This window comes from Hermetia illucens, chromosome 5 (assembly GCF_905115235.1).
Source record: "Hermetia illucens chromosome 5, iHerIll2.2.curated.20191125, whole genome shotgun sequence".
NCBI lineage: Eukaryota > Metazoa > Arthropoda > Insecta > Diptera > Stratiomyidae > Hermetia > Hermetia illucens.
In genome coordinates, this window is record NC_051853.1 from 69,531,490 (window position 1) to 69,675,668 (window position 144,179).

General features: G+C 43.0%; 4 protein-coding genes across 5 annotated transcripts in view; 2 read left to right on the forward strand and 2 right to left on the reverse strand.

Annotated features, from left to right (window-relative positions):
- The first annotated feature begins 25,333 nt into the window (after nucleotides 1-25,333).
- LOC119658012 (protein white) lies at nucleotides 25,334-83,178 on the forward strand. Its single transcript, XM_038065238.1, has 7 exons — nucleotides 25,334-25,678; nucleotides 75,049-75,310; nucleotides 75,388-76,042; nucleotides 76,122-76,253; nucleotides 76,310-76,493; nucleotides 76,555-76,686; nucleotides 82,242-83,178. The coding sequence occupies exons 1-7, from the start codon at nucleotides 25,622-25,624 to the stop codon at nucleotides 82,854-82,856; spliced, it is 2,037 nt and encodes a 678-aa protein (XP_037921166.1). The 5' UTR covers nucleotides 25,334-25,621; the 3' UTR covers nucleotides 82,857-83,178.
- A 12,604-nt stretch (nucleotides 83,179-95,782) lies between these two features.
- On the forward strand, nucleotides 95,783-108,337 carry LOC119657690 (transmembrane protein 120 homolog). The gene is made up of 8 exons (XM_038064720.1): nucleotides 95,783-96,143; nucleotides 96,203-96,321; nucleotides 105,853-105,982; nucleotides 106,056-106,195; nucleotides 106,267-106,484; nucleotides 106,666-106,889; nucleotides 107,093-107,245; nucleotides 107,675-108,337. Exons 1-8 carry the CDS (start codon nucleotides 96,087-96,089, stop codon nucleotides 107,765-107,767), a joined length of 1,134 nt encoding a protein of 377 aa, XP_037920648.1. The 5' UTR covers nucleotides 95,783-96,086; the 3' UTR covers nucleotides 107,768-108,337.
- Nucleotides 108,338-142,493: 34,156 nt separating this feature from the next.
- Nucleotides 142,494-142,949, reverse strand: LOC119658129 (probable cytochrome P450 12c1, mitochondrial). Its single transcript, XM_038065397.1, has one exon. The coding sequence runs from the start codon at nucleotides 142,947-142,949 to the stop codon at nucleotides 142,494-142,496; it is 456 nt and encodes a 151-aa protein (XP_037921325.1).
- Nucleotides 142,848-144,179, reverse strand: part of LOC119658451 (probable cytochrome P450 12a5, mitochondrial) — a 7,971-nt gene continuing 6,639 nt past the window's right edge. For both annotated transcript variants that reach the window (XM_038065856.1, XM_038065857.1), the window contains exons 5-6: nucleotides 143,142-143,580; nucleotides 142,848-143,072 (exon numbers count right to left, since the gene is read on the reverse strand). In XM_038065856.1, the coding sequence (XP_037921784.1) occupies nucleotides 142,998-143,072; nucleotides 143,142-143,580 (514 nt within the window). In that variant the 3' untranslated portion in view covers nucleotides 142,848-142,997. The remainder of the gene's footprint in view (nucleotides 143,073-143,141; nucleotides 143,581-144,179) is intronic.

Here is a 144,179-nt window from a genome sequence, read left to right on the forward strand (position 1 = left end):
GATGTCTTCCTGGTAGTGAACCTCAGTTCTCCCAATTATTCCTCTGGATTATTTGCTCTAGGGCGATGCACTGCCTACCCTCCCTGGATAGTTGACCCCACACCATAACATCATCATTATCAGAAACGTAACAACCGTGTGTGATCTAAGCCCGCCTTGATAAGAAACTACGAACATCCCGATTTTGCGTCGAGGTGCATCAATTCCACATTCCTGAAGCCTGCCAAGCGTCCCCACCTACACCGTCGTTCCATCTGAAATAGTTTCTCCCACGTCTTCTTCCTGTGCCATAAATATTGTCCTTATCGACTTTCCATACCCAATTATCCCCACTCGTAGGAATCAAGTGACTCGCCCACTGCAGCGTATTGAACCGGATTTTATCCACAACCAAACCCAGGAAACCACGTCTCCGAAAAATACAGGAGAACTAGTAAAATAATTGTGTTGTGCAGACCCTGTGGTAAGACGCTTCCAGCGAAACAGTTTTTGTGTGTTAAAATCATCATCACCAACGGCGAAACAATCGGCATCCGGTCTACGCCAACCTCAGAAAAGAATTCCAGACATCCCGGTATTGCACCGAGGTCCATCAATCCGATATCCCTAAAAGCTTCCTCGCGTCTTAACCTACGCCATCGCTGCTCCATCTCAGGCAGCGTCTGCCGTATCTTCTTTTCCTACCATAGACTTTCGGGGCTTCATCACCCTTACCCATACGGATTAGGTGACCTGCCCACCGCAACCTATTAAGCCGCATTTTATCCACAACCAGACGGTCGTGGTATCGCTCATAGATTTCATCTTTATAGAGTATATGGAATCGTCCATTCTCATATAAGAGGCAAAAAATTCTTCGGACAATTCTTCTCTCAAACACAGCCAATAGTTTGCAATTTTTCTTGCTAAGAACCCAAGTCTCCGAGAAATAAATGAGGACTGGCAAGATCATAGTCTTCAAAGATCATAGTCATACCATAGCTTTGACCCTATGGTCAGACGTTTCGAGCGGAACAGTCTTTGTAAGCTGAAATAGGCTCTGTTGGCTGACAACAACCGTGCGCGGATTTCCTCATCGTAACTGTTATCGGTTGTGATTTTCGACCCTAGATAGGAGAAATTATCAACGGTCTCAAGGTTGCAGTCTCCTATTAAAGATGTTTTCGTTTGACCAGCGCGATTCGATGTTGTTCGTTCCTTGGTTTTTGGTGCTAAGGTTGCCACCATGTACTTCGTATTGCCCTCATTGATGTGCAGCCCAAGATCTCGGGCGGGTTGTTCTTCTCACAATGTTAATATCGTCAACGTAGGTCAGTAGATGGGTGGACTTGAAGAAGATGGTGCCACTCGCATTTAACTCAGTATCACGGATCACTTTTTCCAGGGCCAGGTTAAAGAGAACCCATGATAGAGCATCCCTTTGTCTTAGACCGCTGCTGATGTTGAATGATCTCGAAAGTGATTCTGCTGCTTTTATCTGGTCTCCTAAATTGGCCAGGGTCAGTGTCGGGATACCGAATTCTCTCACGGCCGTATACAGTTTTACCCTGGCTATGCTATCCTAGGCGGCTTAAAAGTCGCTGAAAAGACGGTGCAGATTATGTCCATATTGCAACATTTTTTCACCGCTTGCCGCGAAGAGAAAAACTAATTTGCCTGGAATGAAGCCACTTTTGTACAGTCCAATGATATTCTGGGCGTATGGGGCTATCCGACCTAGCAAGATAGTAGAGAATATCTTATAGATGGTACTCGGCAACGTGATACCTCTATAATTGCTGCACTGCATGATATCTCCCTTTTTATGTATGGGACAGATAATGTTTCGTTGCCAGTCGTCAGGCGTTGACTCGAGTATCGGCTGATGAACCGCTTAGTGTAGTTGTATTTAGCCAATTCGGCTGTAATTCCATTGGCTCCTGGTGACTTTTTAAACCGATGAATTGCCACGGACTGTTTCTTGTATAGTCAGTGGTAGCGGTATTTGTCCGTCGTCTTCAGGTGGCGGGACCTCCAACTTGCCGATGTTCTGGTTGTTCAGCAGTTCATTAAAATACTGAACCCATCGCTCTAATATGCTCACATGGTCGGAAGTTAGATTTCCCTCTTTGTCTTGGCAGGATGAGCATCGAGTTGTGTAAGGCCTCATTCTGCTGACTTGTTGGTGAACCTTCCGCGCCTGGTGCGGTTGCTCCCTGTACTTTCCGAGTTCATGGACTAGTTGGTTCTCCCAGGCTTCCTTCTTCCGTCTGTAAAGTCACTTCTCCGCTCGACGGAGTTCGTGATTAGTCTCTGCGCGTGCCCGCGTTCGTTGAGAATGCAACATTACTTGGTGTGTAGCATTCTTCCGTTCGGTGCTAACTTACATTCATTATCGAACCAGCCATTCCAACTCTTTTTGCGGGTGGTATCTGTTGGATACGGTTATTGCGGTATCCATTTCCCTCTTATGGGTGTTACGAAAGGCTCTGTTGTGGATGGTTTCAGTATTCACTCTCGCCTGATTGCCAGAGGGGATTGTAGGTGATGTCGTAACTCGAGCCCAGAGCGCTATGCCAACGAGATACTGATCCGAGACTATATTGGTCCGCCTATATGTTCTGACATTCACCAAGGCTGAAAGGTGGCGGCGTTCAATCAACACGTAGTCAATTTGGTTGAAAGTGGTCCCGTCTGGAAAGGCCCATGTATGTTTTTGAACCAGCTTCTGCGCAAACCAGGTACTTCCAAAAACCTTTTCGTGAGATACTGCTAACTGAATAATCCTCAGTCCGTTATCATCGATATCTCTATGTAAGCTATGGGAGCCGACGTATAGCCTGAATACGGACTCTGTCCCTTCTTGACTGTTGAAATCTCCAGGAGGTGGAGATAGGGTTTGGTAGTAAAGCTGTTGGGGTTGGTTGAGCAGGCGTTTCCCAGGTTTTAGTTCCATCTTGGATACCAATGCACGTTTCGCCCTGGAGCCCATACCATCCTTTGACCATCGTTGAAATAGGCTCTATAATCCGTATTCCGTATGCGGATGCTGCCTGTCGCATTAAAATCGACAACACAGATCACATTTTGCAGGGTCACGCTTATTTTTTCGTTAAGAGGTAGAAACCTTCCAAGCTCAACTCCAGGGTCCACGTGCACTGAGAAGGGGGATTTTTACGTAGCTTATATAGCTTATGTCTTTAGACAAGTTATTCGTTATGTTGTTAAATGAACCAGGTAACGTCTTCTATGCTTCTAAGCATTATATTTTGAAGCGTTTGCAATGCCGAGAGAAATGATTGAGCATACCTGCTTTTTAATGTTATTCAAATTAGTTTATTTTCTGTCTGTCCGTCCGTCTGTCTTTTTTTGGCGTTGAAGGTGGAACGGTTTCAAACCCGCCGCAGGCTTCCACCATGCGGTGATGTAAGTCTTCTATTCACTTAAATCAGCTCCTTCTCTTTCGCTTACCTCGCGGGACTGCCACGTCGCGGGCCAGAATCAGTTACGACATGCGGCCTGTATCGTTATTTGCTACTTTCCTCCGAAGCTCCTGCTTCCTCAGCAGGTTGTGGATCGCCTTCATTAATTTTGCCATCAGCCTCGAAGCTGCTTCAGAAGCTCGCATGTGTTCTCGAGTAACAGCCGCACCCCGGCATCTATTTCCACCTCCGCTCTCGGTGCGAAGAACCTCAGAGGATGCAGAGCATGTTGTTTTTAACTGCCATTCTTCCAGAATCATCTTGCATGTCGGGCAATATGGGGACTCGTCACCCCTGAAGTGATAAAGGTATACACGGTACTCTCCGTATTCGCATAAGAATTGAGTTAGGTCGTAGCTGACTTCACTGTGCTTCGCTCGATCCGTTTTGAGACATCTGGAATAATCCTGTGAGTCAAACGTCCTTTAGTTGAGTCATCCCATCTTTTTTACTACTCCAAAATAGCTTACAGGACCCGCCGATTGCATATGATGGGCCATAGAGGCATCGATCCTCGTTCACTAAGATACCAATGGAGACCATGCCTACTATCACACATACTGCTTCATCTGATGTTTTACGGTAAACGCAAGACTTTCGCAGTGCACTCAATTGGTATGGGACTGCGATTTTTCTTCAGTTTGCTTCTAGCTTCAATGACCATGCTTAGACTGAAGCTATATAGAGCAAAATGAAACTGACAACTCTCGAGATAAGGGGCCGACGGCTTTGCCTAAGCCCACGCGGGCCAGGTATTTGGGAGCATCTAATTTGACTAAAGACACATTTATTTTGCTTCATTTTGCAGTACTGATGATATTCTTCACATCGAAAGTGTCTATCGCGTAAGATTTGTTGGCGGCCATTGCTTCCTCAAAAATTTTCGTTACCATACGGATCGCGTTGGTAGTAGATCTTGCCTTTCGGAATCCGAACTGCCTATCTCAGCCTTTCTATGATTGGTACAAGCCTATTGAAAATGACCCGTTCAAAAAATTTGCCGACGCCGTGTAGTAGGCATGTAGGCCTATAAGACGAAAGCTCACCCAAAGGTTTATTTGGCTTCACGATTAGCACAATCTTCTGATTCCCCCACTTTTCCCGGAAAAAACCTTCCTTTAGGCACGTCGTAAACGTTTCAGCGAACTACCTTAGTTTTATTCGGAATGCTGCATAAACACGGTGTTTTATTTTCGACTTCGCGACTTCGAGGACTTCTCCAGTGGTTACCTTTAGAATTTCATCGAGATCTATCTGGACAGTGGGTAGGTTAGATTCACTTGATGCTTGTGGGAAGAGAGTACTAATGAAATCCCGCAGCAAATCAGGGTTGGTGATCGGTGGTTAGCATTTACCCTTTATTGATGCCACCCCCATGGGTCGGTGTCTGCTTCCTTGCATAACCTTTTAGGAGCTTTTATTCTTTTATAATTCGAAATAGGTTTCTGACATGTTTTTCGTATTTAACAAAGTTCTCGTATTTAACAAAGTTCAATACACAATTTCAAAAAAGTACTCCTATTATAACTCCGAGATATTAGAAATTATACTGATTTCCGTCCGTAACTATTTTCATTCTGCACAAAACTGGTTCTTCTCACAATGACTGCCAACTCTCTTTTTCTTATTATTATTATTTTTTTATCTGACGTTTCTCGTCACCTACTCTGTTCTTCACTCTTGTAACGAGGTCTGAACTGAGTGGAGAGCGCCGGTGATGTCATCTGTCCACTGGTATGCGCGACATTCGAAATAAATTTTGAATGCCGCGAATCTTGCCGCGCCACAACCTCTTGAAATATTCAATTTTACTTCTAGAAATAGCTGCTTGAAGTTCTTTCCTAGCCTTTTCCTATCGGCTGGGCAACTCTTCAGACTCAGAGTGTTCCTCCTACCTTAACTGTATCTCCTGGCTTCAAGGCAAACTTTGCGAAGTTGTTCAATTTCGGTATTCCACCAAAAGTTGGGCTTTTGTTTCTTGCGTCCAATGTGATGTGACATGAAAGCGTCACATGCTTTCTGAATCCCTTCGAGAACCTGCATCACCTTTCCTTCTGAATTTCCCACCGACATCGCCTCCTGCTGAAAAATACTTGCTTATACATTTTCTTGGATGTCCAACCCGCTATTGCAGTTTTCTTGATATGCTTTCCTCCTGCCCTACGCCCCACCTCGAAGATAATAGCGTAACAGTCGCTATGCGTATATTCCTCGCTCACCTGCCATTGGGGATCCTTGGATAATGTGCCGCCACCAAACGTAAGGTCTATCACCGACCCCATATCCCGTCTCCGAAAAGTATAGATGCCGCCTCTATTTGCCAGGACAACGTTGCATTTGTTTCGCGACTACTCCAATCTTCGGCCCAAGCATTAAAATCGCCAGCTTTTATTATTGGATTGTGGCGACTTGCTTCAGAAGCTAATCTTTCCATCACCAATACGAATTTATCTAGCGTAAAGCTGGCGCAGCGCAGCAGCTGAATATGTGGAGGCCGCCTACCTTAACGGTTTCCGCAGGTCCAGTTTGCCGCATTGTTTGTTATGAAAACCACGCTGTGCAGATCTAGTATTGAGTCCTGAATCCGCACCCATTTGAGGACTGACCGGGCCACATGGGAAGCAACTTACTTACTCTCTTGTAGTCCACGGCCTCCTCTTTTTTGGGTTAAGCACCCAAATTTTCCAAAAAAGTTGACTGATGCTTTCGTCCAAGGCAGAGGCAACTCATCAGACGCTGCCTCACCTCTACCCTGAGAGCAGCGTGACCAAAAGCAGGAACACCCGGCAATCGCTCCACTATATATAACCACAAACACGACATGATTGCGAATTATATTGAAGCGAAATCCGTCGTACGTTCAAACCTAAACCAGGCCGAAGTAATTTTTTTGTTGAGGGTGCTGGGAGCCCTGAGTATGCACCCACTTGATGACGGACCAGACCACATGGAAGCAACTTACTTCCTCTCCCTGGACTCCTCTTTTTTGGGTTATCATTACCTTCCTGCGTATGGTACTTAATGTTACTAGCGCACAGGAGGAACTGAAATTGTTACGAAAACAATGCCTTCCGATTAAAAATGCAATATCCAGTAGGAAGTGTTACACATACTCCGGGAGGACACGTAAAGAAAGAAACTACCAAACCACCCCAGCGATGGGTAACATGATCACTTGGTGTATGGTAAGGCCGAAGGTGTGATAGCAGTGAAAGTGATAAAGTCTGCCAGGAGACAGAAGTGACTCCCATTCTAGAAACAGGAGGGAAAAACCATGGAAGAGGCTTCGCGAATGGTTAAACGAATCAACAGCGTTTAAGTTGCCAGTGAAACTCATATAGCTGCAATCCCGAAGGCAGTGGATCTCACAAGGAACAAGTTGACTTTTGAAACGAAAACCGGAGAACATGGTTCGAACGGCATTTTCCGAAATCAACCAAAGACCCAATTGACCAAATGGCCAAGTCCGGTGATACGAAATATCTTTCACAGATTACAAAAAAGTATCCATCGGACAAACAAGCTGCCGGAAAAAATGGGAACGAAAGACTTCAAATCGAAGGTAATGCAACACATCACGTTGAATAATCATATGGCCCTCAAGAAGGACGTGAAACGTATAAACTACAACGAGGAGTTGGACGTGGTGAAACGTTTGTAACGTCTTCGAAAAGAATAGTTCGAATGACAGATCACAATAACCCATACGTTCATATCAGAAAGGACTATGGAGCTGACTCACATTACTAACTGTGCAAAGGAAAGAAGGCCGGGAACCATACACACAGTTCATGTGTCCAGAATACAGGAGAGTATTCAACGCAAATCGCATATGAGGTTAATACAAATGTCAATGTCAACCGTTGCCAGCTGGCGCAAGGTTACTCTGGCAAACCATCCGCAAGGAAGACATCGACGTGGCCAATTCAGAGACAAAACAGGCCAAACAGCAAATAACGAAGCATCCGGAGGATCACCAGAGCAAAAGTGAAAAGAATCCATATATATGTACAACTGCTACACTCCATCCGTTAAAAGCAGGAGCGACTTGTCGAAGCGCCAATATGTGTTCCGTCGCGCCCATTTTACGGTAGATGCAATAACAATAGTGGTGAATCTGGCAAAAGACGCGCTGAGTTCTGACGACTGCTATGCCATGTTGTCGCCAACTACACCCGAATTAAAGATGCGTTATGAGGGCCCCCCAAAAAGTACGTTGTCACAGCGGAAGTGTCACAGGGCTCGGTGTTGGGTCCGCTACTGTGGAAAATAATATATAACAGGGTGCTTGTGCGCCAGAAAAGGCTACGATTTCCAGCATTGCCGATGACCTGGCTATAATTATTGCCTCAAAGTACCCCGTTGACGTTTACAGTCCCTATCTTTCTGGAAAATTTGGTGTCAATCTGTATAACCGTTTAGGTTTCGATGTCGGCCATTGATTCACACATTTTTTGTATTCACTGCCAATATCTATCCAAATACATGAGGGCTATAAAAATGCACTAAATACTACTATCAATCTGCGTATCAAGTTAGAAATACTCCTGGAACCCTGATTTCCAATTTGCTGCAGACCATAATTTTCAGCCGATACTGTCCCCAACACGTATGTATTTATTTCAGGCTATTACCACCAGACAAGCCTCTTATAGTTTTCTTAACTTTAATAACGCCAGCGATATCCAAAATATTGGGTACAAATATATTTCTTCGACAGGTCTCCGAGGGCGAGAAAAAGGACTCGCACTCACTGAATGAGCGCGTAAGCGCTTATGGCGAGGATATATGTTTCCTAGGTGAGCTGTAAGTGTGATACCCGCATGGAAATAGATCAAGCCATAAAACACTCTGAACGTCATAAACTTTGACATACTTCCACGTATACATCGGATGTAAGCATGCAAGTGTGTAGGTGACACTGGTATCCTGGAGCGTTTTATAGGTTCCGCTCTGCGTAGGGCATACACGCACGAGAACAGTAGTTTTATATGCTTAGAGAAGTTTGAAAAGTTTTGGGGTAAGTTATGAGTTCGTAAATCATCTTCTAACCACTCTGCACCGGAGACAGTCTATTTTATGCGAAGACACTGCTAAAATGAGTAACCTTTCTCGCAGGACTTGTCTATTCCATTCACCTCTCGTAGGGAAATTGGCGCCCTTGAAGTTACGTATCATAAAACGTGGATGTAACTTTTCTCGTAAATCTAAGAGAATTGTTAATTGAAGTGAGGTTGGGATTAGCTTTATTGTTGGGAAAAAAAGTCGTTTTTATTCCTGCTTGGATTTGCCTATTCTCCGGCATTGGTGTGCAACAATGGGGAATTAATTTGGGAAAAGTTGAAAGACTCACTTTATGACTTTCATGGTAAATTTCAAGGACTGCTTTGTAGAAGGCATGATAACCGCGGGTTCTGTTTTGTAAAAATGATAAAAATAACATATTCCCTAGGAAAGGATTTTTTGTCTCCCGATCTGGAATTGAACATTTTTGAAAACAGGGGATGAATTACCAGACCAAGTGGGTTGCAGGAAGAAATTAAAACGTGAAGAGCACATTCTTCTCATGGATGTTTGTCGCTCCTCGCGGCTCAATAATTTCAACTTCAGTTCTGCAATGATTAGTAAAGGATAAGGCTTTGTTGCCCAGTAGTACAGTATAGTCTTTCTTCCTCTCGCCCTTTTTGTGTAAAATAAAACCTTATTAAAATCGGTTTACTGTTTGCCTGCTGTCTGTTTTTTTTCTATTTTATAGAGGTGGAAAACATCGAAAGCCACAGTGTGGAACTTCGCAACCCACTAAAACTGCCTCTCCTCATCCGCTATGTCGCACCAAACTAACTAGAGGCATTATATCATAGGGCGGATTAGATCCCTGCCGGCTTAGTCCTATGATGAGGATTCTTTCCTCCCTGGCGAAAAGTTTGTGCTCAGGGTCCTCGTATTCTTGTGGGCATTCAGGACAGAATGACGATTCCATTCGTCCTATCCAAAACGAATTACATAAATACCTATTTTATCCACCATGCCCAGTAAAACACTGAGTCAAGAGATAGTGAACATCCCCATGGCTGCACGTAGGTAGCATCTGTCGCTTCCCTCGACTATGGCTGTGGTCCGTGAATGTGAGCCTGAATTTTGGGCAAATACCTGAACAAAAATATGGATGAACTAAACGAAATGTCATTAACATTGAAGGGCGATGAGGATATTGACGGAACTCTTGTTGATTATGGGATCATCGAAGCAGATAGCGCAACAAGTGATAAGGAGGAGGTAACCAACCTGGATCCCTTTGAGCAAAGTGATAAAATGCTATACTCTCCACGGGAGGTATTCATAGTGGCAAAGGCTGTACCGGGCGCAGCAAGCAAAAAACGGTCAATGCCAACGACGAGAATTGATGCAATGCTAGCAAAAGTACTCAGGGTGGAAAATTACCTGAAGAAGACGCGTAAAATCCTGAACACACTCTACAAATTCGTCGGGCCAAAGCATGTTCACCGCCATATTAAGATAATTGTTCTAAACCTTGAAGAAACTTGCGAAAAGGCTATAGGCGAGTTAGGTTCGATGAACCAATGCACAGCGAATACGGGACAGTTGCAAACTCCTAAGGTGACTCTATTGTCTGTCTGTTTTCTTCTTTTTCTTCACGCTTTGTCAGCCCACCAATTCGATATCCCTAAAAGCTGTCTGGCGTCCTGACCTAAGCCATCGCTCCATCGCAAGCAGGGTCTGCCTTGTCTTGTCTTTCTACCATACATATTGCCTTTATAGACTTTCTGGGCTGGATCATCTTCATCCATACGGATTGAGTGAACCGCCCACCGTAACCTGTTGAACCGGATTTCATCCACAACCTAAGGGTCATGATATCGCTCATGTTGGTTGGTTGCTGACGCTACCACCATATACTTTGTCTTGCCTTCCTTGACGTGCAGCCCAAGATCTCGCGCCGACCGCTCGATCTAGATGAAGGCAGTTTGTACGTCTCGGGTCATTCTTCCCATGATGTCGATATCGTCAGCATAGGTCAGTAGTTGGGTGGACTTAAAGAAGATCGTACCTCTTCCATTTACCTCAGCATCACGGATCGCTTTCTCGAGGGCCAGGTTAAAGAGGACGCATGATAGGGCATCCCCTTGTCGTAGACCGTTATTGATGTTGTATGGTCTTGAGAGTTATCCCGCTGCTTTTATCTGGCCTTGCACATTAGTCAGGGTCAGCATTAGTTAGTCTTATCAATTTCATCGGGCAACCGAATTTTCGCATCTCGCGAATCACCATAATTTGAGCACAAGTTTATGAACCACTTATTGTAATTATTCGCCTCCATATTTAACCAATTCGGCTGTAATTCCATCGGCTCCTGGCGACTTATGCTTTTTGAGACGATAAATTGCCCGGACTGTTTCTCCTACACTTGGTGGTGGCAGTATTTGTTCGTCATCTTCAGTTGGCGGGACCTCCAACTCGCCGATGTTCTGGTTGTTCAGTAGTTCATCAAAGTACTCAATCCATCGCCCATTCTGTCGGAAATCAAATTTCCCTCTTTGTCTCGGCAAGATGAATACCGAGGTGTATAAGACTTCATCCTGCTGACTTGTTAGTAAAACTTGTTCGCCTGGTGCAGTTGCTCCCTGTACTTTTCGAGTTCACAGACTGGTTGGTTCTCCCAGGCTTCCTTTTTCCGTTTGTGAAATCACTTCTCCGGTCGCCGTTCGTGATAAGTTTCCGCGCGTGCCCGAGAATGCAGCATTCTTCAGTTCCGTCGCTAACTTACATTCATCGTTAAACCATTGTGGATGGCTTCAGTGTTAACTCTCACCTACTTGTCAGAGGGGATTCTGGGTGGTATTGATAGTGATAGTGATCCGAGTCTATATTGGCTCCCCTATATGTTCTGACATTCATCAAGGCTGAGAGGCAGCGGCGTTCGGTCAACACGTGGCTAATTTGGTTGAAAGTGGTCCCGTCTGGAGAGGCCATGTATGTTGTGGACCGCTTTCCGTGTAAACCTGGTACTTCCAACAACCTTTTCGTGTGACACTGCTAATTGAATGCTCCGCAGTCCGTTATCATTTGTATTTTGGTGTAAGCTATGGGAGCCAACGTATCGGCTCAATACGGGCTCCGTCCCTACTTGGCTGTTAAAATCTCCAAGTATGATTTTGATATAATATCTGTGACAGGCTTCGTAAGGCTTCGTAACTTCGGTTTTCCGTGTAGGGTTGTCAGCCCTACCCAACCCCCAACCTGAAGGACCAGTTGGTACAATTTGTCCTGTTTTTAAACGCGGGAGACTCGCCTTCATCCTTCTCCGTCTGCAGCTTTTCGGTAAGAAAGAGCTCCCAGCGGTCACCACGTGGAGGTGGAGATAGGGTTTAGTAGTAGAGCTGTTGGTGTTGGTTCAGCAGGCGTTTTCCAGGTTTTATGCTCTACCGTGGGTACCAATCCACGTCTCGCCTGGGACCTATACTACTCTTTGACCACCTCGGAGTGGATATGGTAGACAAAGTGTGCTGTTTTTTCGCTAACTTGGTATTGGAATCGATATCAATTAAAATAAAATTCACTTTGAGTCCGTTTGGGAAGGATCGTATGACCATTTTATTTAAATTCCAAATTTAGACTAAAGACTACTTACACTATTTCTTACAAAGTAACCTATCTTGTAAACATTATCCTATCTTTATCATGTGTCGCGCACATGTCCATATTGCATTTTACAATGCGCAGGTCAAAGTGTCTTCATTAATGAAGACACATTTCTTACGAAATAGGGTACAAGCAATATAAATAACATTATGCTTGTACCATTTTTATTATCAGGCCCGTTCACACATGTTACAAAACAAGATGCGTTCTTCGAACAAGGTCCTGTTATTATCTTAAGATAAGAATATGTCTACAACTATGGTACAGGCAATATAAAATACATTATGCCTGCACCCAATAATATTTATTCTATATGTATACCCTAAATATTCATATTGTGCTATTACTTATCTACTAACTTACCCCGATTGATTCCCCTTAGGATTCGTAAAATTTTGTGCGCAAATCCTCTGCAGCAGTTTGTACCCGATTGACCAAATGCTCTTATACATCTTGTCGCCAACATTTGTATCTTCAACATTGTGATTTTGTTTGCAGAAATAGCTGTAACGAGGAGTCCCAAATAAAGGATATCGAATAAAATTTGTAACTAAAGTTTTTAAACAAATTTAGCTGTAACTAGCTCAAGGAATTCCAAAGGCTGACAATTTTAAAAACAAATGTGATTTGGTAAATTTTCGAAAATGGAAATTTTTGGGTTTTTACTTTAAGATACTACTTTCTGTTTCAGTAGATTTTGAAAATTTTATTTTGCAATGAAATTATTTTCAAAAGTAATATACGTTTTTTTTCTGCCACTGAACCAAAAACCGCACCAGGCGCGGAAGTTTTACCAACAAGTCAGCAGGATGAAGCCTTATACACCTCGATGCTCATCCTGCCGAGACAAAGAGGGAAATCTGATTTCCGACAGAATGGGCATATTATAGCGATGGGTTGAGTACTTTGATGAGCTACTGAACAACCAGAACATCGGCAAGTTGGAGGTCCCGCCAACTGAAGACGACGGACAAATACTGCCACCACCAAGTTTAGGAGAAACAGTCCGTGCAATTCATCGGCTAAAAAATCATAAGTCGCCAGGAGCCGATGGAATTACAGCCGAATTGGTTAAATATGGAGGCGACCAGTTACACCAAGTGGTTCATCAACTTGTGCTCAAGGTATGGGACAGCGAATCAATGCCTGACGATTGGCAGCGAGGCATAATCTGTCTCATACATAAAAAGGGAGATATCACACAGTGCAGCAATTATAGAGGTATCACGTTGCTGAGTACCATCTATAAGATATTCTCCACTATCTTGCTAGGCCGGATAGCCCCATACGCCCAGAACATCATTGGCCCATACCAAAGAGGCTTCACTCCAGGCAAATCAGCAACAGATCAGATTATCTCTCTACGGTAAGCGATGGAAAAACTGTTGGAATATGGACAACAGTTGCACCATCTGTTCATCGACTTTAAAGCCGCCTATGATAGCGTAGCCAGGGTAAAACTGTACACGGCCATGGGAGAATTCGGTATCCCGACGAAATTAATAAGACTGACTAGGCTGACCCTGACCAATGTGCGAGGCCAGATAAAAGCAGCAGGATCACTCTCAAGATCATTCGATATCAACAACGGTCTACGACAAGGGGATGCCCTATCATGCGTCCTCTTTAACCTGGCCCTCAAGAAGGTGATCTGTGATGCTGAGGTGAATGCAAGAGGTACGATCCTCTTCAAGTCCACCCAACTACTGGCATATGCTGACGATATCGACATCATGGGAAGAACCACCCGAGACATTCAAACTGCCTTCATCCAGATCGAGCAGGCGGTAATCGGCGCGAGATCTTGGGCTGCACATCAATGAAGGCAAGACAAAATACATGGTGGCAACGTCAGCACCGAAGACGAATCAACCAACAACATCAAACCGCACTGGTCAAACACAAGCACGAACAAGAATAAGGATAGGGGAATACAACTTTGAGACCGTTGACAATTTCTCCTATCTAGGGTCGAAAATCACAACCGATAGCAACTACGATGATGAAATCCGCGCACGGTTGTTGTCAGCCAACAGAGCCTACTTCAGCTTACAAAGACTGTTCCGCTCGAAACGTCTCACCATAGGGTCAAAGCTCTTACTGTACAAGACTATGATCTTGCCAGTCCTCATGTATTCCTCGGAAACTTGGGTTCTTAGCAAGAAAAATTGCGAACTCTTGGCCGCGTTCGAGAGAAGAATCCTCCGAAGAATTTTTGGCCCCCTACATGAGGATCCGTATGGATGAAGATGATCCCACCCGGAAAGTCTATAAGGGCAATATCTATGGTAGGAAAAGAAGACGCGGCAGACGCTGCCTAAGATGGAGCGATGGCGTGGGCCAGGACGCCAGACAGCTTTTAGGGATATCGAATTGGTGGACCTCGGCGCAAAACCGGGATGTCTGGAGTTCCTTATTAAGGCAGGCCTAGACCGGATACCGGTTGTTGCGCCGTTGATGATGATGATGAACCAAAAATTTATTTATTTTTAAAATGGCATTAAGACTTCTCTTATGGGTCTCTCAGATGCCGCGCTACCATCGGCGTTCCTTTTGGACGCGACTAACGGAGTGTTAAATAAGTAGACTCAATATAAGGGTTGCATATGTATTAGCAATGGGATGTATTTTTAAAACTAGATTTTGTATAGGTGCACCACTGTGAAGTTTTCGGATTTTTCAGTTAAATAGGTTCTGAGAACGAAACCTGTTACACATTTCAAGGCTTACATTTTGAGCTCTCACTTCCCGATCTTTCACCCAATATCAGAAATAAGATCAATTTCAAGAAGTACTGATTCATTTAATAGTCCACATGACTATATTCTGAGGAACACTCGAGAGGCAGTCGTGGCATCGGGATACTTCCCAGGAGACGAAATCCCGGCTGCACCGGAACAAGTCGCAAAACTGGTGAGAAGAGGGCGTTACCACTTCTCTTCGGCTGCAATGCCAACGCCCACCACGAAGTCTGGGGAAGCAGCAACACCAATCGAAGATGTGAGTACCTTCCTGAATTTATTCTTAGCAGTAAGTTAGAAATATATAACTTAGGGAACAATCCAACATTTGTGACCAGTACTAGACAGGAGGTACTAGACATAACTCTTGGAAATACTCTAATGAACGGAATGGTCAGGTCCAATTCCTGACCAAGAACCCTCGGATGAAACCCCTATGGGTGATCACAGGATAATCAGATTCCACATTGAGGGTAACTCCGAAATAGAAAGAATAATAAGGAATCCATGGAGAACAGATTGGGAATTCTATGCACTTGAGCAACAGCATTGCCCACCTTCAAGGGGGCAGTGACATCAGGAGCGAACTGGAACTAGAAACAGTTCTCAACACTCAACACAGTCGTCATTGACGCATATGAGCTGTCCGGCTAGGACAGTTAAGTCATCAAGGGATGTACCATGGTGGAACAGGAACCTGGCCAGAATGAGAACGGAGGCACCAAAACTCTTCAACCCGGCAAAACAAACGGCGGACCGGCAGAGGTACAAAAATGCACTGACTGCGTATAGCATCGCGATCAGAGAAGCAAAACGGAACAGCTTCAGGCAATTCTCTGAAGGGATCGAACAGATCACAGAAGCAACCAGGCTTTACTAGGCTGCAGCCAAAGACGGAGCAATATCCTCTGTCTGTTTGAAGAGGGCAGATGGGACATTTACCCAGAATGAGGAGGACAGAGTACACCTGCTTCTCAGAACTCAGTTCCCAGGGTCCTACCCCACGGTGGACAACATTCTGCCAGGCACACCAACAACGAATAAAAGGGAAAGAAAGGAGAACTGGAAACTAACGAAAGAAGTATGCTCAGAAGCTAGGGTAAGGTGGGTATCCTTTTCAAACTAAATCTTTCAGACCAATTTGCCTAACATCGTTCGTATTCAAAACGGTGGAGAAGGTCATAGACAGCTATATTAGCACTAACGTTCTAAAGCGTAATCCCCTACATCAATGTCAACACGCTCACTGGGCAGAACGGTCAACTGAAACTGCTCTGTATCAGTTGACAGAGGTACCACGGAATGGCATAGAAACAAAAGAAATTGCACTGTGTGCGTTTTTGGATATCGAAGGAGCATTCGACAACACATCGCACACAGAGATACAAGATGCCCTGAGCCGCAAGGGAGTGAGAAACACCCTGGCATTCTCGATGGGCAAAATGCTAGAAAGCAGTCAAATAGAAGTATCGACAGGTACAAATTCTATTATGATGAACACTACTCAAGGCTGTCCACAGAGCGGGGTACTATCGCCGCTGATGTGGAGTATAGTAGTGGACGAACTCCTGGACGTGCTAACAAATACTAGAATACAAGTCCAGGGTTCCGCGGACAACATTGTTTTAATCTGTAGGCAAATATGACCAACTAGTGCCTGGTGCAGGAAGGTGGGACTGCGTATCGACCCAGCCAAAACCACCATAGTACCGTTCATTAAGAGGCGTAAGCTTGATCACCTGAGAGCCATAAGATTGCATGATATGGAGGTGAAACGAGAAACGGAGGTCAAATATTTGGGAATTACGTTAGACAACGAGGTTTCACTTCGATAAGAAGTTTGAAACACGTTGGAGTAACAAGGCAAACTGGGAGAGCGTAGCTGCGACATAGGGTTTAAACCAGCCACTGGTTACTTGGTATACGGTATACGGGCCAAAACCCTTCTGTGGAATCGGAAACGGTTTCATGGCTATGACTCTAAGAAAGGAAAAGGAACGGTTAAGGGAACTATACTGGGCGGGCCTACAAAGGTTGTTGGTCAGTTGAGGGTGCTTATTGGGGGATACAAACCCATGCGCACAAATGATTGCTTAAACCTCACCAAAAAGAACCTCCGAATCAGAGTGGGAATTCTCACTGGTCATTGTCGGCTGAATTTTCACCTAGGGAAGCTAAGTGATATCTACGGACACTGCCTGCAAGTTTTGTGAGGAGTATGACGAAACCTCTATAAACGCCCTGGGACAGTGTCAGCCACTTTTGTAAAGTAGGTCGAGGCATCTGGAAGAACAATTAATACCAGATGCAAAGCTGAAAAATCTGGAAGTAGGGAACATACTGAAGTTTCCGACGGTTATAGGCCTGCTTGAGATACTATGATCAATAAGTACACTATAACCAGAAAAACGGGCACAATTGTTCTTTAAGGACGCGATGCGACTTTCCCTTAACAGAATAATAAAAATAATAAAATATTTTGTGTAAAAAATTGTACGTCCCCTTCTGCATATATGTGCAACCCCTTAAACACAACATAAAATAGTGCCACTTGCTATATGTAAAGAAATTCACAGTCCAAATATTCTTATCAAATTTCATGACAACAGTCTCAGCTGGTTCCAAATAAATCAGGTAAAACAGGCAAACAAACATTGAATCGATTCTAGTAAAGTTTTGTCTCACACAAAAGCTTACAAAGTGAACAAACCCGAGACACTATAAGAAAATACAGGAGTGTCAGAAAGATTTGGAAAGTTTTAGGAAAAATCGTTTCATCACTCTGAATGAGATTCGGGTCGTCCGCCATGATTCTAAACGAAAACAAGAGGTTTGTTTTTATTATAAAAGAATATACTTTGGCGGTCAAAGGGTAGTATAGGTCCCAGGGTGAAATGTGGATTGACACCCACGATAGAGCATAAAACCTGGGGAACGCCTGCTCAACCAACACCAACAGCTCTTCCACCAAACCCTATCTCCACCTCCACACGGTGATCACTGGGAGTTCTTTCTTTATGAAAAACTCCAGACGGAGAAGGATGAAGGCGCGCCTAAAAACGAGACCAAATGTACCAACTGGTCCTCCAGGTTGGGGGTTGGGTAGGGCTGACAACCCTATACGGAAAACCGATGTTACGAAGCCACGAAAAGAGCCTCGGACAGGATGGATCTTACAACGACGAACCCGGCAACGACAACGGATGAACGATTTGTGCATTTTCTCATGGAACGTGCGCTCCCTGTACAGACCGAATGCTGCTGAGCAGCTAGCCGATACCATGTCCCAATATAGGGCTGATATAACAGCGTTACAAGAGATGCGATGGACAGCGGTCATCCAGTAAACCATGTGCGCAGAACAGGTTTCTTAGTCAGCCAAAAAATGAAACCTGCTGTTATCGGCTTTGAAAATATAAGCGAAAGGCTATGCACTCCACGTGTGCGAGGCAAGTTTAGAAATATAAGCCTCATTAACGTTCCCGCCCCTACAGAGGAGGCTGCAGAGTCTGAGAAGGATACCTTCTACGAGGCAGTTGAGCGGACCCTCGAAGCCTGTCCCAAGTATGATATGATCAAAAAACATTCCCTATCCTCTTTAACCTGGCCCTCGAGAAAGTGATCCGTGATGCTGAGGTAAATGCAAGAGGTACGATCCTCTTTAAGTCCACTCAACTACTGGCCTATGCTGACGATATCGACATTATGGGAAGGACCACCCGAGACATACAAACTGCCTTCATCCAGATCGAGCAGGCGGTAATCGGCGCGAGATCTTGGGCTGGATATCAATGAAGGCAAGACAAAGTATATGGTGGCAACATCAGCATCGAAAACCAACTAACCAACATCAAACCGCACTGGTCAAACAGGAAGAATAAAGATAGGAGAATACAACTTTGAGACCGTTGATAATTTCTCCTATCTAGGGTCGAAAATCACAACCGATAACAGCTACGATGACAACAACAACAGAGCCTATTTCAGCTTACAAAAACTGTTCCGCTCGAAACGTCTCACCATAGGATCAAAGCCCTTACTGTACAAGACAATGATCTTGCCAGTCCTCATGTATTCCTTGGAGACTTGGGTTCTTAGCAAGAAGAATTGCGAACTCTTGGCCGCGTTCGAGAGAAGAATCCTCCGAAGAATTTTTGGCCCCCTACATCAAGATGGACGATTCCATAGCCTATATAACGACGAAATCTATGAGCGATACCACGACCGTCTGGTCGTAGATAAAATCCGGCTCAATAGGTTACGGTGGGCGGGTCAGTTAATCCGTATAGATGAGGATGATCCAGACCGGAAAGTCTATAAGGGCAATATCTATGGTAGAAAAAGGAGACGAGGGAGACCCTGCCTAGGGATATCGAATTGGTGGACCTCGGCGCAAAACCGGGATGTCTGGATTCCCTTATTAAGCAGGCCTAGACCGGATACCGGGTGTTGCGCCGTTAATAATGATGATACTTTGAAGGTGAACATTATAAAATCATTCTTATGCCCAACGCAATAACATAATTAGATTCATGAAGACTCCCACTAATCGAAGGGATTCAGGAATGAAATGGCAAATAATAGTGTAAATCGAGTGAAAACATCCCAAATCCTAATTCTTTCCATCTATCAATACGCTGGAAGTCATTCACACCTCAAAGAACTCCATAACAGTCAACTATCATATCTGGATGGTAAATACAAGTAGGTGAACGAAACCTAAGCATACACTTGTGGACATCCATACTAAGTGGCGATAACAGAACAGGAGAAACCAATGCAATGCAAAAGACAAGTAACATTTTCCGTATTCTGCAATGCAACAACATCAAGCGCCGCCACAACCAACAGACACCATGAGACGTTGTAAAATGAATGATAGAAAAGTGAGTTGTAGTCGAAACTAGGAAACGAATTGTTGTCAATGAAAAGGTGTAGGGAAAATGAGGAAAAACTGGAATTAGATAGATTTTGAATGGAACAGACTTGATCACAGAACATTAGTTTACAATCAATTTATTTTTATATTTTTCGGTCATAAGAATTCCAATGAGTTAATACAACATACATACGCATATTTGCAGAATCTAATAAAACTGAGAATCAGTTAAAGTGAGATTTGGAAGGATCTCGCTCCAGAAAAGCACAAATTCAGGTGGACAACAAAATTCTTGATGGGTGGGTGGTAAATATTCAGAATCTAAATCATCACCAAAATATAAAAATTATGTCTAGAGAAATCTTTCAAATCTCATAACAAATACTATAACAAAAAATCCTTTAGAGATCTCTTGACATAATAGTAACACCGGCAGTAACGACGGAAAAAGTACTGGAGGTCTGCAGCAGCCTTTAATATCTTCAAGGTGGTTGCCGGCTAGACTGATAACGAAATGCACGCAAGTGGTGACACTAACAATTATTGCCTAGTGATTACCTTTAATGATCAAAATGCATTCAGTCCGGCTAATTGGAACTTAATAAGGAAGTCCCTAGTTACTTAGCTTCAGTAGGAAGCACAGTCAGAATTCAGGGAGTAATTTTCATGAAGCATTGCGAAGAAACGGCCACCCGTTTCAGAGTGACAACCACATCCTCACTTCAAAATCAGTAATCCAATATCTTGGAAGTAATGATAGATGCTAGACTAAACTGCAAGGAACATTTGCAATGCATATGACAATTATCAACATAGCCCTGGCAGGGTAGTGTGAAAAATCAGCCCCCGCAATGCACTCGTAGCCTGCTGATAGCTAGCGTAGTCAAAGGGTAGTATAGGTCCAGGGCGAAACGTGGATTGGTACCCATGATGGAGCATAAAACCTGGAAAACCAACACCAACAGCTCTACTACCAAACCCTATCTCCACCTCCACGTGGCGATCGCTAGGAGCTCTTTTTTAACGAAAAACTGCAGCCAGAGAAGGATGAAGGCGAGCCTCCCACGCCTAAAAACGGAACAAATTGTACTAACTAGTCCTCCAGGTTGGGGGTTGAGTAGGGATCACAAGCCTACATGGAAAAGCGTTGCAGGAGATGGGTTGGACAGGGACCGGTTTCCTGGAGAAGAGTCACTACACCATATATTATAGTAGCCATCTTAGTCAGCCAAAAAATGAAACCTGCTATTATCGGCTTCGAAAACATAAGCGAACAGCTACGCACTCTGCGTTTGCGAAGCAAATTTACAAACATAAGCCTCATTAACTTTCACGCCCCTACAGAGGAGTCTGCAGAGTCGGAGAACGATATCTTCTACGAGACAGTAGAACCAACCCTTAAAGCCTGTCCCAGATATGATATCAAGCCAAATAGGGACGGAGTCCGTATTCAGGCGATACTTTGGCTTCGATAGCTTACATCAAAATACAAATGATAACGAACTGCGGATTATTCAATTAGCAGTGCCACACGAAATGGTTTTTGGAAGTACCTGGTTTGCGCGGAAAGCGGTGCATAAGCAAACTTGGGCCTCTCCAGACGGGACCAGTTTCAACCAAATTGACCACGTGCTGATCGAACGTCGTCACCTCTTAGCCTTGATGAATGTGAAAACATACAGAGGGGCCAATATAGACTCGGATGACAATCTCACCACCCAGGATCCCCTCTGACAATCAGGTGAGAGTTAACACTGAAGCCATCCACAACACAGCCTTCCGCAACGCCTATAAGAGGGAAATGGAGAGAAGCATCAACAAATTATCTTTACAATCCCCTGAAGAACGTTATCATAAATTCGACCACAAACATACTTGGCCCTAACCGCCAAAAGAGTCGGAACGGCTGGTTTGACCGTGAATGTAAGTTAGCAACGGAACGGAGGAATGCCGCATACCAAGTAATGTTGCATTCTCAAAGAATGCTGGCACGCGTAGAGACTTACCACAAACTCCGGCGAGAGGAGAAGCGACTTCACAGACGGAAAAAGGAAGATTAGGGGAACCAACAGATCTGTGAACTCGAAAAGTACAGGGAGCAACCGCACCAGGTGCGCAAGTTTTACGAACAAGTCAGCAGGATGGAGCCTTACACACCTCGATGTTCATCCTGCCGAGACAAAGAGAGAAATTTGATTTCCGACAGAATGGGCATATTGGAGCGATGGATTAAGTACTTTGATGAACCACTGAACAACCAGAACATTGGCGAGTTCGAGGTCCCGCGACGACGGACAAATACTGCCACCAATTACACGAAGTGGTTCATCAACTTGTGCTCAAAGTGTGGGACAGCGAATCAATGCCTGACGACTGGCAAAGGGGAATTATCTGTCTCATACATAAAAAGGGAGATATCACACAGTGCAACAAATGATCTTCAGAATCACCTGAAGAACGTTATCATAAATACTGCCACAAACATACTTGACCCCGGCCACAGAAATAGTCGGAACGACTGGTTTGACGATGAATGTAAGTTAGCAACGGAACGGAAGAATGCTACATACTGAGTAATGCTGACTTATCACAAACTCCGGCAAGCGGAGAAATGACTTCACAGACGGAAAAAAGAAGCCTGGGAGAACCAACAGGTCTGTGAAGTGCAAAAGTACAGGGAGCAGCCGCACCGGACGCGCAAGTTTTACCAACAAGTCAGCAGGATGAAGCCTTACACACCTCGATGTTCATCCAGCGCAGACAAAGAGGGAAATCTGATTTCCGACAGAATGGGCATATTGGAGTGATGGGTTGAGTACTTTGATGCGCTACTGAACAACCAGAACATCGGCGAGTCAGAGGTCCCGCCAACTGAAGACGACGGACAAATACTGCCACTATCAAGTTTAGGAGAAACGGTCCGTGCAATTCATCGGCTAAAAATCATAAGTCGCCAGGAGCCGTTGGAATTACAGCCGAATTGTTTTAATATGGAGGCGACCAATTACACCAAGTGGTTCATTAACTTGTGCTCAAGGTATGGGACAGCGAATCAATGCCTGACGATTGGCAAGGAGGCATTGTCTGTCTCATACATAAAAAGGGAGATATTACACAGTGCAGAAATTATAGATGTATCACGTTGCTGAGTACTACCTATAAAGTATTCTCCACTATCTTGCTAGGTCGGATAGCCCCATACGCCCAGAACATTATTGGCCCATACTAAAGATGCTTCACTCGAGGCAAATTAGCAACAGATCAAATTTTCTCTCTGTGGCAAGCGATGGAAAAACTGTTGGAATATGCACATCAGTTGCATTATCTCTTCATCGACTTTAAAGCCACCTATGATAGCCTACACAATGACGAAATTTATGACCGATACCATGACCGTCCGGTTGTGGATAAATTCCGGCTCAATAGGTTATGGTGGGCGTGTCACTTAATCCGTATGGATGAGGATGATCCCACCCGGAAAGTCTATAGGGGCAACATCTTTGGCAGAAAAAGAAGACGAGGCAGACCCTGCCTAAGATGGAGCGATGGCGTAGGTCAGGACGCCAGACAGCTTTTAGGAATATCGAATTGGAGGACCTCGGCAAAAACCGGGATGTCTGGATTTCCTTATTAAGCAGGCCTAGACCGGATACCGGTTGTTACGCCGTTGATGATGATGATAGCATAGCCAGGATAAAACTGTACACAGCCATGAGAAATTTCGGTATCCCGACGAAATTGATAAGGCTGACTAGGCTAACCCTGACCAATGTGCGAGGCCAGGAATCACTCTCAAGACCATTCAACATCAACAATGTTCTACGGCAACGGGATGTCCTATCTTGCCTCCTCTTTAACCTGGCCCTGGGGAAGTGATCCGTGATGCTGAGGTAAATGCGAGGGGTACAATCCTCGTTAAGTCCACCCAACTACTGGCCTATGCTGACCATATCGGCATCATGGGAAGAGCGAACCGAGACCTACAGACTGCCTTCATCCAAATCGAGCAGGCGGTGCGAGATCTTGGGCTGCACATCAATAAAGGCAAGACAAAATATATGGTGGCAACGTCAGCACCAAAAACCAACCAAACCAACAACATCAAGCCGCACTGGTCAAACGGGAAGAATAAGGATAGGAGAATACAACTTTGAGACCGTTGATAATTTCTCCTATCTAGGGTCAAGAATCTCAACCGATAACAGCTACGACGACGGAATCCGCGCACGGTTGTTGTCAGCCAACAGAGCCTATTTCAGCTTACAAAAACTGGTCGGGTCACATAATCCGTGTGGAATATGATGATCCAGCCCGGAATGTTTATAAGTGCAATATCTATGGTAGAAAAAGAAGACGAGGCCGACTCTGCCTGAGATGGAACGATGGCATAGGTCAGGAAGTCAGGCAGCTTTTAAGTATACCGAATTGGTGGACCTCGGCGCGAAACCGGGGTTTCTGGAGTTTTTTATCAACGCAGGCCTAGGCCGGATACCGGTTGTTGCGCCGTTGATGATGATGATTATAGCTAGAATAGTAAGCTTTATACTGTCCTACACGTTGCAATTTGAGGAACTGCACTGTTTACTGCGTGGAATACTTGAAAGATAAGTACGGACTACAGATGGAGCGTCTTAAGAATGTACTGGGAGGTCAAATCTTTTTGGTCGATAACAAAAATGATGTCGATTAGTATTCTGATCGATGAGATGATGCACACTGTCTTACAGTTGCACGAGTATCCTGGAAGATCCATTATCCCAGGAAGGAGGAAACGAACAGTCTAGTGGAGAAAGATAGAGAATGCGCAAACGGCGAAGTAACTAAGGCTATGTCCACCCCACGACATAACATTTTATGGTAATTCCACTGGACAACAATTACGGGTGGGTTTAGTTGGGAAAATCCCACACCTTAGGGCATTTAGGCAGACAGTAAATAATTCTAATAAGCTCCTGTTTTACACAAAACTTCAAAAATGTCAATAATTTTTTTTTTAAATTAGATATTTTGAGAATTAGTAAATTTGCGGTTGAGGAAATATTTAACATTAACCTTCTAAATAAAATTTAAAAAAGCTAAAGACCAAATGCAAATAAAATATTGAAAGGGCTTAATTTCATTTTTTTGAATTCAGGAAGAAACATGGGTATTAAAAATTTGATGTTATGCAAATCATGAAAATTCTACACAGTAGCAAGAAGAAAAAGACTGCAAAAGTTACCCTTCTTTTAAAAAGGTAGAGATTTACTATTTTTCACCACAACACTCTCCTATGCATAAAAATTGCAGGCCTCCTCCAGAATAAACACATAATTGAAAATTTAAGAATGAGTTCCCCCACACATACTCCTGAAGTCGTCCGTTGGACTTCCCATCCAAGTAGTATTAGCATCGGAAAATTCAGACACATAATATGGAAATGCATCTGGCAATAAGCATTAAATTACACTCATAGTTAGTTTCCGTATGTCGCGCGAGACTCAACCTAGCCTTATCGTTTTCCCTCTTCGTTCGCCACGCAAGATACTATTGTATAGCGTCACATACGCCAAGTAAACATATGCCTGGAGAGTTCCTACTTTGTACTATCATACTTGAGCCGCGGCTCAGATTTCAGTATCATGAAACCATTGGCGCGATCCACTTTTGGAAAATTAATTTAGAGTATCGATCGGAAAAGTCACACAGAGTTTTCCCGGAATGCGTTAGTTTTAGAGTCACTAGTGAATCGATGAGTTGCGTTGTTTTGAGGAAATCATCCAGCAAGGAATCAATATAGAAGTTCATGTGAAGGTGGATGTAGTGCAAGTATCCCTTGGTCCCAAGGAATTGTGGTAGTGTGTCTTCATGCTCAACGAGGTTCATTTTTGCCATCCAAAATGACTCCAGGCAGCGACGATCGAGAGCAACTGATCAAGGATAGCTCCTTCGGTAGTGTGAGTAGGAATACTTCCAGTGTGGAATTTATATATTAGAACCAATATGTTGCAGCTTCTACGCGCAAAAAGTATTCAATGTCTCATTATTTGTGCATGTTATAAAAACGAAGTCAAAGTTCATCTAAATTAATTTCAAAAGTTGTCAACGCGATTAGCTGGTATTATGCGTCATGATTCCGATTCTATAGGACAGTGTACCACGAATGGTGAAGTGCTTAAAGATTTCCATCTTTCTTCGAAAACAATTAGGTTGCGTTCGTATCACCATCATTGTCTGTTTATAAAAGTTTCTAGAGGTCTCATCACTTGATAAACCCAAGATGCAAATGAAATGTAAATGGTAAAAGTTAGTTGGGATCTGCTGCCCGAATATTCAAGACATGAATAAAATTGTTTTCTATTTCACGCTAGTGACTAACATAAAATAATATGTACGAAAGTTAAATAAAGTAATAAACAATGGCACCAAGAAGAAAATTATCAATAAAGAGAGTGAAGAAGGTAGTTTCCACAGTTTTACATTGTAAATACATACATATGTTCCCCGTTAGAACATTTGTTTCCCTCTCCAGATAGTCTACTTCCGCGCCATCATATCAGACAAACCATAAAAGCATTTTCTTAAGGATACTTGAGAGGACATTTTCAAGAAGCTCCAATTATAATTATTTTCATTGGAAGTGGCTCACACTGCTTGCTCTAAAAACCCACCATCTACCGTTGGTATTATACTGTGAATAGAAGTCTCACCGCGCTAGAAACCTACCTTGCATAAGTGCAGGACACTGTCCCAAAAGTTTCGTCAAAATCCTCACAGAATCTGCATGTAGTGCCCTAAGATATCCTTACTTTCCCCAGGTGATTATTTAGCCTACAGTGACCGTTGAGTATTCCTACTGAAATTCTCTTTTTGGCGAGTTTTAAATAATCCTTCGACCGCTTGGATTAGTATCTCCCATAAACACCCTCGAATATTCCATTCCCCGTAGATTCAGCCAGTGAAACCCCTTAGAGAATTGACTTGGTTGGATCTAATTGCCTTAATATCCGCTTAGGTTAAAATAGTAATATTCTCTCCCCTACGGCTCCTTCCCAGGTTGAAGGAGACACATCTCTCTGTGACGTATATTTCTGCTTTGAATATAGAAGTATGCTTACGAATTAGTCCGAAGTACATTTTCCTTGGCGCTAACTCTCTCTACCGTGAGAGATCCTTGGCCACGCTGCCCAAATTTGCCCTATTGCTCCAACTTGTTGCAAACTTCTTATTGAAATGAAAACTCATTGCTTGGTATCAGCAGTTCAGGATACCTCCTAGAAACAATATTAATCTTCCTTCGATTTCAGCAGTTCCCCTCCTCGCTAATACTCCGGCCCATTCTGCCGGTATCTGTATCTGCAATTGGAGAGGAGGAACGCTAGCGATGCCGTTAAACATGTCCTCATTGAACCACTGAAGCACACACAAGCCAGTCTTTAAAGTCTGTATAACTCCCTGTCTGTTGTGCTGATTTCATTTCGGTCTGTCCAGATTACTGTCCCATAGGTAATCATTGGCTTTACAATATATATCCAGTATAGAATTTTCGGGATGCATCCCCATTTTTTCCAGCTACGGACCTTAAAGTCAATACAGTCCTTGTAGCTTTTTGACATATCTCTCTAACATGAATCTTCCAAAGTATTTTTTGGTCTAGTGTGATTCCCAAATGTTTGACCTCTGTTACTCGTTTCATCTGCATGCATGTGATCTAATGGCTCTCAGGTGATCAAACTTGTAGTTCCTAGTGAATGGTGCTATAATAACCTTCGCTGAATTTATGCGCAGCCTTGCCTTCCTGCACCAGTTACTAGTGATTCGTAATCGAGTTTAAATTCTTCCATATCTTATCTTATATCCTCATTTTTGTCCCCACAGATTATAACAATATCATCAGCGTAACCGTGGACCTGTATTCCAGGATTTATTAGCTCTCCTAGGAGTTCGTCAACTACCACACAGTTAAAGGTGATAAGACCTTGGATAATGTTCATGACAATACAATGAGTATCTGCTGGCACTTCTATTTGCCTGCTCTCAAACATTCTGTCCATCTAGGAGGCCGAAGTGCTTTCCACTCCCTCTTGTATCAGGGCATCTCGTTTCTCTATGTGTGATATGTAATTGAACGCTCCTTTGATGTCCAAAAACGTACACAGTGCTATTGTTTCTATTTTTACAACATCCCGTACTACATCCGCCAGCTGATGTAGGACAGTTTCGGCTGACCATCTTACCCGCTAAACAGATTATGCATTAGAATATTAGTTCTAATATAGTCTATAATATTATCTACCGTTTTGAATGAAGGAATAAAGGCCACTTTTGGCCGCCTCCTTGCCCTTGGTACATATGCCAGCTATGCTGCCTTACCACCCTTAAGATCATTTCTAGGATGGTGCTGAGAAAACACCATCTACTCCAGGCGATTTCGTTGGTTTAAAGGTTCCCACTGCTCACCGTACCCTAACTACCGAGCATATGTACCTCCCTTTTTTTCGTTGTTGGGGTGTCAGGCAGAATGTTGTTGCCTTCCGTCGTGAGGTAGAACCTCGGGAAATGAGCTCTGAGAAGCTGATGTACACAATCCTCCTTATTCTCAGTAGATGTCCCGCCTTTCTGCTTCGCCCACCAAAGTGTTCCCTGGGGTTATGTCTAGTACCTCTTGTTAGGTGCTGATCACTACGTTATATATTTCTAACTTATGAATTCAACAGGGTACCCACCTCTTCGATCGATGTTGCTGCTTCTCCATGGTGCGCGTTGCCATCGTAGCAGAGGAGAAGTGGACGACTAATCGACTAATACCGCTGGGACCCGCGTGTCGTCTCCCCTCGCGTTCTTCTCCCGGCTTCCGGTGAGACTTGGACAGCAACGAGGTCTCCAGTTAGAAACTCTGAAAGACATATATATTTACAATTTCGTTTGAGAATGATGCAGGTTTTACGTTTTTTACAATCTCAAATTACTTCCATTGTTCCTACTTGCGGACCGGGAATCTGCATCCGGTTCACCCAGGGTTCTTGAGCCACTATTCTTCCAATGCTACCCTTGTTTTTGCAATTACTGTGCTTTTAGGAGTGGAGATTTACCTGGGTTATTTCAGTGCTGGCCATTGGCTCCATTAGTGCTTGGAGCTCTTCTCCAATGTCGGAGTATCAACCTCACAAGGAGGATCAACCTCGCAAGGAGGAGCCATGCCGGAGGGGCATGGCTCCTCCTTGCGTATCGCTGTTCGCATTAAGCTCTCGAAGATCGAGGTTTTGGCAACAACTCACCTTCCCTTCTCGATCCTGCACCTCCGGCTACTATGGCCCGGCGGTTCCCTCGGGAATCTCAGTAGGCTTTCCATTTGATGTCTCCTGCTAAATCTGTAATCGATGAGGGAGTTACGGCATTTAATTGCCTCCAAGGATCGATCGTGTACCCTAGTCGCGAGGAGTTTGCCTTGACGACCTACTTGCTTCTAAAAGCTCTCCATAATCTCATGTGCAGATCTATGTTTTGAGTGATTACGAGGCGCAGAGGCTTCTTCGTTTGAACTGCTGCGGCTTTCCGAAAGTATACTGTCACCACGTGCACCCCTGGTACTTTATTTTTGATAGTAAGGCCAGTCCAATGCTCTTCACCGCATTAGCATAGCTAACGTCGGGCCTGGGGTGAAGGTAGGCTACCCCAGATCTACCTGGAATTTCCTCTCTCTTGGATTATGATTTGAGATTCTTGGGAGAATTCTTCTCTTGCGGGCTGATCTCCGCTGCTACCATTATTGAAGGCTTAGTCCTCTCCTAGGTGGTAAAGATCACTTGTCTACTGAATGTGCATAGCATCATCTGATGGTCACCTACCTTAACATCTCACGGCTTCATGGACGAATAGAGCAGCAGCCCCCCAAATTCAATACGGACCACTTCCGCAATTCATCTTTTGTGCAACAGCGGGAAACCTTTCTTGCTGCATAACAACCCATCCAAGAGAAATGAACCGCCCTCAAAAGTGTTTTTATATCTCGTCTCCGAGAAGTTTTTGGCCACACTCCAAAAGAACGTCTCAAGAACTAGCTACCTACGGAAACGTAAAAGCAGATCGATTAAGGTAAAGTTAAACCTTCATTGATCATCCATGTAGACCCTGAACTCTGTGAAAAGTTACTGTTTCCAATAATTCGTAAATCCAGAGAATCTAATATCTTTGCCAGTGGGTGGAGAGAGGAAAAGGTATAAACGTTAAAATTCCGGAGAAGAGCGCTCGTATTGATCACCTCAACTGGATAAGTATTTACATGCTCTCTGCTGTCGCGAAGATTTAAGTTAAAATCATCCTGGAACGCATCAACAAACACCTCGCACACCTGATCAACAGAAAACAGGCTCACTTTGACACCCTACGGATCATTTAGGTTATCGCGCCACCTGCTCTACATCGACTTCGAAGAAACTTCCCATAGCATTAAGGGTATTCCGGAGAAACTAAAAAGTATTATCAGAGCGACATATGCCACATGTTGTTTCTTTTTGACATCGGATAATATCTTATTGCGGAAGACTCTGAGAGGAGTTTGAACTCGAATAAACAATCGGTGAAGGTTGCATTTTTTAACCGACACTTGTTCTTATTATCGGTGTTCTTCTTGCTGCTCTTGCCTGGAGGACATGCTCATCTTCCGTTCAGTAGACTATCGACTAAGCTCATGACATCGACTAGCTTTTTCAGCGAATCATTCGCCTTGAGTAAATATCTTCGAATTTGGAGAAGTAGGTAAGCTGAAAAACTGATCCAATACTTGTCAACATTTGCATGCTCATAGAAAACCTATAGAGTCTCTAACATGCGCCAGGGCATCCTGTATCTCTGTGTGCGGTGTGTTGTCGAATGCTCCTTCGATATCCAAAATGATGCTCTGAGCCGCAAAGGAGTGGGAAACACCCTGGCACTCTGGATGGGCAAAATGCTAGAAAGCAGACAAATAGAGGTACAAACAGGTACAAATTCTATTATCATGAACACCACTCAAGGCTGTCCACAGGGTGGAGTACTATCGCCGCTGATGTGGAATATGGTAGTGGATGACCTCCTGGACGTGTTAACTAATACTGGAATACAAGTCCAGGGCTACGCGGACGACATTGTTTTAATCTGTAGGGGCAAATATGAGGATACCCTATGTGAGTCCAAACTGGGGTAAGGGTTACTAATACCTGGTGCAGGAAGGTGGGACTGCGGATCAACCCAACCAAAACCACCATAGTACCATTCACTAGAAGGCGTAAGCTGGATCACCTGAAAGCCATAATATTACATGATATGGAAGTGAAACTAGAAGCAGAGGTCAAACATTTGGGAATCACGCTAGACCACAAATTACTCTGGAAGACACATGTCGGAAACACTTGTCGGAAAGCCACGAGGGCTCTGATGACTTGCAGATCCATAGCAGGAAAAAAATGGGGTTGCAGCTCGAAGATACTACTTTGGATATATACTGCAATAGTAAGGCCAATGATTACCTATCGAGCGGTAATCTGGGCAGAAAGAACCGAACTCAGCACACAAACTAGGGAATTACATAAGCTCCAAAGGCTGGCTGGCTTGTGTATCAGTGGGGCAATGAGGACATGCCCAACGGCATCCCTGCAGGTCCTTCTGGGATTAACCCCTCTCCATCTGCACATACAGATGCAGGCAAGGAGATCAATATTCGAAATGGCCGGTAGTATGAGTGAGGCGGGTAGTTGTCTAAATCGAAGGAAGATTGATATCCTTTCTAGGCGGTATCCCGAATTACGATACCGAGGGACAACATGACAACGAGGTTTCACTTCGATAAGAAGTTTGAAACACATTGGAGTTACAACGAAAACTGCGAGAGCGTGGCTGCGACATACGGCTTAAACCAGCAACTGATTACTTGGTACACTGACGGATCCCTCACAGCAGACGGAGCGGGTGCCGGTCATTAGTCCAAGGAAAATGTACTTTGAGCCAATGGGCAGGTACACTAGCATATTCCAGGCGGACTACGTCATAGACAAATGTGCCTCCATTAATCTGCAGAGGAACTACAGGGGGCAGAACATAATTATTCTCACCGATATCCAAGCAGCGATCAAGGCACTTTGGTCCAACCAGGTGAACTCTAAACTGGTATGGGAATGCCTTAAGAGACTGAATACACCCCGCTCGTCCAACAAGGTCTGGATACTTTGGGTTCCAGGTCATGCTGGGTTGGAAGGCAACGAGGCAGCGGATGAACTAGCCAAGAACGGAGCAGGGATGCCTTTACACGGGCCAGAACCCTTCTGTGGAATCGGAAACGGTTTCATGGCTATGAATCTAAGAAACGACGAAAAACGGTTGAGGAAACTATATTGGGCGGGCCTACCAGGGATGGAGCAGTCCAGGGTGCTTATTGGGGAAATACGAACCCATGCGTACAAAGGATTGCTTAAACCTCACCAAAAAGAACCTCCGAATCATAGTGGGAATTCTCACTGGTCATTGTCGGCTGAACTATCACCTAGGGAAGCTAGAGGTATCTACGGACACTGCCTGCAGGTTCTGTGAGGAGGAGGACGAAACCTCTATACACGTCCTGGGACAGTATCCGCCACTTGTGCAAAGTAGGTCGATACACCTGGGAGAACACTTAATACCAGATGCAAAGCTGAAACATCTGGAAGTGGGGAACATACTAAAGTTCCTAACGGTTACAGGCCTGCTTGAGATACTGTGATCAATAGGTACACTATAACCAGTAAAAGAGGCACAATAGCTCTTTCCCTTAACAGAATAATAATAACATGCGCCAGCGAGAGTTCAAGGAACCATCCCTTTTCTCTCCCTCTTTCGTGGGCGTGCATGTTGCAATAACGTATTAACGTATAGTCCAATCATTTTCACCGCAGGCGCAGGTTTTCTCTCTATAACACTATTCGCAGTGTACACGAGCTTGGGGAAGTGGTTGCATCTGCTTTGTAGGGTAAGCTTCGTTGTATGAAATAAGAAGTTTGAATACGGAAGAGCGAATCTTTATTAAAAAGACAATGAAGTTACAGAAATATTTGTGTCGTAATCTTTGCATCAGACTTCTTTACTTTTAGCAAATAACCACCATCACTATATTGCTTCCGGAGGCAACTAAAAGTTGTGTTGACATTGGAAAGCTAGTTCTTAAAATAGAGAACTTTGTAATCTCAGGTTGATTTTCAAACTAGAGGAGCAAAAAGTACACCCTCGGTCCAGAAATTCTTCGAAGACGCGAAGAGAGATCTACACCTTGTAATCAATTAATATTAAGAACTTTGTTACCAGAAGCGGATGGCTAATAAAAATAAAACCCCATAGGGGCTAAAAAAGTTGTTTCTCCGTACGCTTGATATGCTCCCATTATTTCATTCCAAGAGGATAAGTCGAACATTCCGCCTGCTCATTGATGTTGCGGATGATGAAGAAGAAATAGAATATTTCCCCATCTTTGTCGAAATCGATTGGAAAGAGCTTGCTCATGAAAGACGAGAAACTCTCACCCTATTCCTTATAGTGGTAGTGACACTAGATGTGGTTCGCCGAACCCAGCATATTCAATGCATGCTGGTAACGGGAACGTTCTCTGCACTCTAGCTATAAAACGTACTGCTCGACGGCGAGAAGGTAGTTAGTTAGTAGTTCCAAGCACTCAGGCCTTCTGTTAGGCCCATTGTACTATCCCCTAAAATCACCTGTTCAATGGCTGCTTACCTATACCGTTCGCAGGCTTTTGCGAATCTGGAAACATTTTCCAGAAACTGATAATGCAAATTCTTCAGTGATGAAAGCCTTACGGAAGTTTCTTCATCTGAGATCTGAGGAGGCCGGGCAGCTGCTTGTGAAATGCGGACCATCTATTCCTTCTCCTCATATTGGTTACATATAGCCGAGGACCTCACCTCATTTTTTCCATATGACAGTTTAAAGGGCAATATCCCGATAAAATCCATAATAGGGTTTTCGTGTTCCACTTATTAAGGGACAACAAAAATGACGTGCTAGGGGTCCGCCTTCCTCACAAATTCAAATATCAGCTGCTTGAATTCTTATAATTTCAACCTTCAGAGTAGACCTGAGAGTGGGTCACCGGATGCTAAGTGCTAGCTCTGTTCCCACCATTGCGAATCCAGACCTTTGGCAAACCAGTCTAACAACTTCCTCATTACCAGCAATGACCGGAGACCCGCAGCAGGATTGTTTCGTTCAGTCGACGATGTTACCAGTCACTGTTGTGACAATTCTACACGAACTGGCTTGATATGTTACTAGTACTTAGGACTAATAACGTTGCCCGTAAAAGAAGATTCGATGAGTGCAGCCCCGCTATTTTTATCGCAAACATTCTCCTGCTACCAATGAAATCGCAATATATCTCCGCCTGGAATATGGTCGCCATTTTTCTGAGTGATCGGGTCAGTTCCATAATCGATCCGTCTTCCATGACTAATCCGTCGGTAAAGATTATTAAGTCAGTAATCCCAGAAGACTCGTGGCCAGTTAACAACAATTCATCTCTCTTAGTGATTATGGCGGAGTATATCTTTTCAAAGACAAATTTGGGCAGACATCTGAGCCAGTAGATGTTTACCAATGAATGTCCAGATGGACAAATAACCGTTTGACTGCCCGCTGTTCACACGGTAATAGTATCAAGCCTATATGCGCAGTTAGCTACTTTCCTTTTCACTTCTCAATATATGAATCCGTTGTGAAGAAAGTCCCCAGGTCTTACATAGTCCTGCAGCACGTTAACTTGACTGTATATACCAGCTGAATTCCTGCCTCCCTAGCTAGTCCTAGTCCGTTACGAAGACACCAGCTCTGGATTACAGTGGAAGTTCCATTCAAGCTTGCAATCGACCGCAGTGCTTATGCCAAAACCGTTGTGTCGTCCAGAAACAAGAGCAATGTAAATAAGGATACATTTAATTTCTTATTGAGTTTATTTGAAAGCGCTCTCAAGAAGAATTTGAAAGAGAGCCTTCTATGGACGTTAGAGAAAACTTGACACAACTTGCCAATCAAGTTTTGACAGCAAATTTAACCATCTTAAGACAAATGAGCGGCAACTTTGCAAGTGTCTTAAGTCCAACGCAGTTAAGGTTTCTGTCCTCTGCCTTCCTTCATGGGCCGCATGTCTAACATCTGGCATGCTCTGTCCTGCTCAGTTCGGTGTTAACGATGATGAACTTAGAGATGGAAGATATCGCAATTAGACCTTGGCTTCGGTCCAGGGTCAAATATTTTTTTCAACAGGCATTCCCACAGAATATCGCCATCTTTAGGGGAAACTCCAGGGGTCACGATCAAAAATAAAGCTGTTGTGTACGCATCCGACCTCTTCTTTCCAGTCTTCACCATCTTAGAGCTCCAAAATCCGCGCCCTAGTATATTTCCGTAAGGGAAAAGCACTTTTTCTAAATAAATTTCGGCTTTTCTCAACGAAAACTTTACACTTATTAAGCAAGCTCTTCAGATAAATAAGAAAAAGCAACGCTTGAATAACACTTTACTAATTCCGTTGCTAGATCGCTAATTGAAAGTTCCTATCATGATGCAGTCACTTTAAGAGATAAGCTTAATTTGGGTATACTTCCTTTTAGGGATAACTGCTAGGCGAAGATGTTTCAAGTTTTTACGAAGAAGATATTATTTGTGTAACCATAAATTAAGAACTTTCATTTTTTAGTATGACACATTTTGGGGAATCCATTTGATACGGTTCAGCACATTTATGCACGCTACTTAACTAGCAATAGAAAATATAGAAACACTTTGAAAAAGATTTTTTAAATGTAGTTTCCAGGTTTACTCGAAACTCATAATGACATAAACTTTTGGATGGCATACTCCGTCGCTTTTGAATTGCATTGAAATCCATTCTAAAGTCCTAACTTTCTCCCAAAATAGACAACGATATTTCACCCCACATAACATAAATACCCCAGTAATTATATCCTACTTCTGTCCTCACTTCTTATCGTTTCAAAACTCTTAAATTTATGGTACTTCAAGTTGCTCATCCTGGAAAAATATATTGGGCAACTAACTATGAATTGTGAGAGCCGTTTAATGAGCAAGTGAAAAATGACCATCACAATATTTCTCGGTAACCTGGCCGCCTACTTAAAGAAAATTTATTACATCCATTGCGATGAAATGGGTCCTTAAAAGTGTGCTTTTGAAGAGTACTTGAAATATTTATCAATGAATGAAACACAAAACTTGCATTGCTGAGGTCAAGGGTGAGTGGAAAGTTTTGAGGGTTCTCATTAAATTTTCCCCAAAATACCCTGGGTTTAATTAATTTAAGAAAATGTTTTTCTGTACTTGAACTTGAACTTTTCCAAAATTAATTATGTGGGTCTGAGCCAGTTTAATTAATCCGTCCGGTCAATATGTTGACTTGGTGGTAAAAAATTGAAAGAAAGATAGTAAGAATCGCAAACAGAAGTTATTCTCTGATTATGAAACTTTTGATACCTAACCCTCCTTCAGAAGTTAAAACTTAGAACGAGCACTCTACATTACATTCATCTTTCCATTATATACGCTTCAACACTATCCTAAAAATATTGTTGCTTTCAACTCATTGGGGGGCGAAACTCCATTATCGATCTTGCTACTAAAGAGGACCCTAATGTATTGCCTTGGCCAGCAAAGTAATGGTGGACTCTTCTAAATTACTAGGTGGTCTCCAAATCGTCTGATTTAATTTGATGAAATTTTTTAATAGTGGTTTACATTTATATAGTAAATATCCTTACAATAGGAAGTAAATTAGTCCGGGCAAAAAAAATACGTGTTTACATGCTAAATATTGGCACCTGCACCAGAATGATTTAGGAACTCACAAGAGCCCTTCGCATTGATATTTATGCTCTATAAAAAACCCAGAAGACTCGTGACAAAAGCTGCGGCATAGAACGCGAACGCTGTCCAAATGGTTATAAACTTAGCCCACACATCCAATACGGTGTTGGCATTGCCTTCTCAGAGGATTTCCGTGATGCCATTAAAGAAGTCGAACATGCCTTCTGGCAACTTCTCGATGTAACGGCCTGTAACGTGCCTGCTCATGACTATATCGCCATTGTGGATGACCTTGGGTGAAAAGGTAGAGGGCAACAAGTACGATGGAGGAGAAGGGTTTGGAGCACGCAATGAAGATGGCGAGCATATAATCGATTTTTTAAACACTTATGATCTTCTAGTCATCCTCAGACATATTGACTATATTCTCAAAAGACGCCAACATTTTATCATCGTCAATGAATGAAACGCCGTTCTCTATGAGGCCATCGCACCTCAACATAGGCTGTTGATTACCGTCTTGCGAATCAAGCCGCCATTACTTAGACGATTTCCAACAATAACGAATGCCAAAGAATCGTGGACCGATGTTAAGAACACGATCCACAAAGCGGCCTATACAACCCTCGGGGTCACCAAGCCTCGTAAACAGTTCATCAACCAAGATACTGGGCTTTGGAATAATGATGACCAATTGACAAATTTACAAGAATGCCATTCGGGAAGCAAAGAAAACGATCGCTGTTACCCGAGCGGTCCATTACAAAGATCTGTACGACAAATTGATCACTCGGGACGGCGAGAAAGATCTGTATCAATTTGTCAAAAGTCTACGTCAACCCACACAAGATATTGAATACTAGTGTTACGTTATTGACAAGAATGGTGCAGTTTTTACCGATCGACGAACCGCGATGGTTAGATAGCAGGAATATTTTCAGCAGAAGAATTTGTTCATCCTCCGCTTGCATAAGCATTGCATTTGAAACAATTCCATCTGTCAGCACCGCTGAAGTCGGAGAAGCAATAAAACGAATTGGGGAAAGCAAAGACATCGCTAATGAGCTCAGCAAAGCGAAGAGCTACCGCCCATTCTGGTTGTTATCCCATGCCATGAAGATTTTTGAACGCATTCTTGACAACCGTATTCCGGATATCGTTCAAATAACCATGAATCAAGCCGGGTTTGTCTAGAATTGCGGAATTACTCATGCAATACACGCTGCGCGGTTATTCATGGTGAAACACTTTGGGAAGCATCGGCCTCTTTAAAATGCAATGCATTTCTGGATCTGGAGAAGACGTTTGACAATGTGCCAAACGAAGTCATCTGGTACACTCTTCGAAAGCACCTAGTGCCAAAAGAACTCGTGTGTAGGGATAAATTGCTTTGCCGCGATCCAAAAAGTAAAGTTTGAAGTATGACATGTAAATCAAAACTGCTCCATGTCTTTGTCGTCGGCCTGTCACCACTCCTCTTTGTTCTTGTGCTTCGCACAAGACATCCAACGTGCAGCGCCCCAAGTACTTCTATATGCAGATGATGTTTTCCTGACATCTCATAGCAAAAATGATTTTAAACAGCTCGTCATTCCCTCATGCAACACCGTCTCAGATTGAATCTAAATAAAACTAAGTCTTTTTACGACCGATCCTAATCAAACTGGCACTATCACTGTCAATGGCAGTGACCTGCCCAGAATTTACTGGTTATTATATCTCGGATGAATCCTAGTAGTCAATAGTGAACTGCGTTATGAAATTGCTTTCCGCAACTAGCTTTCTTTGTGGTCGACGCATTAACAAACATCTCAAGTCGAAAATTTACCGAAGTGTCATTCGCCCTGTCGCCCTCTATAGTTCTGAGTATTGGTCGACTATAAAAGACAATGAACGAATTGTCGCGGTAATGGAGACGAAGATGTTGCGTTGGGCTAGTGAGGTAACACGCTTTGATCAGATATTCACGATCGAAATTGTGAGCAAGTCGTCTTCGATGATATGATCAAGTAATTCTCGCTAATGAAAATTCACTTGCCAATATTAGTCTAAAGGTTAAGGTCGATGGGAAGTGATCAAAAGACAGGCCAAAGCAACGATGAATGGACTGCATCCAAATCAGAGCCTCAACAGAACAGAACAGAAATGGCGCAACCAATCAAAACAAAGCGGCCTCACTTCTGAGGGGTCAAAGGCTGAAAAAGAATAAGAAGGAGAAGAAGTAGTTATACCTAAGTTAATTTTATTGTTTGGCCCACCCGACTTTCAGTGCATTTAACTTTCTGCTTATATAATTATTTATATAACGATTATAATACTTAAACTTATCAACTATGAATGAATCAATGCCTGACGACTGGCATGTCTCATACATAAAATGGGGGATATCACGCAATGCAGCAACGATAGAGGTATCATGTTGCTGAGTACCATCTACAATATATTCTCCGCTATGTTGCCAGGCCGGATAGTCCCATGCGCCCTGAACATCATTGGCCCATACCAAATAGACTTCACTCCAGGCAAATCAGTAACAGATCAGATTTTCTCTCTGCCGAAAACGATGGAAAAACTGTTAGAATGTGGTGTCTGTTCATTAACTTGAAAGCCCCCTATGACAGCATAGCCAGAGTAAAACTGTACACGGCCTTGAAAGAATTCGGTATCCCGACGAAATTAATAAGATTGAATAGGCTGACCCTGACCAATGTGCGAGGCCACATCACTCTCGATACTATTCAACAACAACAACGGCCTAAGGCAAGGGGATACCCTATCATGCGTCCTCTTTAACCTGGCCCTGGGGAAAGTGATTCACGATGCAGATGTAAATGCGAGAGACACCATCCTTTTCAAGTCCAAACAATTACTAGTCTACGCTGACGATATTGACATTATGGGAAAAACAATCCAAGATGTACAGTCTACCTTTCATTCAGATCAAGTAGGCGGCGCGAGATCTCCGCCTGCACATTAATAAAGGCAATACGAAGTACATGATGGCAACGTCAGCACCAAAACCAAAACCGAAAGAACGAACAACAGCGAATCGCACTGGTTAAACGAAAACAATGAAGATAGGGGACTATAACTTTGAGACCGTTGAAAATGTCTCCTATCTAAAATCACAACCGATAATGGCTATGACGATAAAATCCGCACACGGTTGTTACCTACCTAGCTAGAGCCTATTTCAGCTTACCAAAAACTGTTCCGCTCGAAATGTCTCACCATAGGGTCAAAGCTCTTACTGTACAAGACTATGATCTTGCCAGTCCTCATGTATTCCTGGGAGACTCTTAGCAAAAAAAAACGTCGAGCTCTTGGCCGCGCTCGAGAGAAGTATCCTCCGATGAATTTTTGGCCCCCTACATCAAGATGGACGATTCCGAGTCCTACATAACGACGAAATCTACCAGCGATGTCTGGTCGTGGGTAAAATCGGGCTCAACAGGTTACGGTGGGCGGTTCACTTAATCCGTATGGATGAGGATGATCCAGCCCGGAAAATCTATAGGTGCAATATCTATGGTAAAAAAAGAAGACGAGGCAGAACCTGCCTCAGATTGAGTGATGGCGTAAGTCAGGACGCCAGACAGCTTTTAGGGATATCGAATTGGTTGACCCCGGCGCAAAACCGGGGTGTCTGAAGTCCCTTATTAAGGTAGGTCTAGACCGGAGACCAGTTGTTGCGCCGTTGATGATGGTAATGATCAGCTATAAAACTGCACCCACTTTACAAGCAAGAGACGAATCAAAATTACTCATTTAACCCTACCTCAACTTAATACATAAATACTTAATCCTAACTAATTCTACTTTTTAAAATAAGTGCCTAAATTGATTGCGCTTTAACCTCTATGTACCCCTGCTAGGGAAATATCCAAAAGATAAAATGTAGAGTATTTCAGGTTAGTGTTCACATTTGGCTGTTCCTATTAAATGTTATTAATGAACATGTTCTACCCCGCCGATATATCCGTCCAATATTGGTGTTTGGATGGTTGCCCGTTCTTTCGAAAAACCTTTCAGTAAGGTTGAGAACGTGTTCTCAAAGATGTTTAGCATTAGCTCGCTCTTATACCGCCCCCTTTTTAAGGTTTTGTGTAAAACAAAACCTTATTTAAATCGGTTCACTATCTGTCTGTCCGCCCGTCCGTACGTAAATCTGTCTTTTTTTTAATACCTCGAAATCTTCAAACGGCACTGGCCGGGAAACGCCAGTGTGTGAGATAACAACCAGTGCATTGTCGTCGGCGTATGCTACCACCGTGGTCCGCTCCGAAGCCACAGTAGTAGGCCCAGTACGGGGGCTTGTGGGACCCCCCCCAAAAGCCCCCCCCCCCGGAGACAACGTACTCCTAAAGTCCCTCATCGGTATTATACCAGAGCTTTCATTCTCACAAGTAGCTGTCCACAATGGCAGCGAGATAGGTGGGACACCATTCGTCGCCAGGGACGTATACGACTCTAATTGGCTTAATTGAATGCATTTTCCACATCCCGGGCCACTACCGCGCAATATTTGCTGTTCTGGCACGTCCATGTTGTAGAAAATAACCCCTCGGACATTCATGTTTCAGACAACTCGCGAAGATGTCCGGTCTAAATTTCATGACGAGCTTAAGGTCCCTGTTCGGTGTTCCCTCCAGGCCCGGGGCAGTCTTCAAAGTCTGACAATGTGAGACTGGGTGGCCCGTAGCGTTTACACATCTACACGCCGCTTATTTTTATCCACACAAACCCACCGGCCGACTGGCCCATGGTACATTATATGGTTTGTCTACTGCACACTCATTTTTTCATCGCTGCCAACGCCTTCCTGAATTGCGAGCATTTGCTACTTCAGACAATATGCCAGTTATCCCGTCCCTTTTTTTCACTGAATTGGGATTTGGGTTCCCTATTGCAATCCTTGGCAATACAACTTTATTCCTGCACCTTCTGCATAGTTCTTATCTTGGTTTCGAAAGTCATCAGTTTTGCCTAGGCTGAATTTTTCAACCCAAACATGAAATCGCCTTTCTGGGTCATTACTGCCTAGGTAATTCAAGTCAGGGTTAGCTTAGACCTTTTTTAGTATATCCGCGTACGACAGATTTGCGTTGCTTGAGATAACAATTGCCTATGGGAGAATTCGCACCTTCGATTTCTACTTCACCTTTTTGGGAATGGTCCATCTACCATTTTCGGTTCCATTAGGTTTCGCTTCGGTTGTCGATGGTTACACTAAGGGCTTAGAATTCTCCCTTTCCGTACTTTTACCACCGTTTTTTGCAGTCTTTTATTTGATGTCCGGCCGATGGCACTATGGTTAGGTGTCACTTGGATGTTTGGATGGCCGGTTTCAGCTTCTGCTTGTGTGCTCTTTCTCACCATGTTTTAATAGCTCCCCTATTGATACGAAATTTGGCGAATCCCCTTGCATGCAGTGAGTAACAGAGTTCCACGATTGAGGGGGATATAAAATTGTTTTCCCCGAATATAGTCATATGGGATATCAAATTTAAGGGTTCGAATAGCACTTTTCGAAGACGTTATTAGTCTTGACGTTGGTTGCGAGCGCAACGCTGTCCACATTGCCTCCTACAGTGTACTGTAGTGTACCGTTACGGTCTTCAATGAAATACTCTAACATACTTCAAGGTCCTGATTTCAAAATAGATTATTGCGCGAGAGGTTATTATTGATCGCAAAGGGGAGGAATTCGGAGGTTCGAAAAAGGTTACTCACTTCAAGGGCCAAGTCTCAAAAACTACTTAACCCGAAATATCTGAAAAGAAATAAAGTGATCCACCCACTTGGTATTTAGGCCTCAAAATACTCGCCATAACGATACCTGTTTGAATAAATTGGTGGAGATCGCGCTGTTTCTAACATGTGATCCACGTAGGGGCTCCGTAACATATAATTTGTCGTTGTGCTAATTCCTGCTTTCTTTCAAAGAAGATAGTAGATACTACTCAATGCACCGCGCCTTACTTATAGCGAGCTTAACTCCCAAGCATTTAATCAATTTCGGTCTGCCTACTATGGTCTTCCCGATTTTCACCTTCAAGCTATTAGCTTCTTTGTGGATAGATCTAGAAACAAAATATTTATATTTTCTCCGGAAAGAGCAGACTTGCGATTTTGTCTTCTTTATTTCAACACCCCAGCTGAGGTAGTATTTGCAGAAGTCTACCAAATATATCTCAATGGCCTCAACTGCCATTTTGAGATTCGAAGAGAAACCAAGCGTTTCTCCAGCTAGTTGGATCAGGTCTGTGCCGATATCAGGTATTGGGAGGTCAGCTGTGAAAATGTTATATTGGATTTGACCATTTAGCACTCGCAAGGTTACTGATAATAGATCAGAAATTTGATTTCCCACGCCACTCACAGGATTGGACAAAGAGATTAATTTCAACTGCGAACTGGACATACCTGATGGATTGACTTGCTGATGTTTTTGGTGAATCCGGCAAAATAGGTTTATGTGTAACAGCCGGGGATCCAGTTAAGTAGGTTTTCCCGATTCTAGTTAACGGCCGTATCACTTCAAGAAGTTTGCTTTGTGTTGAAATCACCACCGAAGATGAGACATTTGAGACATTAACATGAGATTTGCCATGGCTTTCAAGTTATGGGCCAATTACTTAGCTGGGGATCTGCATCTTATACAGACATTCATTACCAGTGGTTTTAGCTCTCGCCGCCGGTACGCAGGAGGTGAGAAAAGGTTCTCGATAACAATTTCCTCAAAATCATAGTCTTGCTTGACTAAAAGGGCAGCGCTGGTGTGGGTGTCTTTCTAGATAGTATTATGTTATATTCAACCTTATACCATTTGGGCAGTGGCACGTAGACACGTGTGAGATCAAGGACGTGAAGTTTCAATTTAACGACATTTAACTCCATAAATCCATTATAAATTACATAGCTTTTGTGCTGAAGTGGCTTCAACCAAATTTTGCAGACGTTTGAAAGAGAAGTGTTAGAAACATGTTGGACAGTAGTTTTAGAAAGAAGACCTTTAGAGGCTTCCTCGTAAGAAGCACAACACTGTAGCGTCTGTATTACTGTTTGTTTGTCTTGGATATTTCCCACGAGGGTAGCTTTTTGTACACTTAACGCGCTTTGAAGTTCTGACAGTTGGAACACTGCAAATCATCAATACTCTTGATTCTGTCAACAGTGACCTTCTGGTGGCGGATATATTTCGAATTGAAAACCTTCATGAGTTCCTGGGAAGGCTCGAAATTCCCCGACTGGAACTTAATTGAGAGCGAAGGATACTCCTTGTTGAAGGCTTTGCCCTTTTTTGTCACCAAATTAGCGATTGATCGCAATTTTAACTGAGGCTGCTCTATGTTAAGATCCGAAAAGATATACTTCGGATTCGTTTCCCTGAGAAAACCTTTTATAATCAAAGAGTCCTTAAGCATGGTAGAATGCTTGTAGGAGCGCTTGATTCGTTCTCTCTGATCAGAGAGAATATTTTGCTGTGGTCCTCAATGGAGGATCCTCTCTGCCATTGTGTTTTTTAATGACACTTCAAGGCCTTTCTTAACATATAGCTTCTATCCAAATATTACAAGGTAAATCTCCCCCTTTTTTGCGTTCCCGGTTCTGGAGGGGTACTAACCTCCTCCTTTTTACTTTTTTTCTCTGTTGGCTAACAAAATTTAACCCTGTCCCATGATCCCTATGGACGCTGTTCGTTTCAGAGCTTTTAGCTCAGATGAACACTGTCGCAGTGCACGTAGAAGATATCGCGGCATTTCGAACCGCAAAACGCATCACTCATTTCCTAAATTAACAAAATGGTATATCATCATCATCATCAATGGCGCAACAACCGGTATCCGGTCTAGGCCTGCCTTATTAAGGAACTCCAGACATCCCGGTTTTGCGCCGAGGTCCACCAACTCAGGATATGGAGCTGTCTGGCGTCCTGGCCTACGCCATCGCTCTATCTCAGGCAGCGTCTGCCTCGTCTTCTTTTACTACCATAGATATTGCCCTTATAGACTTTCCGGGCTGGATCATCCTCCTCCATACGGATTAAGTGACCCGCCCACCGTAACCCATTGAGCCGGATTTTATCCACAACCGGACGGTCATGGTATCGCTCATAGATTTCGTCATTGTGTAGGCTACGGAATCGTCCATCCTCATGTAGGGGTCCAAAAATTCTTCGGAGAATTCTTCTCTCGAACACGGCCAAGAGTTCGCAATTTTTCTTGCTAAGAACCCAAGTTTCCGAGGAATGCATGAGGACTGGCAAGATCATTGTCTTGTACAGTAAGAGCTTATGGTGAGCCTATGGTGAGACGTTTCGAGCGGAACAGTCTTTGTAAGCTGAAATAGGCTCTGTTGGCTGACAACAACCGTGTGCGGATTTCATCATCGTAGTTGTTATCGGTTGTGATTTTCGACCCTAGATAGGAGAAATTATCAACAGTCTCAAAGTTGTATTCTCCTATCTTTATTCTTCCTCTTTGACCAGTGCGGTTTGATGTTGTTGGTTGATTCGTCTTCGGTGCTGACGTTGCCACCATATATTTTGTCTTGCCTTCATTGATATGCAGCCCAAGATCTCGTGCCGATTACCACCTGCTCGATCTCGATGAAGGCAGTTTGTACATCTCGGGTAGTTCTTCCCATGATGTCGATATCGTCAGCATTGGCCAGTAGTTGGGTGGACTTAAAGAGGATCGTACCTCTTGCATTTACATCAGCATCACGGATCACTTTCTCGAGAGCCAGGTTAAAGAGCACGCATGATAGGACATCCCCTTCTCCTTGACCGTTATTGATGTCGAATGGTCTTGAGAGTGACCCTGCTGCTTTTATCTGGCTTCGCGCATTGGTCAGGGTCAGCCTAGTCAGTCTTATTAGTTTCGTCGGGATACCGAATTCTCTCATGGCCGTGTATAGTTTTACCCTGGCTATGCTATCATAGGCGGCTTTAAAGTCGATGAATAGATGGTGCAACTGTTGTCTATATTCCAACAGTTTTTCCATCGCTTCCCGCAGAGAGAAAATCTGATTTGTTGCTGATTTGCCTGGTTAACTGGAGTGAAGCCTCTTTGGTATGGGCCAATGATGTTCTGGCCGTATGGGGCTACCCGGACTAGCAAGATAACGGAGAATATCTTATAGATGGTACTCAGCAACGTGATACCTCTATAATTGTTGCACTGTGTGATATCTCCCTTTTTATGTATGAGACAGATAATGCCTCGTTGCCAATCATCAGGCATTGATTCGCTGTCCCACACCTTATGCACAAGTTGATGGACCACTTGGTGTAACTGGTCGCCTCGATATTTAACCAATTCGGCTGTAATTCTATCGGCTCCTGGCGACTTACGATTTTTTAGCCGATGAATTGCACGGACTATTATTCCTAAACTTGGTGGTGGCAGTATTTGTCCGTCGTCTTCAGTTGGTGGGACCTTCAACTCGCCGATGTTCTGGTTGTTCAGTAGTTCATCAAAGTACTAATCCCATCGCTCCAATATGCCCATTCTGTCGGAAATCAGATTTCCCTCTTTGTCTCGGCACGATGAGCACCGAGGTGTATAAGACTTCATCCTGCTGACTTGTTGGTAAAACTTGCGCGCCTGGTGCGGTTGCTTCCTGTACTTTTCGAGTTCAGAGACTTGCTGGTTCTCCCAGGCTTCCTTTTTCCGTCTGCGAAGTCGCTTCTTCGCTCGACGAAGATCGTGATAAGTCTCTGCGCGTGCCCGCGTTCTTTGAGAATGCAACATTACTCGGTATGCGGCATTCTTCCGTTCAGTTGCTAGCTTACATTCATCGTCAAACCAACCGTTCCCACTCCTTTTGCGACTGGGGCCAATTATGTTTGTGGCCGTATCCATGATAAGGATAGATCATTTGTTGATGCTTCATCTCCAGGTCCTCTGTTGACTGCGGTCATTGCGGCATCCATTTTCCTCTTATATGTGTTGTTGAGGGCTGTGTTGTGAATGGCTTCAGTGTTAACTCTCACCTGATTGTCAGAGGAGATTCTAGGTGGTATTGTTATTCAAGCTCGGAGGGTCAGGCCAACGAGATAGTGATCCGAGTCTATATTAGCCCGCCTATATGTTCTGACTTTCATCGAGGCTGAGAGGTAGCGGTGTTCGATCAACACATGGTCAATTTGGTTGGAAGTGGTCCCGTCTGGAGAGGCCCACGTATGTTTGTGGACCGCTTTCCGCGCAAACCAGGTACTTCCAACAACCATTTCGTGTGACCCTGCTAATTGAATAATCCGCAGTCCGTTATCATTTGTATTTTAAGGGAAGCTATGGTAGCCAACGTATCGCCTGAATACGGGCTCCTTTCCTACTTGGCGGCTAAAATCCTCAAGTACGATTTGGATATTATATCTGTAACAGGCTTCGAGGGTTCGTTCTACTGCCTCGTAGAAGGTATCCTTCTCCGACTTTGCAGTCTCCTCTGTAGGGGCGTGAACGTTAATGAAGCTTACATTTCTAAACTTGCCTCGCAAGCGCAGAGTGCATAGCCGTTCGCTTATGTGTAAAGGGCATATAATAAATGTTATTATGAATACCATACTTAGCTTCGGTTAAAAAAAAGGGAACCTGTGTATATACATGTGTCTAAAAGTTCCTTGTGCCGTGTCTGTGTCGAATGGCTGAATGAAGGACAGTTTTCCAGAAACGTGCTGATTAACCTTAAGGGACGATTATTCAGACGAAGTTCATTTTCTCCACAAGAGCTGAAGCTCAAGTGAATCCTTATCAAGAGGCAAAACGACCTGATTGGTTGGCTGCGAGCAGAATGATTAGTGTGATTTGAAGTTTTCATAACCCACGTTGGGCGCTATTTCTATATTTTTCAGGACCATTCTGTTGTGAATTTCAGAAATAATTGATTTAAAGCACATATATAATAATAGTAATAGACAGTTCAATAGAATTCAAAAAGAGCACTCGCGAAGCTATCATCGTTTATTTCAACTTATGCCTTACCATGATTACTGAAAAATACCACACACGCGGATTCCGATTGCAGATTTATTACTATGATAAGCAAAATACTGGAAATAAATAACATCCTCGTGTAGGAACCATAATAGTTTATTTGTAATAGCGCTTCAGTTCAAAGATAGAAAAGATGTCAACCTACTGCCCTTTTGGACCGCAATGCTATATTTCCCAATTAAATATCACATTTCATAATTTATTATTATGCATACATTTTTATGATCCCATTTTGCAGGAACACATTTTCTGTATTTAAATTGTTATTATTCTCTGTTTGGTTTAATATAATCCACACTGCAAGTCGGTGTAATCCAATATATATAGTAACCACATTGCGGCTATTAGTGTTGATTTTCCCAAGAATCGAATTGAGATCAATAAAGCTGTTTTCTCATTGCAGTATTGTCTTACTTCTCGTTCGAGTTCGTTTCCTCACATAGTCTTTAACTGTTTACGCTAAATTTTTCTGGAAAGCTTATGACCTGGCCAGCATTCCTCTAAATTTGACAATTTTCAGCTCCTGTTTAAACCAAACGCTATCTCCTGAAATCATTTTCTGATTTCAGTTTTCATAACCCCCGATCTCATATCTATCAAGGACGCAGTGTCATCCACTAAGTACTCTAAGTACCAATTAATGTCAATGATTGACGTTCAATATCTTTAAGTGCTGCTCTTTTCAAATTTCATAGAACATTCTTTTCGAAGTCGAGGATTCAAACCTCGAAAAATATTCAAGTAAGAGAAGAATATGTAATAAACATTGAAGTTAAGGATGACCAGAATTAGTATTCCTGTCACCTATGACCAGCCACCGTGGTCCAAAATTTTACGCAAGGTAACGAAAGTCGATTGCGCATGTTGCTCCATTGAACATGGGGGTGGGGGGTTGTTTTGAATTCTTCAGTCCCTTTCACCCCGTTGATAAAATGTCACGTATCCATACGCACCGATACCGCAGCAGAATCTGAAATATTAAATGAGAAATATCATGGGGCCAAAAAACTAGTAACCCGTGTGCCACAACCAAGAGGGAAGATCTGGATGGATCACATCCTTGTCTGATGGCTTTTCAGCTTCAAATGACAATGAGGTGTGACATATGGGTACGCTCCCTGCCACGACATCGTTCGGCCATTCAATATGGAAATGTCCCTTTATGTTGTATGACTTTCAAGGGGAGTTATAGAGAAGGGAGTTTTTGTAAATCCTGGGATATACAGCGGCTAGGGCTCTGTTGGCAGATCAAGGACTACTTTGGTAACTGTGAACGTGCATGATATCAAAAGCTCGCAGTCCAACGCTCTAGTCTGAATTGCATGAAATGCTCATCTCCGGTCCATTTCCAAAATACGCCTCGACTCTCCTTTTCTCTGTCTCTCTCTCTAAGTTTCCATTCCAGTAGCGGGATAAATGGTTCACCAGGAGCGTGCTGACAGAACAATTTCTTGTGTTCCGAACCATTGAGTCAATAACATTGACAGTGAGATACAGCTTGTCTCTTTTAACTATCTTCCGAACCAGTTCGAACCATTGCAGTTAAATGCCCTGTACGTGTATATATCAATTCTAATAAAAAAAATTTGAATACCAAACTGTCATCTATCAACTACGCTGTGCAAAGTGTTGTTATCCTTGGGAGTGCCTATATATTTTTAGAATGGCTAAATGCCTTGCACCAAGCTTGAAAGTATGCTCTCAGAACAAACTTGGTATTCTAAGGCCAAAGGTCAAAAAGCCTAACCTAGAAGCATGAAAAACTATGAAAACAGGCTAAATATTATAACTTCCCATTAGAAGTTCGTGAATGTCAGGTCACAGATGTCGTATATAAAGAGGTGTTCAATCTGAGCAATGCAGCTAGGCGGTACAATGTCAAACTGATTCGGAATTTTGTTGAAATAGACACTATCGAAAGAATGAAAACGGTACGAATTGGAGGACATGGACGATCTTAATCTGGATGTAGTCCATTCAAAACATCTAAAATCCCAGTACCCCTGTTCGAAATAAGCCTCGAATATCAATTAATTTGCATGCAGGATTTTCCCATTTACCTAATATAAAACAGCTCCTTTCATTTCAATTATTCCATTTTCAATTTCATCAATTACTTTGCAATTCCACCTTAATTAAAATAAGCCTTTCCAATATTTTAGATAATAATTTTAATGGTTTTTTACAATTTCTAACCCAAATCGCTAAAATGATCATCGTATCAGCATCGCGATGCTTTGTACTTCCGGTTTTCTAACGTGCAATTGAGGGCATTTCAACCCAGCAAATCTATGCCGGCAATGATACTGTATTGTTGATAACGCAAGAATCAAAACGAAGGAAATTTGAGGAGGATGGTTTGAGAAGGTTGACAGAAATATGAAGGGAGCATGAAACGAATGCGGAGAATAGTGCCATTTCACATATCGTCAATACGCGATTACCAGATACAAATTTATTTTGAATTTTATGTTAACTTTTCCTGTTATGAAGTTTATTTAGGCAAAATTCGAGATTTGCTTGACATGCCGGAATTTGAATATAAATGAAGATAAAAATCGCAAAATTCATTTGAAAGAAGTAAGTTTTGTAAGCAATCTATTGTTTACCTAAGTATATAAAACCTTCTATGTAACTTCCAGCTATGGTATCAGTAGGTCGTTCTTCTGTAATGACATAATGCGAGTGGCTGATGGTCAGAGACCATCCTGATTGCCAAAGATGTCCAAACTAACCCAAAATTTAAAAAAGTTGACGAAATTCGCCGCGAGGGTCCGCCCGCAAATACTAAAACTCCGGCGTTATCAACACTAAAAAGCAGCATCATTTCAAGTCAGTTGGTGGGCAGTTACCAACACTTGCTAATGAAGCTTGGCTAACTAAACAAAACATTGCTGACGCAGAACATTGGGGGTAAGGAGCTGACAAGCCGACAGAGTGGCTCACCAACGGTCTGTATCCACAATGATGGGGCCAGAACCATTTTTTGGCATCAGGGCATCAGCTGTCAAATTTACTCTAAAGGCTGAAATTGCATGCATTCACGAAGCCTAGTGGAGAAATTTGAACTCCGCGAAAATCCTTTTGAAATCACCAACGCTAGAGTGGCATTTTTGTTGTCCCTTAAAAAGTAGGACCTGAAAACCCTAGTAGGACTTTTTAGGAGACACTTCACTGTAAATTACCATATGGGGAAAATTGGGGTAATGGTTGCAGCTGTATGCAGTCAATATGAGGAGGAGGAGAAGACGGCGGCCTGCAATTCATATGCAGCTGTTCCCTTTAGGGAATGTTCTCTGATTTGCATAAGGCAATGAACGCCGCAGGCGGGAAGCTATTTAATAGGCGATTTATGGGGATAGTACAATGGGCCCAACAAAGGTCTGAGTGCTCGGAGCTGCGGCTTCCCACACTAAACGAAACTAACAAAGGGAAAGAACATCATTAATGAAGAATTAAGTTAGTGGTGGACCCAGAATGGATCGTTGTAATACACCAGAGGAACAGTATATGCCGCCATCAATATTATTAATATTAAATGAGCGAGTTTGGACAGTAATATCATTTGGTTAGCAAAGTAAAAGGCCTAGAGGAATCTGTGTAGCTAACATTCACTTCCTACCCAGAATTAAGAAATTTGCCGCGAAGTTGGTAAAATCTAGTAGGTTGGTAGCAGTGAACCAACATTTCGCAAGGCCGTGATATCAACCTGACCGGTTGATGCCCCTTAGTAATTTCGAATTAGAAGAGGATGGAGCAAACAACATAAATATGTAGTATTTATTTTTGATCACTCTTTAATTATTAGGGATTATATAACTCGACGATAAATAAAACAAACAATTTAATGAAAGTCTTGTGTCCGCTATTAAATAGAAACTCAAAACTAAGCAAAGAAAATAAATTAATAATTTTGAAAATGATTTTCCAGCCGGTAATTTTGTATGGTGCTCCAATTCCTGCCACCTACGCTAAGTCGCATATTCAAAAATGACAGATTACACAAAATAAAGTGTTGAAATCGTCCAAAATTCTTCCGCACAAAGACGCTGCACTCTTTAGTCAAAGTCGACTTAGTTGAGGTGAAGTTAAAAAAAAATTATAAAAAAATTTTGTGAGAAAATTTTAATCATTAACCATCCTCTAATAGCGTCCTTAGCATTAGTTGATAATTATGAGTAAGGTTAAGGTAGGATAAGGTCTAAATTGAAGCGATAGGTAAGTAGGTAGGTATCAGTGGCCGCTCCGAGGAGCCCAATTAGCGCTGTGGTGCGCCGTTTTGACGCCATAAACTCCTAAGACCGTTACTGCTGCTATGAGAACAGGGAGGCAGAATCCAGCCGGCTCGGATCTTCAGAGTCAGCCCGGAGCATTCACCAAGGAAAGCCACTCTCCCACCCTGCCGCTAGAGGTCTCAGCCCGCTCATTCCCCTCTATGGAGGGTGACTTTGAGCGTGCCGCCCAGGCTATTCAGTGTGTCTCTACACTGCCCCACAAGCCTGGAGGATGTCGTCGCTGAGTACAATGCCTTGGTGGCCGCTTGGCTGTCAGTCATAATGTTACGCTGGGGCTCGGATCACGCTCCAGCCATCGACAAACTTCCATTATCGCCAGTACTTCCCCTTAGAACACACTGGCAAAACCTGGGAGACCACACGACTCGGATACACTGTGTGTATTCGAGAAAGCCCCGCACGACTCCCCACAGACCATCTTTGATCCATCGGTGAAGAATACCCTGTGATAACCTGGCAACATGCCGCCACTCTACCCTGGTTGGAAAATCTAGTATATTACTGTGTCCCTAGGACTTCGCTGCTCAACATCCAGACTCACATAGTCTGACGGCACTGGACAGTACCACGCCTACAACGTATTTAATGTATAGATCTAGGGGGGGGAGATGCAGGAGTACATTGAGAGCATCTGCCGGGCAGGACTGCAGAACCCCAGTAGCAACTGCGAATCCTATTAAGCTTCAATTGGATCTATTTTTTGCTCAAAGCCTACACCATACAATAGAGCCGTACATTAGGATTAGACGCACCACATCGGTGCCATTTCTTTGCAGAGGTTCTCTCGCAGACATAAAAGGCTATACAGGCCTTCTTAACCCTCAGTTCTATATCAATTTAGTTTTGCATTCAAGATTACTCCCAGATACTTTACATTGGAGGAAAGAACCAACCTTTGTTCATTCAGCCGAGATAGACGGAATTCAGGTATCCTGGTCTTGGTGGTGAATAGCATCCATTTGGTTGGGTTTATGCCGATTCCGCATCTTGCGGCCCACAGGCACACCTTTCACAAAGCTCCTTCCATGATGTCGCCCATCAACCATCCCTGACACTAATATCACCAAATCGTCGGCATACGTCACCACCTTCACCCCGCCGCTGTCTAATATTCGTAAAACTTCATCCATTACTATTAACCAGAGCACCGGAGAGATGACGCCGAAAACTACTCGTGCGCGCCTCCAGGACTGCGGTACGTATCCTAAAGTGATGCAGCTCCGGTAAATATCAACAAGCCACGGCACAACCCTTTCCTGCTGCTTCTGTAGCATGACTGGCATTATGCCATCTGGGTCCGGAGATTTATTTACGGAGAAGCTGTTTATAAACCAGCCAATCTTATCCTCAGTAATTACCGATTTGATAGTCTCGCACAGCTGGGGTGGCCGCAAACCCGCAAAGCAAGGCTCTGACTCACAGTCCTCTTCGCTGGCGAAAAAGTGCTTCTGAACCAGAAGCGCCAAGGTTTCATCAGTAGATTCCGTCCAGGATCCTTCCGACTTTTTAAGAAAGGATGGGCTCTTATGTTTCTTGGACAGAATCTTACAGAGCCTCGCGGATTGGTTGATGCTTTCGATATTCTGACAATCATCTGCAATATTTATGCTTGTAGTAGATGTTGGAGTTTTCCCTGGTCAGCTTCCTGAGGCTAAAGAGATCTTCATTCCACCACGGTGGCTGCTTCTTGCTGTACTTAATAGGGCACGAGACTTTAAAACCGGGATCGAATGCCTTTTCCAGAGCCCCGACCTTTGATTCTAGTTCGTCTGTCGTGCCAATCTTACCAAACTTTCTCCAGTCGATCCTCCTGGTGTCTCCGAAGGGTTTTTCCAACTGTGATCTGAAGAGGATCTCTGGTCAGACACTCTCCAGTTCTCCACCCTAAGAATCCCATTGCCGGTTAGTAGGGTGATATCAAGGTCCTCCTCTCAACCGTCACATTTCTCCGAGTTGGGAAAATGGAAGGTTGGGGTACTGCCTCTTTTACACACCAATAAGTTTGAAGTAATAATAAAATCAAAGAATGACTCACCTCTCTCGTTAATTTTCGAGCTACGCCAAAGCATATGCCTTGCATTGGCGCCGCAGCCTTTCAACAGGTTGACCTTCTTTGTTGCTATGGTGTCCGTCAGGTGTTGTAGTTATTCTGGCGGAGAAATATACACTTTTTCTGCCCCCCGTCTGCTCCAGATTGACCACGAGTAGGTCGCTGGAACTCAGGCCCGGACACAGAAAAGGGTACAGACTCTTCCTCGCGGGAATACATGCTTTAAATCTGTCCCGATCAGCGTCTCCTATGCTGTGGAATAAATTAAAATATTTGCTTTGATGGTTCGTCCGCCTCCGACCCAAGGCTCCTGAATTAGGGCGATGTCCTCTCGGAGGAAGACAAGCATATTAGCCGAGGCGCACTTCGAGTCCAGCAGACTTATCTGCATTATCCTCAGCATGATCTGCTTGCGGAATACTTTTACCTTTGCGTTCCTAAATCCGAACCGCATTTTATAGTCGACCTTTTCCAGTGCCTCCGTTTATACGGAGTAGAAAAGGTTGGCTGTTTGTCTAAGGTTATTCGTTCTTGATAATAAGCCAGTCGTCCATGGGAATCCTGGGGTTTGAAGGCGCCGGGATTGGACGAGCTTGCCCTTATTTATGCGGATCTTCGGCAAACAGATGTGGGCTATCAGTCTCCTGGGAATCTCATCGTAAGGTAAAGCTCAATGCTGCTTTACCCCCTCCCAGGCGTCACAGATCTTAGCTACGCACGAACTGCGAAAGTCCCTACAGAATTGGTACTCGGAAGCTATAACGTGAAACCCACGGACCACTTAAGAGGAATCAAGCCAAGTCCAGGAGATGGTCCATGACCATCTCCGACAGCCTGGCCTCAACACTGCTCCACACCTCCGGGGCAAGTTTGCCGCTATCGGCATTACCATCAGCCAGCACCCCACGTAAATGCTGCGTACTTTTCTTCAGATGCTGCTTAGCGTTTGAGCTCTTGCCCCCTCTGCCCCGCTTCGGATCTTGTTCGACTTCATCTTGAAGTCGATTACGTTTCAGGGCGATGGAATTCGCCTTCTGCTCATCTACCAGGCGTTTTCTGTTGTATTCTTCAACAATTACCTGGTACTTACCGAGGTCTTTTTCATTCCGCTCGTCGACAGTACCGGCCTCCCTATTCTAAGCAATCTTGCTGAGAATATGCATAGCCTTCTGGTACTGGCTCTTCAGCAGGACACTTGTGGACATTCGCTTCTTAGTCGATTTCCGGTGACCGACGTTCTTTCGGTCTTATTTTTTATTTTTTTGAGGAATCCCTCGACGCCGGGTTAGAAATATTATGTCTGGTACTCGCTACACCCAGTTTTACGGCAGTGGATTCCAGGCTGGAAATCACTAGTCCGTCTACCGCCTCGCTCCGAGAGGTGACTGCGGTAGGTTTTAGCACAGCGGTCCTACGCCTGGCACCGAATGAACTGCTCTAGACGGCTAGCTCGTCCTCCGTTGATGCGCCTGACATCATCTCTTCTTCTTCTACCGTCGGTTTTTTATTTTTAAAATTGAGTCCATGTCTCCGTCCCACGAGTAGTCTGGAAAGAATATCCACCCTGGCCACACAGCCCTCGGCGGCTGTTCCACCTTGGCTTGGGGTCTTATTAGCACCTTCACCTTCGTCCCCGAGCTGTTGCTTCAGTTCATCCCCCAAATTGCCCCTCCACGAACTTAGCTATCCGTGACTAGAGTTCGCCGAGCTTCGAAGTGAGCGAAATCAGCGTGGCTGTAGGAAGTCTTACACGTTTTTCTTGCTGCTAGGAAAGCAAGGTTGCAAGTACCCGGGCATGGAAGGGATGTAGCAAGGAAATAAGTTAGATGGAATGATATAAAAGGAGTCGAGGGTTTTGTCGCTTGTTAGGGGAATGAGGTTGAGACCCCTTTATCGCCAAGACTGAATTCCAGGCTTTGAAACTTTTCGAAATGATAAGCAACAGGAACGCACAGGCTGGTTGGAGTGGACAAGATCAAAGGCGCCATTTCAGTGATTTCTGATGAGGTATGGTGAGGTGGAAGGAGTTATAGGACAGAGATGAAGAGTCGGCAATGTTAGACCAAGTGAGCATAGGTAAACTAAAACTACCTTAAAAGATACCAAAACTCAGCGCCAAAGTAGATTATCTAACACACCAGAAATTGCATTTCGGATCATATGCATAACCAGAAGCACCACAGAACCTTTAACACCAAAAGCCGATAAGTTTCAATTTGCGAGTTACTTTCATGTGCAATCACGTATATAATTTAAAAGTTCGCAAATTGAATCAGTTCCCCTGAAATCATAATCATGAACGATAATTCCATATTATTGCGACATGCTCTGATCGCAAGATGGAATCATCGCAAAAGTAGAGTAAACAATGGAAATATTTGTTGTCATGAATGAAAATTTAATCTCAGCATCATGTAAACATGCATGTGAATCCACATATGAATCCGCTTTCTGCATGTTCTACTCAGACAATTACTTCATTAAAATTGTACATCGCAAAACCGTCAAAAGCGCAAGATGAAACGTTGATAGCGGTTTCATTAAATGAAAGAGTTTACACGTTTCCGCCATTGTCGGTTTAATTACAATCATTCTCCAGATTTGATTGTTTCAAAAATGAATTTAATATTCAAATGTTGGCGCGATATTAGTTCGGAATGGCGGCTTGTATGATTGCACAGAATATTGCACTAAGGGATGAACCCCCTTCGACATATTGCTTAAAGTTAGACTTTAAACGTCGCTATAGAGACTGACTGTATCGTGGAAATTATATTCTGATAGAGAATAGCTCGCTTTTGAATTAAAATAAAAATCGCTGATGACCTTTAGTTCACTGCGCTCAATAAATACATTGCGCGACATCTTTTCGGCAATTAGAATTTTTTCTTCTTCAAATTGAAATAAACGACACAAATTGAGCTATCAGACTCTTGAACCGCAGCGAATTGATCATACGCATTTTGATTATGATGCATCAAAATATCTGAACAAATGTGTTGTTTTATTGAAAATCATAACACTTGATAATTTTTAAATGAAACAGCAATTTGTAATCATTGCAAAAGTATATTTAGACTGGAATTGCACTTACAGTGCACATAGCGTAACATAATGAAGCACAAGGAGCACAATGACTAAAACCATGCTACATGTGGTTTCCGTATACCATTTGCGACTATCGTAACAACCCAAAGTAGCAAAATTAAGAGAATTTCCCTGATTAGTTAACATTTTCTTTATTTAAAGTCTTCTTTATCTTCTTCAACCTTTGACCGTTCAGAAGCGGGATCAGCTCATCTGGTGTAACCCCATATCGATTGGTGATGCCCCCATTTCGGATATAACCATGGCATGTTACACCACTGATCCAATAGATTACCGCGAAGCGCCGTTCATTGTCGGCCAACACTCAAAACCATAGAGGATGCCAGAGCAAACGACACTACGTTGATGTGTCCAACGCAATGAACGTCTATTCCGGAACGCCACTCCATACAAGTTGTTCTAATGCGTAAAGGAATTTCATAACGCAGTCCACCATTGGCTGATAGTCTTATTGGTTGTTGTTCACCCCTTCTGGGGGATAGCGTGTTAGCCTCACTCCAAGAATTCCCAAAATACCCGCACTTCTTCTCTACTGTCCTACACTAAGTGCCTTCGGAACGACCTACCCGTCGACCATCTTGGGAAAGCAGGTTCCACTGCCTGGCGTAGTCAGCAATGTAATTCTCGTGTCTCCTTTATGTGTGATCTATCCACTGTCACTACCGCCTTCAATCACATTGCGAACAGGTGTTCTTCGTTTAAGATGATGTCAGTCAAGTGTACTCCGAGAATTCGACGCAGACAGGAGTTTACAAACGCTTGGAGCTTTTGGGTAACAGTGGAGTTCACTTTTCATTTTCTACTCCCATTTATCAGAACAGAAGGCACAAGCATAGAACAGTCTCAACTTGATCTAGATGTTGAGATAACTGCAGTTCGGTACCACTGTCCACAGAAACCTTTCTTGATATACAACGCCTTCGATACAACCCATTAACCTGTCAGACTGAGAACGTTGGTTTTGTTGGTATTTATCTTTAGTCTAACTCTACTTGATTTTCTTTACAAATCCAAATCCAAGGTCATTTGGCCAAGGTCTATGAGGGAGGAAACAGATTACACCAGCATAGTCGAGGAGTTTGAGAGAAGATGTCATAGTCTATTGAACTCCTCCACGTCCTATAGGCAAGGCAGCATGAAGAACGTCACCAATAACTACGGAAGAAATAATATCTTTGCGACCGCAACGAGCGCAATTGTCACACTCAAAACAGGTTCCCTTCTTTGGGATTTTACCTCTTCCCAGGATTCCCAGGATTTCCGTATAAGTGGAAATAGGAGATCTGCAGAGACTGCAGGTACAGCAATAAATTGCTGCAGGAAGACCATGAGAGACGATCTTTTTTGTTTGAAGGAACAAATCGTGTCCGTGTGTTACGGTGACTTGCCATTTCGACCACAAGAAGCGAATCGAAAGATTTGTGACTACATGCAAGTTCTTTCATGATGCGGTATACAGTTTTGAAATCATTGCGAACTGCCGGAACTTCCGCTTCCCTGATCAGAGGAATAACAAATTCCCTTTTGTTACGGCGGGCACTACTTTGAACTTCGTCGAAATTCTCAGGCCGGTTACTACGTGCCATCCGATCAGCAAGATAACTCTATTACTGTCGAGCGACAGCTGGATCATATAAAAGGTTGATGTTGAACTTGAGTGGTCACAGCTTTCCAACTCTGTGGGAAGTTTTGAACCCAGCAAGTGAAGGTAAGCGACCATTCCATGGCGTTCGCTTAAATCTACTGCTCATCGCAAAGTGATCTTTTGCCGAACTCTGTGCTCAAAAAATGTAACATCAACAACGAGGTGGTGGAAGTTGAAGCAATCCACAAACTTCTAAACAATGTTATTACGATCGCCGTGTTTCATAATCACATGTCCGAGAAAGGTGTTGTCAGAGTCCACCTTGGCATTCAAAGTACCTATCACGACCACAACGTCGCCATTAGGAAGGCTCCCCTGAACTGCGTGTAATTGCTCATAGAAAGCATCGTCGGTGCATAGTGCTATGCAATTGTAATGCTCCTTACCCTGGACCGGAATCTTGCAGGCAGAATCCTGTCAGAAATCGGCTTTCTTATCAAGAAAGCGTACCCTGCGGTACCGGTCAGACACAACCCGACACCGGATTCCGGGCTTGGCTTTCCATGCCGTAAGTGTAGCCAGGAGAGAGAAATACTTTTCAGAGTCCCATCATCTTACTCCACTTAGACCCAGGAAACCCAGCTTATACAACTGAAATTCACGATCGAGTTAGAGAAAACGAGCATCCCGGGGACCCTAGATGCCACTGTCGAGGAGCAGAACAACGTTCGAGAATTTAGTTGCGGTTCGTTTTCAGTAGCCATAGGCCTTAGCGGTGAGGTCATTCCCTCCCTATGGCAATCGCAACTTGCATAGCGTATTTAACCAGTTTAGCTGTAATTTCACCAGTTCCTAGCCGGTGAATTAGATGAACTGTTTCTTCCATGCTTCGTGGTTGCAATATTTAGCGGGACCTTCGACTCGCCAATATTTTCGTGGCTATGAAGTTTATCAAAATATTCAACCTATCGCTCCAATATCGAAATCGAAAATCAGATTTCCCTCTTCGTCTTGAAAGAAAAGGCATCTAAATGTGCATAGTTCCATCCAGCCGTTTGGTACGCTTAATTCCTATACTGCTAGAGGTCACAGATCTGTTGGTTCTCCCAGGCTCTCTTTTTCAATTTGTCGTGTCGTTTCGCCAGACGACGAAATCCGTGGTAAGTCTCTACGCGTGCCCGCGTTTTTTTAGAATTGTTGCATTGGCCGCTATGCTTTCGTTTCGTTGCTAGCTTACAATCATCATCGCACTAGTAGTTTCGGTTTTGCGACTGGTTTCACATATGTTTTTAGCCGTACCAAGATGATGCTCTTCAGGCGATAGTGAAGGTTTTTTGTCGATATTTCATCTCCTCCCTATGGAGGACTTTATTATGAATGACTTCAGTGTTCGCTCTCACCTGAACGGATTCGTTGTGGTGTCGCCATTCGAACCCATACCACCATGCCGGCGAAATAGTGATCCGAGTCAATATTGCTCCCATATATGTTCTGACATTCATCATTTATTGAGCTGGCGGGGTCCAATTAACACAGGATTAATTGAAAGTTTAAAAGTAGTCCTGTCCGGAGAACCCAGGTTTATTTAGGCATCTCTTTCTTCCCAAATCAGACTCTTATATTGGGACAGTGTATCGACTAGCAGCTTCGTAGTTCCTTTTCTGTACAAGGAGTGAAAAAATAAGGAAATGAGAAAATACTTAAACCATTTGGTCCTATTCGTTTGCGGATCCGACGTTCTAAGATCACTCCAATCCAAGACTTCTTTTTTGGCTTTGTAACGTGTAGTTTTCCATGTAGTGTTTTCAGCCTAACCAACCCACAATGGAGAGGACCATTTTGTATAATCTGCCTTGTTTTTAACACGAGAGAATCGCCTTCACCCTTCCCCATCTGCAGGTTTTTCGTTAAGAAGGAGCTTCCAGCGATCGCCACATAAGGGTGAAGATAGGATTTGGTAGCCAAACTGCTGGAATTGGTTCAGAAGACATTTCCCAGGTTTTGCGCTCCATGGATTTTGCCACGGACCTATATTACCTATGACCGCCTACATTACTAATCTCCAAATGATAACTAGCAACAAGTGCCATCTTATTGGCTATCGAAGTCACAACTTTACCTAAGTAATAGTAGACTTGTTTCCTGTCACCGTTGGAATACCCTCTAGAGGGCGGTCGATAGTAATCGTCCATGAACTTTGTTGAACAGGGTCCTTACTATTTTGTATTGCATAACTAAGCACTTGCCTCCTCTCCATAGATCAAGAGCTGCTACTTCGCCGAACACCCTTTTTCTCTGTGCAGTATCCTCCCTTTTGTTGTTAACTTTTCCTAAATTGCAAACCGCTAGCTCGCAGTACCTTTACTTTGTAATCTCAGCAAGATATCGGTAGTCTATGAGCATTATTCCTGCACCTTGGCGTCGGGGCGTTACAGGCTGTGACAAAATTGATGAAGATTTTCCAAGATTTTTCTTCCTGAAAATTTCACATCACTTGACTACTTGTAGCACGTATTTATAGTATTACAAACCTCTTTCAGGCAGTTTTGCACCTTGATTTATTTCGCATACACAATATTAATGTTCTGATTACTAACATTTGCTACTTTTTACCTGTTGCTTAGCCGCTACCTTTATCAATACCTAGTCTCCCATCCATCTGTACCTACATAGATGGGGATCCTTGCATTTTACCTCTTCGCCTAAAGGGCCTCTGTCCATCAATGTCTTTCAAGCACACCCTAGTCTAGGAAGCTTACCCACTAAAACCACTTCCTTTTCCTCCCCGGTGGAATTTCCGAAAACTATAACACTGCGCAAAGCACGTCGCTCTAATTTCTCCTGCTATTAATCAATCGATCGCATCTTCCCAACCAGACTTTCAGGACCTACCTCCCAATCCGATGTCTCCCCCAGAACCTTTCTCGCATTTACAAATGTAGAGCGTTCAAAGAAATAGAAAATGTTATCCTCCATCCTTCCTAAGGAATTGGATAGGGTTGTAATCTGTTCTTTCGTGGCTTCCCTACATGCAAAACTTGATGTTGGGAATCAATTTATGCAACGACCGCCTCTTTTCAAATTGTCCCCACCGTTGTTACCACCTACTCAATAATCCCTTCCTTTTGGCGTTTTTATGTGCCATGTAAAAGAAGTGGTTCGATCATAGATGGGCGTCGTCTCATCAGCCAGATACCGATCAACATCATTCCACCAAACACAAGTGCCGCGGCGTCTGAAACGAACCTGAACAACACACTCTTAGTACGGTTCTTCTGCATGCAGTTTAAACATTAATTTTTTCTCCATTACATATAGTATGGAATATGACTGCCCAGATTTGCACTAGATAAAGCAAAATAAAACTCGCTGCGCTAGTCATAAACATCTTACAAGTGCACCGTGGATCTGCTCCCAGGGCAGAGGTGAGGTAACGTCTGATGAGTTACCTCTGCCCTGGACGATACAGTCAGTTAAATTTTTTGAAAAACTTGGATGTTTAACCCAAAAAAGGGTTCCATGGACAATAGTAGAAGAAGTAAGTTGGTTCCCAAATGGCCTGATCCGTCATCAAGTCGATGCGGACTCAAGGCTCCCCCAATCCTCAAACAAACAAAAGCTGCAGATGCTGTTTAAAGTTTAGCCTAGCGTCTGGCAATGAGCAGTATTTTATAGCTGTGCTTGAAGCAATGGTATGGAAGAAAAGCCAGCCCAATATTCTCCAGCCTCTCGATTATAACGGTGTTTCCTTCAGATTCAATTCAACATCTGAAAAATATTTTGTAGTTACATTCAACACAATATACTCTGCAACATTGCTATCGTTTGCAACCCGAAGATTAAAAACACCATTATAAATGATTTTCCACAATAGTAGGCCCAAAATAGGACCCTATAAGAGTCTCGCAGAAATTTTCTGCCAAACCAATACCCAGCTTGATAGTCTCAATGGCTGATCTCGCACTGTCAAAATGAAACTGTTTGATAAACCCTCTAGTCCCCCAGACTCTCAACAACAGATAACAATGTGCTGTAAACCACTCGCCACAGCATTCCCCCATAGTGCCCAAAAGGCATATGGGTCCTTCCAACGATGGTTTGCCAATTTGAGGTAACACAAGCGTTTACATTACAGAGGGAAGATCTTCTTCACAGGGTCTGTCCCAAGCAACTCTACAAATACAATTTAACAACTTATTTAAAACTTTATTTGGTATTTCATTATCGGCCGGGTGTTTTGATGTTTCCGATCGCGGTGTAAATCTGCAGCAGTTCTTCCTTCTTTACTGATAGTGTCACCAACACTTTTAAGAGCCTCTGGAGTTATTGTGCCTACTTCCCTGCATCAATCACCCTTGGACGATCTTTTACAGAATAGCGAGATACGAAATTCGCGAAGATGAATGGGTTTTGAGTTTCGCCACTAAAATTGAAGCAACTCCACGGATTTATATACTTTACCCTTGCTACGTTGTAGATCTAGCTTAAAGTTCCTATCAACTTCATTGTAAGTGCGCTCCTTAACATCCTCTACATACTGCTCGCTAGGGCTCATAATTCTCTTTTTCGCTGTTGAACCTTCTACTCTGTTACTGTTACCCTACCCCACAGTCCATCATACACCATTTATTCGGAAACCGTTTCACTTATTAACAAGTAAATTTGGTTGGAATATTAAAGCTTTTAACGTTTCCACAACAATCAATTGTCGCTTGTACATTGTGTCCGCGTCTTGTCGCGAAGGTGGACAGATTCTACCTCTGAAGCAGAACATTGTCCGCTTACGGAACCCTGTTACCATTCGACGGTGGAATATGATGAGCCCTAAGCCCCCTTCAAAAGTGCTCTTCTCTCCAAAGGGGTGCCATAAGGTCTGGCTAATTTTCGAGACATAAAAGCGAGTCAAGGAATATCGGAAACTGTGGACGGACGTAATGTACCTGGGCTGCGGTACCGTGGCAAATCTCAAGAAGTCCAGCTAAAGTTATCCTGGAACGCATTAAAGAGCATCTTGACAGTTTGATCGATAGAGAGCATGCTCCAGATATTCCTTGACAAACTGCATAAACACAAGCCAGATACCGCTTAAGGTGTTAATTATTAGGCGGAATTGGCAGTGAATAGGTTACACTTCAAGAAAGGGTGAGAAATGCACTGCTGAATACGCCACGCAATAGATTTCACTATTCCCCACTGGCCAACGGGTGGGTCGCTCATGTCGCAGAAGGAGTGTAGTGTTCTTGGGAAGCCCTGGAGCGAACTTCTCGAAGGCCATTTAACTTTTGATCAGTAAGTCTTTGCTTGTCCTCCAAAAATCACAACCATTTAATGGGTGGATCCCGATACAATAAGTCCGTTGGCTCCTTTTATATCGTCATGATCACAAAAGTAATAACACCGTCTTCTACACATAACTTCAGCAAACTCAAAAGGTACTCGTATCTTTGGAGCAGGTTCAATCCGCAGGGAGTGCAATGTGTATAGAACCTCCTTAACCCGCCCTCAACTTCGTTATGATTGAAAATTGATACTATAAACCACATTCCCAACTTTGATATTCCCATAAATATACCAAAATATCACCGATACTCACCAGACTTCCAAAATCGATTTAATAGATCAAATTATAATATCGAACACATTATGGGAAAAGTGGGCAACAATTCCATAATATGTCATCATCTAATCATACATTTCAAATCAGATTTCCTAATATATAAATTATTCTCAGCGCATCCATTTATAGCTGTGATTTCCAGGAGTACCATTATCTAAACGAACTAATACGTCTGCTCGTAATAAGCTATGCAATATTCACCCCGCAATCATGTCATGGAAATGCTCACTATCATCGGTTCTTCATTCAGTTAATTATCAACAGACCCATCTTTGACATATTATGACTAAATTGATTACATTTGAAGCAAAATGATGCCCATTATGCATCTTAAATGAAGGCTGTCAGTCCTCTGACTGGGTATGGTTCACTTAACAGAGGGTGAAAGGTCGACACATAAGCAAATCGAAACATCTATCGAGTTGAGCGATTTAGGATAGAAATGCAGGCCTGAAATGATTGGAATTTAATTGTGTTATCCTTTAAATATTTCAAGTGATAACTCAACCATATGTTTAATATGTAGTTATCGTTCCATCCGAAATGTGTCTCAGCAACTCTAAATACGACTTATGGAAGAAAGGGCGGATATAGATATCATGGTAAAGAGTATATCTTGACTAAAGCCTCAAATGAATAAATTAGCTCCGCAAGCACTTCAAAAATTAACCAGAATGCGGTGGAAGGTCCACCAGTAACTAATCCTAACCTACAACAACCAATTAGCGGAGTCTGGTATTTCAATTATTGTACAATATCGTGAGGGAGCTTTGACCTTAAGACGACAACCACTTCAGCACGAAGAATAGGAGTTAAAGATACAATGAAGCCAATTAGAAAATAGTGTTAATCTCATCATCATCAACGGCGCAACAACCGGTATCCGGTCTAGGCCTGCCTTAATAAGGAACATTCCGGTTTTGCGCTAAGGTCCATCAATTCGATATCCCTAAAAGCTGTCTGGCGTCCTGGGCTACGCAATCGCTCCATCTTAGGCAGGGTCTGCCTCGTCTTCTTTTACTACCATAGATATTGCCCTTATAAACTTTCCGGGTGGGATCATCCTCATCCACACGGATTAAATGAACCGCCCACCGTAACCTATTCAGCCGGATTTTATCCACAACCGGACGGTCATAGTATCGCTCATAGATTTCGTTATTGTGTAGGCTACGGAATCGTCCATCCTCATGTAGGGGGCCAAAAATTCTTCGGAGGATTCTTCTCTCGAACGCGGCCAAGAGTTCGCAAATTTTTCTTGCTAAGAGCCCAAGTCTCCAAGGAATACATGAGGACTGGCAAGATCATTGTCTTGTACAGTAAGAGCTTTGACCCTATGGTGAGACGTTTCGAGCAGAACAGTTTTTGTAAGCTGAAATAGGCTCTGTTGGCTGCCAACAACCGTGCGTGGATTTCATCATCGTAGTTGTTATCGGTTGTGATTTTCGACCCTATATAGGAGAAATTATCAACGGTCTCAAAGTTGTATTCTCCTATCTTTATTCTTCCTGTTTGACCAGAGCGGTTTGATGTTGTTGGTTGATTCGTCTTCGGTGCTGACGTTACCACCATATATTTTGTCTTGCCTTTATTGATGTGCAGCCCAAGATCTCGCCCCAATCGCCGCCTGCTCGATCTGGATGAAGGCAGTTTGTACGTCTCGGGTGGTCCTTCCCATGATGTCGATATCGTCAGCATAGGCCAGTAGTTGAGTGGACTTAAAGAGGATCGTAACTCTTGCATTTACCTCAGCATCACGGATCACTTTCTCGAGGGCCAGGTTAAAGAACACGCATGATTGGGCATCCCCTTGTCGTAGACCGTTGTTGATGTCGAATTGTCTTAAGGGTGATCCTGCTGCTTTTATCTGGCCTCGCACATTGATCAGGGTCAGCCTAGTCAGTCTTATTAATTTCGTCGGGATACCGAATTCTCTCATGGCCGTGTACAGTTTTACCCTAGCTATGCTATCATAGGCGGCTTTAAAGTCGATGAGTAGATGGTACAACTGTTGTGCATATTCCAACAGTTTTCCCATTGCTTGCCGCACAGAGAAAATCTGATCTATTGCTGATTTGCCTGGAGTGAAGCCTCTTTGGTATGGGCCAATGATCTTCTGGGCGTATGAAGCTATCTGGCCTAGCAAGATAGAGGAGAATATGTTATAGATGGTACTCAGCAATATGATACCTCTATAATTGCTGCACTGTGTGATATCTTCCTTTTTATGTATGAGACAGATAATGCCTCATTGCCAATCGTTAGGCATTGATTCGCTGTCCTATACTCTGATAATCAGTTGGTGAACCATTTGGTGTAATTTGCGCTTCCATATTTAACCAATTCGGCTGTAATTCCATCGGTTCCTGGCGACTTATGATTTTTTAGCCGATGAGTTACACGGATTCTTTCTTCGATACTTGGTGGTAGCAGTATTTGTCAGAGGTTTCAATTGGCGGGACCTCCAACTTGCCGATGTTCTGGTTGTTCAATTGTTCATCAAAGTACTCAACCCATCGCTCCAATATGCCCATTCTGTCGGAAATCAGATTTCCCTCTTTGTCTCGGCAGGATGAGCATCGAAGTGTATAAGGATTCATCCTGCTGATTTGTTGGTAAAACTTCCGCGCCTGGTGCGGTTGCTCCCTGTACTTTTCTAGTTCACAGACTTGTTGGTTCTCCCAGGCTTCCTTTTCCGTCTGTGAAGTCGCTTCTCCGCTCGACGGTGTTCGTGATAAGTCTCTGCGCGTGCCCGCGTTCTTTGAGAATGCAACATTACTATGTATGCGGTATGCGGCATTCTTCCGTTCCGTTGCTAGCTTACATTCATCGTCAAACCAGCCGTTCCGACTCCTTTTGCAGCTGCGGCCAAGTATGTTTGTGGTCGTATCAATGATAACATTCTTCGGGTGGTTGTGAAGATCATTTGTTGATGCTTCATCTCCAGGACCTCTGTTGACTGCGGTTATTGCGGCATCCATTTCCTTCTTAGAGATGTTGCGGAGGGCTGTGTTGTGGATGGCTTCAGTATTAACTCCCACCTGATTGTCAGAGGGGATTCTAGATGGTGTTGTTATTCGAGCTCGGAGCACCATGCCAACGAGATAGTGATCCGAGTCTATACTGGCCCCCTATATGTTCTGACATTCATCAAGGCTGAGAGGTGGCGGCGTTCGATCAACACGTGGTCAATTTGGTTGAAAGTGGTCCCGTCTGGAGAGGAGAGAGAGTGCAGAGTGCATAGCCGTTCGTTATGTTTTCAAAGCCGATCATAGCAGGTTTCATTTTTTGGCTGACTAAGAAACCTACTCCGAGCACATGGTTAACTGGGTGACCGCTATAATATATGGTGTAGCGGCTCTTCTCCAGGAAATCGGTCCCTGTCCATCGCATCTCTTGTAACGCTGTTATATCAGCCCTATATTGGGACAGGGTATCGGCTAGCTACTCATCAGCTTCATCTCTGTACAGGCAGCGCACGTTCCATGAGAAAATGCGCAAATCGTTATTCCGTTGTCGTTGCCGGGTTCGCCCTACCCAACCTCCAACCTTTGACCACCCTATACCTGGTAAATCCCTCAGGTATTCTATCAATGCGATGGAACACAAGGAGAATCAACACGTAGGACCACGGGAAAAACTCCCTCTTGCAATCAAGAAACATAGATATTAATGGTGATAACTAATCTGCACTGTTTATAGGTCCTTAAATGTTAGCTAGTTATCCATAAACTTAGGAAGGATGCATCGCACTATTGAATTTTCTCCTGCCCATAATATGCGAACTGTTAATACTGAAGCCGAGGAGCAAACCAAAATCATTATTCTGTTAAGGGAAGTTGCACTACGTACGTCCTAGAAGAACTATAATATTTCGCCCCTTTTACTGGTTATTGTGTACCTATTAACTATAGTATGCCAAGCAAGCCTATAATCGACAGGAATTTCAATATATTCTCTATTTCCAAGTATTTCAATTTGGGTTGTTGATCAGAATAGCAATGTTCTCGGGCTTATGATTTCTTTGAAGCTGAAGGAAGCACATCTGTCCATGGTGCCAGGAATATACTGCCCATTAATGCAAAGTACCTTTTCCTTGAACCAACGAGCTGCGCGCCCACTCCCTCTTCTGTGAGGGATCCGTTAATGTACCAGGTATGTGAGTGTGTATATGAGGTAGAGGAGATTCAAAGGTATCATCTTAAAGAATCCCTATTTTGACTTAGTTAGTAGTTAGTCTGAGCTCTGGAAAGCGAAGAGCTGGGACCCAACACTGTGGCTCAGTGAATTCTTTAACCGGGTTATTCAGGAAAGAAGAACACCATCTGACTGGCAAGAAAGTACCACTGTTCCAATATGGAAAAAGAAAGGTAGCCCAGCAGAATGTTCAAATTACCGTCCGATCCGGTTACTTTCCCATACCATGAAGATTTTTGAACGCATTCTTGACAACCGTATTCGCGAAATCGTTGAAATAACCGTGAATCAAGCCGAATTTGTCAAGAACTGCGGAACTACTGACGCAATACACGCTGCGCGGTTACTCATGGAGAAACACCGTGAGAAGCATCGCCCTCTTTACATTGCCTTTCTGGATCTTGAGAAAGCGTTTGACCGTGTACCACACGAACTCATCTGGTATGCTTTACGACAACACTTCGTGCCAGAAGAACTCGTGCGCTGGGTTCAATTGCTCTACCACGATCCGAAAAGTAAAGTTCGAAGTATGGCGGGTGTATCAAAACCGCTTCGTGTATCTGTTGGAGTTCATCAAGGAAGTGCCCTCTCACCACTCCTCTTTGTCCTTGTTATGGACACCGTCACACGGGATATCCAACGTCCAGCGCCCTACACACTGCTTTATGCAGATGATGTTTTCCTAGCATCTGATAGCAAAAATGATCTCGAGCAACTTGTTCAAAAATGGAATGATCGCCTCATGCAACACGGTCTCAGATTGAATTTAAACAAAACTGAATTTTTGACGACCGATCCCCATGAAACAGGCACAATCACTGTCAGCGGCAGTGATCTGCCCAGAACTGAGCGATTTAAATACCTCGGGTCAACGCTATCAGCCAATGGAGAGCTGGGTTATGAAATTGCTTCACGCATTAACGCAACCTGGATGAAGTGGCGTTCCACAACTGGTGTCCTTTGTGATCGACGTATCAACGAACGTCTCAAATCTAAAATTTACCACAATGTCGTCCGTCCAGTCGCTCTCTATGGTTCTGCGTGTTGGCCGACCATAAAAGACAATGAACGGCGTCTTGCGGTAATGGAGACGAAGATGCTACGTTGGACTAGTGGCGTCACACGTTTAGATCACATCCGAAATGAGGATATCCGCGATCGTTATGGGGTTGCAGCGATCGTGGAAAAGTTGCGAGAGAGGCGTCTTCGATGGTATGGTCACGCAATTCGTGCAAACGAGAATTCACTTGCAAAGATTGATCTGAACATCGAAGTCGATGGTAAACGACCAAAAAGCAGACCTAAGCAACGGTGGCTTGATACGCTAGATGGGGATTTGAAAGCCTCGAGATTGCACCCAGATCAGGCATTCGATAAAGCCAAATGGCGAAGCCGATCACGACGAGCCGACCCCGCTTGTGAACGGGACAAAGGCTGAAGAAAAAGAAAAAAAAGTAGTTAGTCAATTATGACCAGTCAGAATGCCTACAATACACCTATAAGTCTTCCTGCTTTTCAACAGGCTACATTTTGCGGTATGCTTGTTTGGTTCTGACAAGAAACGTTTGGTGTGTTTAGCAGCACTAATGCTCAGCCACCTATCATTATGGGAAGCTTGTTCCCAGTTTTTGATAACAGCGTTAGCCAAAGCTACTGGCACTCCAATTGCTGGTTTCGGTCCGAGTTTGGGGGAAAATAAACACTCTTTTGCTAAGGCATCCGAGATTTCATTCCCCTCTACACCACAATGACCACAATCCAGTGTATCGAATCTTGAAATAAAACTCAATCCTGAACAATTTTGGAAGTAATGAAAAGACTGCTCAACACCGTCAATGGAACTTGGCTATCGTTACAGATTGCGATGCGCCTGCCCTTCAACCCAAGTTTCCGCCATTTAGATCGCATACACTTCAGACTGAAACACCGTCGCATATTGCCCGAAGGGAAAAGTCCACTTCTCGTTTTTATTCGACAGGTAGACTCCTGCACCAAAACCCTGTTCCGTTTTTGAGCCATCAATGGGGAAACGTCAGCATCTCCTAACACGCATTCTTTTGGTTCGTCTCTACGTTTCAAGATAGCTTTATATCTTCTACCAAACAAATGTACAGGAATCCGAAAACCAGACGGATTGAGTACTCCAAATAATTCTTCAAATGATTTGTGCCCCCACGTCCGTTGTTTAGAGCTGCGTGATGTCGTACTCATGATACCGGTAATACCCAGCCAGAAATTCGTTTCACCTTAACTCATCACACTTTGGATGCATAATGGAACATCGGCCTATTGATAGCAACGTGTATCCACAGTACTGCCTGAGGCCTTAGTCCCCGTGTTGAGGTTAAGGTCCGCTTACTCAGTCCATAAGCCATGAGAGGTCTTTTCATCTTCATCTCTACATATTTGTTCGAAAGAAGCTCCTTGTCGAGAATAACTCCCAGATATTTCACTTCCTCGGAAAAATAAAGGGTTGTACCCCTTATCGTTTAAAGGGAAAGACCATTCAGTTTCCTCCTTTTCGTAAACAATACCATTGTGGTTTTATTTGAATTTACTGAAAGTCCATGCCTGAGACGTCAATTGTCAACGGTTCGTTGTGTATTTCTACACACCGTTCCGATATCTCGACCAACAACTAGCACACGGCATAAGCTTGAGCGTATATTGGCAGATTTTGCTGTTCGCATAAAAGTGAGTCGATCAACATACTCCACAAAGGCGACGATTGCACACCTTGGGGCCAGCTTTTCGGGCCAACATACAGCAATTTTTACGTTTGCATAGCATAGATCCACTTAATTACAGTTGTCTGAACTTTTTTGACTTTGAATAGTCATCTTTCCCAGGCTTAAGTGTGAAGACTACCTTAACCTTCTACCAAGAGGTAGGCACTTAGCCCAAAGCAATACATCCTCCGAAAATATTTCTTACGAGCTGCTCTAAATGCTCGACGTCCTCCTTTAGCATCGCTGGATAGATGTCAGCCTTGACACGTGCTATGAAGGGTTCAAAAGAAAACATAGCAGCTATCGCCTTTTTAGAGTACCAAACCATGTTGTCCCTTAGTTTCTATAATTTGGGTTACCGTCTAGAAAGGGTACTGTTTTGCTGCACTAGGTGCTCATAATTCTTAGGCTACTTTGGATTCTGCCACATTTTTTTCTACAGAAAAAGTTGTTATGTATCTAGCAGCATTTAGACTCTACTACCTGTTATTATGGGAAAAATATTCCCAGTTTTAAATGATAGTCTTAGCCAATGCTTTTTTGTCACACCTTAACCCACCACACTACGGATGCATAAGCGAACATCGGCTTAATAATAGTAACGCATATCAACATTACAGGTCTATCTTCACCACTCATAGGCTGTGAGAACTCGTTTCATCTTTCCCTCTGCATGTTTGTTCAAAAGAACCTTTTTATCTATATTTATTCCCAGATATTTCACTTCTTCGGGAGCGTACAAAAAGTTTACCAGTACATGGCGCCGTTTGGCACATATCAATCCATCTTTCCTCCCAATGAGGATTACTTACCATTTCCCTAAACAGAATACGCAATAGAAATAGAAAATCCAAGTTGTAACCAGAATACCGGAAGCTAAATCTAAATTTCTTGTAAGGGGTAAACTATATAATCACTCTATTATATTCGCAACAAGTCGAGCAGCAGATCCCAGCATAGAAAAATAAATTGTAGTCAATATTTTTATCAATGTTGCCGATGCTAACATCAAACGTTGGTAGATCTACTTCTATGGCAGATGGAGGCATCCTCAACGAGCAGGCTCTGAATTAGACGCCTCACGCGCTTCTTGTTGCTCCACCCGCGACAGCATCGCCTATGTCCAGACTGCCGTTCCGCCTACGACCTAGCCCATAACGCAGCCTGCTACGCAGCTGGCCACCGGAGCAATTCCGAAAAAGTCTCCGATGCTGCCTCGCCTCCGCGCGCCTTCAACGGGATATTATCAGAATTGTAACACAACTGTCCAACCCTTTGACATCGTTCCCGTCATTGACGAAGCATCACATCTCGTCGGTGCTTTAAACCCTGACTCTTCATCCACTCCTGTCAGTGGTGCTAGTTAAAGGTGGCCTTCCCACCACAACAGCGATTTGCTTCCAGGCTAGCGTTCGGCACTTCTGCCAACGAGGTACAGATGTACATAAAAAGCAAGGTGTTGGCACACAATAGCAATGGTTAAACATTGTCTTGTGTCAAACTGACAAAAGACAGCAACCCCGGCCGAGTGATAGCTTCTTTTAAAGTCACATATCTGTACGAATGTACTTACGACAATTTTTCCAAAGGTGTGTCCATTAAGCCGTACAAGCGTAGCAACTCGTGAAATGGCTCTGTGTCCACTGTCTGTTTGCTTTATCAAAATTTAAGGGGTTTAAGAATCAAGCTAGGGGCTTTCATTTTATCCACGCTGGCTTAGTAACATTGTGTAATTTGTATTTCTGAAACCTGGCTTGACGATAATATACTAAACTCGAAGCTCCTCAAAGGGTATTTCATTTTCCGCTGCGACAGGGACCGGGCTCCATCATATAAGTCCACTGGTGATGGAGTCCTAATTGCAATAAAAGGTCAACTCCGCGCCAAACTCGTCTTTACCTTCTCTGGCTCACCTTATGACTGTGTTGCCCTACGTGTCTCCCCACCTAACTCTACTCCGTCCATTGTATCTTGTATCCGTTCCCTGTGCTAGCCCTTCCCACCTATACGAAGGATTGTTTGACAGCTCCTCCTCTGCGGAAATTTTAACCTAACCATGCTCAACTGCCCAACTCTCTTCCATTATGGACATTTGTTCTGCCCTGAATTTCAATACTTCCAAAAACTTCTAAGACCATACTCTCGATCTCTTCCTTTCCAAAGTTCCCGAACGCCACCCCTCTCCACCTCCTTGCCAATCCCAGTGTGTCAAAATTAACGCTCACCTCCCCCACTTGAATTTTAAGCAGAGCTCCCCCACGTAGACTCCAAACTGCGCGAAAATCTGTTCAATTCCCCAAAGCCAACTTTGACGTTTTCAACTCAGCCTTAGCGTCAATCAACTGAGATAACCTATTGTCTAACACTACTCTGTAATGGGGAAAAAACTAAAAATAAAAAGGCTAAATTTGTTCTTTAAATGACGAATAAAAAAATGTTTGCTACCCATATACCGGTATTTCGAGGACCAGTTGTCCTCTTTTTCTAAGTGAGTTTTAGTCTGACTAAAACTGTGGAAGAGGACAACTGGTTCTCGAAATACCGGTATATGAGTAATAAATAAACCGAAAAAACGACATAGGTACATAACAGAGGAAAAAAAACTACTCTCTAAGTTCTTGGCACCCTTTATAATCTCCTGTTCGATCTACTCTCCTGTTTTATTCCTCCTTCTCCGTTTTTTCTTTATCATTACCCAGTTTAGTTCAGAAGTTTAAGGTTTCTAGGAATGATGCTGATCGTGCCCATTTCAAGGCTATGCGCTCCACTGTGAGGTCGAAAATGAAAATAGCACATATTAGATACTTGCTGATCGTCAAGACCTTTGCCCGCGATAATTTGAAACCATTTTTGTCCCACACTCATCATTCCCGTAACCCTACCTAATCTTTCTCTTCTTCCATCAACTTTGCTCACTCCCCTGCCAACACCCACAATAATCCTGCAATCTTCTTACTTCGCTTCCGTGCTTACTCCCTCAACCACTGTACCCTCTACGCCTTTTCTAAATGCAGACTGCTCCGAATCTCTCGCCATTTCTTTCCTTACGGGTTCATCAGTTGAGTTTCCCATTGGGAATTTCGACATCCATATCGGACCTGTTGCCGATGAGCTTCCTAACCTCTTCCTTGTTAACTGTAAATAACACATTTCCCTCCCTCTGTGTATCATCTTCAGCAAAAGTTTCGCCGTTATCATCTCTATCCAAAAAAGCGGAGACCCTTCACTAGCTATGAACTACCATCCCATCTCTGTTCTCTCGTCTAATTCCAAAAATCTCAAGAGATACGGCTACGAGTGGCTGAGCGCGAGGTTCGGTCAACTCATTGTGAAAGAACAACACGATTTCGTGAAATATCGATCTACTGCTTTTGACCTTTACCAACTTCGATTAAATGTCCGTATGTCCATATTTGCTGTACGCTGACGAATTTAAATTATTTGCCTCGTCTCCGCTGGACTGTGCTCTTTTGCAGTCCAACCTTGATACTTTGGTTCGTTGGTGCTCGGTTAACAACCTGACATTGAATGTCAACAGATGCCACTGGATCTGCTATTCACTTAAACCCTCGCCAACATCTTTTCCTTACTCTCTTGGTGGATTATAGTCAGCAAAATATAACTTTATAATTTGAAAAAAACAATATCGAATCGCCTGAATACTCATTGATAGCTCCACAAGCACTTATTTCCGTTAGTCTGAAAAGAGTATTTATACGAGGGAAATATAGAAAACTCCTGCATATATGGCCCTGTATCAATTGAATAAGGAATCCTCTCAAAAATTTCAAAAAGTCTTATCCAGTTAACAGCCTGAGGAGGTTTTTCTACATTAAATCTTAAAGAAGTTCAGATCATAGCACACAGAATTCCAAAATATAAAAAACATTGACTTTCTCGTTCACAGGATAGTAACATTGGACATTCAAGCACTCGAAATAATGAACACATTGCGATTCGCGTGCTGAGCCCCAGGAACTATGGCAGCGTTGACGACCACAGTAAAAAGGAGGAAGCGCGACTGACCTACAGTTGGTACAACCTTGACATTTTTGCTGAAGTTCATAATGCCGAAGGATCATTGATTACCAACACATGCCGAAAACTAAAAGAAATAGTATGCAGGCAAAGGCGAATACCTGCACCACGGAAACAACTGCTTAAAAACGGTATGGAATAGGACATTGTTTCCAGGAAACGTCCTATTCATCTAGCCTGGTATTTTTAACTTTTCAAATTCTCATAGTTTTCGGTGTTGCGCATCCGGGCGAACTGCTTGCCATCATGGGAAGTTCCGGGGCTGGCAAAACAACACTTCTTAATGCGTTAGCCTTCCGTGTACCACCAGGTGTTCAAGTTTCACCTTCAGCAGTGCGGCAACTCAATGGATGCCCCGTAGGAACTGAACAAATGCGAGCACGTTGTGCTTATGTCCAGCAAGACGACCTTTTCATTAGTTCGATGACAGCGCGTGAACATTTGATTTTTCAAGCTATGCTGAGGATGCCACGATCTATCCCCTATTATCAAAAAATCGAAAGGGTCGATCAAGTTCTGCAAGAACTTTCTCTGGCAAAATGCCAAAATACGCTCATCGGAGCACCAGGACGTATTAAAGGACTTTCAGGAGGTGAACGCAAGCGGCTAGCTTTCGCTTCTGAAGCATTGACAGATCCACCATTACTGCTTTGTGATGAACCCACATCGGGTTTAGATTCATACATGGCCCATAGTGTCGTTCAAGTACTTAAACGATTAGCCGAGAAAGGGAAGACAATTATTTTAACAATACATCAGCCATCTTCAGAGATATATGAAATGTTCGATAAGTTGATGCTGATGGCTGAAGGACGAGTTGCTTTCCTAGGAACTCCAGATCAAGCTACAGATTTTTTTGCACAGTAAGTCCCTTCATTTGTCCCCAAAAGAAAAATATTTTATTTAAATCATTTGTCTCACTTTATTATTGTCTCATTTCAGGCAAGGAATGATTTGTCCTGCTAACTATAATCCCGCGGACTTTTTCATCCAACTTCTAGCGATTGCACCCGGCAAAGAAATCGAGTGCAGAGAAAGCGTGAACAAGATTAGCGATAATTTTGCAATTGGACCGTAAATTTCAGGAAAGATACTGATTCAGTTCCGTTTTATACTTTCTTATATTTCAGTATAGCCAAAGAAACATCGGAAATTTTTCGACAAAGTACAAGCCAACTCACCAGCTTTAGTACAGAAGTGTCAATCGGCTATAGGGCTACGTGGTTTACACAATTGCGAGCAGTTCTGTGGCGCTCTTGGCTCACGGTCTTGAAGGAGCCTCTTTTAGTTAAAGTTAGATTACTGCAGACAGTCGTAAGCTTCCACCGCCCGAGAACGGAAAAAGTGCAGTACATTGGGTTGTTTCTTATTTCAGATGATCGCATTGCTCATAGGCTTAATATTTTACGGACAAACACTAACACAGGACGGAGTTATGAATATCAATGGAGCGATATTCTTATTTCTAACAAATATGACATTTCAAAATGCTTTTGCTGTAATTAATGTGAGTACAACTTCCTTGTTTTTTTTTGTAATACTTTTTATCTTCTATTTCCTTAATTGTGGAAAATATTTGTAATCAACCTTGCTGGACACTGTCCCTTCCAATGGAGTTCACAATGAGTAAATGCTCTCTCTACTTCTAAGTGAAGAAGAAGAACCAGATGGAACTACCATCCCCATGCCCCCATTTAGGTATTACTTCAGGGTGTGAGTTTACCTTTAGACCATTTCACCTGCAGCCCTTTGGATTTTGCTCCTTCAGTAATTAGTCCGAATCAGGTCCCGCGCATCGTTCACAATTCGTTTTTCACCCGCGAATCTCGAGCAGTGAAACATCACGTACTCTGATTGGAATCTTCTAACGAAGTACCCCGACTACAATAATTTAGGAAATCATCCAATCCAAAGATTAGTATATACCATTTGTAGCAAACACCTTCTCCCCGTAAAGAACTGAGTAATTTGGTAGCTGAGCGCCCCGTACCACTGCTCCAGCCATACGTTATGACGGAAATTACCCTGTGCGTCGAAGTCAATCGGTTCTTCGAAAACTTGTCCTATCTGCATTACAAGAGATCATGCGATTCTGACCGAGAGAGAATGTCGACTGAAATCACAGCCGCCATCACCACCCTCATCTAATGTATTTGCAAAAGATCTGAAGATCTTCCAAGATGTCCACCTGTACATATGGGATGTATTGCGGAATGAATTCCAGCTAAAAGCAATCTTTTATAGTCTTTCTGTCTGTAAACATTCTTTAAATGCCACAATGGTACCAACTGCCTTTTGAGACCCACACTGTAGGTCCTCCTTAGTTGACGGTTTTAAGGTAATGCTGCTGTGACTCATATTTGGTTCACACTATCCTAGAAATAATTCTCGACCAAACTCGAAAAATATCCAGGAACAAGTTCACCTTCATCTCCCAATTGGCGAAGTTGCCTAACACTTACTGCAATGAAATGAACGCGACTAAAACTTCACTGGGGCTCCGATAGGTCATTGCCTCTTTGGAGGCAGGGTAACATATATTACAGAAGATGCACGTAGATCGGAGGGTATGGTGCTGGGCTTCCAGTTGGTTTCTTGAGTTTGGGAAATAACACCAACTTCTGCTTTTTCCACTGGGGAGAACATTTTCGGTCAGGCCTATTCTTCACAGGCAGCTTCCGCGCATCTTTGGGAATGGTATCCAAATCTGGGGATTTATTATCTCTAACCCTACCACATATTTCCTGCAGTTCCTTCTCAAGAACTGGAGGTGCGATGCAGTCATTAAATTGGACCATCGTATCCCTTAGTTGTTTTAAGGGTAAGAAAACAAAATGGAAAAAAATTCTTTGAGAAGTCACCTGTGATAATCTCTGCCTTCGCAGCAGTTTTATTACCACCCTACAAGCCCCACCCCATGGGTTATATTGGCATTGTAACACAGCTATTTGAAGCAGCATTGAGTAGCAACAAGTTCGATGTTCGTACACTTGAATCCAATCCCCCCCCCCCTTCCATAAACTCACTGTTAAAATCAGAGCCTATCTAAGCTTCTGTCCACACAAAACAAAGAAGGTTACCCATTTAATTACAACAAGCGCATGATAAAGCAAGGGTGGAAACGAGCGAATGAAATAGTAAAAATACCAGTGAACACTTGAAACTACAATGAAGAAAAAGGCCACGTTTCTGGAAAAGCTAATCTGGCAGGAATAGCCGCGAAACTAATGAATGAAAAATGGAAAATGGATAAGGGTTCCCAGCAGAAGGAGGAAAAAGCGTAGCGCCAAAAATAATAATTATTTTCAAGTAAAAAGATGTGTCCTATACAGATATAATTCGAATAGTAGAAAAGTTCCTAAATTTACGGACTTAGAAAGAGGATTCAGACGCGGCAAAGTAGAGAGCAAGATGGAGCAAGTTGAGATTCAAGCCAGAAAGCAGGAGATAACTATCGAACGCAAGAACCCTTGAGGGGTAGATACCTGCTCAACGTTGAAGGAGCAATTCGATTTTATCGATATAAAACAAAACGCCATAAAAAGGATCGGACGATCTTACTATTGTAGGCAGACTGCGATTGTTAGTTAGTCAATGTAAACAACGGTTACAGGGAACAGGTAGATCTTAAGAGATGATTCAGATATCTCAATTTCGGCCACTTTGCAGCAGCATGCGCTAGTGAACATTGCAGTTGAAATGAAGAAACTACAGGCGCAGGTTCGCATTATCAAAGATTGCACCAGAGATCCAAGATGCATGTTACGCAAGGGGAAAGGGAGCGTGGACGACCGAAAAATGCAGGTGGAGGCAGATATCCGGGATGGAGGATGATGCGAATAAACCTCAACCACACCGAGGCAGCCCAAGATCTGCTTTCACAAACTATTCAAGAGTTTGTGAACAGTACCAAAAATGTGGTAGCGTAACCCGCTAGAAGGAAGGACGGATACAGCCGTACAAGAAACCATGTCATTTCGGGAGTCTATATCCACAGCTGCTATGCTCCTCCTAGTACCACAATAGCACAACATGAAGAGATTTTAAACAGTCTAATGTTGGACGATCGTAGCCCTGAAATACCAACGATTGCCAACGATTTCAACAATTGGGTTATAGAGTGGAAAGTCAAGTGAGGAACACCAAAGGCCAACCCCCCCATCGAAAGCTTTACAGAGTTGGCTAGTACGAGCCAATGTTCCGAGGTAGAAGATTCACTTCGCTCGCCGATCTGATATACCCCACTAGCTTATTGATAAGAGAGATGGTCTAGCAGGTCGACATCGGAAGCGAAGGAAGCAACAAGGAATAGGCATTCCGTGGAGCGTTAGAAGGAGATCACGACATGAAGGGAACCATTGTCGAAATGTTGGGACAACAACAAACCACGTAATATCGATATTGTTATCATCGTTTCTGCAGGAGACTTCGTCATAGGGCAGGAGGGAAGCCGCAACATCGCCAGAGGAGAAATGCTGAGATTTTCGAAATATCCTTAAGAAGTTTATACGGAGAAGCTACAGGTAGCAATACCCGGCACCAGTACGAACCCTGAGGTGCTGCTGACAGGGTTATAATGAACATGATATGTGGGAAAGAATTGACCCAAGGTACACATATGCGACCCTTGTTGAAATTAACTACTCTTACTCTTTTTCCAAAGTAGAATGATAATGAACCTCAACCAACGGTCCAAAAGGATGTCTTTTCCTAGCCTGAGGTCACTCTGAGAAGAAACTAAAGGCGATGTGCGAGTGATTAACAAGCATATTAAAATCGTGTATGGACCCGGCGATATATCCGGATAGCTCAGTGGTTAGAGCACTGGGTTGTCATACGGAAGGCCGCGGTTCAAATCTCGCTGGTGGCAGTGGGATTTGTATCGTGACTTGACGTCGGATGCCAGTCGACTCAGCTGTGAATGAGTACCTGAGTCAAATCAGGGTAATAATCTCGGGCGAGCGCAATGCTGACCACATTGCCTCCTATAGTGTTCTGTAGTGTACCGTTACGGTCTTGAATGAAGTGCTCTAACACACTTCAAGGCCTTGATCCAATATGGATTGTTGCGCCAACGATTATTATTATTATTATTATTATGGACCCGGCGAGTGAAAGAGCAGCCTTCTTCATATCACCCTATCCGCCTTTAAGCAATGTATGTAAATAGTTTGCGGGGGGGGAGGGACAATATACAAAAGATTGTTCCCGTTCATCGTGCTTTCAGGTGGTCTATCAGAGCGTTTATGTGAACTTTCGCTAGCCCGTGCTACAATCGATGCAATGATCGTGGATTTCGATCAGGAGGCGTTGTCCGTTGATAATTGCTGTGCAATGGTGACGCTAGATATCAGTTGGACCAGCAAGCGGTGAATTAAAGGCACTCTAAGTGCCCGTGGCTAGTAGATTCGGGGATGTTTTAGCCCTCAGAGAGAAATCTCTGGCACGAGACGGATACAAAAGCCGCAAAAGCACACTGTAAAAGTGGCTGGTCATCAAGTTTCCGTGTTGGGGCCCCGCTAGCGAATGCAATGCACGATTGAGTACTTGGCCCTCAAATGTTAAAGCAAGCAACGTTGATTGGTTTTGTAGACTGATCTGGCGGTTATTGTAGTTGTGAAACACACCCAAAAATATGCAACTACATTAAGGTGAAACCCTTCATGCTATCAAATCATGTTTACGAATGGTTAACCTAGACCTGGTGGACAAAAAGCAGAAACAGTCCTCGTTATCAATCGCTGAAAATAATAATCACGAAGTCGTCTCAAACCCGATCTTGAAATACCTGGGGCTGATGATCAATGTCAAGCTGACTTTCAAAAACCACTTGCACTATGCGCGAGAGAAGACAGCAAAGGCTAGTTCATCTCTAGCAAGTGTGATGCCTAACATTGGAGTGCCACAATGTAATTACCAGCTTCTTATGGTAGAGTTGGTGAAATCCGTTCTGCTCTGGGCGGCTCTTCTAATTCCGTACATCGAAAAATGGGTCGAGTGAAAGCAGGAAGAATTGAATTAGCAAATGCAGCACTCAGTGATTTCAGGAACTATTTAAATCGCTTCGGATTTGATTAGTTTCTCGACTGTTTCAAATGCCCCGCTACACCTGAGGAACTAGAGCACATTGTTCGAGGTTCATTGGGGCTGACCGACGATCTCAACGCAGATATCGGATCCTTGTAGAGTAGATGCTGGGATCAGGAGCGGTGATTGCGGTAAAAGCCATAATGACCACAATCGAAAAGACACTCCAAGATGTACAGCGAGCCCGAATGCATAACCCAAAAGAGCCCTTTACACGAAGTACAACTTCATGTGGTCCCGCAGGGGAATAGGTTGAAGAGTGGGGCTGGTGTAGTGGGTGCATATCTCACAACTTGTCTCAGCTGTATCTAAGTTTTGCATCTCGACTCATAAAAAAAACCTTAAGCTTTTACCCCGGATTGGGTCAAGAGAAGTCTCTCGGACCCCTAACCAGATATACTATCGGTGATGCCAATCCAAGAGATGTTCAGTGACTGTAACACACCACACAACATAGAAATTAGAATTAATTGTATACTAGGAAAGGTGTCTAACAAAAATGTCAAAATACGGAGTCAACCGAAATTGCAAAAAAAGATTGACCTTGATGTCATCCTAAGCAGAAGCAGCGCTTTATGGATGTACAAATCAACCAAAGACCTCACCATTCTATGCAATGAAGAAGTAGGAGCTCATAAAATAAAAAATTTAATTTTGAATTCTGATAAAGCGACTATCGCCCTAGAAGGCCATGGTTCATATGCTTATACAGAGAATTCAAAGATTCGCGTTACTACTTGTTGTGTGGTAGTCCTGCATATTTGAACAAATTCTCTGACAGAACAACTATTGTCAATCCCCTATTGTCATAACTCTCTACTCTAAAAAGTTATCTCCATTGTAATAGAGAACACAATGATGAAATGGACAGTTGATTCCGGAAATACAGTATTTGCAATTTGTCCTTAATCCGTTTCTTTTATTTAATTCATGTCCTTTGAAATAAATATCATGCTAAATAACCCTTTCTTTCAGGTATTTTGCTCAGAACTACCAGTTTTCTTGCGAGAATATCGAAGTCGTCTTTACCGTTGCAGTACTTATTTTCTGGGAAAAACCCTTTCCGAACTACCACTATTCCTGGCTGTACCAATAATATTCACATCGATAGTATACCCAATGGTTGGGCTAAGACCAGGATTGCATCATTACTTAGTAGCGCTGGGATTAGTTTGCCTTGTCGCGAACGTGGCCACCTCATTCGGTTATCTCGTATCCACCTTCAGCAGTTCCACCTCCATGGCTTTATCAGTTGGCCCGCCGATCATTATTCCATTCCTGCTCTTCGGAGGATTTCTTCTCAATACTGGGTCGGTTCCGGCATATCTGGAATGGCTTTCGTATTTGTCCTGGTTTCGATATGGCAACGAAGGACTCTTGATCAATCAATGGGCCGATGTGCAGCCTGGCGAGATAACTTGCACAAGACCTAACGCAACGTGTCCTGCATCGGGAGAAGTTATTCTGACTACGTTCAATTTTGCAGCAGAAGATCTTGTTTGGGATGCAGTTGGACTAGTTTCCTTGTTGGTATCATTTAGATTGGTTGCATTTTTGGGATTGGTTATGAAAGCGAGAGGCGTCAACTAACCCAAAATGATGTTAGCTCAATTTTAACTAGACTGAAGTTTGACTATTTTTGAATTATAAAAGATACCAGTTCCATGTGAACCGAATAGTTCTCCACTTCCTGGATGAAGCTTGTCTTTCACAATATGTCTACTGATATTTCTTTAGTAGCAGATCTACAGAGAAGAAAGAAAGCGAAAACATTCATTTTTGTTTTTGTGTAACTATTTAATGTATTTAATATGAAAATCATAGTTTAAAGGGTTTTGTAAATCGCCATTTTGATGAGCCAAATACCACCGGTGTTGAATTTGTTATAATAAATACTCTTGTTCTGTATTCTGAGTTTATTTCGTTTCACTCTTCTTAAATAAGTTATTAAAACCATTTTCCACTACTAATTCACCATCACAAAAAATTTGCACGAAACAAATCCTTGTTTTAACATTTGGGCTCTCACCGGGAAGATAGAGCAACTTGATTGAGAGCCTTTCCACAGAGACTCATCGACAACTACGCTCTACAAGAGAACGATAGAGGGATGACAAGGGTTACTACAGAGGACCAGTACAAGACAATAACGGGGTACAAACGGCACTTTTTTGGTAGCCCAAGTACTCAATGTGTCCTTGAAGAAGTCGGGCGGTTTGATGATTGGCTAATGAAGGTCATTATCATTGTAGCTCATTTTAGCATAGTCCATTTCTGAATTCCTGCGACCATACCATCATTGCGGGTGACCCAATTCCCATATCTTCAAAAGGTAGCTGACAGCCGGCTTCACGGACGTATAAAGTTCCAAATATGAAATGAGAACGTCGAGGATATCGTTGCATTTGTCGATAACTTAACCTTGTAACTGCCAATATTTAGTATATTAAACGACTGTTACATCTTCCTGCAATTTATAGCGCAATTTTCAGTAGCAGCGAATCGTGTTAGACCACTGTACTTTAACATCGGCCATAAATTGCTCGCTTGCACACCAGCCGCACTGAAACAATACAAAGATCACATCGGGCTATTGCGAATCAAATGAGGATAATTTCGCGAGAAAAAAAGGAATCGAACCAAGGACACGATCTACAAAGTGGAAAAACGCTACTCACAAAATTATTAAAACCGCAGATGTACCGGGCGGAGTTCCGTGAAAAAAACGCTTCTGATAGAAGTTCTTCGTCGGTAACATCCTTCCAACGTGAGGTTTACTTCAAAAACGATCAGCAATACTGATCGTTTTTGAAGTAAACGCGCGGCCCATAGCATAGACCTTTACGATCAAATGGACCTTGGAGACTGCGACAATGATCTGTATCGATTTGCAAAGAGCTGACACCAACGCCCCCTCCCCTCCCTCATTACAAAACCACAAAAATTTATTCCACAGCATTACCAACTTCAGACAAATCAATAAAAGAGTTTCTGGGTTTTGAGTTAAAACTAAAATTTTTAGCATTTGGTTAAACAACGTATATGAGTCAACCGGTATCCGGTCTAGGCCTGCCTTAATAAGGAACTCCAGACATCCCGGTTTTGCGCCGAGGTCAACCAATTCGATATCCCTAAAAGCTGTCTGGCGTCCTGAGCTACGCCATCGCTCCATCTTAGGCAGGGTCTGCCTCATCTTCTTTTTCTACCATAGATATTGCCCTTATAGACTTTCCGGGTGGGATCATCCTCATCCATACGGATTAAGTGACCCGCCCACCGTAACCTATTGAGCCGGATTTTATCCACAACCGGACGGTCATGGTATCGCTCATAGATTTCGTCATTGTGTAGGCTACGGAATCGTCCATCCTCATGTAGAAGCCAAAAATTCTTCGGAGGATTCTTCTCTCGAACGCGGCTAAGAGTTTGTAATTTTTCTTGCTCATCATAGCTGTTATCATTTGTGATTTTCGACCCTAGATAGGAGAAATTGTCAACGGTCTCAAAGTTGTATTCTCCTATCTTTATTCTTATGGTTTGACTAGTGCGGTTTGATGTTGTTGGTTGTTTTTTTTTTCGGTGCTGACGTTACAACCATATACTTTGTCTTGCCTTCATTGATGTGCAGCCCAAGATCTCGCCCCAATGGCCGCCTGCTCGATCTGGATGAAGGCAGTTTGTACGTCTCGGGTGGTTCTTCCCATGATGTCGATATCGTCAGCATAGGCCAGTAGCTGGGTGGACTTGAAGAGGATCGTACCTCTTGCATTTACATCAGCATCACGGATCGTTGTTGATGTCGAATGGTCTTGAGAGTGATCCTGCTGCTTTTATCTGGCGTCGCACATTGGTCAGGGTCAGCCTAGTCAGTCTTATTAGTTTCATCGGGATACCGAATTCTCTCATGGCCGTACAGTACAGTTTTACCCTGGCTATGCTATCATAGGCGGCTTTAAAGTCGATGAACAGATGGTGCAACTGTTGCCCATATTCCAACAGTTTTTCCATCGCTTGCCGCACAGAGAAAATCTGATCTGTTGCTGATTTGCCTGGAGTGAAGCCTCCTTGGTATGGGCCAATGATGCTCTGGGCGTATGGGGCTATCCGGCCCAGCAAGATAGTGGAGAATATCTTATGGATGGTACTCAGCAACGTGATACCTCTATAATTGCTGGACTGTGTGATATCTCCCTTTTTATGTTTGGGATAGATAATGCCTCGTTGCCAATCGTAAGGCATTGATTCGCTCTCCCATACCTCGAGCAGAAGTTGATGAACCACTTGGTGTAACTGGTCGCCTCCATATTTAACCAATTCGACTGTAATTTCATCGGCTCCTGGCGACTTATGATTTTTTAGCCAATGGATTGCACGAACTGTTTCTCCTAAACTTGGTGGTGACAGTATTTGTCCGTCGTCTTCAGTTGGCGGGACCTCCAACTCGCCGATGTTCTGGTTGTTCAGTAGCTCATCAAAGTACTCAACTCATCGCTCCAATATGTCCATTCTGTCAGAAATCAGATTTCCCTCTTTGTCTCGGCAGGATGAGCATCGTAAAACTTCCACGCCTGGTGCGGTTGCTCCCTGTACTTTTCTAGTTCACAGACTTGTTGGTTCTCCCAGGCTTCCCTTTTCCGTCTGTGAAGTCGCTTCTTCGCTGGACGGAGTTCGGGATATGTTTCTGCACGTTCTTTGAGAATGCAACATTACTCGGTATGCAGCACTCTTCCATTCCATAGCTAGCTTACATTCATCGTCAAGCCAGTCGTTCCGACTCCTTTTGCGGCTGGGGCCAAGTATGTTTGTGGCCGTATCCATGATAACGTTCTTCAGGTGATTGTGAAGATCATTTGTTGTTGCTTCATCTCCAGGTCCTCTATTGAGTGCGGTTATTGTGGCATCCATTTCCCTCTTATAGGTGTCACGGAGGGCTGTGTGGTGGATGGCTTCAGTGTTAACTCCCACCTGATTGTCAGAGGGGATTCTAGGTGGTGTTGTTATTCGAGCTCAGAGCACCATGCCAACGAGGTAGTGATCCGAGTCTATATTGGCCCCCTATATGTTCTGACATCCATGAAGGCTGAGAGGTGGCGGCGTTCGATCAACACGTGGTCCATTTGGTTGAAAGGAGAGGCCCACGTATGTTTGTGGACCGCTTTCCGCGCAAACCAGGTACTTCCAACAACCATTTCGTGTGCCCTGCTGATTGAATAATCCGCAGTCCGTTGTCATTTGTATTTTGGTGTAAGCTATGGGAGCCAACGTATCGCCTGAATACGGGCTCCTTCCCTACTTGGCTGTTTAAATCCCCAAGTATGATTTTGATATCATATCTGGGACAGGCTTCGAGGGTTCGTTCTACTACCTCGTTGAACGTATCCTTCTTCGACTCTGCAGTCTCCTCTGTAGGGGCGTGAACGTTAATGAGGTTTATATTTCTAAACTTGCCTCGCAAGCGCAGAGTGCATAGCCTTTTGCTTATGTTTTCAACTACAGGTCTCATTTTTTGGCTGACTACGAAACCTACTCCGAACACATGGTTTACTGGATGGCCACTATAATATATGGTGTAGCGGCTCTTCTTCAGGAAACTGGTCCCTGTCGAACGCATCTCCTGTAACGCTGTTATATCAGCCTTATATTGGGACAGGGTATCGGCTAGCTGCTTATCAGCTTCATCTCTGTAAAGGGAGCGCACGTTCCATGAGAAAATGTGCAAATCGTTATTCCGTTGTCGTGGCCGGGTTCGTCGATGTATAATCCGTCCAGTCCGAGGCTCCTGTTATGGCTTCGTAACAAGTTGTTTTCCGTGTAAAGTTGTCAACCCTACCCAACCCCCAACCTGGAGGACCAGTTGGTACAAATTGTCCCGTTTTTAGGCGCCTTCATCCTTCTCCGTCTGCAGCTTTTCGTTAAGAAAGAGCTCCCAACGGTCACCACGTGGAGGTGGAGATAGGGTTTGGTAGTAGAGCTGTTGGTGTTGGTTCAGCTGGCATTTCCCAGGTTTTATGCTCCATCGTGGGTACCAATCCACGTTTCGCCCTGGGACCTATACTACTCTATGACCACCACCAATGAAGAAATGGTATCGAAAAAGAATCACACAGCGTCCTGCAGAGGCTGCACCGACACCAAGAAACCGATGTACCATTATTCTATTCGATGCAATGGGAAGAAAATTAACGAAAAAGGATCGACTAAAACCCTTGCTGAGAGCGAATTACATTTTTATAGACAAAATTGAAACCTGAACTGAATTAAACAAGCTGAAATTCGGCGCTTTAGGTTTTGTTGATTTTTTATATAAAAGTATTTGAGTATGTGATGGTTCCATTTACATATATTATATGGCTTCTAGTGTATATACTTTGAATCTACCCGATATTCAATTCTATGTAGTGCTGACATTTTATCTCTAAGCAAATAGTAATTTGAGGCAACTTTGACGTACTACAATTTTGTTTATAGTAAAGATAAACGGAAACCTGCTATCCCAACAGAGTCATCGGCGACCCAAGTGACACTAGATTGCAATGTCATCGACCTTTGGTCAAGTACAAGTATGCGTGATAAAAAGGGGGAACATTTGAGGGAATCAACAGGCACCAAAAGCAAAAACAGATCTTCTCACAGTCCAACATACGGAACTAAAAAAAACGATTTGCCATCTAGGGAAACGAGACCCCAGGGAAATAAAAACGGTGGATGGACCAAGGTCGTAAATAAAAGGAAGAAGAAGAAACCAAAGGTGCAAGTCGTCTCCAGCAAGGAAAATCTATCATCTGCGGAGATACTATTATAAAAACGATCGAAGCTGACCCCAACCTAAGAGACCTAGGCGAAAATGTGAGCGAAATCCGAAGGACCTAGAAAGGGGATCTTATGTTTGAACTGAAAAAATCGAGAATGAAAGAAACTGACGGCTTCCATAACCAAACTACAAACTCGCTTGCATAGAATTTTGCGGTACGTTCCCAAAAGCATGTGATTTATATACAATGTAAGCATCTCGATGAGCTAACATTCCGAGGAAAAATTTGCACTGCCTTAAACTAATTGGGAAGGAATTGGGAAGAAAATCCATCGTGAGTCTAAGAAGAACTTATGATGGTGCTAAATCGACCAATACATTTGGTGTTAATGAAAGGAAATAGCCAGCATATTGACGGAAGTGATAAACGCCAACAGAAATCTTGACACTAGTGTATGGGTCACAGATTCGGCCAATATGGGCGTGTGGTAGCCAAGCCATACAATATGTCATGAATCAGGCGGCAAAAATACTTATCAAAAAGGCTAGTCTAGTTCAATTGCGGATCTAACTTTTGTCAACCCTCCGCTGACTTGTAATATATCCTGGCAAGTTCGCGAGGACTTCACGTACAGTCACCACCAGGCAATTACAGGACAGGACCCGCGTGCCGAAAGCCAAAGTCGAAAAGAAACTCAGAGGGGTCTGCGAAAACAATGAAGGAGAAAACATTAATGAAGGTGTAGCTAGACCAACCTAAGAAAGCAGACACCTCCAAGCATAGCGCTCACAACACAATGCATTGACGCATCGATGCCTAGGAGATGCTGATTTCCCACTAGAAGACCCAATTACTGGCGGAATACTGAACCGGCCAGCCTTCGTTCGGATTGCCACCGAGTGAGTCGAACGATTCAAAAGGCGGTAGAACTCATCGATCAGAGGCAAAAGGAACATTCCTATAAGGAAACCTGGAAGAACGTCATGCTAGTCATTGAACGGAGCAAGAAGGAAGGCTTGAAGGAGCTCTGCTCAGGGGTGGACAAACTCGTGAGGTAGCGCCTATAAAATCTTGTTGGGACGTTTGAGAGTTCGTCCATCCCCACAGATCACGTGATCGAGAGCCAAAGAGGCCGTACAGATCGGCAATATGACTTCCCCAAAGTCAAGTCAACCATTGATAGCATCAAATTGGTTACTGGCTTGTTCGAAAATGCAATTCACGGAAAGGGTAGTACCAGCAAATATTGTGTGATGGTGGCCCTAGACGTGAGGAATACATTCAACTCGGCCAATTATAACTTTATAGGAAAGTTTCTGGTGACGATTTGTGTTCCCACCCAATTTGCTGCTATTATCGATAGCTAATCGTCGAACGGACGCTCTGGTATGACAGCGATGATGAGCCCAAGGAATAGGTTGTCTCCGCGGCTATCCCACAAGCATGTCAATGATGTTGACTGACGGTTTCGTCCAGGGCAGATGCAACTCATCAAACGTTGCCCTGGGAACAGCGTGACGGAGAGTAACGACAGGTGGCAATCGCTCCATTCATATATAATAGCAAACATGTCATGAGTACCAATTATATTGAAGTGAAATCCGTCGTAAGTTCAGACCTAAACCAGGCCAAAGTGAATTTTTTTGTTGAGGATGCTAAAAGTCCTGAGTTCGCGCCCAATTCACGGCGGACCGGACCACTTGGGAAGTAACTTACTTCCTCCCTTGTGGTCTACGGACTCCTCTTTTTTGGATTAAACACCCAAGTTTTCCAAAAAAGTTGACTGACGGTTTCGTCCAGGGCTGCCTCACCTCTGCCCTATGAAACTACGACGGATTTCACTTCAATATATTCCCCAAAGAGTAATCGGTGCTTTTAAGGCCTGGTTAGGGAGCGCTGGGCTGGTACTTGCGAAGGAAAAGCCTGAAGCGGTTTTCATCACCAATCGCCGTAAAAAAAAAATTACGCCCGCATTAAAATTGGGTAACATGACATCACTTCTATGCCAATCATCAAATACTTAGGAGTGATGATAGATGCAAAGCTGAATTTTAAGCGGCACTTACGAGTATACTTGCGAAAAAGCATCCACTTGTACGGCTCAAGCAAGAGTGGTAACAAATGCAGGAACACGGCAAACTTGCAGGCTGCTCATATCCAGGGTAGTGAGTTGCAGCTTGCTGTATGCAATCCCAATTTGGGGAACAACGCTGCATGTGTTAGGTTACGCACATAATCTGAGTGCGACCTACAGAGGAACTGTCCTAAAGGTGTGTTCTGCCTTCAGGACAATCTCAAATGATATGACGTTGGTCATCCTGGGAATGATGCCTATAAATATTTTGACAGACGTGCTGATGACCGTATATAACATCCAGTCCATCTCTCCTCTATTGGAAGCAAAAAAGCCAAAAGTGAGAGATACAAAAGTAGATGGCAATAGCGGTCTGAATCAGAAAAGAGTTTTTGGACTTACATGTTGATTCCTACCATAGAAGACTGGCTGAAGAAAAAGCATAGGAAGATCAATTACCTCCCCACTTTCTCACAGGTCATGGAGGATACATTCGGTACGTCTACAAGTTTAAATTGGACACCTCACCTGAGTATCCAAACTACGATGAGGTCCTGTATTCTTCCAATGTCCCAGATCCGTAAAAGAATGGGGAATCCTAGTGGAAACTCTAGGTGAAATAATATCACCGTAAAATCTTGTACAGAGAATGTTAACATGCCAGGAGGACTGTGATGTAACTCCATGATCGCAGCAAACCAGGATAAACTATGAAAAGCGGAAGAGGTCAGAAAGGCACGATTACGGACCCCGCGAGAGTGCATTTAGCTAAAATGAGGTAACTCCTGCTGGTAATGCAATACCTAATGATGGTTTCGCGAGCAAGGAGAGAGAATTCCTGAAGTGCCTAGGCCAAAGTTCTTGGAACATTTCCACCTACTTAGAAAAGAGAATGAGTACTACGCCGACTGCCGCACTTGAAGCTATCCTAAATTTACCCCCCATTCACTTGGAGGTGAAACGGAAGGCGGCCAACGACGCATATCAGCTCGATACCATTGGGGCGTGGAAAGGCAGCCAATCAAACGGTCATGCGTCTATATGGAAATTCCTTGAAAAACATCCGGTAGCCCTGATGCCGACCGATCATATGGTTTCCAGATTCGTCTTTAAAAAGACATACACTGTCGTAATCACCGAAAGAGAAGAATGGTCGACAAGTGGGCATGAGTCTTTTCAGATTACAGACCTAATAATCTTCACCGACGGGTCGGGTGTTCTCGGAGAATCCGATTATAGAACTGGCCCGACCCCTCGGAAATATGACGACCATATTCCAGGCGGAGATATATGCCATTCCATTGGCAGCATATGGAACCATATGGAAAAGATTGGGGTAGTGGTTTCGGCTGTGTGCAACTAATGTGAGGAGGAGGAGGAGACGGCCCTGCACTTTTTATGCAGCTCCCCGGCGTCCTCAGATCTCAGACGAAAACACCTTGGCATGGTTTTCTTCAATGAAGAATCTGCACACTCTCTGTCTCTAGAGAATGTTCTAAGATTTGCTAAAGCCTGCAAACACCGTAGGCGGGAAGCCATTGAATAGGCAACTTACGGGATAGTACAATGGGCCTAACAATGGCCTGAGTGCTCGGAGCTGCGGTTCCCCCCATTTAAATAAACTAAACTACTTAGAAAAGAAAAACACACAGAAATTCAAGCGATTTTAATAATAAGCATAAGAAAGAGCCATTTTAACAACAAGTACAACCCTGTGTACAACAACAGGCAGATATATTTATTTTGATCTCACTCTTTATCTTTAAAACAAGTCAGGTTACCGGGAGCTCGACGCATCGGGTGTGAAGATTTTGTATTCATCTTCAGTGAGAAACATTTTATGCACATTTTTGCACTCAAATGCAGCCAAAAATTCAAAATATTCCTCGATATGCCTCCAAACTCCAACTCCGGCGTTCATATGAGTTCACTTTATATAAAGATGTCGCACACGTCTCAGAGTTGAATAAATTCAAGTGGAATACAAAACTTTGACTTTCTATAACTTTGTAAATAATGATTGGATTTCCTTTAATTTTCAGAATCATGTCTTATGCTGATGCCAAATTTTGAACTTCTAGAGTGAGTTTAAGGGGGGTGTTCAGAAAATTTCAAAAATGCTGTAATATGCTACTATTAACTTTATTTGAACAGATATCGTAATGAGATGTATTTTGTATAGATGTATCACTGCCGTTTTCCTTCAGATTTTTAAGTTGAGTAGGTTCTGAGAACGAGACCTGTTTCCTCACCCAACATAAGCACTCTACTAATGGCGCTATAAATGTGAAAGGTTTATACATTAAGAGAACTTGACAGGGGACTTGTCCCTCAACGATCAACTACCTTTTCGTGGCAAGGGAGCCCAGTAAGGAGGATCCTCTGGAAAACCAGAAGTGACACCTGAAGCTAAGCGGTAATCGAAACCCCAAGCCAAATTGTGTCTACCCTGACGAGGGCTGAATGGTCTCTGGGGTTAAGATCTGGCCGTGAATGGTAAACTTTGGGTACCAGGTGATCACCAGTTTGAAATAGCCTTGTCTCGACAAAAGGGGGCTCCGCCGAGATCGACTTATTTTCCTCGGTAAAACAAAGGTCATTGTAGCCAATCGTGAAAAAATTAAAAGCCCGAAGCACAAAACAAAAGCGTTTCTATCATGTGCTATCGACGGAGGACCTGAGTCCTCCGCTTATTCAAGTGGAACCAACCCAATTGGGACCTAGTCCTTAACGGACCAGCTAAGGCTAAAGTCTTGCCTACGGGTAAGTATCTGTCTTCGGGCAGCAAACAATCTCCGAGCAAAAAGCCTTCCAGCAAATCGCCTCCGGGTAAATCGCGTTCGGACAAACCGCCGCCTGGCAGAACATAACCCCGCGTTGTGCCCATGTTGAAGGGAAAATATAGTCCGGGGCATCTGCGGCTAAGGGCAAACCAATACGGCAGCGATCTTCTGACAATCCCAGGTCTTCGGTTCAAATGGCTGCAAAGAGAGCTCAGCCAGCAATGACCAAAAATTTACTTGCCGCCAAAGGTATCCAAGCGGATGGATGGGTCTTGTACGACGACACCAATCCATTCGGTTACAATACTGAGCAGAGCGAGCAACTTAACTGTAAAGACTGCATCCTCACAAGGAATTATACAACCCTTTGAATCGGTAGATGTATGCCGTGAAATGTTAAGAATAAACTTTGGCTACGAAAGCACGAACGAGTGGCTCAAAGTACTGCTCCTTCTTCAACGATGTCTAGGAGGGTGCACCACTGACAATGAAGAGGGTTTGCGAGCTACCATCATTTAAAAAGTGTTTTCTCTTGCTTCCAGAAGCGGAGCGTAATGGTCCTGAAACACCTTGATGAGAGAGTCGATAGGCCGGGAATTTTCATCACTACCAGCCTTGCTGGGATCATCGCATTACAAGTGCCACGACATCTTCATCTGAATCGCAGATGAAATTCCATATAGCTCAAATAAATTTGTAACATTGTAAAGCGACGACTGCACTTATCAGTCGTCAGATCGATAGCTGTAAGACATGTATGCACCTCATACAAGAACCGTGGGTTCTTGGTAGGAAAATTAGGGGTTTAAACTTCTGACATGCTGACTTGTCGTAAGCCGAGGGAAGTGATAGACATGCATAGTGGATTCAAAAGGCCTCAAAGCAATCCTGCTTAACGACCTAGGTGATGGACACTATAACGAGCAAATTACCATAAAAAGTCAACAGGAAGATAAGGAGATTCTACGGTTCTCTACTTATTTTCCTTAGGACGCAGACGAAACTAGAAGGTTACGATGATAGAACCCACATATATGCTACCGAAGTTCTACACGAGAGGATCGAGACTACTGGAGTATCTGGTAGCAACAAAATTACAAACCTTAATTTGGACAATGAACTTTCTTCAACGTTGTCCAGCAAACGGTAATCGGCATCACGGTGCCATCCCCTGACATTGCGGCTCTTGTCGAGAGTGGAGAGTATCAAACGATATCACGCTCTCGGATCACAGATGCATTGATTTCGTAAGGAGCAAGTACACACTCCATCCACGTATGACAGATTGGGTGGCGTACAAACCAGAACTGATCACCCGAATTTCGATCCCCGGAAGACGCATCAAATCCATTGCTGGAATTGAGAAAACAACCCGGATGATCACAACTAGCATGAGAGAAGCTTTCGAAGATAGCTGCCCACTTAAGATTCCAAAGAAGGGTAAAACCCCATGGCGGAACTCGGATTTGAAAAAAAAAAACTGAGGAGAACGACAACGGTGCTCCTCAATCAGACTCTAAAATCTGCTTCAGCCGCTACCTGAATTCGGTACAAAGAGGCTTAGAAAGTTCTAAAGAGGAGCATAAACGCCTAAACCAATCATCATGGAGACGCTTTTGCGAAGAGACCAACTCTCTTGAGGCAACCTTAAAGCTGAAGCAGATCCTCGTCAAAGAACATTACCGGCAGTTGGATTACCTACGTTTAGAGGGCGAGAGATATACAAAAAGCGATAAGGAAAGGGCACATCCCAGGCAGCATCCAAAATCTCATCTCGGGACCAACAAGTGTATACAATCCTCAATCGAAAGATTGGACTCTGTCATGCAAATTATTATCACTGGAACGTGTGAAATGGGCATTTAATTCGTCCCATAGATACAAGTCTTCGGATCCTGGTGCTATTAGGAATAATATATTCGGAAAATACACCTTGTTTGCCGTACACATATTCCTATTAACTGGAGTGATGTGAAGGTGATATTTATTACCAAACCAGGGAAATTCACCTCCGAGCGATCAATCTAACGTCCTTTCTGCTAAAAGAACTTGCAAGACTAGTAGATCGGTTCATAAGGGATGCATACATCCCTAGGTGGCCACTTCCCTGTAGGCAGCATAGCTACCAAAAAGCCAAATCCACTGAGACTGCACACCACGAGCTATCGGCAAAAATTGAGAAGCCTTAGACTGATGGACATCTAAGGCGTCCTCAATTATGTCTCATTCGAGGCGATTGCAACGCGGCAAGGCAACATGAAATTAATCCGCTGTTAATCAGTTGGATCTTTCACTGAGTGGGGAAAGATCTATCCATCCAGGTCGGACAGAAGTCTATTGAGGTAGGATGTCTTAGGGGTTGCCTTCCTGAAACTCCTCCCTGCAGTTTCTATTATAAATTTGTCCAAGCAAACCGCATTCTTAACAAGTCTAAAGGAATTTTCAACGGTCGTACATAGCAAAACGACAACGAAAAATTCTCCCTCGGGCAGATAAAATACTGAACGAGTTCTCAATGAGTCGACGTGCCACACTTAAACGATAATTTAACACGCACTTTCCACTTTCCTGTCTCATCATTCTATTCGCCGTCTTGTCCATCTCAATTTCTTACTGCTCTTCATAAACTACGATTTGAACCAAAAAAAAATGTTCTTCGTGAAACATTATGAGAAACGGTCCTACATAATCTTAAGGAATTTTGACTTCCTTTTATAGTTTTCGGTCTTTGATATGCCATCAAGCAAATAGCGATCAAATTGCTCCTATTTTTCCAACGGAATGTCTAAAATTATAATAAAACCTGCAACCGAATTAATGCATGCATGTGCAGTAGCACCTCAAATTGGAACACACCTTTAAGAAAATGCAGTCATGCGCTTTGCTATCACATCACCCTGCATATGAAACGTCAAAGTAATGTCACGCAGCTGTCGTTCGCTGTGGCATTTTAGGTCAACTCGTCTATAAACTTCCGATTCGCCGCTACTTGCGTTTTGATTCGTGTTTTATGTACGAAGTTTATGTTATTCCGTGCTTATCAGGCCTGACGCCATGATAAACTCCAACTGATCGATTGTGCCTACCAGAAAATTCACTCTGAAAGTCAGTCGTCGCGTTTCTACCGGAGAACGGTTCTTCTCGCGTCGTCGGGCCGTGCTTTTGCTCTATAACCTCTATCCAGGCCAATTGGAACCCGTGCATCGCAGGAATGGAGTCCATTCAGCAGGACTGGCAGGATCTGGCCAACGACTATAAGGACTTGGAGGTAATTTGCCGTGGTTGCCAAGGTTTCAGTGCTCGCTAACCCCACGCGTTTTCTTTCAGAACACGAACCAGAAATACATCGAACTCTTGGAAGGTCTGGACAGCCTCCAACAGAAATGTCTGGGCGACATCAAGCATCAGCGCTACCGGATAGGACAAATTATCATGAGCTTGAAACAGTGAGTAGACTTTTATCTCAGGTGTACGTGCCCATTACGCACTTTGAACTACAGATCAATGGGCAAACTAACGATAAGTGTTCAGAGTGCTTCCCGGTGGACAGATGCCTGTAAGTCTCGATCTGGCACCTATCAACCTGCGGCAGGTGTTTACCACGTCGTTGATTGCGTTGCGGGCGGCCGGTTCCAAATTCATTTCGGTCGATTACTTAATGGGATTGGGCTTATCATTCGCCGGCACTGGCTGGAGCAGCCAAGTGCCACGGGGCGCGCACAATCTGCACCCGATAAGATAGCTCCCACTCCTATTATCTCATGCCCGTGTTGACGGTCAAATGTGTGTATTATGCAACGCAATGAACTGCATCGCAATCAGCGCTCCATTCGCATCCCACTTCGCAGAAAAGTGGCCGGAAAGCAACAAGTATCGCGCCGCTGATGAACTCTTACAACCTGTTGATATGCATCCACGCCGATAGTGGGTTCTCTGCGCTGGTTGTTTGCCGATTCTCATTGAAGCAATTGCCGCTGAAATTTTTCAGTAATGGATTTGCCGCGGGCGTCGGGTAAACATTGATTGGAAGGTGTAATTCTGGGAATGAATGAGGCTGAATAGTTTTCAGCTTTAATTAGTTTGGCTTATCGTCGAGTTAGGTTAGATAATGTTGTAATCTTGAGTGTTTGAATGGACAAGAGTACTCTGAGAGTGGTAAAGGTCAAACACGGCCGCGCGTACTCTGATTAGAGGAATTTATATAACTTGCGATGCGCAATTGTTACGTTTAGGACGTGCCTTCTAAGTGAATTGGAAGAGAATCTACCTCACGATTTTAAGTTGATTGAAAAGCTAATCTTCCTGCAGTTGTAAATTTATGATATACAAAAATCACGACAAATAATATTCGATTGCTAAATTACTGGTTTTTATGAGGACAAATTAACAAAAAAAAACATGGGTAGAAATCGAGGAAATGGCCTTAAAAAACAATTTCAAATTCGATAATACCCAATTGGATCGCCAAGAAGTAATCCTACACGGTTGAAAAAAGTTCCACTGCATAATCCCTTTTAAATCCACACTCAGGAATAGGCCGTCCGTAATCGCAAGCATTTCTGCAGACTAAATCCTCGTAAATATTTCCACACTCTCCCCGTGGGTTACCGTTCTGGCATTGCTTCACGGGGTTGGTCCAGTCTTAAACTGCTTTCCCTAGTGCCCATCAACTTCGCAGAACTTTATTTATTGCCACTTCGCACAGTTCTGTTTGAGGTGATATCCCTTGTAAGCTCTCAATTTATTTCTGCTTGTTTTCCCCTCCCTATTGATTCAAATGCAATTGCCATCGCTGTTGGATCTCGGCAATATGCTTCAGTTCCCTTCTGTACGGGTTGATGTACATAAATAGTTATGTACATAAATAGTTATGGAGGCCGTAGATGCGTTTAATCGACCCGGGGCACACAGCCGCCGATCTCGACGGATAGTGCTCCTCATAACGCTTGATGTCAGAAATGCCTTCAATTCCGTAAGATGGACAGATATGCTAAGCACACTAGAGAACTCCTTTCACGTGACAAGCTATCTCTTGCGGATGTTGAGGGATGAATGACCGCTCCCTGCTCTATGAGGCGCTAGAGGGCCAGAGGAGGATGGAAATCACGTTGGGGATAGCACAGGGATTCATCCTAGGGCCGGATCTTTGGAACGGTTCCTACGATAGTCTGCTGAGACTCGATATGCCCGAAGAGTCGCGCCTGGTCGGTTATGCAGACGACGTTGCGGCACTTGTTGGAGGACGCACTGTTGAACAGGCGTAAAGCAGACTTGGCATATTGATGCGACGGGTAAGCGGATGGATGACTGCTCATGGTTTCAACTTTGCGCTGGAAAAAACCGAAGTAGTCATCCTGACCAGAAGGAGAATCCCGACCCTGCGTCCCATATCGATCGGCGAGTTGACTATAGAGTCAAAACCACCAGATTCGAGCAAATCAAAACAGCAGCGGACAGGGCTGCAGCTGGAGTCGCGGCCTTGAGTCGGCTAATGGCGAATGTTGGGGGCCCTATATCAACTAGGAGACGTCTCCTCATGGGAGCAACGCAGTCGGTTCTTCTCTATGGTGCGGAGGTATGGGCTGATGCCCTTGACAAGGAGGTGCATCGTAAACGCCTCGCTCAAGTGTAGAGGCGGGGAGCTTTGCGAGTGGCGTCTGCTTATCGCACCCTCTCCGGGAGTGATCCCCGTTGCCCTCCTTGCCAAGGAGCGGTACCCCGTGAAGAACATCAATGCACCCTTAGCGAGTGGCAACTTTCTTGGCAAAATGAGCTAAGGGGCAAGTGGACTGCGCGGCTCATCGACAAATTAGACCCTTGGTTGAGCAGAACGCACGGTGAGATTGATTACTTCCTTACCTAACTTCTAAGTGGGCATGGAGGTTTTCAGTCTCACCTGCACAGGATTGGGAAGGTGCGATCTCCTGATTGTGTTTTTTGCAATGGAGTGACGGACAACACTGAACACACCTTTTTCTCTTGCGAGAGGTGGGACGGCCTCCGCCAGCAGCTTTATGCAGACGCAGGGGAGCTCTCTCCAGACAACATAGTCAGAGAGATGCTGAAGAGCGCTGGCAGCTGGAATCGTATTGCGCATTATGATCGGGCTCTTCTTATTACGAAGAAGATTGAACTCGACCGGCGGAGGGATCGGACGGTAAGGGGTTCCCTGAACTAACAACAACTCCCTTCCCTCCCGTTGGTGGAAGGAATTCCCTGACTTGAAGGCTCTCAAAGCCGGGAGAACGGGGGGCTAGCCCGAAGTAAAGTGTCAAACGGTTGCAGGCTAGTTCTCTGATGACAGGGAGGTGTGTAGCTGGTAGTCCGCCAGCGTGCTATTGCGGGAGTCCAATACTCTGTGCGTAAACGCATTCACCTACTCCCAAAAAAAAGGTCCTCAGAATGCCGCCCGGAATTCTAACTATCTAAGCTGGGCAGTCGGATGGAAGTAGGATGGTGAGTCTCTGGAGAATGCTTCACTCCCTCTTACAGCAATATGTTTTGTACACTAGGAAATCGAATGATAGCAGAGGGTAGTGTTGGGTTGTTTCTGACGACTAACGCAAGGCGCGCTCTAATTGTCGGTTACATTCGCTCGCGTCTGCCACTTCTCGCAAGGTCAGCGGGCTACTATCACCAAGTTCAACATCGAAAACTTGTATGTGCTAAGGGGCGTCATAACATCCGTCTGACTGGAATCGTGAAAACGAATCGATGAACGGTTGAAGGATGTGTTTATCGCTGCAAGCGATGGCGGGCGCGTCGCGCGGATATTTGTTATTGCGCTGGTCACGTAGCGGAAGATGCCACAGAACGCAATGGCTTCAGAAGTGTATATCGCATAACGAAAGAGCTTGCATATCGTCGCAAATCTCTCGATGGTGCTGTGAAAGACTTTAAGGGTCGACTCCTCATCCACGATAATGAGCAACTAAAGATGAGGAAAGAATACTTCATTATGATTCTTAACCGCATCACATCCGGTGAAGTGTTTCCTCTTGTGGATGAAATGGCTAGTCACTGCTCCTCCAAGCAGAAGGGAAACTATTTCGGGCATTAATGCACTCAAACGGGGTAAAACCGCTGGCCTTGACCGTTTCCCGCAGAGTTGTTTATCGCTGCACCTGCAATGACTGCAGATCTGCTATTTCCATCATTACGGAGATCTTGGGAATCGGAGGCCTCTTTCAGAGAGTGCGAGAAGTGTATGATCGTTAAGATTCCACAGAAGGGTACCCGTTTTGTGCGTGACAATTGAAGGGGTATTTGCGTGCTCCCTGTCGTCACAAGGGTAATAGCTAAAATAATCCAGGAACGCATCAACCAACATCTCGAAAGTTTGATCGACACAGAACAAGTTGGTTTTCGTCCATCTTCCTTCTGCTATGATCGGATCATTCTCGAACGCGGAGTTTATATTGTTGCTTCACCTGCTTATCATCGATGTCGAGTAAACTTTCGACAGCGTGAAGAGGAAGTGTGTCTGGCGTGTTCTACACAGAAGGAATTCCGGATAAATTAACAGCTATTATCCGATCGACATATGATGGCGCAAAATGTCACGTGCTGAATCGATACAAAATCTCAGAGAAATTTCAGATGCAAAGCGGAGTCCGCCAGGTTTGCATCTTGTCACAAATATTACTTCTTGTTATCTGTGACGTTCTTCATGCTTTTTTATCTGGAGGATGTGGAGGAGTTTCATCAAAAAACCCCGACTACGATGATGACATTTGTTTGCTCTCTCACCAGGTCATAGACTTTAGCCAAATAGTCTTTGATCTAGAAGGAGCGGTAAGTGGAGTTGGACAAAAGATAAACACCAACAAAACCAAAGCTCTCAGTCGGGTGATCATACCCTTCCTATCTGCATTAATGTTCAGAGTATCGAAGACGTCGATCAATTTATATATCTAGGAAGCGTGGTTTTTGCGGACGATGGCACCGAAATGGATGTTGCCTGCTTTGTCTAAAATCTAGAAATGCAGTTATCTCAACACCAAGGTCAAGTTGAGAATGTTGCTTGCTAGTGTTCTTTCTGTGTTGAAATATGGGGACAGCCATGGACCTGACCATGAACTCTACTGTCACTCGAAGGCTTCAAGCTTCGTGAACACCTGTCTATGTCGTATCTTCGGAGCATATTGGCCTGATACTACAAAAAACTAAGAACTGGATCGGTGGGTATGCAGTGGAACCCACACTCCAAAGATTGCCGAAAAATGAATCTCCCCAAGAGCACTTGCGAAAAACAGTACAGGAGGAGTGTGGGCCACTGAGGAAGTCCTGGGATAGTTGAAGCGCGTTTCAGGCAACCGGGAACCATGACGCATAGGTGTGGTTGACACGCTTTATCCCATCAAAATTCAAATTATGGCCAGTCGGGAGAAGGTACTTAAAGGAAACAAACACGAACATATACAGTATGCTGTAAAAATGAGTCAAATTCTTTCCGGCGACCACTGCAATGTAGAGCCATGTGTGGAATGTTTCGTAGGCATTATTGAAATAAATTACTGCAAGCTTCGCAGCAACATAGAAGACAGTTTTGCCAGTGGACACAGATTTACGAACATTAAAATTTTCTTTCGAGTTTTGGGTAATTCCGTTCAAGCAAGGCGTTAGTAATTCATCTTTGCTTGACTATTTGTAAATTGGTTACACTGTCTCAGAAACTAAGACTTCCACCATTTTTTTTCGCATAAATACTTTTGAATATAATAGTCGGGAAACCGGAAGCTAGGCGCTTCAGATATGAAAGATTTTGTGTATTTCTTATATAAAGACATTTGAGTCACAGTCTTGAATTTGCAAAGAATATCAACTTTAACCTTTTTTAACTTTGTTAGTAATAGTGCGATTTCAACCAAACTTGCTAGGATCATGCTCTATATTAGAGCCTACAATAATCTGGTTCTAGGATGAGCTTAAGGGGGGTTTTGCAGCTAAATACTAAATATTATGGAAATATACTATTATTATCTTTATTTAAAAGGATATCGGTATGAAGGGTATTTCAGAGCCTAGGCACCATATAGAGGCAGCCTCTTGATTTTTTTTCCAGATTTTTCGGTTGGGTAGTTTCTGAGAATGGATCCGTGCAAGAGATGATCACTTTCGACTCCCCGCACTCTCCACCTTTCCAAGAAATGTCAGAACTAAGAAAGTACTAATCGAGACCTTTCATTTGTTACCCCACACGATTATATTTGGTGAAAAACAATTTACACCCTCGTTTCGCATGTATGGGAACCTCTTTTCTTTGAGAAATAATATGCTGAACATATGTCCAGCTAATGAATTGCGGCTAGTCAGAATGCCCACAATACTTCTGCAGGTCTTCCTGCTTTTCGACAGGATAAACTTTGCAGTCTGTATGATTGATTCTGACAGGAAAAGTGTGGTGGGTCCAGTAGCAGTTCTGCCTCCTATCATCATAGAAGCTTGTTCCCAGTTTTTGATAGCAGCATTAATCATTGCTACTGACACTCCAATTCCTAGTTCCGATCCCGACATAGGGGAAATTAGAGTTCCTTTTGCTCTAATCTTCATTTCCCTCTGTCCTCGCTGTTCAATGCCCCAATGTAGCTTAACTTTCGCTGAAGATTGCGATGTGCCTGCCCCACAACCATATCGAGGCAATGGTCCGCCAGCACAGCTCATAAGCTGCGTGAGCTCGTTTGTGCCACGGAAGCTTCTTGTCTGGAATAACTCCCAAATATTTCACTGCTTCAGAGAGTTGAAGGTTTGTACTCCTGGACCCTGGCAATCGATGAAAAAATGATCCACCTGTTTGGACCAGTTTTTCCATCGTTTGTCGAACAGAGAAAATCTGATCTGTTGCGGATTTGCTTACAGTGAAACCTGTTTAGTATGGGCCGATGATTTGTTGGTCGTAGAATTTCTTATAGATGGTACTCAGGAACGTAATACCTTTATAGTTGCTGCACTGCGTGATATCCCTTTTTGCGTATGGGACAGATAACTCATGAGCATCAGTTCATGAACCGTTTAGTGTAATTGGTCGCCTCCATATTTAACTAATTCCGCTATGATTCCATCGGCTGTGTTATGGTTTTTAAGCCGATGAATTGTTTTTTTCTCCATCTGCAGTGGCCGGGACAACTTGCCGACTCTGTCCCTGTTCGCCTGTTAAAATTTGCATATATGACTTTGATACCATACCTAGTGCAGCCTTCGAGGATTTGTTCTGCTGCCTTGTAGAAGACATCCTTCTCCAACTTTGCTGTTTCCTCTGTAGGGACGTGACTGATGAGACTTATATTTCGTTAATTTTCGTTAGGTTGACCCACTCGTCGATCATCTTAGAAGAATGTATTTCACTGTATGGTGTAGCCCGCAATGCAATTGCAGCAACTCCTTAATACGTGCCCTATTCACAACCACTTCCGCCTTCCGGTTACAGTGCTTACAAGTGCCAGCCTTTTGCGCCGAGCAGTGAGAGCAAACGGATGTCATCAGTGTAGTCAACGTGTTTAAGGAAGGATGTCATAGTCCATTGAATTCCTCCCCGTCCTCGGGACAAGACAGCGTGGAGAACGTTACCGACAATAAGAAAAAATAATATCGGTTATAGAATGCAACCCAGGCAGACTTCGCTTTGGACCTCAAAATCCTCCGAAATATTACCTCGGTGCAAACAGGTAACATTTTGCGCCATCATATGTCGCTCTGATAATGGCTAGTTGTTTCTCGGGAATACCCCTCCTGGGTAAAGCACTCCAGATACACTCCCTGTTCACACTATCAAAAGCTTTCCCCAAATCAATGAAGAGCAGGTTTATTGGATAGATGGATAATATAGTATATGATGTACTTGCTGCTCTCTGTTCAGCTCATCTCTTGTAACGCCGTAACAAACGCACTTTTCATGAGAAAATGTACAATCGTTCATCCGTTTTCGTTACCTTGTCCGTTGTTGCAGAATCTTTCAAAGTCGTGGCTCCTTAACCTTAGCTGTCCGCTTCAATTTTTCCCGTTTTTAGGCGTAACAAATATGGTGGATGTGCTTTTTCTCTTTTCATATCGGGTAGCTCGTATGAGTATTCCATTAGAAAGTTCGTCCTCATCATATGGGAAATAAATAGAATACCAAAGAGAGATGTAGTGGCTGTTTTATGATGTTGAAAATTTATTTGAGTAATATTGCAACTCATTTATGCTGTAAAAGATGCTGTCACCCACGCCTGTAGCAGAAAAGGTAAGCCCGTTTGTTCTCGAACCTCCTTAACATTCAGTTCAAGAACGACGACAGTAAGGAAACTTTCCGGCCTGTAAATTCTCTCCCCTGCTCCACAGCCTTGCATCATCCGGATAGGTATCGTTCCTCAGGGTTAGTCTAGCACAATCGATAAAGGAGGAGTAGTACTACCTAAGTCAACCGTCAGTTCTTCAGTTTAGCTGTAACATTTTCCAGCTTACATTCACCGATTCAAAAACGTTTGTTACATTTTTGTAAGAATTTGTCATCAAAATGTCCGAGCCTGTTTCGGCTCGTCCCCTTTTTGCCGAGACACGGTTAGTTGAAATTGGGAATCTCCTGGTGCTCAGGGTTTAACGTTCACGGTCACATTTTTACCCCTGTCAAACTTCAGCCCGATTAGGTTTTGATTATCGTTTAGCTTCAATTTTCTCTCCTAGTTGCCCAAAGGGTCTCCTTTATTCACCTCCCTCACCACACCAAGGTGTGTAAAACAAAACCTTATTAAAGTCAGTTTGGTGTGTGTCTGTCCGTTAAACGTATTTCTTTCCGAGACGGTTATAGCGGTTGACACCAAATTTTGTAGAAAGGTGGGAACTGTGAACGCTGACGCATCCAGTGAGTTACATCCTTTTATGTAAAATTTAAGGGGTGGTCTTCATGCATGCAAAAGGGGGTGAAAATATAATCATATGAGGTATCAAATGAAAGGTCTCGATTAGTACTTTCCGAAGGCGGTCTTAGTTTTGACATTTGTTGTTGGAAAGACGGGGAGCGCGGGGGGTTGAAAGTGATTATCTCCTAAACGGACCCATTCTCAGAAACTACATAACCGAAAAATCTGAAAAAAAATCAAGAGGCTGCCCCTATTTGGTGCCTAGGCTCTGAAATACCCTCCATGCCGACATCCTTTCAAGTAAAGTTATACTATTAACTACTATACTTTTTAGTAATTGCCTGCAAAAACCCCTCTTCATTCACACACACAATTTTGCAGTAATGTAGGCTATGATATAGAGCATGATCCTACCAAGTTTGATAGTCGGTTTACCGACTTATTTGTTGCTTGTCTGGTACGCCAGCAGAGAGTTTGTTCCGCAAGTCATCTTCTGATCTTGTGACAGAGCACTTTTTGTTAAGCCAGCAAACATTACTGAGATATCTATTATGAAGAACATCATGCTACTACCCTTTGACCTCCATCATGGAATTATATAATATCAACCATTTGCCCGAGATTAAAATACAATCACGGATCGGCATAGCCATTATTTTTTGCCAAACATAACTTGATTTTTCGAATTCTCCACGTTTTTCCAATACACGTAGATCTTATCGGAGAGGCCATTCGGAGCGTGACTAAATCGGAACATTTCGAGCGAACAGTAAGTTAGAACCGCTTAATCTCTGTATTGCCCACTGAACCTTGATGAACGAGTCCGAATGTACTGAACATAATAAACTTTTGGGTTGGCCGCACAAGTTTGTTTACTAACTAAATGGGAGTTGAATATTCCTGCGTCAATGATATGTCCATACCTAATAACTGAACTGAGTTAAATGCCAATTCAGAAGTTAATATCGGCACTTATTTTCCGGTCAACTAAGGGTAGCTGATAAAGGCATACATAGTGAAAGATGAGTGCTAATTATTGTTTCATTTATGACCAATAGGTCTTAAGAGATTTATTCAGGTTATCTTCCTTTGACATTGCCCGCTTATGTTAACATTAAATTCATTTTCTCTCCTCGACAGGTTCAAAAAGTCAAAGAATCCAAAAGATGTAGAAGCTGTAGCGGAAATAGAGAAGAATATACTGAAACGAAAAGCTCAACTGCATGAAATAGAACAGTCTCTTCCAAGGAAGTCAGGATTCTACTTACAGGTTGGTCATTTCATTTGCATTTCTCAACAAAACGCCGACCACAAACTTCGCTCTTCTATTCGCCCCTGGGCAGATCATTTTAGGTGATGTGAATGTTTCAATTCTGAACAGACGGGATAAAGTCCGGTACAAAGACGACTATGAGAAGTTCAAACTCATATTGAACGTCATTGGTCTGGTGATGGCATTTTTGAATTTACTGTTCAATTTCAGGTAACATTTGATCCTTTGTTTGCATTCAAAGAACGTGAACTATCTCAATAGCGAATATTTGCAATTTGCAGAGCATTAGAATTAGCATTCATGTTCTTGGTGGTGTGGTACTATTGTACGCTAACAATCCGAGAATCGATCCTCAAAGTGAATGGATCCCGAATAAAGGGATGGTGGAGAGCTCATCATTTCATATCAACAGTTTGTGCAGCTGTGTTGTTAGTGTGGCCGCAAGGCGAGCCTTGGCAACTATTCCGCAATCAATTTATGTACTTTAATGCTTACATAAGTACGTATAGCGTCCTTGTTTAGTTGTTGGAACGAGTTGTGCTGCTGCCGGGACGGCGTCCATTCAATATGAAATTGTAAAGACTTGATGACGATGATACGAATGGACGCCCTGCACGGCTAACTAAACTCGACATTGTACTGACCCCGTGTCCTGTCTATCCTTTTCCTTGATTCTTTAGGTATGGTCCAGTATTTACAGTTCCGGTATCAAAAGGGTGTATTATATCGCCTGAAAGCCTTGGGCGAGCGGCACAATATGGATATCACCATCGAGGGATTCCATTCTTGGATGTGGCGCGGTCTGAGCTTTCTGGTACCGTTCCTTGTCGTTGGGTATATTTTCCAAGCTTACAACGCTTGGACACTGTATAATTTATCGTACCGTAAGGACATGACATGGCAGGTGAGTGTGTTTAGTTTTTCTCTTGTTTATTTTCTCCGTGCATCATTCTCGTACCTTTCGTTTTTCTACTTGATTTATATTTAATGACGCTCAACTCGTAAGATTTCATTTATCGTTTTTCTTCATCAACTCGTGTTTGTATTTATTCTTTTAACTTGTCTCATCTTGTTTTCCCTCCAATCTTGTGTTTTTGCCCCGTATAGATACCAGTATTGTGTGCTCTATTTGCTGTCCTGTTCGTGGGCAACACAACAACCACTCTTCTTGTGGTGCCACAGAAAATGAGAGAACGTGTCAAGGAACGATATCGTCTGATGAGCATGTCATGGTCGATGATGCGGCGAGAGCAAATCAAAGTAAGTAGATTGGACAGGGAAGTTTAGTTCCGGATATAAATCGGGAAAGGTTGATAGGATTTCGATTTTATGCTGATACGAATCGAAGTGAACGCCTCGTGAATTCACTTCTGCAGTATTGCATTTTTATATCTTCGTGATTAAACGGTGTTACGGACAATAAGTTTCTAAGTCCTTATGTAATAGCATCCTTACTTGTAATCAATATGCCTTCCTTGCTTAGTAAATTGAAGTTCGGATGGACATGGGAACTTGAACGCTCCTTCTGGGCTTTGTTAATAATTTGAACGAATAATAATCCGCTTAGCATTCAACCGTGAAAATGTACTTAGATCTTACATCGCAGCTTAGATAAATTCAATAGATATTCGGCTGTAATAAGGTTTACTGAACTGCGTTTTTTTCCATTTCCACTTTTTGTCCCCGCAGAACCCTAGCATCAGCGAGGACTCGAATCCTAACGTAGCCAACACTTCCAGCGGTGACGAAAACGCAACCTCAGATCATACCAAATCAGAATGAAAAGCATTTCAGACGTGAACACATATTTATCTTTAGCATTTACCCATTTGTCAATTTTTTCTTATTTTTTCGAGCTACATTTGTTTGGCAAAATGAATGTCAATAATTTTTTCTCCATGGAAAACAAGGAATGACACTAACACCGAGAAATTACATCTCCTGTTTTTCGAGATGATTGAAGCGAAGAAGAGTTTTTCTTCTCGAATGCACGATTGCTATGAATTGTTTTAATTCTATAAATGAAACGAGTGCATGCTAGACACTTAGGCAATAAAAGCAACTAAAATGAGAGACAATTTGAGACTGTAGCGAAATGAAAAGTGTAAAAGGATCTAGTTTTTATTTTTTATATACATACATATAAAGTAATTTATCTTGATATATTATTATTGGAAAAATTGTGTCATCAATTTTTCGTACGAGTTTATAGTTAACAATTTATTTAGCTCTGCAAACTCTGCAAGGAAATAATGAAAATAAAATAGGATATTTTTTCTATGATGGAATTCCAAACTTAGTCGGGGGATTGTAACGTTCTTTTTCAAAGAATAAATATTTAAATGTGGAAAATAATTGTGTTTTTATTAATCCTATTGTCCGTTGGATAATTTTAAAGAACAACCGAAAGCGTTTGGGTCTGGTGAAATTCAAAACACTTAAAAGGAGGTCGTTTTATGTTAAAATAGTCAAAATACTATTCCAGATGTATACAGATGAAGGGACAAATAGTGTGTGATTATATTCAAAACGCAGGCTGAGTTATTCATTGCAGAAACGAATGGGTAAGTTCTCGTTATTTGCTGTAGATCGTATATTAATTACTGTAGTAATAAAATATACTGTCCCTAACATTGAAGAAATTCCTGCTAAATGTAGAGAAAAAATTGCTAAATCGACTGAAGCTCCACTATGGACGATACCTGCAGCTAAAGGTGGGTATACTGTTCAACCAGTTCCTGCCCCGGCGTGGAAGAATTATCAGAAACTTATTTATTCGAAGGAAAGCCATATAATTTCCGAATCCTGCAATTATGATAGGCATAACTATAAAGAAAATTATTACAAAAGTGGAATGAATATAAGTGTTTCTATGATTGAGACAATATACCACACGAGCCAATCTCTATCAAACCCAACAAGTATAATTCTCAGTGAAACATTCTACTCATTTAAACCAAATTCAAAAGAATATTAGAGAGGGCGGTGTCTGGTTTGAGCGGATGAATATGAATAGGAATCGGCTAATACGAATATGAGTAACGAAAAACTCGATTCACACCCCTTGGCCTGTGAGTCAGGGCTTAAGAATACACCCAAAGTCTTCCCTGTGTGTCGTAAGAGGCGACTAAAAGGGATACAAATTTATGGGTCAACAACCTACAAATTTTGAAACTTTATTGTTACCGAAACGTCAACAACGGATAGGGACTCTGATTGGTTTCTGGAATGTACCCACGCTCCTCGACAACGGTGCCAAGAGTCCCCAGAATGCTCACTTTCTCCAACTCATGCGAGAATTCCAACGATATAAGCTGGACATTCTGGACCTAAGCGAAGTAAGATGGTGGGACTCTTGCTACACTTATGGCAATGTATTTTTTTCACTCAGGAAGGGCAACTGGTAGCAGGCGCGAATCCGGTGTCCGATTCTAAGAGGTTAGATATTGCCTTCTATTTGTATTCTAGCCTAAAATTGATAGACTGGCTTAGTACTGATGAAGGGGGTAAATTGTTCCCGAAATATATATATCAACACTGAAAAATAAAAAATGTAGTTTGGAGTAAGCTACGGTATCCGATTGTTACTGACCATACCTACCATAAGGCCGCTCTCTTGACTTGGGAACCGGTTTTTGACAGGATTCTGCAAGATTCCAGTCCAGGCCAAAGAGCATCACATTTGCATAGTTCTATGCACCAATGAAGACTTCCGATATAGTGGAGAAGGATACTTTCAAGCAAATAGACGCAGCTTAGGAGAGGCGTCCTAAAAGTGATATTGTGATCGTGATGGGTTATCTGAATGCCAAGGTGGTCTATGACAACATTTTCTTCGGATAACTAATGGAGAAATACAGTCTTGTCGACCGTAACGATAATGGCGGGAAGTTTGTGGATTTCTGCAGCTCACGCCACCTGGCCATCGGTGGCACATTGTTCGAGCTCAGAGCCTGCCATAAGGGCCGTTGGGTTTCAACTAACCGAAACCGTAAGAACAACATTTAAAAGGTATCTCATTGATGTGCGTAACGTAAGGCGCTGATATCGGCCTGCAAAGGGATCACCATATGATGGTCGCTTACAATTGCTTGCGTGTTACATCCGCCACTTCTCGCAAGACTGGAGAGCTGAAACTCCGCAAGTTCTACGTTGACCGCTTATATGATCCAGCTTTTTGTGGTCGGACGGCAGATATACTGAGTAACCCGCCTAAGAATATCGATGAGCATTGCGTTGATATAAAAAATGCTCTTTTCTCAAATGCTAAACAAGTCGCTGGCCACTTTCCGAAGATGCATCATAAGATCTAGCTGACTGCGGAATCGTGGAAGCGGATCGATGAACGTAAAGGTTTGAAAGCTCTATTGATCGTTGTGAGTGATATCGGGCGTAACGCGCTCGAACTCCGATACCGAGAAGTTCAACGTATTGTGCGCCGTAACAATAGAGAATTTGCTAAGCAGGGAAGGTGCCGCGGAATGCACTAATTTCAGAAGTGTATACGAACGAGTTTGCAAGGTCGCAAATCTTTCGATAGTCCTGTGAAGGACGTTAACGGTCGACGAGCACTGAAGAAGTGGAAAGAACACTTCACCATGGTTCTTTTTTAACAGTATCATATTCGGTGAAATTCTTCCTCTTGTGGATGAAATGGCTAGTCACCGTATCATGCGAATACAGACTGCTCTTCCAAGCAAAAGAGAAATCATTTCGGCCATCAATGCACTCAAACGGTGTAAAGCCGCTGGACTTGACGTTCTCCCCGTAGAATTATTTATCGCTGCACCTGCAGTTACTGCAGATCTGCACTCCACTCGTGTGGAAATCTTGGGAACCCAAGACCTTTCCCAGAGAGTGGAAGAAGGGAATGATCGTCGAGATTCCAAAGAAGGGTACCCGTTTTGAATGTGAAAATTGGAGGGGTATCTGCGGGCTCCCTGGCGTTGCAAAGATAATAACTAAAATACTCTTGGAACGCATCAAAGAACATTTCGAAAGCTTCATCGACAGAGGCTGGTTTCCGCTCGGGATCCTCCTGCATTGACCACATCAACACCTTACGGATCATTTTGGAACAGTGAGCGGAGTTTAGATCTTCGTTGCACCTGCTACTTATCGATTTCGATAAAGTTTTCGATAACGTGAACAGTGAGTGTATTTGGAATGGTCTACGCAAGACGAGCATCCCGGAGAAACTAATAGCTACTATCAGGGCGACATATGATGGCTGCGCCGAAGTAAAATCTCGGAGGAGTTTGATCTATCATCGGGTCATGGACCTCGGCCAAATGGCTCTGGATTTGGAAAGAGTGGCAAGTAGAATTGGACTGAAGATAAATACCAACAAAACCGATGTTCTCAGTCTGACGAGTCATCGCAGAGCATTGAAAGCGTCGATCAATTTGTATATTGAGGAAGCGTGGTTTCTGCCGACAATGACACCGAACTGAATTTCGCTGGATGCATGAATAGCACTAGATCCGCTTTCGCTTCCTTGTTTAAAATCTGGAAATGAAGTTATCTCAATGCCAAAATCAAGTTGAGACTACTCTGCGCTAATGTTCTTCCTGTGTTGAAGTATGACAGTACCAGAGCGAACGTGATCACCACTATTACTCAAAAGTTCCAAGCCATCGTCAACACTCGTCTGCTACCTGTCATTGGGGTATACTGGCCTGATACTATCTCAAACGAAGAACTTGGTCTGTGCAGAGGCCTGGGACTCATACGCACTGTAATCGGAAAACGGAAGTGGCAATGTTTAGGTCACACATTAAGGAGTGGCGACAATTAACCAATTGCCGGCTGGCTACCCCATACAGTGGAATCCACTCTTCCAAAATGGACAACGGGTGGGTCGTTCCAAGGGTACTTGACGAAAACAGTAGAGGAGTGCCGCATCTCAGGAAAGGGGGGGGGGGGAGTGAAGAGCATTTCAGGTAACCGCGAACAATGGCGCATAGGTGTGGTGTGGTTGACGCGCTATACCCCAGTGAGAGATAAATGCAACCATATATAAACTAGAAAATTGAAGAAAGGCGAAAAATTACTCAGCTGGCCTTTTGCGCCAGCGTTGTGCACTGGCTAACTAATTTGTTAGTTAATTGGTTATTCGACAGTTCTTCATTGCAACGCATGCATAGCAATCTCCAATGAACATTTTTTTTTCAATTTTCATTCCTTATTTAAACCTTGCAACTAACAATTAAAAATGTTATTCGTTAATTGCAATTGATAATGAACTTTCTAGCTAATTCTAATAGAAAGCAGCTGAGTCGATTATTTCATTTGTGGGTTCTTTCCTGGGCTGTTATTTTGTTTAATATATACGTCAAAGAAAATGTTGCGACAGTGCTGTCGCCGTTGTTGTTACGCTATTTCATCAACAGGGCTCTGCCTTTGGATTTTTTAAGTCTTTTAAATGGAATTTTTGGGGTACTAAGATCATTTTCGTCGGGAAAAGTCTAGATGATTGATTTTGTAGACCGTAAATTTTTGAATAGGGGTTTTGTTTTGAGGGTTTCTGGCAAATTGAAATCGTAAAATATTCCCGGATGTGAAAATTTCCCACCTTTCGAATTATTATGTGAAAACGACTAGGACTTCTCAAAGCAACATCGGAGAACTCAATAAAAATACAACTGGAAAATAATGTCTTCAATCAACAACGTCTTATGAGAATATAGTCGGTTTGCGTTTTACTCTTCCCACTATAAAATGTAGGAAGATGAGACAATGGTTTGATGAACCATGTATTCATAAGTACAAGATCATGGGTGTCCGCAAAATCGATTATATATACGCCACCATCATTGCGCGTTCCGAACCCCTTTCCCGGTGACATCTGTTACCGTCTGCCTTTTCACCCACATGGCCATTAAAGTCGCCGGCAATGATGATATTGTCGTCAGCAGGCACATGACAAGTCTTTTCATTGAGAAGTTGCCAGAAGGCATCTTTCTCGGTATCAGGACGACCTGTCCGTGGTGCGTACGCGGTGAAGAAGTGCATAGTGCGATCAGCTGATATAATGGTGAGCTTCATCCATGGCATCACGGAAACCCTCTGAGATGGCAATGCCAACACCATATTGAGTGTGTGGGCTATCAAAATAGAGAAGTTTATAGCCATTTTGACCGCGTTCGTGTTCAATGTCGCAGCTTTTGGCACCAAACCATCGGGTTCCTTGCAAAGCGCAGATATCAATGCGCCTTTTCCGAAGGGCTCTTGCGAGTTCCTCGGTCTTTTCAGTTAGAGTGCCAACATTTAGCGTGCAGACACGTATTTGTTTTGTTCTTTTTGTTCGAACTAACTTGCTTACGTCCTGACGCCGTCCATACGTCTAGAACCCTTGCCTATTTCTCGACGGGACCGGGGCCAATCCGATCATCATGTTTGTAACGACATTATATGCATTTTCTTGGTCGCCTGTCATCAAGAGAGATCAGCTAGGATTTAGCATAGTGGAATAACTCCAGCTATACTCTATTTATCTCTTTCCCTGATCTCAGCATTTTATTTTTGTTTTTCTGAGGATAGTACAGAATACATTGCCTCAAACCCTCCTCCTTTACCTGGGCTTGGGACCAGCATACTATGTCATAGAAGGCGGAGTTGAGAATAAGAATCCTTTCCACCACTTTCGATCAAATTCGATGTGGGTACTCGGGCAATAATATCTAGCTGATGATCTGTTTGGAGCTGATTTACACTACTTATATTTATTCTTCCCTCTAAAACAACCCAGCCTTGAAAGTGGAGCATCTTCATCTGATGACGATGACGGTTTGAATTTCTTCGGTAGCAGATATATCAGCGTTAGTATCCGCATTATGCTCACTGTGCTCCGGACAAAAATCTTCGCCAACGTCGTCAACCTCGGAAGCACTGGAATCTTCATCGGCGAGCCAGCTTTCAATCACTCCCGTGAAATTTGGATTTCATTCATTTGCACGTATCCGAGATCTCTTTGAATGCTGTAAATCTGAGGCAGAAGTATTTTTTTTACTACCTACCTATTATATCCATAGTTCACAATTTCTGTAATAATAACAGTTAACTATAATAAAAAATAAAATCAAAAAGCTTCAAAGGTCACATCGGAATTTCAAATCGTAATTACTCACCAAAATCGCTCGCTACAACACCACTCCCTGCTTCAACGTCAGCGTGGTCACTGTTCACGCTACTTGAAAGCAGGGATCGGTGTTGCGGGGGGAAAGGGGGTAAACAAACAAGTCAAACTCTTGCCGGGGCCTCTCAGATCTAAAGTACTTAAAGGTTAACTTTCATTCTTAAACCAGGGAAACCCACCTACACAGACGCAAAAAGCTTCCGATCGATCAGTCTAACGTCTTTTCTACTAAAAGGACTAAAAAGACAAATAGATCGGTTCATAAGAGATACACACATTCCTAAGTAGCCACTTCACCATAGGCAACACGCCTATCAGAAAGGCAAATCCACGGAGACAGCATCCATGAAATTATGACAAAAATTGAAAAGGCGATATCCGAAAAAGGATACGGCTTAGACACATTTATGGACAACGAAGGTGCCTTCACTTATGCCTCATTCGCTGATAATCAGTTGGATCCTTCACATGCTAGAATGGTCGGCCAGAAGTCTATTGAAGCAGGATGTCTTAGGGGCTGCCCACAGGGAGGGGTTCAAGCATTTGCGGACGACTTAGCTGTAATAATTACCGGCAAGTTTGTGGACATAGTGTGTGACCGCTTGAATGCAACTCTGCATGAAATCCATAGTTGGTGCCTCTACAATGGACTCACGGTGAACGCTAGGAAGACTGGACTATTTATGTTCGCTAGGAACGTCAGGTGGGGCAGCTATACGCGATTTTGATGTATGCATGCATCGTCTGGTGGCCGAGACTGAACTTTGCTAACAGCATGAAGCTACTAACGCAGATTCAGAGGCTTGGTTGCCTAAGTATTACTGGAGCAATGAGTACTACGCCGATTTCGGCACTTAAACCTATTTTAAATTTACCCCCCATTCACTTGGAGGTGAAACGGAAAGCAGCTAATGACGCATGTAGACTCGATACCATTGCGGCGTGGAACTGAACCGACGGGTCAGTCATGAAGGGAGGGGGTCGGGCCCAGGGTTGTTCTCGGGGAATCCAATTATAGAACTGGCCCGACTTTTCGGAAAAATGACGACAATATTCCTGGCGGAGATATATGCCATTTCATTGGCAGCAGAAGAATGTCTGCGACAAAAATGGAGGGGTCGCACCAATCGAATCTGTTCCGATAGTCGAGCGGCATTATCAGCACTAAACAGCAACGACATATCAAGCCAGTTGGTGTGGAATTGTCATCAGGTGCTGTTGAAACCTGGCCAACTGAGCGAAACATTCCTGATGTGAGTGCCGGGCATTCTAGCATCGCTGGTAATGAGGAGGCTGACAGACTGGCTCGCCAAGGGTCTGGATCCACAATGGTGGGGCTAGAACCAGTTCTTGGAATCCGACCATCTACTTTCAAATCTACCCTGAAGAGTGAAATTCCAAGGATTCACGCAGTGGAGTGGAGAAATTTGGACTCTTGCCAGCAGGCGAAAATCCATGTGAAAAAGCCTAGGGTCACTAGAGCGGCATTTTTGTTGCCCCTTTAGAAGTGAAACATGAAAATGATAGTAGGGCTTTTAACGGGACACTGCTCCTTAAACTACCATATGGAAAAGATTGGAGTGGTGGTTTCGGCTATGTGCAGCCAATGTGAGGAGTAGGAGGAGACGGCCCTGCACTTTTTATGCAGCTGTCCAGCCTCCTTAGATCTCAGGCGAAGACACCTTGACAAGGTTTTCTTGAAGAATTTGCACACTCTCTGCCTCTGGAGAATGTTCTCAGATTCGCTAACGCCTGGAAACGCCGTATGAGGGAAGCCACCGAATAGGTCATTTACAGGGATAGTACAATGGGCCTAACAATGGCCTGAGTATTATTAAAGGTTAACTGATCTAATAGCACAGATTTTATTAAATCGAACCCATGGCTTTTGCATCAGAAAAATATATATGCAGCTCTGTTAGCCCTGCAGACAGCATATCGGAGGAGGCTGTCATGCAACAGATTGATTTGATTGTTTTTCGATATAAACATATGTAATGAAATTTAGAAGCGTGTGGCACGACCGGTGTGAGATCAGGGTTCCATTATTCAGCCTGTGGTTCCACCCTCCTTAGTGGCTGAAGTTTCCTTCTATCCTGCTTTCCTCTTCCACATAGTCGGATTTCCAGTTTACCGCAAAGTGAGATTTGCTTTCCTTTCTGGCTGGTAAGTTTTTCGTTGATTTGAAAAGCATGCCTTCAATAAATTGATTGTTGTTTCCATAAAGATTTATTCGATTTTGTGCTGTTTGCTTTAAACGATCGTTATTCCCGACGTTTGCATTCATTTCCATACATCTCAAAATATGTTTGCCCATCTTAGTACATTGTTAGCGGAAACGGAGCCATCTTATGACTCCAATTTTTGATTTCGCGCGCTCTCGTTGCGTTGTCACAAGCGCTGATACTTCTCACGCCGCCCACGTAAACAAACCAATGAAATAGTCAAAAAACAGCGCGTGTCATTTTCTACGTGATGTACTATATGATTGAAGCAAAAAACGGCTTGTATTGACGACCTTCCAACTTTTCTTCCTGTTTCCATAATAATTTCCCTTCCTCAGCGCTTTGCTGTTGAAATTGGTAACAAAAGAGGCACCTTGTTCAAGCACTCTTCAGGTAAATAATAATAATAATCGTTGGCGCAACAACCCCTATTGGATCAGGGCCTTGAAGCGTGTTAGAGCACTTCATTCAAGACCGTAGCGGTACACTAAAAGGTTGCAGTACCCTGTAGGAGGGAATGCGGTTAGAATTGCGCTCGCCCGAGATTATTACCCTGATTTGACTCAGATACTCCATTCACAGCTGAACCGACGTCAAATTACGATACTAATCCCACTGCCACCAGTGAGATTTGAACCGCGATCTTCCGTACCACTCAGCTATTTGGGGTTTTGTTGAAAATGGGTCGCAAAATTTCATATTGATATGCGAAAGTTAAGCGAGATGAATTCCGAAGATCAATTTTCATGAGAGATTTTTCATATAACAACTGTTAAATGTCTAGATGTTTTACTAGAAACCTCTTGTTGAACGAATAAAATAGTTGTAGTTGATTATTAACCTGCAGCTCCCCTTGGCTGTTTCGGTAGAATCCAATAAGTTTTCACACTCAGCTTTCCCAAACCTGAATACTCTTCCTTCAGTTTTCCTACCGACTAGAAAGCACTTTATATCGTCCTCGTGAAAACTAGCAGGGACAAATCTCAGACAAATAGCAGAAATGATTATATGCTGCCAAGAAAGTATTGCACAAGAAAAATTCCAGCTCTCATTCCCCGCATTCGGGAGACAGTGGATTCAGGTTAGTCATGTTGAACTGTCGCTCCAACAGCCAGTTATGTGCGATATGGATTTTGTTTCGTTAAGTATGCAGGTCGCGTAACAAACTGTCAGTAATGGGAAATGAGTGAGCAGCAATCTCGATGCATTCCTTTTCTGTGCTGTCCATCCCGGACTGTTGCTTCAATATCCCGGTCACGTCGTCATTTCCCTCATACAAACATTTGTACGTCATCGTTTGCAATCTTGACGAGTCCTTGCATATAAGCACATGTGAATGTACACACATTCCCTTTTTCATTTCGTATGTTCATTTGTATTTTGTAATATTACCTTGCTCTATGAGCATTTGCATCTTTTATAAAGTTTTTCAGGCGAAAGTAGTGTCAATACGCTTTCATAATTAATTTATTTCGCTGATACTGCGAATGGGGTCTTCGGCAGATACTCTTTAAGGAACTTTAATGGACACACAGCATTTCCTTCGTAACTTTTCTTCATGCTATTTACATGCATTATGTATTACTTTAAGAAAATGTATGAATCAATGGATAATACTACACAAAGTCCTTGAAATATATTACTCGTACAAACTCTTGAAGTTTTCACGTGAAGTACTCAGTAAGTTAAGGAATCCTGAAAATGTAACATTCTTAGATTATCTCAAATGCTAGAGTACCAACGGGAAAAAGACGTCTCTTGAAAATCAATGCCGATAATCACACCAGACAAATTTATACTCCGCAATCAGATATAGTGGTTCGTCAGCAACTCCAAAGAAGCTGGGGCGGCATACTTGGTTTCGCTGGGCAGATACATGCGAGGATTCTCCGAATGATATTTCATACACATAGCTGCGTGGCGTAGCTAGCAACGGAATTGTCGCCTCTCCTTAATGTGAGACCTATCCATTGCCACTTTCGCCTTCCGATCACATCGCCCACTGACGACTTGCCTGTCCCCTGACCAAATTCTTTCTTTAAAATAATAGTAGTAAACGAACTCTGATAACACGTCGCAGAGAAGTGTTCATAAAGGCTTGTAGCTTTTCATGTGCTACTGCTATATAGCAACACGACAAGAACACTAGCACGGAAGAATTTCAATTTGCTCTTGTTGTTGAGATAATTGCATCTCCAGATTACAAGGCAGCAAAAGCGGAATGATCCAAACCTTCGGAGCTCTGCCCATTAATCCAGATAGAAAGAGTGCAATGACCCGTTAGACTGAAAATCTTGGTTTTATTGATGTTTATCTTGCTTGTTTCTCTTTCTAAATCCAGAGCATTTCGCCAAACGCCATGACTTGACCAAACACCATGTCATTGGCATCTCGAGATATTTCAGGGAAGATGTCATAGTCCTTTGAACTAACTCCTCCATGTGTTTATGTCGCGAATGCACGAGGATCCGGAACAGAAACTAGCCTGTTCTCTGTCAATCAAGCTTTTGAGGTGTTCCAGAATTATTTTAGCTATTATCTTTGTGAGGGCAGGGAGGTACTGCTCCAATTGTCACACTTAAAATGGGTATCCTTGGGAATGAGAAATAATTTGTATTTTACTTGGAAGAACAGTCCGTATCTGCTTATGACGATGACTAAATATTTCAACCACAAGAGAGAGAACCGTGATGAAGTGTTCCTTCCACCTCTTCAACTGCTCTTCATCGTGTATCAGGAGCCGACCGTTAACTTAAAAAAGTTAAGTTTTTCGTGATCCGGTATACTAATCTAAAATCACTGTGTTCTGCGGCATCTTCCGTGTGCCTAACTAGCGTAAGGAAAAATTGTCTTTTGTCACGGTGGGCACTACGTTGAAATTTTTGTTTAAGAATTGAGGCATTCCTAAATCCGCCATCCACTTAATGGCGGACCGGACCAGATGAAAAGCAACATGCTTTCGGGGCGCCCTGGACGAAACTGGAAGTCATAAATTTTGCAGCTTGGGTGCTTGCTCATGGATGAGGGTTCCGTGGACCACAACCGTGAAAGCATGTTGCTTTCCAACTGGTCCCGTCCGCCAAGTGGATGGCGGACTTAGGAATCCTTCAATTCTTAAACAAAAATTTTAATTTAGCCTCGGCCGGCTTAGGCCATAACAATTTTTCAAGGCGGATTTCTGTTCGTTATAATTCATATACATGGCATGTTTTTGAATTGATAAAAGGGAGCAAATACCACTTTGTAACCATTTCGGTCACGCTGCTCCCAGGGCAGAGGTGAGGCAGCGTTTGATGAGCTGCTTCTGCCCTGGATGAAACCGCAAGTCGTAAACTACATTGAATTTCCCAGGATTTTGCATGGATTCGGAGTTCAAGAGCGTCACGCTCGCCATCGCTCGCAGCAGTCAATAGGTTTTGGAAATCCACAAACCTACTATCGTAATCGTTACGGCGGTCAAGATCATGTTTCTCAACCACGTGTCCGAGCAAGGTGTCAAAGCTCACCATGGGATTCAGATCAGCCGTCACGATCACAATCTAACCTTTTGCAATCTTCTCCTGAACTACCTGCAATTGTTCGTAGAAAGCATACTTCTAAACTATATAGGAAATCTCCATTGGTGCATAGCATTGTACAAATGTGACCTCGGCCGGAATCTTGTAGTCAGAATCCTGTTAGAAACCGGCTCCGGTCAAGAAGGCGCTCCAGAGTCCCACCATATTATTTCGTTGAGGTCCAGAATGTCCAGTTTATCTCGTTGGAATTTTCGCTCGAGTTGGAGGAAGAAAGCATTCTGGTGCCCGTCGATACCGTTGTCGAGGCACGTGCGCACATTCCAGAAACCAATCAAAGTTTGTTTTCGGCGTGAAGGCACTAAAATCTCGAAATTTTCAGGTTGCTAACCCACAAATATAAGTATCTTTTAGGTGCCTTTGACGGCAAACAGGAAAAACTTTGAATGCATTCTTAAGCCCCAACTCACATGACATCTCAATGGGCAAGTAGGGAGGTATCAATGGATACGCCGAGAGACCCAATTTGCGCTGTGGTGTACTGTTTTGATACAACAAACTCCTAAGACCGTGAATGCTGTGAGAAGGAAAAGAGGAGGAGAATCTAGCCAGCTCAGATTTGCAGAGCTAGTCCGTAGTGTTTACGAAAGATAACAACTCCCACTCTACAATTAGAGATATCTTGAGGGTTCGCCAGTAACTGTTCACCTAGTGTTCGCTAGCCTGGCTCTAGCTAGAGCTGGGCAATCATGAAGGAAGTGCCTAAGAGTTTGTACGCTATGCCGAGTCTGAGGGAATGGTCCACTATAGGCCCGTCCCAATATAGCCGTCGTAATCCTGTACGCACTTGTGCTAGCCTGGCCCAAAAGCTCTCGCGATCAATTTTTGTTGTAGGAAGGTCCTCCCTGCATAGTGACCTGCAGGAGGCTCACTGCGCCCATCAAGAGCGCAACCCCACCTAACGAATCCGTCAGCCTGCTCCTTTTCTTCTACGTTCCTATGACCGGGAACCCTCTGCGATCCAAACTGCACGTCCTTGCACTGGTCCATCAGCCTGGGGATGTCAACACAAAATATAAAACTTTAATGACCATTTAGCTGTGAGTAAGAATGACTATATTACGTTAACAAGAGGCTTTCAGTATCTCCAGCAATTCCGCTTGGAATACTTTGGGGAATCCTGGTGTACCGAACGACTCGGCTACACTATACGTATCCAAGAATACTCTCATAAGAACTTTACTGGCCAACTTTGATTCGTCGATAAAAAAATCTGTGTCATCATCTCAGCACAGATCGTCTCTGCCCTTAATGGAAAACCCACAGCAAAATTGTTCTTGAAATGCGACAAGCGTGTAGCTTTACCATCTGTTTGTTGTTCTATTGTATTTCTCACTCAGCACCAGCAATGATGCAATAAAATCGTATATCAGGATGGGAGAAACTACTGCTATTTACATCCAAAGAATCATTCGTGGTGGGTGGCTCCACACGGCAACACCTATGGTGGGCTGCTGTTCAGCATCCGTAGAATTCCATCTATCACTATCAACCAAAGCACCAAAGAGATATCGGCAACGTGTGGCGTCCCTCCACTCAAGTTAGATTATCCTGGTTGTTAGCGTGGGGACTATCCATTGTATGATTTCTGAACAGCTCCGAAGCCTCGTGTTGGCACCACAGCCTGTAAGTCGTGAAGATATATACGCCATTCGGGGAAATTGGTTCCCGCATGCTATTTATGTGATGCCCAACCTCATCATGAAATCGGTTTAAAATTTTTTTTCCATACGATTATAATTACTATCTTAGTGAACAACCGGGGTCCTTTTTGGCGTGCTCGTTTAGAGTACCGGACTCTCTATTCACAATTTTGTTCAAAACGTGGATACCCTTCAGATACTAGCTCTCGTCGATCTTTGTTCTCTGAGGGATCTCCAACATCGACAATTTTGGGGAGATCCTTGCCGTTGATTCCAGCGTAGTAGTGATACTATTGGCACTGGCTGTACTGCCCTCGACGGTTATTGTTTTTTGGCTAGACGCTAGCAGCTTGTTAGGCGGATGATATGCCTAACATCAACCGGTTTCTTTTATCGTCTTTTATCGTTTGCGTTCATGCTTTGGACCCACGAGTAATACGTGAAAGATGTCCACCCTGGCTAATCGCTTCACGGAGGTAAGGATCTTAATTGTAATGGAGGGTTCCCAAATTGTTTACAGTTCGCACACTAAAGGCCAAGCTACCCTTTGGCACATGACCCTATTAGTAACGTTTACGGTGAAGGGAGGAAGGTGTCATGGGGGGAAAGGTTTGGAGCGCGCAATGAAGGTGGCCAACGTATAGCCGAATTTGCGGACAATCATGACTTTGTATGTTACTTATAAATACTTGGTTCACCAAACGATTACATTTTATAGTGGAAACAGTAAAACCCAAATCGGCAGTATTCTCATAAGACGCCGACATTGTAGTACCGTCACTGATTGCAAAACCTACCTATGAAAACATATCACCTCAACATCGGCGTTGATTGGTGTCTTCCGAATCAAGCCACCAATAAGACAGCGTGAGGAACGAACTAGCCCGCCGCGCATTAATTGGTGACGTTTTCGTGAGAAGAAAGAAGAAATCATCTCACATACGCAATGACCAACCATTACGAATGTGGAAGAATCGTGGAAAAAAGTAAAATACACGATCCACAAAGCGACATGTGCAATCCTCGCGGTCATCAGGCCAGGTAGTTCATGAATCGAGATCCTTGGCTTTGGATTGGGTTGCTGAGGAAGGTAGAATACCATCTAAGTGGCAAGAAAGTACTGTAGTTCGAATATGGAAAAAGAAAGGTAGGTCAAATTTCCGTCCGATCCAGTTACTTTCCAATACCATGAAAATTTTTGAACGTATCCGCGTATTCGTTGAAATAACCATGAATCAAGCGGGATTTGTCAAGAACTGCGGAACTACTGACGCAATACACGCTGCGCGGTTACACATGGAGAAACACAGTGGGAAGCATCGCTTTCTTTGTATTACATTTCTGGTTCTGGAAAAAGCATTTGACCGTTTGCCACAAGAACTCATCTGGTATGCTGTGCGGCAATACCTAGTGCCAGAAGAACTCGCGCGCTGGGTTCAGTTACTCTACCGCGATCCAAAAAGTAAGGTTCGAAATGTGGCGAATATATCAAAACCGTTTCATGTCTCTATCAGTATGCATGAAGAAAGCGCCTTCTCATCACTCCTCTTGGTTCTCTGGACATCCAACGCCCTATACACTGCTTTGTGCCCATAATGTTTTCCTAACGTCCAAATATGGAATGATGCAACACGATCTCAGATTGAATCTGAATAAAACTGAATTTATGTCTTGCTCGGAACTGAGCGATTTAAATATATCGGATCGGATTACTATCAGCCATTATGAACTGCGTTATGGCGCTTAGGAGAATTCACTTGCCAAGATTAGTCTGAACATCGAAATTGATGGTAAGCGACCAAAAGGTCGGCCGAAACAACAATGGCTTGATATGCTGGATGGGGATTTAAAAGCCTCGTGGCTGCACCCAGATCATCATCATCATCACCAATGGCACAACAACCGGTATCCGGTCTAGGTCTACCTTAATAAGGAACTCCAGACATCCCGGTTTTGCGTCGAGGTCCACCAAGTCGATATCCCTAAAAGCTGTCTGGCGTCCTGACCTACGCCATCGCTCCATCTTAGGCAGGATCTGCCTTGTCTTCTTTTTCGATTATAGATATTGCCCTTATATTCTTTACGGGTGGGATCATCTTCATCCATACGAATTAAGTGACCCGCCCACCGTAACCTATTGAGCCGGATTTTATTCACAACCTGACGGTCATGGTATCGCTCATAGATTTCGTCATTGTGTAGGCTACGGAATCGTTCATCCTCATGTAGGGGCCAAAATTTCTTCGGAGGATTCTTCTCTCGAACGCGGCCAAGAGTTCGCAATTCTTCTTGCTTTGTTTGTTTGTAATTTTCGACCCTAGATAGGAGAAATTGTCAACGGTCTCAAAGTTGTATTCTCCTATCTTTATTCTTATGGTTTGACTAGTGTGGTTTGATGTTGTTGGTTGGTTTTTTTTTTCGGTGCTGACGTTACCACCATATACTTTGTCTTGCCTTCATTGATGTGCAGCCCAAGATCTCGCGCCGATTATCGCCTGCTCGATCTGGATGAAGGCAGTTTGTACGTCTCGGGTCGTTCTTCCTCATGATGTCGATATCATCAGCATAGGCCCGTAGTTGGGTGGGCTTAAAAAGGATCGTACCTCTTGCATTTACCTCAGCATCACGGATCACTTTCTCGAGGGCCAGGTTAAAGAGGACGAATGATAGCGCATCCCCTTGTCCCCCTTGTCGTAGACCGTTGTTGATGTCGAATGGTCTTGAGAGTGATCCTGGTGCTTCTATCTGGCCTCGTACAGTGGTCAGGGTCAGCCTAGTCAGTCTTATTAATTTCTTCGGGATACCGAATTCTTTCACCGCCGTGTACAGTTTTACCCTGGCTATGCTATCATAGGCGACTTTAAAGTCGATGAATAGGTGCAACTGGTGTCCATATTCCAACAATTTTTCCATCACTTGCCGCATAGAGAAAATCTGATCTGTTGCTGATTTGCCTGGAATGAAGCCTCTTTGGTATGGACCAATGATGTTCTAGGCGTATGGGGCTATCCGGCCTAGCAAGATCGCGAAGAATGTCTTATAGATGGTACTCAGCAACGTGATACCTCTCTAATTGCTGCACTGTGTGATATTTCCATTTTTATGTATGAGACAGATCATGCCTTGTTGCCAATCGTCAGGCATTGAGTCGCTGTCCCATACCTTGAGCACAAGTTGATGAACCACTTGGTGTAACTGGTCACCTCCATTTTTAACCAATTCGGCTGTACTTCCATCGACTCCTGGCGACTTATGATTTTTTAGCCGATGAATTGCACGGACTGTTTCTCCTAAACTTGGTGGTGGCAGTATTTGTTCGTCGTCTTCAGTTGGCGGGACCTCCAACTCGCCGATGTTTTGGTTGTTCAGTTGTTCATCGAAGTACTCAACCCATCGCTCCAATATGCCCATTCTGTCGGAAATCAGATTTCCGTCTTTGTCTCGGTAGGATGAGCATCGAGGTGTATAAGGCTTCATCCTGCTGACTTGTTGGTAAAACTATCGCGTCTGGTGCGGTTGCTCCCTGTACCATACCTTTAATAAAACAAAATTTCGCAACCGAACACGACGAGCCGACCCCGCTTGCGAACGGCAGAAAAGCTAAAGAAGAAGAAGGAAGTGGGGATTCTTGGGATTGGGTGAATCTACTCCAGGTCAACGCTTCCCACTCTTGGCCCATCCGAAGACAGCTTGCATCGGCCACTGCTGGGTGGTCGTGTGAGGATTTACTTAATGGTGCAACCTTAACCTGAAGCCTAATCGGACCAGGTCGAGAGTATTTCTGCTATTTACTAAACGATTATTTTAAAATTTCATTTATGTCGATAAATAAAAAGAGTTTGGAAGAAAAAAACAGTTTGTGCCGGATCATTTAAGTTAAGCATTGTTGGGACTCGTAAGTTCCTAGCTGGGAGACTTTTCGTTAGCTAATTCAATACGTATATTACCTCACATTAAAAACTACCGAGAACAAGTTAACTAAAACTTCCAAGCAAGGCTAAAGGAAAAGCTTTTGCTTATTAACTATAACTATAATTTACATTGTGGAAACAGAATGCAAATCATGGATCTAGTTTCCGACTTGTTCTTTGGTATTCACCTTGCACTCTTGCTTATGGTTTAACTTTCAATGAATGTATCCGATTTTAAACCAAATACAAGGAAATATTCCTAGAATTCCTTCCAGATGATTTTCACTAAATCAACACAACTATTTCATCTATGGAATGCCGTAATAACTCTTCCGCTATTTCCAAGAAAAACTCTGTAGCCAAGCATTATACGCAATACAACATAAGACGCATCAGAATACGCTTCCTTCTGCCAGAACAAATATTCTCAGATATATTTTAAGAGGAATGCCATCGTTGCGTTAAACTTCCTTTTCTATAAATTTTTATCCTGGCCATAATGCAAGCATCATACTTGCAAAGTCGTTGCGCATTTTGCTCTGTCAGCAATTCAAATTTAAATTAATTTCCTGCAAAGGGTGACGACTGGGAGGAAAGCACCTACATAACATGGAACCCAGGACTAATCCTACGATATACGAGCGCACGGATAGAGTCGGGGTCGAGGTCGCCTGGTTCCTACGTGAGTTGAAGGAATAGAATAAAAATGAGTGGAAAAATGCTAAAAAGTTCATTTTTGACATTGATAGTCTAATGGGCATCATTAGCGCCTTTCATTCAATTTCCTGGATTATCCTGTTAGCGGTACTTTTCCGTAAATAAATTTTCTTTAGTGAGAAGGAACGTTGAGGATTCAATAGGAAGTGAAGGGTGCAGAATAGAAAGGGGGAATTCACTATAAGAAAATGCAAGCTTCGGCTCAGATTTACATAACTCTAAGCGAATTTGATGACATTTAACACTTTCGATGAATATTGAATAACTTTAGCAAATCCAACTGGCAATGTTCTTTTATAATAATAACGCAATCTTAGTCAAAGAAAATTTTCCGCATCATTATCATTATTGAAGTACCACACTTGTCAATTGAGCCACGAACCTTGCATCCTGCATTCTTGGAAAATTCTTTCTAATTGAATTCAATTGGGTGCTTATTCTTGCCAAGGGCAATAACAAATCAGGAATTATTTTAGGACCCGCAGTTCCGTTGGCAAGGTGGCCCTAAACTGTAACCAGAAGGCACGAAAAATGTCGGTCTGTCGCATACCATACAAAAAAAGCATTTGGAAGCATTGGCAATGGGTGACAAAAATTGGACCGGCCGCGACCAAAAGGTTTTGTGGAACTAGATGTAGAAGGAACATGTACTCCTTATTTTCGTGCAATGGTTTTTTAATAAAAAATCCACAATTAAGTGCCTTATAATTCCATGGTGGTAAAGAGAGTGTATGTGTGTCCTTCTACTTTTTTGGGAGAACCTGATTATAAAAGGACGTAACTTCAAATATCAACTAGAAAGCCAATGAAAGCTACGAATAATTGAACCGCGGAATTCACTTTTTACACAGAGACAAAGAACACAAGCATTGTTAGGGTCACTTCTTTCTAGGACATTATGAAAAATTGTAAAATACTTATTGTAAAAGCATGATCTGCAATCGATAGACCTACTATCGAATATATATGATGGCTATTAAGACCTGGTTGGGCGAGATGCATCAACCATACCTGCTTACCATCTTTGCTGGTTTCTGACAATGTGCGTCAACTCTCCTTACGACTTTCAAAGGAACTTGCACTCGACTTTCACTACTCTCCACCATCCACTTTTCGGCCTTATTGAGATTACCAGTACTTGAAGTTGGGACTTAGCTAGTTGCAATTCCCAGCAAAGCAGCGGTGCCGTGATTATTACAAACGATGCTACCAAAGTAGACAAATTGATTGACGATTATAATGCTATGCCCATTAAGGCAGGTAGGAACAGTGCGGTACTAGTCAAACTCACAGCTTTGGTTTTGTTAGTATTTATTTCAGGCTCTACTTAACCCCCCTTATTCATATTGAAAGCCTGTTCTAAATTTCTGATGACAATATTAGCCAGTGCTACTGACACTCCAATTGCTGGTGTTGGTCCCAGAATGGGAGGAACTGAATTCCTCTTTGGTAAGGCGTCATTTGTCCCTAAGCCATAGTGACCAGGTACCCCAAGTACTTCCACAATACTGAATCTAAACATAGAGTTCAAACAATTTCTACATTTCTGGACAATTTTTGCGGTGACTGAAAGGTTGTTCAGCGCTCTCAGTGTTGCTTGGGTACCAGTTTGTTCAGACACGCATTTTTTTGGTTCGTCCCATTTTTGCAAAAACTGGTTCTAGTTCTCCAGAGCTATATGAATGGATTAGGCTGCAACTTGCAATCTGTGAATGCAAGGAAATTACCATGATTTGACTGGTCATACCGTGACGCCAGCTGTGGATTTGTGGTGGAATTTGGTTGGGTGTGCCACTTCAGGCTGTTGAACGAGAGTTTGACTGATTTTCGGGATGTCTCTTTCGAGGGATATTGTCACTATTCTGGTGTTGGGTAGAGATCATCTTCCCTTTGATGTCGTTAGTCATCGTGTAAGATTCGAGTCGAACGATGTTACTAATAGACGCGTTGGTCATTGTCGGACGAACTCAGCATTGCAGTAATTTTTGGGGATTCATTTTATGATGTACTTTTTGGAATCGGCTGCTGAGATATTGACCCCAATTCTTCTACCTGTTGTCACTTGATTGGTGCGGAATTTGCCATTGCTGCTGGTGTTGGCTCTGCATAGCTGGCTTCTTTTTGGCTGGTGAGTAAATGTTTACAACCGCACTGTCGTATTTCGCTTGGACGAATGAAACAACACCATTTGCATTCTCTAAATTCCAATCAGGGGAGCGAAGATTTTTGGAGCTAAGTCGACTGCAGTTTGTAGTGATTGACCATCGATCATCACCATAATCCCTTGAAGAGCAGATGTTAGTGGTCTTAATCACAAACTTCGCACCAGCGGCTCTGGAACTGCGGTTCCGCCGAAATATCGAAGGCGGCGGAGAAACTTTGAGGGTTTCTCTTCGCCCATGTCTGGCTGGCACACAATCGCTTTATTAATTGTTTATGTAAGCGTATGAACTATCTATAATCGGCTCTTTGATTATATCTCGGACTTTAGTGACATACCCGGCGGTAGCATTGCTATAAGCTACAAATAATACTTTTGCGGATTTGGTATGCTACACTTCACAAAGCTTTAATCCAATATTTTGAACCAAATTTCAGGGACGTGGAGACTGAAATCCAGATAACCTGGTGCACAGTTTACTGCGGTCTCTGTAATATTCGTGCCTGCAAACGTGCTGCGTGTTACCGGCATTCTCTCATACTTTAGTTGAACCCTGGGATTCTCCTTTTGCACACGGGGTCACCACTTTGGGTACAATCAGATGAATGAATGGTTGGCAGTAGAAATTCAGTAAAATATTTCTTTTTTACACTTAATGAATGTATTTCATTGTCGTGTTGAGAATGTGAAAACTGTGAGTAGACCCCACCTCTTGTACCGAGTGACTGCTCTACTTAACACTCTAGCAATGAGATAACTTTTAGAGAATAGATCACTTCAGTAGAAAGGAGAGTTAATTAAACTAGTTGATATGGTTCCGCACTTTTTTCCCCCTGGTAACTGTCTGGAAGAAATTAGCACCGTCACACTCTATTCCGTACTAAAATCATTTCTATTTATTTTTGGTCCATTTACCAACGCACAACTAAATTTGCAATCATAATAATAATAAAAATAATCAATGGCGAATCAGTCCAATTGGGATTTTGGCGTGTGTATAGGACCCTTCATTAAATACCGTGACAATCCACAAAGAGCCAATGTGCTTTGCGTTTTACTGTCCCCACGAGAAAATGTAGGAAAATGAGACAACCCTGACAAGGACAAATGCGGGAATGTCGAGCAAATCAACAACACCTGCGCCTCCCCCATTACATATCGTTTACCCCCATGAAACCGGTAGACCCGCCTTTTTGCCGATATAACTATGATGGATGGTCTGCAATGACGATGTAGTCATCGGCAAGCACATTACAAGTTTCTGTATCAAGTAGTTGCCAGAAGTAGTGTTTCTCGGCAGCAGGTCGTCCTGCCTATGGTGCATAAGCGCTGAATGATGCCGCCAGCTGGGATGAAAGTGAGTTTCATTGACCAGTCATCTAACCTCTCGACTTCTTTAATGATGTCAACGAAAGTTTGAACAAAACCTAAAGCCGATATCATATCGATTGCGTGGGCTATCAAAATATTGAGTTCAAATTCTATGTTCTAGCTCTTGGCATCACACCAAAGAGTTTCTTGAAAGGCGTTGATTTTGATTACTTTTAGCTAGCCCTATAGCTCTACCGGCTTAGAGACCCTTCAAGTCAAGGAATTCCTTTCACCAACGGCAGGAGAGAGTAGAAAGGAAGCTGTTAGTTCAAGAAACTCTCTGCCATTCGGTCTCTCCACGCGTCGAGCTCAATTTGCTTCGCAACAACATTACCCAAACGTATTGCACAATATGGCTCCATCTGCCAGCGCTCTTCACCATCTCTTTTACAATATTATCTGAAGAAAGCTCCCCTGTGTCTCCATAAAGTTGTCAACGAATACCATGCCCCTTTCAAAGGATAAAAAGGTATGTTTGGCGTCGCGGTCACTCTATTGAAGAACACACAATCTGCAGATCTTGCCTTCCCAATCTTGTGCAGGTAAGACTGAAATCTTCCATGCCCATTTAAAAGCTGGGCAAGAAGATTTCAATTCCCGATGAGCCGCGCATTTCGTCGTAAGTGTACGTTGCCGTTCTTCACGTGCAACTGCCTCTCTTAAGTCTTTGTCTTTGTGGCTGTAAATGGCTTTACGTTCTTAAAAAAAGAGGGCAACGAGTATCACTCCCGCGACCACCGTCACGGCAGGTTCTGAGGCAATGCAATAAGCAAACGCCACTCGCAAAGCAAAGCAAGAGACGAGGTCTGCATTTGAAGGCGCTTATGATACACCTCCTTTCCAAGGACTTCAGCCAACACCTTCGCATTATAGAGCAGAATGCACTGCGTTGCTCCCATAAGAAGTCGCATCCTGGTTGAAATATTTGCAAGGCTGGTTTCGACTTTATGGTCAACTCGTCGATTGATATGGAGCGCTGAATCGGAACTCTCTTTCTTGGTAAGATAACTATCGCGTTCTTCACGGAATTGACGATAGTATCAACTACAACGCTAAATCCTGCGAAGCGCAACTCCGCCTATTACAAGAAATTCGACGAACCAAATAAGTCACTCCCTCGCCCTTTGGCAAGAACTCGAAATTGAATACTGTCCCGTACCCGATAAGTCAAGATTCCATGAATCGGGATCCTTGTTCAGATATTGCTCGCTGATTAGCAGTGGATCAGTTCTTATCTCCACAGAGAACTGCGTTAGCAACTCCTGAGCACCGGAGTACAGATACATGTTAATTTGTACGATGCGCCCTGAAGACTGGACACTGCCCCGCATCCATAGTATACCCTACACTTTCACCAGACGCGAAAGGATCCTTGCAAAGAACGCAATTCTCTTTTTCGTCACAAGTCTTCGCTTGATGGCCTACTTGTCCGCATCGGCAGCATGCTGTCCTCCTATCGAGCCAGACGTGTGTCCATAGAGCAGACACCTGTAATACTTGGTGCAGGTTATCTGCATTCGCATCTTCCATACTACCTATCCAGTTTCCGCCGTAGCGGAACTTCGAACATTCAGAGAAGTAGTACCTCTCCGAACATTGGTTACCTCTAATCATTCTCGCTTTATCGCCTCCTCCACTTCGGCCTCCTCTGTGCGAGGATCAAGATCTGGAATTTTTAGAGAGCACATAGGATCTAGAAACGATGCCTTCTCCCCCAATACCCCATTGACAGCTTCGCAGAAAGTATTCTTGCTAGTTGGGGCCTAATTCAACGAGAACTCCGCTTCCCTTCGTTTTGCGTCTGGAAGACACTTCCGCTCTACTGCCTAGCCTTTGGACAGACAGGATTCTGACGGCGTAGCGCATTGTTTCCTTTTATACTTCTTTGGCTTATTTTTTCGGCCTGAAGACTTCTTAGATAAGGTCTCCTTTAGGAGCATGTGCGGAGCGATTCGCGCTAACGGCCGGAAAGAGGACTGCCGGCCAGGAGGGCCATGAAATAAATAATAAGTAAACAATGGCAATCACCAGAGCGCTGACATAGATTCGAATTAATTTTAATTTTCTCCCACATGCCCAAACGTAGTCAACTCTTCCTCCTTTCCTGCAATTTCATCGATTTTTTTTATTGTTTTGCTTTTGTTCTCCATGGGAATTTTTACCAGCGCATCGTGTTCAAGAGAACGGAGATATCGGTTCACCTCACACTACCCGACCACAATCCTTGTCAAAGGCTGGCTCGTGGTAGACACTACAGCTACCATCTTGGTGAAACTAAGCTCATATCACCCCATCGACGTCGGTCCAGAGATCCGGTCCTTGGCAATTCGCTCTTCATCGAGAGGCTTTGACAAGGGTTTGTCATACCTAGGATGCAGATACACTTACAGCTAGAGTATCAAAATTACTTGATTGTGTAAGCGACTTGTTAAAGATCGCAGACGACCCCTGAGGCAGGAACCCATCCACGATAAGAAGAGGTACCTAACGTGAAACAAGGAGTGGTAACTACAGTTGTCTGCTGTCAAACAGACCAGCTATTTTAAATGAAGAGGAGGATTCTTCAGAACTTTACAACCTGTATCTGGATAAGAAAGATTATGGTAGGAAGGGGCCTCAAAGTAGTTTTGTTGCCGAAGATCTAAGACTTCGTTAGCAGTTTTAGAACGAACAAATGAAAACTTCCTAAAGATTGACATGAGAACCAGTAAGCATCTATACTTCGAAGGTTCTTCTGTTCTTGTCAAAACTAGTTCAAATTTAAAGATGATAAAATTGCCAACCTTTTGCTTGAGTGCTGTAAACCCTCTGGAATTATGCCAGTATGCATATATAAGGCAATTTTCTAAGCCACATACCGCACAAAGCTTTCTAGAAACGTATCTATAGGTTCAGGAGTTTACATTTTCATTTCATGACTGCACTTAAATTACACTAATTGAATGTAATGAGAACATATTTTTCCAAAAATACAACCAAAAAACTTTTATTATTCTTTAAACTGTTTGTCCCGTGTTAATTTGAAGCTCTCCCCTGAATCGCTTTCCAGAGAAATGTTCACAATATCCTTTTTTCTCGTGTCATTATGTTACATCCCCTAATGACGAAAATTCACTTTAATGTTTGCTTCCTCGTCGCCGTTCACTTCTCAGTGTCTAGGTCCACCCATCCAAGAGCGTCGAATTCGTCCTTTTTATGTCGCTTTTCTCACCTTCAAAATTAAAACTTGTGCACTTTCTTGTAAGTACAAGGGTGTCAAAGTTACAAAGTACTTAACCAGAAGAGTTTTCAGTCACAGTAATTTTATGAGTCCGATTCTCCAGTACCAAGCTCTTCTGTCCGTTTAACTCGTTCCGTTGTCATTGTCGTGGGCAAATTGAGGACAACCAAGAGCAAAAGGGTTTTGTAACAAATGTTAATTAAGACAAATGGTCGACCATAAAATTGAACTTTAGTGCGACATCCTTGAGTACACTCCTGTTCGGAACGAAGCGCTACGTACTAATTTTCCATTGCGGAGGTGACAGAGGCTCACACCGTTCTTTTATGGCAGTTGAATAATGGTCGAAATTTAGTGAGCACTTGAAACTTAAAACTAAACGAAAGAGGGTCAATTAGAGAAAATGCCGGGGACAATGTGCCAAAAGCGGTACAAGATGTCATACAATTATATCTAATTAAAATCGATTTAATCCAGTTAAGGACATTCACGTTTGGATGGCATTTTTGTAAACAACCCAGACTTATAGGTCTTTAATGATGGCTCCTTCAGTTTTTGGAGAACAATAATTGAAGCATGGCATTCTAAACGAACGCATATAAAACTAATGTTATTGGGGTTGGTTCTCAACATACTCAAGCGCCCAACAAGCGCCAGCCCTATTATGGCCACATTTCAAACTCTGAAGGATTCATCATCATTAATGGCTGAGAACCATTTGAGCAATTAAATATGAAAAGTTTTTCTGAATTAAAACCGTTTTTGGCACAATGCCTATCATGGAAATATTCTCATTATCTATGAGTGGAAATCTGAATATGAATGTTAAAAGCAATCTATTGCAAAGCTTCGAAACTCTCCCGAATGGAAGATATTCATTCCACGCCAACTACATGCAGACAGCATTATTATAGTTGTTGGCAGTATGACCAATGTGTCTGAGAAGACATCAGACGAGAGTTCTTGAAAAGGCAGAGCCAACTTCTTCTCCATTATGAATCCACCACTATATTAGATGGAGGGTGGAAAGTCCTTAAATGATAACTGATTTTTTCTTGTTGTCGTATTGCAGTCATGAAAGAAACTTTTCCAGGTTTAATGACTTCCTATATCCTTTATTCGCCCAGTAGGACATCATTAATCAAGATGAAAGCGCAGCGCAGACAAAATGGAGATGTCTATTCACAGGCATCCTCTTAATCATCACTTGTATCGTGATGCTTCGAAATAGTAACTGAGAGTGTCCTATTCAAAGTAGCTCTTGAGGGTTCAACCAGGCGTGAGAGTTGCTTCCAAGGGGGTGAATACCAAATAGTGTTAAATTTTGCGTTGCGGTGTGGGAGGGGAAGGGGTGGAGCAGCCTGAGCGTATTGTGTATTCAGACATGTATGATGCTTAAATATATTCGTGGAATATTTGATAATTGTTAGAGTTTGTTCGAAATATGAAGGGAAATTAAAGTTTGAGGGAAGTTCTGATGAACCTCGCCCCACAGCTACACAGCAGGCAGTGGATGCTTCCTTCTAAAGGAAGTTGCTTTGTCCTGGACCATATACGCAACTCCCTAGATCACAAGCTATATACATTTGATTCTTGCTCTCATATCTATTTTATAAATAGGACACCTTCAGGGTAGAATCCGTCCTGGCACGAGGTTTCCCTTGTTGTTGCCGAGTCCAACAGATCAACGACCATATGATAAGAAAATAATCAATTTTCCCGGAATTCAAAAAGTACTTCCAAGTTCTTCATAGTCCTGGCTAGGGACAAAAAGAGTGTTAGGCGACACTTTGTTTAACCCGATAACCTTTCACTTAAGATCAAATTTGATTTGGTCGTCGTCCTCGTCCGTTGCTCCATTATTTCTCCTCCGTTATTTTACCATCGTTACACAAGACACCACAGTATTTTCATTCGAGTTGAAAACTTTCTAAATCTTATCCCATATCGGATGAAAAGTTTTCCTTGGCCGTAGATTAAAGTTAGTACACCCTTCCTGCTTCTACGTAAACTATGGTTAGTTCTTTTGCTGAGTATGTGTTTGATATGGTAAGAAGGGACTTCCTGTTTGCTTGGAAAGCCCTTTAGTCAGTCAACTCGTTATCGTTATCGGAAATTTTTCATATTATTTGTTTAGATACTGAACATGGATTAGAGGAAATCCGGGAGTTTTATGTAGACTCAAAGAAACATTCAAGTGTTTCAATCATGTGTGGGTTAATTGAAGAGGGTCTTCTATAAATTTCGGGAAACAAAAACCGCCCAATCAGCTTCAAGTTTTAGCAATGGAAAATTGAATATGAGGGGACTCGTTTTTGTAGGCTATTGGCCGTTGACTCTCAATGCTTATCACAATTTATCTTCTTTTGAATTTGCTCTGAAATGTCCGAAACAAATCTTTATTTAAAATCAATTTGTATAAATGTCTTTTTTAGCACTGAGCTCTTTTTCTTAAACCATCTTAAATAATGATATCAGAGAAGGGATGGGATTTTTTAAAAGATTCTTATACCCAACTGATACTGGCTGAAGATCAAAATTGGATTACTCTCTCTGGGTTGGATTGAAACGCAGAATGGGTAAAAGATACAGTCAAGAATTTATAAATCTAATTTCTTCTAGTTAAATCACAATGATTGATATGGGCAACCTTTAAGGTTTCAGAGATACCATATAGTTGTAAGCTGTGAATAGTTATAAGGTACGGCGGCCTCAGCCGAAGAAATAATATCCAAAAAATTGGACACTTTTTCCAGCTTTAACTTAATTGGTGAATAAGGAGTGCTGTTGCCCGCCTTATGTACATTTTCTTAGAGCCTGACATTTTAGGTATTTCGTGGTGGTGTTTAGATCTGCCCCAAACTATCAGTTGAAACTTCTGAAGTTCTAAGATCTTCTTCTCCACTTATTCAATTGAGGACCAATTCAATGAGACACACGAACGAGCCGAAGCATACCCCTTCTGTCAAGACGCTCGATCTCGGGCTCCGATCGGTGCCACTTACTGAGGCAAATGGGTAAGCATTTGCTTTCGGCAAACTGACTTCTGGCGATAGGCAAACCGTTTATGGGCAAACCATAACCTCTGAGTTATACCAGGGTTGAAGTGCCAGTGATTCTCTGACGAGCTGAACTTCTCAACATTGAGGGCAGCAAATAGTGCTCGGCGCGGACGATCCTTAAGAGGAATTCTGAGCTGCCATTGTTCAATAAGCGCTACCTTCGGCGTCAAGATGATGAGCGGAGCGGAGCCAAGGCTCTACAACAACTTGCCAATATAACCTCAACACCTCCACCTGAAAGTTGCTAGGCTGCCGAACATGAAGATCCTAGGGGTTTAAAGTAAGTACTTGCCGTTTAGGCGTAATCCCCCGCTGATGTCCGGATAGCTGAGTGGTTAGAGTACAAGGCTGTCATACGGAACGTCGCGGTTTAAATCTCACTGGTGGCAGTGGGATTTGAATCGTGATATGACGACGGATATCTGTCGACTCAGCTGTGAATGAGTACCTGAGACAAATCAGGGTTATAATCTCGGGCGAGCGCAATGCTGACGCCATTGCCGACTATAGGGTACTATAATCCAGTAGTGTATTGTTACGGTCTAACACATTTCAAGGCCCTGATCCAATATGGATTGTTTGGCCAACGATTATTATTATTAATCAAAGAGAAGTAGAGCGGTGAGTGCAGGCTCCGCACTCATACCAGTAGATGCGAAGTCTATCTCACATCTCTTCCGCAGCTAAGGGAAACGCCGCCCGAGTTGTACAGCGCAACTCCCAGTTTGAGCTAACAAGGAGCTCTGGCCGAAACTTTCGTTGCTACCAGCTTTCCTGAAACGTATATTAAGAATGAGTTGGCTGCTCTACTGCTCATGCTAGAATTGCCCACTTGGGTACAATATTTCCCAAATAAAATTAAGGTTGCGTTAAGTTGCCACTGTATTAATGAGATGAAAAGCTGCTAGACGTTTAAATACTTCATACAAGAGTCAAAGGTAGTCAAAGGGGTGTTGGTAGAGAAATAAGGAACTTAAATTTCCAACATGCTGCCTGTTTTTAAGGTTTTGTTTGTAAAACAAAACTTTATTAAAATCGGTTCAATGTCTGTCTGTCTGTTTGTCTGTCACAGGCCCATTTTTGTCAGAAACGGCTATACCGATTGACACGAAATTTGGTGAGAAGGTGGGAACTGTGGACCCCCAGACATGCAGTCAGTGATATTCTCCTACGTTGAGATTTAGGGAAGTCCCCATAAATGTAAAAGGGGGTGTAACATTTTTTTCCACCAAATATAGTCATGTGGGGTATCAAATGAAAGGTCTCCATTAGTACTTTTCGAAGCCGGTCCTAGTTTTGACATTTGTTGAAAATTCAGGGAGTGGGAGGGGTGCAAAGTGATGGTTTCTTTAACGGAGCCATTCTCAGAAACTACCCAACTGAAAATTCTGAAAAAATCATGAAGCTGCCTCTATACGGTGCCCAGGCCTCAAAATACTCTCCATATATCTCCATAGTTACAGTAGCTCAAAGTTGTTTTCACCGTGTAAATTTACAACCCGAAGTACTAAATCTGATGTGCTAAATGCATATTTTTAACGGGCTGCGTACATTTGTACGTAGGGATAGTTCTACACTCAAATGTACTCACACAAGAAGCAAACAAAACCTTTCAGCGCCCAGCTTCCGGTTTCCCGACTTGATCAGTGTTTTTGTCAGTCAGAAAAATGTGATATTGTGAAATATCGTTGGTACTAAAAAGTCAACGTTGATCAAGCCATTATTAAGGATACATGCGCCATTCAAGGATTTTCGAGGTTGCAGTGATGGCAGATTAAGGAAAGCCCGATAATCAGTATAAGTAGAGTTGGGAAGGTTCCTTTTACAGGTAAGGGATCGATAAACCTCTTTTGAGCAAATTTTATTGTATTTCAATCACAATTATGGCAAAGGAACTACATATTGCAGATGAAGAAATTATAAAGAATGTCAGAAAAATAGATATTTTGGAATAAAGGATAAAACCGAGAATTCTAGAAGTTTTGCTGAGTAGGACGACACAAAAATACCTGCAAGAGGCAAACACTGTTAAAGGTTGACCATCAAAATGATAAACGGGTGCCGAGAAGGAGGTTTTTAGTGAATATCATTATGAGATGCATTTCTTCAAATTAAGGGCGACTTGTTTCGCGATATACTATAATATAATGTGCCAAAATTCGACTACAGGCGGATGTGATCAGCAAGCGAATCAACAATAGAAAACAGTTTTCAATCGTTTATACAAGCATGTAAAAAACTAGGACAGATAAACAAGAAACAAGGATCATTCATGCAAAATGCATACAAAAACGAACCGATGATAAAGTTACTGATTTGTTTCATATCTATTACAATATTTACAGGATATTTCTTACAGATAAGCATGAAAAACTTATCTATTTATAATTTCCAAAAAAATAAAACTTGTAGTGGCCGCGGCTTCGCAACAGGAACGGAATTTCATTCACCTTTTCCTGTATTAATTTGCTCAAATAATGCATTCTATAATGTGCAATTGCCTTAAATTAAATTAAAGGCGATCGTAGCGGCATGAGAATCCGTTCGTGGGGGACAGCTAATTAACGGCCGGTGAATTGTGAACTTCGAGAGCGAGACGGTGGATGGCAGAACTCTCCTGAGACCTAGTGTGATACAGTGGATCAGGGAATTTGTACTGATTTAAGCATATTTTTTAAATAAATAAAAGTTATGTCCTAAAATATCATATCAATATTTCAATTAAATGATTACTTTAAAAAACGCATTAATTTTGGATAAAAAATTTTCCGCTATCTTGCTAGGCCGGATAGCTCCATACGCCCACAACATCATCCGCCCATACTAAAGAGGCTTCACTCCTGGTAAATCAGCAACAGATCAGATTTTCTCTGTGCGGCAAGCGATGGAAAAACTGTTGGAATATGGGCAACAGTTGCACCATCTGTTCATCGACTTTAAAGCCGCCTATGATAGCATAGCCAGGGTAAAACTGTACACGGCCATGAGAGAATTCGGTATCCGGACGAAATTAATAAGACTGACTAGGCTGACCCTGACCAATGTGTGAGGCCAGATAAAAGCAGCAGGATCACTCTCAAGACCATTCGACATCAACAACGGTCTACGACAAGGAGATGCCCTATCATGAGTCCTCTTTAACCTGGCCCTGGAGAAAGTGATCCGTGATGCTGAGGTAAATGCAAGAGGTACAATACTTTTTAATTCCACCCAACTACTGGCCTATGCTGACGATATCGAGCAGGCGGCGCGAGATCTTGAGCTGCACATCAATGGCAAGGCAAAATATATGGTGGCAACGTTAGCACAAAAAACCAACCAACCAACAACATCAAACCGCACTGCAACAGGAAGAATACAGATAGGAGACTACAATTTTGAGACCGTTGATAATTTCTCCTATCTAGAGTACGACGATGAAATCCACGCACGGTTGTTGTCAGCCAACAGAGCCTATTTCAGCTTACAAAAACTGTTCCGCTCGAAACGTTTCACCACAGGGTCGAAGCTCTTACTGTACAAGACAATGATCTTGCCAGTCCTCATGTATTCCTCGGAAACTTGGGTTCTTAGCAAGAAAAATTGCGAACTCTTGGCCGTGTTCGAGAGAAGAATCCTCCGAAGAATTTTTGGCCCCCTACATGAGGATGGACGATTCCGTAGCCTACATAACGACGAAATCTATGAGCGATACCACGACCATCAGATTGTGGATAAAATCCGGCTCAATAGATTGCGGTGGGCGGGTCACCCAATCCGTATGAAAGAGGATGATCCTGCCCGAAAAGTCTATAAGGGCAATATCTATGGTAGAAAAAGAAGACGAGGCAGACCCTGCCTGAGATGGAGCGATGGCGTAGGCCAGGACGCCAAACAGCTTTTAGGGATATCGAATTGGTGGACCTCGGGGCAAATCGGGATGTCTGGAGCTGCTTATTAAGTCAGGCCTAGACCGGATACCGGTTGTTACGCCGTTGATGATAATGATGAATTACTCTGTAATTGTTTTCCATTGTTCCCATCTTTCCGGTTTTTCCCTTAATTTTTAATACCTGTTGCATACTTTTTACCAAGCAAGTTGCGCAGTTTCCTTCATGGTGATTTAAGGTTACCTGCCTCCTTTCTTTGATGATACATATGCTTTCCGCTGCATCCAAAAAGTGTGTTTTCCTCACCTGCTTTATAATATAATATGGTGTACTCTCTTATGTGTTCCTCGAATCTTGTTGTCATTAGCCTTTTAGTCTGACCAATATACACTTTTTCACATTCCGGGCAGCTGACCTTATACATTTCACTCATTCCTACTTTTTTCAAATTTGTCTTTGGCAGAATCTAGCTTAGTCCTCAGTTGCCAGTTAGCGCTTGTACTTAATACTTCGATGTTGTGTTATGAATATGTATTTCTTATTTTGCTTGTTAACAATGAGAATGTAATCCTCGCTCTGATAGGTGCATTATCCCTTTTTAACGTTTTATGTAAAACAAAACCTTATTAAAATCGGTTCTATGTCTGTCCGTCTGTCCGTTTGTCTTTTTTTTCGGCGTTGGAAGGTGGAAAGGTTCAAAACCTACTGCTAGCTCCAGTCACGCAGTTATGGGAGACTTCTACTCACTAAAACCACCTCCTTCTAATTGCACTCTTCCTACGGAACTCCTACAAAGTTAAAAAAAAGTCAAGCGACGACGGCTTTACGGTTTCTTCTTTCTTTCTTTCTTCTTCTCAAAACGAATCCTACAAAGTATTGCGTCGCGGAGCTGGATCAGGTTTTAACTGCGGCTCATTATGGTTCTCTCCCTTCCTTGTTTTCGTTGTAGTTCTTCCTGCCTAAACTGTTGGTGAATAGCTTGCAGTTCCTTTACAATCTGGTTCCAGGCAGCCGTTGACTCCAGCATGAACTCCACAACGTTTTCGGATGTTAAGCACCTGTTTGCGATTGCTTCGATTCTTGTTCGGTGCACAGTGAACCTGGGGCAATAAAATATGACATGCTCCGCATTCTCAGCCACGTTACCACATCTTGGGCAATATGGTGACTCGTCATGACCAAATCGTTGTAAATAAGCACGATAACCTCCATGTCCGCTTAAGAATTGCGTTAACTCGCAGTTTAATTAACCATGGCTTCGTTCAAACCATCTCCGAATATCCGGAATGATGCGGTATGTCCAACGACCAGTTTGTGACTCGTCCTATCGCTTTTGCTACTCTTCGATAGATTCCCACCGTGCCAACTACCGTTGAAATGTTCTAGACTCCCCAGCTGCATACGTTTTGTCGTAGAGTCGCGGCCTTCATTCGCCAAAATGTTTATGGGGTGCATCCCTGTTAGTAAATATGCTGCTTCTCCTGATGATGTCCGGTACGCACTTCTTACCCGGAGTGCACTTAGTCGATACACCATTCACCCGCCCCTTTGGCACCCTGCAAGTTGTCGGGAATATTTTTAGCCCATCGTCCGAGTCGCAGTAAAGTCTTCTCTCAAGGCGAAACTCAACCACAATGCGTACAATATATTTCGCGGCCTATAGCTTGTCGAGTGTCTGGATGATTTTTTTTCCATTTTGCACTATTGACAGCATTTTTTATGTTGAGGGTTATTACTGGGCAGCATTTTCGTTCTTGTATTGCTGCCTAAGCCAAACTAGTCACCATGCTGATTGCGTCAACAGTTGATTTCGCCTTACGAAATCCGAATTGTTTGTCGGAAAAGCCTCCTTCCTTTTCCGCAACAGCGAGCAGATACAACCGACTGCTTACTCGTTCAAATAATTTAGCAATGGTATTGACCAGACATATCGGTCTACATGAGGAGGGGTCACCCAATGGTTTGCCTACTTTCAGAATGAGTATGAACTTTTGTAGCTTCCATTGCTCGGGGAATTCTCCTTCCGTAAGGCATGCCGTGAAAACTTGAGCCAAAATACCTGGCGCTACTTCCAGGGCAATATTAGGGATTCCATCCGGAATCTTTTTTTCAGTTAATCTTTTCGCTACGTCTAGAACCTCCTCATTTACCACTACCGGACCTTCGTTGGGATTTAAATGTACTGCACTGTACTGTCTGTCTGTCCGTCACACGCATTTTTCTCGGAGACTGTAGAGTAGAAAAAAAAACAATGAACCGAATACTGCATTTGCTTTATTTTGATAAATTTTCAGCCATAAGAAATAGATATAAACTTTTCTTGCAAAAAAATTTTCAATGTATCACAATTTATGGACAATAATAAAAACAAATTTTAGATACTGAGGATAGCAAAAACAAAAGATCAACCGGTAAGATCATTGGTGGATTGACAATAACAAAAGCTTTCCTAGCCTCCATGATAATGCCATTGGTTCAAAAACTAATAAATAAAAACCTTATCTTATTGTGCAAATTTACTAAATTCTGCTCCAATTCGGTCGAAAGGGAGAAAGAATCCCTTGCAAAACAAGGAACTCTGCTCCTGTCGATTATTACATTCAAATCTAATTTTCTATCATACATCCTTAATTTTAAATTGCAGTTTTCCGTTAGGGACATTTATCCCTACAGTTTTAAACTTCAAATCAGGTAGCTCCCATCCAACATAAAAGTTCCGAATGATCTTCGATATAAACACTTCTATTTCCAGTTCAGCGAAACGTCGTCCAATACACATTCGGGGTCCGAAACCAAATGGAAGAAATGTGAACGCACTAACATTTTTCGCTTCTTTGCTGAGGTCAGATTCCTGATTTTTGAGCCATCGTTCAGGTATGAACTTTTCCCCGCCGGTATATAATCTTTCATCCACTTGAGTATGTGCAGATACCAACAAAACATTTGTTCCTTTAGGTACCTTGTGACCTTTCAGTACTAAATCTTTCCCAGTTTTTCGGGAATTTCCAATGACCACAGGCAAGACTCTCAACGATTCCTTAATGCATGCTCGAAGGTATGGTAAATTAGACATGTTTTGTGGAGTTAAAGGACTATCTTTTTCGGGGAGAATTTTCCGTAGTTAATTACGAAGGATATTTTGCTTATCGGGATTCTTTGCTAGGGTAAATAAGACGCTAGTTGCCGCCGAACTCGTCTGTAAAACAAATTAAATTTAATTTTGACGAATATCTTCGTTTGCCTACTTCTAATTATAGGAACTTACTGTGTCAACACCTGCTGTAACCATATCGTTAGCCATAATTGTAGCTACATTTGGATTGATTTTGATAAGCTTCTCAAGAACGCTTTGTTCTTTTTCACTTTTTTTATTCACTTGGGATTCCAAACGTTTCTTCGCTTCATCTACATGGTGGAAACTGAAATCTGTTATAACATCTAAAACGCGCATCATTTCCTTGAAGTCTGGAGTGGGAAATACTTTCCACATTGACGGTTTCAGGTCAAGAACGGACATCAAATAAAAGAATCTTTTCACAGCGTTTATAAATTCATGTTCTTTACTATTTTTGTCCAATTTTCCCATAATTCCAAGGCGTGTATCGAGGGCTATTATGCAAATAGCCTCCAAAGACCACCTATTTAGTTCTTCCTCGAAATTTTCCGGTAGTTCATATGTATTTGAATCTCGAATTTTCTTCATTCTGTAAATGGTACATTAATACAATAATAATATAATATATTACTACAATAATACGTCATTAATCATATCTTAACATCCATGCAGAAATTAAGAGGCATTAAGAGGGGGAAAGGGGTCGGAAAATCATTTTGTTATATTGAAACTTCTAAGAAATATTGTCAGAAAATTTAACGTTATTGGGAGCAAAACTTATTGAGACGAAAACGAGAATCACATATCGAAAGCAGCACGCAAAACCAAGGCTGCTTCTTAAAAGGAAAGAATTTGTCGTAGGATCAAGCAAAAGGATACTTCCGCTTGCGCAGTTGCTTTAAGGAGCTGTAATCGAAGATTTTATGTAAATTTAAAAAAAAAATATTTCTCCATTATATTCATGTATCAAACTTAAGGATTTATTTTTTCGCCAACTTTAACTTATTTTTTAATTAAAAAAAAAAATTTGGAACAAGAAATCAGAGTTTTTTGGTTGCACCTTTACCATAAACTTAAAAATAAATATTGTCTTAATTCTTTCGTTCAAATCCACGACAAACTTATGTCCTAAATAAATCTTTTCTTTTTTTAATTTCAGATGTAGCAATCATGAAGTATCCCGAATAC

Coding starts and splice junctions, on each gene's coding strand:
- LOC119658012 (XM_038065238.1), top strand. CDS start 25,622: ATGACTCCAGGCAGCGACGATCGAGAGCAACTGATCAAGGATAGCTCC. Junction 76,043..76,121: donor GCTACAGATTTTTTTGCACA/GTAAGTCCCTTC, acceptor GTCTCATTTCAG/GCAAGGAATGATTTGTCCTG. Junction 76,687..82,241: donor ATGCTTTTGCTGTAATTAAT/GTGAGTACAACT, acceptor CCTTTCTTTCAG/GTATTTTGCTCAGAACTACC.
- LOC119657690 (XM_038064720.1), top strand. CDS start 96,087: ATGGAGTCCATTCAGCAGGACTGGCAGGATCTGGCCAACGACTATAAG. Junction 96,144..96,202: donor ACGACTATAAGGACTTGGAG/GTAATTTGCCGT, acceptor GTTTTCTTTCAG/AACACGAACCAGAAATACAT. Junction 105,983..106,055: donor AGTCAGGATTCTACTTACAG/GTTGGTCATTTC, acceptor GCCCCTGGGCAG/ATCATTTTAGGTGATGTGAA.
- LOC119658129 (XM_038065397.1), bottom strand. CDS start 142,949: ATGTCTAATTTACCATACCTTCGAGCATGCATTAAGGAATCGTTGAGA.